The sequence below is a fragment of the Schistosoma haematobium genome, chromosome 5 (assembly GCF_000699445.3).
Source record: "Schistosoma haematobium chromosome 5, whole genome shotgun sequence".
Lineage (NCBI taxonomy): Eukaryota > Metazoa > Platyhelminthes > Trematoda > Strigeidida > Schistosomatidae > Schistosoma > Schistosoma haematobium.
In genome coordinates, this window is record NC_067200.1 from 15857131 (window position 1) to 16001309 (window position 144179).

At 37.9% G+C, this 144179-nt stretch overlaps 3 protein-coding genes across 7 annotated transcripts; 1 reads left to right on the forward strand and 2 right to left on the reverse strand.

Annotated features, from left to right (window-relative positions):
• Positions 1-5687: 5687 nt before the first annotated feature.
• Positions 5688-36989, reverse strand: MS3_00009239 (uncharacterized protein). 3 transcript variants are annotated; one of them, XM_051217574.1, is made up of 11 exons: positions 36898-36989; positions 31507-31790; positions 29730-29936; positions 29047-29157; positions 21937-22020; positions 19868-19951; positions 18005-18088; positions 15204-15287; positions 13523-13606; positions 8414-8496; positions 5688-7408 (listed from the first exon to the last, which is right to left on the reverse strand). In XM_051217574.1, exons 1-10 carry the CDS (start codon positions 36933-36935, stop codon positions 8441-8443), a joined length of 1116 nt encoding a protein of 371 aa, XP_051064990.1. In that variant the 5' UTR covers positions 36936-36989; the 3' UTR covers positions 5688-7408; positions 8414-8440. The 3 variants fall into 3 exon arrangements, with proteins under 3 accessions (XP_051064990.1, XP_051064991.1, XP_051064992.1); XM_051217575.1 differs by lacking the exons at positions 5688-7408; positions 8414-8496; positions 13523-13606; ... (1 more) ...; positions 18005-18088; positions 19868-19951 and adding exons at positions 31248-31448; positions 32016-32110; positions 32164-32248 and having other exon boundaries at positions 21741-29157; XM_051217576.1 differs by lacking the exons at positions 5688-7408; positions 8414-8496; positions 13523-13606; ... (1 more) ...; positions 18005-18088; positions 19868-19951 and adding exons at positions 32016-32110; positions 32164-36765 and having other exon boundaries at positions 21741-22020; positions 36811-36989.
• A 10677-nt stretch (positions 36990-47666) lies between these two features.
• NCOA5_1 (Nuclear receptor coactivator 5) lies at positions 47667-68187 on the forward strand. Of its 2 annotated transcripts, XM_012945205.3 has the most exons (7): positions 47667-47847; positions 49550-49889; positions 51508-51582; positions 52585-52910; positions 53926-54186; positions 60924-65192; positions 67678-68187. In XM_012945205.3, exons 1-6 carry the CDS (start codon positions 47715-47717, stop codon positions 61916-61918), a joined length of 2130 nt encoding a protein of 709 aa, XP_012800659.1. In that variant the 5' UTR covers positions 47667-47714; the 3' UTR covers positions 61919-65192; positions 67678-68187. The 2 variants fall into 2 exon arrangements, with proteins under 2 accessions (XP_012800659.1, XP_051064993.1); XM_051217577.1 differs by lacking the exon at positions 60924-65192 and having other exon boundaries at positions 49550-54186.
• A 15-nt stretch (positions 68188-68202) lies between these two features.
• On the reverse strand, positions 68203-115925 carry MAATS1_1 (Cilia- and flagella-associated protein 91). 2 transcript variants are annotated; one of them, XM_051217580.1, is made up of 12 exons: positions 115760-115925; positions 115617-115723; positions 115224-115579; positions 108051-108463; positions 100277-100434; positions 92341-92523; positions 89091-89230; positions 84515-84634; positions 78938-79159; positions 77026-77247; positions 74780-74989; positions 68203-70172 (listed from the first exon to the last, which is right to left on the reverse strand). In XM_051217580.1, the coding sequence occupies exons 3-12, from the start codon at positions 115296-115298 to the stop codon at positions 69996-69998; spliced, it is 1920 nt and encodes a 639-aa protein (XP_051064995.1). In that variant the 5' UTR covers positions 115299-115579; positions 115617-115723; positions 115760-115925; the 3' UTR covers positions 68203-69995. The 2 variants fall into 2 exon arrangements, with proteins under 2 accessions (XP_051064995.1, XP_051064994.1); XM_051217579.1 differs by lacking the exons at positions 108051-108463; positions 115224-115579; positions 115617-115723; positions 115760-115925 and having other exon boundaries at positions 68203-77247.
• Between the last annotated feature and the right edge of the window lie 28254 nt (positions 115926-144179).

Here is a 144179-nt window from a genome sequence, read left to right on the forward strand (position 1 = left end):
TTGCAGCCTGTGAGTTGGAAGAGCTTACGCAGTGACCAGATGCAGCTTCTGCTTCCAACTCATCAGCACGCTCCGAACACCAGGCTTGTCGGTCCTTACACAAGCTTCGCCCAATTTCTTCGTATATAGTCAAACTTGCAATCACCTGGAGTAGATCGACGGGCTTCGATGAGTTGTAAGGAGCCTGAAGAAACCCAGTGGAACGTTTCGCGAAGCCGCAAGCGGCTTTACTCACCATTTTCATGGCGTCATGCAATTGCAAACAATGCTCATCTATACTTTTCGGTGGAATGGTAGCTAACCTTGAACCTAGCGCGGTTTGATATTTAACTGCAACAGAAGCTTCAACCAATTTACTGGCATCGATCCATTTAGGAGAATAAATGTGTTGGCTACTGAAACTTAAAATAAGAATAACGCAAACAAGGGCATGATCAGAGATCAGATGGGTACTCCAAAAGGAGTGATAGTCTTGTACACAACCACACCAGTGGTAGCTGATCACAGTGTGATCAATCTGAGTCCAGGCCTGAGATATAGAGGGAGAACGCCAGGTAACACATCGGCGATGACTGTGCCGGGATTTAGTGCTAGCTAGAAACAGGTTGTAGTCTGCGCACAGTTGCAGTAGACGGTCCTCATTATCTGTCCTGCGACTAACAAGCCTCCATCGGCCACCCAAACCACTCTTTTCTGTACATAGACGCCCAACCTGAGCATTCAAGTCTCCGGCTAGTACTACAATATCTGTCGAACGCACTTTCTGGAGAAGAACAGTTAACTGGTGGTAGAATTTATCCTTGATTGCATCCGGACTGCAATCTGTCGGAGCATAGGTGGAGATGACGAAAAGACATGGTTTCTCACGCCGATTTCTTCTCACTTCGATAGAATTTTCTAGTCTAGCAGCACATAAGTGACTATTAATGGGGATCCAATGGGTCAGTGCTACCTCAGCTCTAGCGCTTAGTGCGACACCAATGCCAGCAAAACCAGACGGAAATGCCACATGATCCTCGGGTAAACGCGCGTGAAACAAGCCTCTTGAAGCTACATATGGGGAAAATTTGTAATACCTCACTAAAGTCTTGAATACGGGTCTCGGATATACAACAGACATCGATATTAAGACATTCTAAAGACATAGCCAACCCTGTCTGTTTTCCGATCTGCATTAGTGTGCGGACGTTGAAGGAAGCCAGTTTGAATGGTATATACGGTTTCAGAAAGACTTTCAGTATTCGTATTCGATGGTAGCATTCAATTTTCGACCAGTTAGTGACTCGAGATCGTTTAGATAGAACAGGGTTTCCACCACAGGAGAGCTGCAGTATAAGTTAAAAATAAGAATACACTAAGTGAGAATAGAAGAGAGTAAATAAGTGACGTGGTATATAAAAAAATAATAATGAATGTGATTTGTTTGAATGTTAATTGAAGCAAGAATGTTTCCAGTAATAATTGTCATTTGCTTTGTGTGTGGGCTGTAATATTACCCGGGTGCCCAGACCGAAGCACTGACTTTGCTTCAGCTCTGAATACCTCAAACTCACCAATACTCTAGTTTCCTGTACATGATATAACCTACGAAGTAAAACTTCTATATTTCCAACCATTTCTTCTCTGCTCACAGTTAGAGAAAGGGAGATTTCTAAAGATAGGAAGCGGTTAAGATATCAATGTTTGGAGAGTCAAGAGTAGCAAGACAAATAAAAAAAAACTTCTAGTTACAAATAAATTAGTATTGACAAACTATTCACCAACCTTTATGAACAATATTAGAATGATAACGTAATGCACAATGTGAATTGAATGACCGACCACAAAGTTCACATTTTAGTAAATTACCTAGAAAAGTGAAAAAATTATGATACACATAACAATGATTTGCAAACAATTATTCTGCATTCAGTTATATATTATGTTAGGTTATAATAATATGTTAAAAGTGTCAAAAGTATTTGTACTCTTATTGCATCTGGATCAAATCCAATTACAGTTGCATCTTACTCAACTAAAAGGTAGACAATCAGAAAAATTTAGCAAGATATTGATCTGTTCGAGGATTGCAGTAATCAGGAGAGCGACAAGTTATAGGATTTTTATAAAAGCATGTGAATAGATAACGTGTTTAATAGATATAAGCTCAAACAAATGTATTAAAAAAGTGATGAAATTTACTTCATTTTTCATATGAAATTGCATACAAGTAATTACACAATATACAATATTCACTGAATTGAATATTTGTACAAGATAATCTTTCTGCAATGAATCATGTACCATGATGGGATGTGAATATTACAAATGAATGAACTGTTTCATAGTCAAAACAGTCGTTTCAATTTATGTTAAGTAATTGCCTAACAACTATCGAACAGTATAGGGGTTGTAGAGATTATTAAGTTTTTGACTGAGATCCTGTGAGCGGGATCATGGATGCGCACTGCCAAGGAGGACGAAACGGCCGTCTAGTGCTCCCAGGTTTCCAATGGTGGTCTAAAATCAATCACTTCATGATCTCAATCAAAAACTATCGAACAGTTGGAACACAATACATACTAGTAGTTTATCTATCATGTGATTCTACATATATATTATTGGGACGGGATAAAAACGTGAAGTGGTTTTAGTATAGTGACTTTTATTTGAAAAAATAAATTTGTACTTTACGTCACTGCCGCTTAATAGGATATTTGTTCATTATTAGTGTGATATTTTGTTTTGTATAAAATGAATTTTATTAGTGTGACGTATGTTCGGAATAATATTCTTCGTATTCACTTAGTGTGAACTTTGTTCAGTATGACATGAAGCATGCGTCTTTTGCTGCTTTAGTGTAACATCAATTTTGTATTTTCCTTATATGTGATTTTTAGTTCATCAACTGCAAACTGGTTGTTATATTTTGAAGGATGAAATAATTCATCATCTGCACCAGTGTTGTTTTCTTATTTGCGAAGTACATATTACAAACGCTCTCCCGTTGCACAATACAGTAACCCCGCTATTACATGAGAAGTTGTCGGTTGAATATTCATTATAAACCAGGAAGCACTGAACCAGTGCTCCGTTTTACCTTTGTTATTCTCTATAGTAAATGACCACATAACATTAAGGATCGTCCGAGGTTGTAGAGACCATAGTGCTGAGTCAACCAATCAATTAGTTACAGTGTTTTTGTGAATTTTCTGCAAAAACTGAAGAGATTCAAATTAGAATTAAACACTTATCCATCACATGTTTATCTCCAGTGTTTCTCCAACTGACATCAGCTTGCGATAGAAATTAATGTACACAAGTAATAATACCATCTTACATTAGTCTCAAGGTATACGAAAACACTTCGGTCAGTTACACAAATATCAACTTATTGTTTAACAGTTATGTAGAGGAATGAGCGTCAAACAGGCAATTTATGAAACAAAACAACATCCAACTTACCTTCATGGACGATTGTGATGTGTTCTTTTAAATACCATCGAGATGCAAATTTTTTGCTACAATGATTACATGATATTTTGATACCTGGATAGGGAGGAAAAAATAGAAATTAAAACAAAATAATGAACTTACTTTTCCACTGTATAAACATACGATAATTATGATAGAGAAGTCTACAAACTTCAAACATTATACAAAATCATCCAGTGCGGCATATCCTACAGTTTAGAAATACTTTGACTACTGATATAAGAAATTTGTCGAGTGCATGAATTCAGGTTTATTTCTTATGAAAAAAGACATGAAACATTCATTTAATAACCGTTTAGTCGTAGTTCAAGATTATACAGTCGTACTAAACTCGTGACCATGCATGACAATTATCCCAGGAGTTGGCTTTATGACGAACACTACCTACATGTCGTGACGAAAACTGATTTAAAATACTTCGGGGTGAGATTAATAATAATTTGTATGTTAAGTGCAACAACAATGTTGCTGAACCAAATGAAAGATAAAGCAGACATCTAACGTCGAGATCAACACAGGCTGCATTCCATATGGATTGATCGTTACCAATCAAATGACAACACTTCGAATCACGGTTGAACAATCATTTAAATGAAAATCATTACCATACATCAACTTCCTCGACTATGAGAAATCATTTGACAGCATGGATATGAGATCCTTGTGAAATTTTCTTCGACACCATGGTGTTCCTGTGACGATCGTCAACATCACTCGGAGTTCTTGAGATGGACTACACTGTAAAGTCGCGCATAGAGGACAGGTGACATGCATTTCAAGTATGGACCAGTGTCAGACAAGGATGCTTGCTCTCGTCTTGTGGTTGACTATTTTACGAAAACCTCTACATCTCAGGGAAAGCACAGAATACAATGAACAACTTAAATGCACCTAGACGATTTGGACTTCGTAGATGACCAGGCTCTTCTATCCCATACTCAAAAACAAATGCAGGTGAAGACAGCTAGTGTAGTAGCTGCTTCTACGACAGTAGGCCTCAACATACACAAGGAAAAAGTAAGACTTTGTAATACAATACAGAGAGCGCCAGCCCAGTCACACTTGATAGAGAAGCTTTGAGAGAGATGGAAAGTTTTACATACCTGGACAGTCACCGACAAACAAGGAGAGTTTGATACAGATGTCAAGGGAATCATTGGGAAAACATGGGAGACATTTCTACAACTGGAGAATATGTGACGCTCAAAACAACTGTCACCCTACCCTAAAGTCAGGATTTTCAGTGACATCCAAACAATTTTATTGTATGGAGCTGAAACTTGACGAGTTACCGCAATCGTTACCAAAGATGTACAGGTATTCACAAAAAGCTGCCTACACAAGATGCTCTAGATCAATTGATCGAAACCATTAGCAATAACCTACTGTAGAAAAGAACAAACAAACTGGCAGCTGAAGAAGCATAGGATACAATTTGTCGAAACCATCGAACGAGGCAAGCCCTAACTTTGAATCTTCAGGGAAAAAGGAAAACAATGAGTGAATAACATATGGAGCCGGAATTTGAAGACAGAGATCAGAACCATGAATAGCACTTGATGAAAGCTGGAAAGAGGAGCGAAGACAGAGTTGTTTGGAGACCCTTAGAGGGCAGCCTATTCCTTCAAAGGGAGGAAAGATTCAAGTATATATATATATATTATATATATATATATATATATATATATATATATATGTCCCATAAAAATGGTCAGACAATATTCAAAAATAAAGAATATTTGAGCGAACAAGTTTTCAAAACTTCCATAAGACTCTACAGTTATTCAACAAGAATATATAATCGACCTGAATTTTTCGTAATGTAGTCTGATGAAACTGAAATATGCAATGTACCTATAAAAGTTTGCTCTGGTTGTCACGAGTGATTCCACCTGTTCGTCTGTGTATTAGTGCACAGTACTTTTGGTTTGGAGAATGCAAAATCAAACGAATTGTTGAATATCGTAGGGCATCCCAGTGCTCTCATTTGCTCTGTATGAAAATATAGCGTTTTTTCAGGACGGAATACTTGGGAATTTAATTATGACCTGTTTATGTTAAGTGTTGCGTGATAGCGGATAATTATGGATTGAAAACGTTCTTCAACGCGATTTTCAGGAAGTGTTTGACTAAACTTTCTAAAATGAATCATCTGAATTTAAGAAAATACGTAAGGAACTTGAAAATCCTCCGAAGTATTTTCAATGTTCAGTCATCAATCAGAATACCCTGAAATATATTCTGACAACAGTACACTAAACTAATGAATATTTTGCCGTTACTTTGTCCAATGCTATTCAAGGTCACCGAATAAAAAAATGTTTAACGCTGACCATAGAAATGACTTATTGCGATGGACGGTCCCCATAGTCCTCACTTAAATGCCGACATTGTAGGCTTATTTCCCAAAATGAATGCAATCCAAACTAAGGTTGGTTATAAATGTAAATTCAATAGTAATTTAACAGATTTGAAAACTGTGACCGTTTGTAATGATCTCTTGTAATTTCTTCGAGTTTCTCGGTACGTTTCTAAAAACATTTATATATAGACTCCTTTTCTGTCATATAACAGTAGTTATTTTTTAAATCTGTCAAGTAGCAATATTAATACTGAGTCGTTAATTGATAGGCGTTATACTTAAATGAAAAATTTCAACTCTCAAGATTTAGTTACATGTATTAAATTCTACCCAAAATTCATTAGATTAAGGTTTTTGAAGACAAGTCGTAGAAGGTCATCAGTTATAGTATTTGACTGGTCCAGATAGGAATGTATGTCTATCGATCTTAGTGACACGCATAATGAATTCATTTACATTAGCCCTCTACGGTTCCATTAAATCCCTCCGACTATACAGTGATACGTGATCTGTACGGCCTTTCTTGACATATTAGTGGAGGAAAGTTTAATTTTGCAGTCTGCTTTAAATCCTACAATAACCTCTAGAGTAGGGGTATATGAAGTAGATAGTGGAATAAATAAATGTTTTCTAAACTAGTAAGGTCAATAAGTAACCAATTCAAGTAGTCGTACATAGCATAGAATCTGGCTCGGTGTCGTCCCAATTTGTCACAAAGTGATAGCACTTCAAACAATAGTAAACTGATCATCAAGAATATGGTTCGAAAGATATTCAGAGTGCAAAATTGTGAGATAAGTAAAACTCGACAATTTATATACAGGTTACGAATTAGTACATCGTTCAAATGTAACCAGTCTTCAGCCATATTTCCAGCTATGAATTACGGTTACCATACAAACCTTAATTAGGTTTCATCTGGTGACACGTTTGAGAAAAATGGTCAATGAATTTTAACGAGTAGTGGTGAACTGGTTTGGCTGTAGCCAACTTTATTTTAATCTGCTTCAGTGTGCTAACAAACGGCCCTATTAAGTGGTATGTGTTGATAAACATTTGTAAATAAGTAAATCAATAATAACAAATGCATTCATGTATTTCAAATTAGTGCGTACCAATATATATATATATATATATATATATATAATGGTTGTATATATTTTTAAACCGAAACAAAAAACTGACAGAGAAGAAATAAACATTGATAAAAAATTGAAGCAAAACATTGCAATTTGCCTTATTTACATTTCACTCGTTCATTATTTATTTCATTGTTTTCTAAAACAACTCTTCTCTATGTCGTTTACAACAAGTGTAATTGCGAACGGAGATTCACGTTTGACAAGAATAATAACACACTGATAAAACAAGAAGAATTGTGTTAAATGGAAATATATAAAGGAGAGAAGGATGTTAGTAATAATAATTTTAAAAACAACAACGATAGCAGTATTACTAGTAGTAGTAGTAGTGATAATAATAATCAGAATTAAAGCTGAATCGTATATATCTTCATCGTATGTGCATACATTTTATGATTTTAAACTGTTTGCGTATTTCCTTTACCCAAATCTATGAATTAAAATGAACAGAAATTAGTGAAAAACGGCAAAATAGTAAAAACTAATCTTATTTAACGATATAGTACGTTAAAAGGAAATGATGTGAAATAATGTGACATCTATTTTTATACCATTTACATGTTGATTTTGCATGTGAGGATAAGGAACAATGATACTGCTTGGTTGTCTAAACCGAAGTTCTGAAGATTCGAATGCTCCTCAGCCACTAAAACAGTGCTAACTATATTTCTTAAACAATCAGTAACTCAATCAAAAGTGATAATTAATCAGTTTGGACAGTGAGTTGGAATGGAGCATTCAAATGTACAAAATATAATATTTATCCCTTTACAAGTGATCAGCAATATTTGGATTAAAGCATAAGCCGATAACGCGATTGACTATATCGACTGGTTCAATAATTTTATTAAAAAAAAGTTAATTTTATGAAATTAGTGCTCGATTGATAAGTAATAACTCGTTGACCAAGTGAATATTTATTGTACTCGGCCTTCAGTCACAGTATGTGCATAACGGACTAATGATACTATTTGGTTGTTGAAACTGGGAATAGGGTGGGATAGGATTCGAACATTCAATCTATTGAATAAAACGTAAATTATCACGGCTGTGGGTAATAAATTCACGAATACATCTATGTATTGTTGAGAGGTATCAACTGAAGATAAATTTGATAGCAGTAACAGTGACAGAGTTCTCAGTGGTAACTTTCATCACTTGCACTTAACAGTTCGTTGGGATTAAGACTTAGTTGTAAAGGTACAATGTATTCGTCATCAAAGCTATCAGATATCATATATGATGAATTGTGTGTACGTGTGTTATAGGTGTATAATAATGCGTCTTTAAATCTGATTAGAAAAAGCTGTTTGATATCTCTCCCTCGCCCTTAAATTATTCTCTTTAGTTTCTAATGCTAATTCTTAATGTAACATTTTCATTGTAAAAGAAAGTTTTATTCACACAAAAATTTGGTCGAAAATTTTTCACTTACTAGCATGAACTCGTTTTACATGACCTTCTAAGTATTTTTCAAACGAAAAGTCTTGGGACAATGTGGACATTGGAATTTATGATCTGAAATTGGAATATATATGAAGGATAGGCTAATAATTTGTTTTTGTTTAAACGTAAAACACTCAAAATGTAATAAGATAATGACTTTTCAGCAACAAAATAAACAGCCATCCATTATCAAGTGAAAATTAAGACAGTTTACTGAGGAAAATAATTTTGTTGATTTTTGAGAAGCTTTTATTATTTCTGATTATGCTGTAAAAGTTTGGAGTTAATCATTGAGAAGGTATCCATGGGGAACTTGAGTAATATTTAACCAAAGTTAATTTTGATATGATAATCAGTTTTATGCTTAAAAACGGTGGTGAATTTTCCAAAATATAAATTAGTCAATATTGTAATTGTTGATATTTCAGAATATTTTCGCCAATACTCTGAACGAATTGGCTTCTTGTTTAACAATGACTTCAAGGTCCATGATAAACTGTGTCTATTCTCTATATCTTTTAAGTATTTATTTTAATCTTTATCAAAATTCATTGGTGGCTACAGTTTATTCATGCAGGATAACATGAAAACGGTTTGAATATGACAACTAATCGTTTGATCTACAAGTATTTATTTATATAGGCGCTTTACAAAATTGATAGCCTTTTTAAAACTATCCCACCTATGCGTATAAATTGATGCAATGCCCAAAGCAGTTTGCCGTACGTCAAATATAAAATATATGATCTTGTGATTCTATTAACATAAGCGACTTACATATTGTTACAGAGTCGAACAAAACTTAATTGGTATATGACGCCTAATGTTGCCAGCATAACAAATATACTATGATACATTAGTATGCTCAATATACAAATGTGTTAAGAAATACCATTTATTAGGGAATCATTGTAATTCATGGATTCCAGGATTTATTTTCTTGTCTAATCTTATTTAACAAAAGGGAAGATCGTAGCTGAATTGGACGACTTTTCTTAAGATTCCAGGACGATTATTAAAATAAATGTTTAGCGACATAACCACCTTAATACATATTCTACAGTCAACCGCTCTAAAATGCTAAGGGTTGAAATAGGCAAAGTGGAAGTTAATATCATGGTTTGTTTGAAAAATTCTCCAGAAACCGGGAAAAATGCAGAAACCATTCCGACTAATCGGTTTCTCGAAACTAGAAAGCAACTTTTGATAGTGTAATAAGACAAAGATTATCAGAACAATGTATATATAATCTAGACAAATTCAAGGCAAGAAAAAACAAAGATATTCAAGAAAATAATATGAAAATGTGGAACTCATCATTCTGGATAACAAACTAATATGTTTTGGAAAACAATTGACATTTTCGTCGTTGACCTGAATAATTATCGAACATAATGGTAATTTGACTGTAATTTTGTTATTCATTTGAACATATAAATACTTGCATAAAAGTACATCAAATATATATGCACCACACAAGAACAATAAGGCTGTGAAGGTTTTGATTGAGATCATAGTGGTCTAACATCGATCGGTTCACGATCTCAATTAAAATAATAATTAGTGTATGGGAGTGAAATAATAGTAATGGGAGAGGTAGTACAGTTGACATATAAATATTGTCACAAAGGGGCACCAAATACATATGCGCCATACAAGAACAATAAGGCTGTAAAGAGATCGAGAATGTAAAGTGCGTACAACAAAAAGGAGAACAACGAACAGAAATTAGTGTATGGGAGAGGCAGTACAGTTAGCAAAAGTACAACCAGAAAGAACTTCAGTTAAAGAAGTTGAGTTCATTTATGGAGAAAGTTACAGCATAATCGCCACTGACTTCTATTCTGAGTTATGTCTGATAACGTCTCTAGACACTGTATTGCACCATCTCTAGGACCCCATAAGAGAGTTATGAATGATTGACAGAAGCCAGTCCTGTACAGCCTTCTTTCATACCACAACACCATGTCGTACACTGACCACCTCTCCGCTTTTTCCAATTAGTCCCAGTGTCGGCAAATAATGCACGTGGGATTCTCTGGAACGACATGCGCAGAACATGTCCAAGCCACCGAAGTCGATGTTTCGAGGTAGTGATACTAACTGAATTATCGTCGCTGTGCCCGAACACATGATGTCGAGCCTCTGCATTACTAACATGGTGTTGCCACTGGATGTCAGTAATTCTTCGGAGACAACGACGACCAAACACAGGGAATCGTCTAACATCCTCAACTCAGAGAGGCCAGGCTTCACAAGCATAGAGCAAAACTACTCTCACCGATACGTTGTAGATCCGGCCTTTTACAGCCGGACTAACATCGCGAAGGCGCCAGAGATAGCCCCGATTAACATAAACCGCTCTGGATTTTACTATACGTGAATTGATCTGATCACTCACGCCACCACCAGCACTTATGCAGCTACCCAGATACACGAACTTCTCGACTACTATCTGTTCACTACCCCGGGTGAGTGCAGGATCAGGGTCCTTTCAGTTCAGATTGCATGGCTTGAGTATCATCGCACAGTAAGGCAATATCATCCGCATCCTCAAGGTCGAAAAGTCATTCTCCACGCAACATATATCCACACCACCATCATTTACATCCATCAGAGCTGTATCCAGGACTTCATCCACAGCAAAGTTGAAGAGGAATGGTAAGATTGGGCAACCCTGTCTAACCGCACTGCTTGAATGAAACAACGGAGAAAGGTCGTTGTATGCCCTCACTCTACCTTATGTATTTGTATATAGGCCTTTTGTGATGTTAATAAACTTCTCAGGCACACCCTTCTTCAATAGACACATTCGATTAGGACGAAAACTTGCTTGTTGCTCGCGAATCAATCTTCCTCGGGTTTTGAACAATCTACGAAGTATGACGGAAGACAGTAGTTTGGACGCAATCGAAAGCAGGCTTATCCCACAATAGTTGTTCAGAAACGATGTGAACCCTTTTTAAAGACAGGGAGAATTATCGACTCATCCCGTGATGCTGGAACACTCTCTAACTGCCAAACTTTTGTAAACAACTCAGTCAGTTTAATAAAAAGAAAGTCCCAACCATCTTTGAAAAGGACTGGACGTAAATCATCTGGGCCTGGTAATTTGTAGCCTTTCAAGAGTTAGAATTCCTTGCAGACTTCCGTCTCGTTTCGTGGATCAGTCATCACAGCCCATGTAGGGTAGGACAGTCTGATTAATGTTGCTAGGGTACCAAACCAGTTGAACTGGTCCTCGAAAACTTTGCCCATCGTTCAAGACGTCTATAGATGCTATTGACTGGCATCCCGTCATCCTCACAGATTGTTTCGCTCAAAACAAACTTTTTGCAGCCTGTGAGTTGGAAGAGCTTACGCAGTGACCAGATGCAGCTTCTGCTTCCAACTCATCAGCACGCTCCGAACACCAGGCTTGTCGGTCCTTACACAAGCTTCGCCCAATTTCTTCGTATATAGTCAAACTTGCAATCACCTGGAGTAGATCGACGGGCTTCGATGAGTTGTAAGGAGCCTGAAGAAACCCAGTGGAACGTTTCGCGAAGCCGCAAGCGGCTTTACTCACCATTTTCATGGCGTCATGCAATTGCAAACAATGCTCATCTATACTTTTCGGTGGAATGGTAGCTAACCTTGAACCTAGCGCGGTTTGATATTTAACTGCAACAGAAGCTTCAACCAATTTACTGGCATCGATCCATTTAGGAGAATAAATGTGTTGGCTACTGAAACTTAAAATAAGAATAACGCAAACAAGGGCATGATCAGAGATCAGATGGGTACTCCAAAAGGAGTGATAGTCTTGTACACAACCACACCAGTGGTAGCTGATCACAGTGTGATCAATCTGAGTCCAGGCCTGAGATATAGAGGGAGAACGCCAGGTAACACATCGGCGATGACTGTGCCGGGATTTAGTGCTAGCTAGAAACAGGTTGTAGTCTGCGCACAGTTGCAGTAGACGGTCCTCATTATCTGTCCTGCGACTAACAAGCCTCCATCGGCCACCCAAACCACTCTTTTCTGTACATAGACGCCCAACCTGAGCATTCAAGTCTCCGGCTAGTACTACAATATCTGTCGAACGCACTTTCTGGAGAAGAACAGTTAACTGGTGGTAGAATTTATCCTTGATTGCATCCGGACTGCAATCTGTCGGAGCATAGGTGGAGATGACGAAAAGACATGGTTTCTCACGCCGATTTCTTCTCACTTCGATAGAATTTTCTAGTCTAGCAGCACATAAGTGACTATTAATGGGGATCCAATGGGTCAGTGCTACCTCAGCTCTAGCGCTTAGTGCGACACCAATGCCAGCAAAACCAGACGGAAATGCCACATGATCCTCGGGTAAACGCGCGTGAAACAAGCCTCTTGAAGCTACATATGGGGGAAAATTTGTAATACCTCACTAAAGTCTTGAATACGGGTCTCGGATATACAACAGACATCGATATTAAGACATTCTAAAGACATAGCCAACCCTGTCTGTTTTCCGATCTGCATTAGTGTGCGGACGTTGAAGGAAGCCAGTTTGAATGGTATATACGGTTTCAGAAAGACTTTCAGTATTCGTATTCGATGGTAGCATTCAATTTTCGACCAGTTAGTGACTCGAGATCGTTTAGATAGAACAGGGTTTCCACCACAGGAGAGCTGCAGTATAAGTTAAAAATAAGAATACACTAAGTGAGAATAGAAGAGAGTAAATAAGTGACGTGGTATATAAAAAAATAATAATGAATGTGATTTGTTTGAATGTTAATTGAAGCAAGAATGTTTCCAGTAATAATTGTCATTTGCTTTGTGTGTGGGCTGTAATATTACCCGGGTGCCCAGACCGAAGCACTGACTTTTTGCTTCAGCTCTGAATACCTCAAACTCACCAATACTCTAGTTTCCTGTACATGATATAACCTACGAAGTAAAACTTCTATATTTCCAACCATTTCTTCTCTGCTCACAGTTAGAGAAAGGGAGATTTCTAAAGATAGGAAGCGGTTAAGATATCAATGTTTGGAGAGTCAAGAGTAGCAAGACAAATAAAAAAACTTCTAGTTACAAATAAATTAGTATTGACAAACTATTCACCAACCTTTATGAACAATATTAGAATGATAACGTAATGCACAATGTGAATTGAATGACCGACCACAAAGTTCACATTTTAGTAAATTACCTAGAAAAGTGAAAAAATTATGATACACATAACAATGATTTGCAAACAATTATTCTGCATTCAGTTATATATTATGTTAGGTTATAATAATATGTTAAAAGTGTCAAAAGTATTTGTACTCTTATTGCATCTGGATCAAATCCAATTACAGTTGCATCTTACTCAACTAAAAGGTAGACAATCAGAAAAATTTAGCAAGATATTGATCTGTTCGAGGATTGCAGTAATCAGGAGAGCGACAAGTTATAGGATTTTTATAAAAGCATGTGAATAGATAACGTGTTTAATAGATATAAGCTCAAACAAATGTATTAAAAAAGTGATGAAATTTACTTCATTTTTCATATGAAATTGCATACAAGTAATTACACAATATACAATATTCACTGAATTGAATATTTGTACAAGATAATCTTTCTGCAATGAATCATGTACCATGATGGGATGTGAATATTACAAATGAATGAACTGTTTCATAGTCAAAACAGTCGTTTCAATTTATGTTAAGTAATTGCCTAACAACTATCGAACAGTATAGGGGTTGTAGAGATTATTAAGTTTTTGACTGAGATCCTGTGAGCGGGATCATGGATGCGCACTGCCAAGGAGGACGAAACGGCCGTCTAGTGCTCCCAGGTTTCCAATGGTGGTCTAAAATCAATCACTTCATGATCTCAATCAAAAACTATCGAACAGTTGGAACACAATACATACTAGTAGTTTATCTATCATGTGATTCTACATATATATTATTGGGACGGGATAAAAACGTGAAGTGGTTTTAGTATAGTGACTTTTATTTGAAAAAATAAATTTGTACTTTACGTCACTGCCGCTTAATAGGATATTTGTTCATTATTAGTGTGATATTTTGTTTTGTATAAAATGAATTTTATTAGTGTGACGTATGTTCGGAATAATATTCTTCGTATTCACTTAGTGTGAACTTTGTTCAGTATGACATGAAGCATGCGTCTTTTGCTGCTTTAGTGTAACATCAATTTTGTATTTTCCTTATATGTGATTTTTAGTTCATCAACTGCAAACTGGTTGTTATATTTTGAAGGATGAAATAATTCATCATCTGCACCAGTGTTGTTTTCTTATTTGCGAAGTACATATTACAAACGCTCTCCCGTTGCACAATACAGTAACCCCGCTATTACATGAGAAGTTGTCGGTTGAATATTCATTATAAACCAGGAAGCACTGAACCAGTGCTCCGTTTTACCTTTGTTATTCTCTATAGTAAATGACCACATAACATTAAGGATCGTCCGAGGTTGTAGAGACCATAGTGCTGAGTCAACCAATCAATTAGTTACAGTGTTTTTTGTGAATTTTCTGCAAAAACTGAAGAGATTCAAATTAGAATTAAACACTTATCCATCACATGTTTATCTCCAGTGTTTCTCCAACTGACATCAGCTTGCGATAGAAATTAATGTACACAAGTAATAATACCATCTTACATTAGTCTCAAGGTATACGAAAACACTTCGGTCAGTTACACAAATATCAACTTATTGTTTAACAGTTATGTAGAGGAATGAGCGTCAAACAGGCAATTTATGAAACAAAACAACATCCAACTTACCTTCATGGACGATTGTGATGTGTTCTTTTAAATACCATCGAGATGCAAATTTTTTGCTACAATGATTACATGATATTTTGATACCTGGATAGGGAGGAAAAAATAGAAATTAAAACAAAATAATGAACTTACTTTTCCACTGTATAAACATACGATAATTATGATAGAGAAGTCTACAAACTTCAAACATTATACAAAATCATCCAGTGCGGCATATCCTACAGTTTAGAAATACTTTGACTACTGATATAAGAAATTTGTCGAGTGCATGAATTCAGGTTTATTTCTTATGAAAAAAAGACATGAAACATTCATTTAATAACCGTTTAGTCGTAGTTCAAGATTATACAGTCGTACTAAACTCGTGACCATGCATGACAATTATCCCAGGAGTTGGCTTTATGACGAACACTACCTACATGTCGTGACGAAAACTGATTTAAAATACTTCGGGGGTGAGATTAATAATAATTTGTATGTTAAGTGCAACAACAATGTTGCTGAACCAAATGAAAGATAAAGCAGACATCTAACGTCGAGATCAACACAGGCTGCATTCCATATGGATTGATCGTTACCAATCAAATGACAACACTTCGAATCACGGTTGAACAATCATTTAAATGAAAATCATTACCATACATCAACTTCCTCGACTATGAGAAATCATTTGACAGCATGGATATGAGATCCTTGTGAAATTTTCTTCGACACCATGGTGTTCCTGTGACGATCGTCAACATCACTCGGAGTTCTTGAGATGGACTACACTGTAAAGTCGCGCATAGAGGACAGGTGACATGCATTTCAAGTATGGACCAGTGTCAGACAAGGATGCTTGCTCTCGTCTTGTGGTTGACTATTTTACGAAAACCTCTACATCTCAGGGAAAGCACAGAATACAATGAACAACTTAAATGCACCTAGACGATTTGGACTTCGTAGATGACCAGGCTCTTCTATCCCATACTCAAAAACAAATGCAGGTGAAGACAGCTAGTGTAGTAGCTGCTTCTACGACAGTAGGCCTCAACATACACAAGGAAAAAAGTAAGACTTTGTAATACAATACAGAGAGCGCCAGCCCAGTCACACTTGATAGAGAAGCTTTGAGAGAGATGGAAAGTTTTACATACCTGGACAGTCACCGACAAACAAGGAGAGTTTGATACAGATGTCAAGGGAATCATTGGGAAAACATGGGAGACATTTCTACAACTGGAGAATATGTGACGCTCAAAACAACTGTCACCCTACCCTAAAGTCAGGATTTTCAGTGACATCCAAACAATTTTATTGTATGGAGCTGAAACTTGACGAGTTACCGCAATCGTTACCAAAGATGTACAGGTATTCACAAAAAGCTGCCTACACAAGATGCTCTAGATCAATTGATCGAAACCATTAGCAATAACCTACTGTAGAAAAGAACAAACAAACTGGCAGCTGAAGAAGCATAGGATACAATTTGTCGAAACCATCGAACGAGGCAAGCCCTAACTTTGAATCTTCAGGGAAAAAGGAAAACAATGAGTGAATAACATATGGAGCCGGAATTTGAAGACAGAGATCAGAACCATGAATAGCACTTGATGAAAGCTGGAAAGAGGAGCGAAGACAGAGTTGTTTGGAGACCCTTAGAGGGCAGCCTATTCCTTCAAAGGGAGGAAAGATTCAAGTATATATATATATATATATATATATATATATATATATATATATATATATATATATATAAGCAGTTTAAAAATCCTCAGACAATATTCAAAAATAAAGAATATTTGAGCGAACAATTGTTTTCAATAACTTCATCATAAGACTCTACAGTTATAGGTCCATAATAATATAATATAATAATATATATATTAATCAAATGCAAACTAATATACAAATAGTATGGATTGTCAAGTAATATACAAAAAAGTATACTTTAAAAATGATTCATTGGACATGTAAGAACCCATGGAAAATAGATTGTGTAAAACATTTGAACATTCAATAGTGATATAAATTGATCATCCTAAAGTACTTATAGTGGAGTAATTATTTTCAGTAAGTAAATAATTTTGGATACCGTAGGGGTTCAATATTGGTGGTGGATAGAACCAACATTTTTGTTCCTTTGGATGATTTTAACATTGATGTCTAACGACTCTGTCAAGTATTTTTTTCTATTTTGACAAAATTCAAATTTTAAATATTCTGCTTGATCATTCGTATAACAAAATTGTTGGTAATGATTACCTTTAAAACCTGATTGACCACTGATAACTCATTTGGAGCCCTAGGCAGAAGTCACGTTGGGTTAAAACCAAACAGTAAACTTTGCAATGCTTTGCTTTAATTAGAAAGTCGAACTTTCTTGGTCTGCCAGTTCTGAGTTAGCTTTTGAGTGCCATACCAGAGAAATGTAGCCGCTTGACTCAAAACGGAAGAAGTCCTTGTGCGTTGGTGACTGCACGACATCAACAAATGGAATTACCGATCGTCGATGAGCTTCAAGATCTAATAAACTTGATCCCCACCAAACCAAAAAGTGGCATAGACCTCAGTCATCAACCAGACTGACACGTATCTGATTTTGGCCCTTGGACATAATCCTTGTCACAAAAAATGCCTTTGCCTACACTAATTTCCCACTGATAACAATAGCCATTTAGTGAGAATATTCAAAATCTTACCAACTCACACTTTAATGATGTGGTCAAATTTCTTGCTTATTTTTTGAAATAGGGGTTGTAATTCTAAATAACATGGATGATACACAAAAATATGGGTATACGCAATCTTGTTTAACTTACCTTTATGAACACATTCTTCATGTATTATTAAGGTATGTCTCTGTGTAAACACTTTATTACAATAATGACATTGAAATCCCAAACCTGATTAGATAAACATATATATGTACGTAGAACGAGAAGAAAAAATAAGATCAGGTTATTTAACATTACCATATCAATGATTATTCGAGGTTAAAGCACCATATCTCTTCCAGATATTTTTGAGAAAGAAGATTAATATTTTATAACGACTTTATACTTTTTAAGTAAACATTGAACTGGTAATTTAATAGATAAAACATTAGGCTTTTAATCACCAGGATTCCAGTTCGAACCTCTCTCAAATAGGAATTGGCTTATTTAGATATGGACATTTCAAGTTATCGACTAATGTATAGGTTACTCTAGTCTACATTTTCATTTATGAAGCTGGATGATTTAAGTATAATTAAAATGGATAATCTGTCGTTAAGTCAATTAGCGTAAATCATATTACACTGTTTTCGATCAAAATTTAAGGTTGATTAAAGGTCCAAAGTTCTCAGAAAAAAAGCACTATCGCTACATAGGTGATTCTTTACATCCACATACAGGCCTTGTGTTGTCTTTTGATAATTTACACGGTTAATGGTGACACGATTCACTTAGAAATAACAATCGTAATTTGTTGCCATCCGTGTGATAATTTAGTACCAACCAGTTTTTTATTATCAAACCAACAACATTGGGTCATAAAATAATCAATATTTTTATTTTGATTAGGACAACCAGGTAGAAAAGTGAATAAACCTGAACTTAAATATCTACTAGTAGAACGACAGTGTTATCACGTGAGAATTGTTTTTTCTCATTTTTGAATAACTTGATAATTTGATAAAAGATTATACATTAACCAGTGTAATTATTGATATTCTGGTGTTTGACTGCCAAAACAAAAAAAAACTGAGTTAAATATTTAGATAAATCGATTTGAAATCATCCTACTAGTCACTAATTTGAAAATATAAATATCATTAGAAAAACAACAAAAGTCTGATGTTTTCAAAACGTTTATGACGTATCATAAAAGCGTAGTGTAAAATTCAATAATAGTAAATATAATTAGCTAGAAATTGTAAACTATTGGATCTCGACCTATTGAAAAACAATGGTGACAATTTCTGAACTTTGTCACAGCTTAAAAGTGTATGAGACATAATTCTGGATAAAATCAGGAAATACTAATAGAGGCAAGAATGCTTAAGATGGTTGGGTGGATATTATTATTCTTGAGGTTGTCGATAGTACATAACACAATGGTGGGTTTTAAATTTAAAACAGATTGGGTTTTTGATACTCCGTGGTTGTCAAACGTTCCTCAACATATGATGAAAAAACTATGTTATTTTCTTATAACGTAAGTAGTAACATGTCTTATTTCCAAGTACAATAGAAAACTACGATATTATCAAATAATTTATTGATCACTGAGTAATAACCAATATCATGTTAGTTAAATTCTTAGACCTAGTGAAATATTGGTCGATCAAGTAGCAATGTAGCCACTGATTGATTCAAATCAAGATTGTGTGAGCTAACCAATTCTCAATGTGAGATAGTTCGAAGCAATCGGTAGGAAAACTTAGGATATGATTTTACGTTAATTTATATTCATCAGTCAGTAAGGCGTACCTGAAATCTTAATGAAACTGATTCTCCCCTTAAGAGATTTTAAACTGTATTATCCAGCGTTACACTTAAGGATTAAATTACCAAGTTATTCAAGTTTGATCTAATTCATCTCATGTAGAACTGAAAAATATTTACACCAACTACACATTTCCCGTTATATTTAAATTTAAGTGAACATTGTATTAAAACAGAACAAAATCAATAGGGTACCTTTGTGCACTAAATTTATATGATTTTTAAGTGAACTAGTAGACTTGAATCCATCGCCACATTCATCACATTGAATTAAAATACCTGTATAATTATCATTAAAATATATATATGTGTGTGTGCATAATAAATCAACGAGGAAAAATATGTTAATTCTGTCATTGCTATAGTGACCACAGAAAGAAAAACAAAATCGAAATTTAGCCAAACAAATAAAACAACAAATACATTTAAGTGAATTAACAGTTTTCATTACAGTCGATCATTTAGCATTTAGTCATTAATTAACATGTTCAAACACCAAACGTCATTCTTAAAATTTTAAGATGAAATCATTCGACATTGTTTACATTTTAATGTAAATCAATGACACTAAACATTTTCTGTTTGCTGTCAATTTTTATTTCTCTCAGTGATGATTTTTCCTCTAGAAGAGCAAAGAGACAAGATACGTGTTCATGAATATATAGCATATGCGTTTATCAGTACTTAATATACGTACGGTAACAGCCATTATTGGGTGATTTTCAGTTCACTTGGTAGGTGAATGCTTCATAAAGAATATGATTTTCACTGAGAACTTTATTTCAAGCTCTAAATTTTACTTTATTTGCCTCTTTCACCCGATAAGTTAGCATACTCTACAGTGACGTGTTCACAGATGACAAGTCTAGATAGCTTTAGATGATTGAAATAAAGTATCTAGTGGAGACCATACTTTAATATGCAACAATCATCCACTAAATGAACAGAAAGATGCTCGAAAATAAAAGATTTTGAAATTTTATTAAACAGTGGAAAAGGACTTGCTTTCTCTACACGTGAGCAGTAATCTAATTTACAATTAAATAAACACAACGGTGTACTTGATGTTCAGGGAAATTTCATTACAGTAAAACGAGTAACATTGTTTACATGTGCACAAATGAAGGTTAATTGCTAAAATATTTTAAAAGTTTCTTATTTGATGAACAGACTGATCCTTATACACGTGGATGAAGTACACTTGAATCACTTAGGGGTTGAGTAACTGAACTAGGTAATCTCTCCTGACCGAGATACGAAAGTTACCCAATCACATTTTTTTTTAATTTCTAACAATATTTAGATCATTAAGTCACCTTTGTTTATAGACTAATTCCTCTGTTCAGCATCATTTCTTGTAGTTACCAAAGCTCCAACAAGGACTATAACCATATAGTTAAATTTTGACTTGTATACGGTAACTAATCTTGAGGTAATGAGTCAGTTGTATTATCGCATTCGGACGAATAGAATCATGTGAACTTGAACCTTGGTTAGAAGGTTAATATTGCAAACGTTTAGTGTGTAGCGCACAGGGTTGACTCCATCAATGACGAAAATCATTAGTGGATCATGGTGCTAATGAAATGTGTATACAAATTGACCTTGTAAACACTATCAACAAATCACGTGATAAAACGACGTAGATGATAATAAAAGTAGAATACAATTGGTATTTAAGATACACTCATTTCAGATATGATAAGACTGAACGACAGAAAAGAAATAAGGGATGCAGCGGACGGATAAAGCACTGGGATTCGGCAATACACCGACTTTGAGATCAGTAACGTGACTCAGATTTTATAAGGCATGTAAAAAATACAGGGGGTGAATAGACACGTACGTACAATCTTGCACAAAATATGATCAGGGCTATATGTGAAAACTGGCAAGGCGAAAGATATGAATAACAGCTGGAAAAATCAGAACAATTTGTCTGTCCAGAAGCTAGAATAAATCATGTTTCCGTGTAATAATAGAAGGGCTGCTAAAAATGATAAAACTCTTAAAATGTGCAAAGAATCAAATCATATATAATAATCTATGATTATAACCGTACTATGTGGAGTCATATCCGAAATCGCGATTTAGAACCAAAAAACCAAAAAATGAACACAGCATTACAGTAATTTACATAATTACCGACAAACTATTAATCGTTTTCCAACCTTATTGTTTTATTTAACTAAACCAAAAATAAACATGGAAAAATAGATGCACAATGAACAGAAAGTCAAAATGCTACTCAATGATTAAACTACCTTCATGAATAACTTTCACATGTTCATTCAAATAAGACTTTGTCTTGAATTTCTTTTCACAATGTTCACATGCGAACTTTTCGCCTAATTGTAAAGCCGGAAGAGTGAGAAACAAATAAATTAAACCAATTTTTAAACAAATTAAATCAAAATATATTAGCCAACTGTGAAATCGAATAGATGTAACTACTGCTGTAAGACTTACCGGAAAAGATTACTTGACGTCAAATGTAGTCAAAGGGCTACCTACCTTAGCTACTCGGAATGTTTACGTATGAAAATATATGAATGATGTTTGGGTCTACAATAAATGATAATTAGTTTATGTTGAAATCACACTCAATATGGTGACCTCAGCAACAACAGTCAAATCTCAACGCACACAGGCACAAAATGACTGGTTCAATAAGACCAAAACGAAAAACTTTCATAAAGCACTAAAACAGATTACGATCAACCGATAAAGAGCAAAAAACAAATTCGAGTTACTCATAAGTAGTATAGTTATAGCAACAACAACTACTGTTTACAGGTGATATTTATATCCATGTTTCACAAACACTTGCACTATCCAGTAAACCATACACACAAACCGAAACTGATTGTCTACACTTTAAATACACTGTAAGACTTAAATACAGAGTTGTATTTCATGACGAAGTACTGAATGAGTTAATTGAAGCTAGACCACCATGGAAAACCTGGAAGGCCGTTTATTCCTAGTATAGGACTCCTCAGCAGTGCGCATTCACGATCCCACCCCGCGACGCCAAAGTAATTAATAACTTTAAAATCAGCTTGAATAGGATTGGAATTTACATTATCAAGTGAAAACAAACTTAGTCACTACATGACTTTCTTGATTTCACCGAAAGCAGCTTCGCAAGTCACAGACCAATTCCACTTTACATTCTTCGCCAGAAGCTTATTCAAGGGGACACGTAATTGATGAAGGTTCGGAATAAAAGATCTATAATGATTAACTAGTCCCAAAAAGGATCATAGTGTGGGGACATCCGTCGGTCTGGGCATAGTTTTCACTGCCTGGGTATTCTCTAGATCTGGTCTTCTTCCATCTTTGTCGATTATAAATCCGAGGTAGCGTAATTTTTGCATACAAAAGTTACATTTCTCTGGACGAAGCCGAAGTCCATATTCGGCTATTCGCGACAGCACCTGGTCGAGCTTCTTTTCTAAGTCTATTCTATCTACTCCCATAATTATTATATCATCCAGATAAGCTGCAGCACCTGGAACATCCTGTAGCATACTATCCATTACCTGCTGAAATACAGATGGGGCCGTCTTGACTCCGAAGGGTAGTCGATTATACCGGAATAGGCCCTTGTGTGTGTTTATGGTGAGCAGATTTTTACACTCGTCAGCAACATGAATTTGTAAATAAGATTCCGATAAATCCAACTTTGCAAATAGCTTACCTCCATTTAGTTTAGTAAAAAGATCTTCAGGTAAGGGTAATGGATACTGATGAGTTTTTAAGGCTTCATTCAACCCGGTTGAGTAATCAGTACATAAACGGACGCTACCATTAGTCTTCTCTACTACTACTATCGGTGCGACCCATTCTGAGAAATTCACCAGTTCAATGACACCCAGAATATGATACGGGTCTTTTTGATCGAAACACCGATCTTGATCCCTGTCGAAGGGTAAGAGCAGCTTTAAATTTAGTGCATTCTCCAAGACCATCACTAAATACCACTTCATGTCGTTTTAATAATGCTTCTACTGAGTTTTTCTCATCGACTTTCGACGTACTGACGTTGTTACAGATCCAGTTTATGGGATGGTCTATTAACTTCAAATTTTCTATCCAATCAAGCCCCAATAAGTCGAGTGCTGGACGGTCTGTCGAAAATATTACACCTTTCTCCGTAAACTCTTTGACTGTGACTTCACAATGAATTTCACCAGCAATACTTAGAATTCCTCCGGATGCACTATGTGCTGATTGATGAGTTGAACATATTCGCGGCATCCCAATTTTCTCCCACGTTCTCCTGCTTATAAGTGTTATATCGGAGGCTGCGTTTAACTGTGAGCGGGTATCAAACCCATTAATCTTGAGAGAAACATACTTCCTACGGTTATGAGAGCCGGCTTTGTGAAGAGCTACCGTTACTTTAGCCGTTTGTTGCTTGAATCTTTTAGAATACACTTTTGGTTGACGACGTTTTCGGGTTTTGCAATAACTTTCTTTGTGCCCTTTTCTGGAACACGTAGTACAACGATGAGTTTTAAACAAACAAAACCTTTTGAAATGCCGAGGTATCATAATTCAAATTCACTAACCTTTAACATTCGGTAGTTACTTCCTGCAGGGTCATATTGGGACAGTGTCCGAGCTTGCTAAGGATTCTCGTTCGGATGTCAGCATCTTCGGGTGAACGCAGGCTACAGACAAATACTAGATATTTAAACTGGTCTTCAGTCATGGAAGACAACTTGAACCTCTCAAATTCTCGGTTCACAAGTTCTGCATGTTTCACCCAGTCATCTCCTGGTTCCTTCGTTATCTTTGACAAGTCTTGTGGATTGAACGCTATATTCGTTTCCTAAGCTATTCTGTAACCCCCAAGCTAGGACTATACAGCGAGAGAGAAGACGCAAGGTATGCGAGAAGTACTTTACTCCAAGGTTCATTTCTGTACAGAAAAACACGGGTATTTATAGATGTTAACATTCGTTAAATCAACATCTTATTTTGGCCAATCCACTAAAAGAAATATTATGCTACTGACCAATAGTAGCACGCCACGTTGATATTCTAGAAAGCTCCGTCATGCTCTGATTGGCTAGGACTCTTCGGCTCCTTTAGGGCCTCTGGAGGCTCCGTTGCAGTTCTCGGAAAGCCGACTCAACACCTCCCTCGAATAAGATTTCTTTCTATGGTAGCTTGACAACTGGGCTGCGGCGGCGTCCCATTATTCTTGTCGTCTGCCTTGTTCGGGGCTTCTTTTCAGTGTCCTTGGGCATATGTAGCGTTGGTGTGTCTAAGATTAACCCCAACGGAAAATTCGGCCGGTTTTTTCGAGTCTGCATCGTTCCTTTGTACTCATAGATTTGATTCGTATGTCGTATACATGTTCCAAAAGATCCTCGGACTCTGTACAGAACTCTTCCCAATTTTTGTACAACTTCTCCCGGCTCCCATCGGTTCTTCTCGATGTAGGATTTAATGAAAACTTCGTCGCCAATATTAGAGCTCCGGATATTTGGATTTTGACTGTGCCCATTCACTAATTTGGATGGTAACATGGCGTTGAAAACGGTTCGAATACGCCTTCTGAACATGGCTTCGGCAGGGGACTTACTATCTGGAACATTTAGGTTCGGAGTGGCTCTGTAGGATGTTAAAAATTTTGTGATTACCTGTCCAGTTGTCCCTTCGCCTCCCCCTTTCAGTAATGCTCGTTTAAAGGTGTCCACAAAGCGTTCTGCCTGTCCGTTCGATTGCGAATGATAGGGCGAAGAACGAAGATGAGTTATTCCATTTACGCTACAGAAATGCTTAAACGATTCTGCGACGAACTGCGAGCCATTATCAGCCATTAATGTCTCTGGCCAATAATGAGGTTCGCATTTCAAAGGATTTTCAGCAGCTTGAATGCATGACGGCCAATAAGCGTAACTACGAGCCAACGATTTCATTTTATTGATTCCACTGTGAAACTGCTTGAGAACATTGTGACGTAATACCTTCGGAATAACAATTCGATCACCGAACATAATACACGAGTCGACAACCATTAGTGAGTCCCGTCGACGAAAATATCGCAAAAGTTCTCCGTCAAGGCGATTGTTTGGCCATTTGGTCGAGAGATAGCATTTAACTGTGTCCAATATCTTATCACTTTCAGTGATCTTCTTGATAGTTTCAAAGGTTAATGGGAGTCCATTAATTGCGTCATCCAATACGCGATGGACTTCTTTCTCAGCTATTATATTTGCTACAAGAGTCTCCTCTAAGGTTTTTGATTGGGAGCCTATTAATCTTGACAATGCGTCAGCTTACCCGAAGGCGGTAGTAGACTGATACTTGACCTTGAAGTCGTAACCCAGAAGTGTGGTTGCCCATCATTGGAGTCGGTTAGCTGTATGAACAGGAATTCCTTTCTTTGGCCCAAAAACTGCAAGTAGTGGCTTATGATCTGTTATTGGGGTAAAATGTCGACCATACATCATCTTGTGGAACTTTTTCACTGCAAAGATAATTGATAGGGCTTCCTTCTCAATGTGACTATAGTTCCTTTCGGTCGTTGTCAAAGATCTGGCAGTGTGGGAGATAGATTTTTCAGACCCGTTAGGAAAAATGTGAGAGATGACTGCGCCCACACCATAGTTAGAAGCATCTGAAGCAACGACTATCGGTAGCGAGGGATCATAATGTGTCAATAAGAAATTGGAAGTTAGGAGTTGCTTGATTTTCTCGAAAGATGCTTGACAGTCCGCAGACAATTCCATCTTGTATTCGTTTCTAGTAGGGGGTTTAGTGGAGCACATAGACGATGGAGATCGGAAAGGAAGATACCATAATGGCTGACCAATCCCAAGAACGATCGTAGGGTAGTAATGTCCCTGGGTCTAGGGATTGTTCTCACAGCTTCAATGTTCTCTGGATCTGGTCGTCTTCCGTCTTTATCTATTATGAATCCAAGATATCGTACTTGCTGCATATAGAAGTCACACTTTTCCGCTCAGAGGCGAAAACCATAATCGGCTATGCGTTCTAGTGCCTGGTCCAGTTTCTTCTGTAGGTCCATTTTGTCTGCTGCCATAATTATGATGTCGTATAAATAAGCTGCTGCCCCTGGAATACCTTGTAACATGGTATTCATAATTTGCTGGAAAATAGAGGGCGCCGTTTTCACCCCAAAAGGTATTCGGTTATACCGGAACAGTCCTTTGTGTGTGTTGATCGCTAGGAGATCTTTGCTTTCATCAGATACCGGGATTTGTAGGTATGCGTCTGATAAGTCCGATTTCGCAAAATATCTGCCACCGTTCAGCTTAGCTAAAAGATCTTCCGGCAAGGGTACCGGATACTGGTGAGACTATAGAGTTTCATTTAATCCAGTAGAGTAGTCTGCACATAGACGGATGCTTCCATCCGACTTCTTGACCACCACTGTTGGTGCAGCCCAGTTTGAGAAGTTCACAGGTTCGATAACACCCATTTGCTGAAATCGTTGTAATTCTTGTTCAACTTTTGGAAGACCAGCATAGGGTACAGGTCTTTTAGGTCGAAAAACGGGAGTAGCTGAAGGTTTTAGAGTTAGCACTGCTTTGGCCTTCGTACATTCCCCCAATCCTTCTTTAAACACGTTTTGGTGTCTTTGTAGCATGGCATTTTTCTGGCTCCACTGTGGGGTGTTGTCAGTTCTGATTCGTCTGCAGATACTGTTAATAGAATGGTCTGCTAGTTTAAGTGTTTCTATAAGATCTAACCCCATTAACTCGAGTGCTGGTTTCTTTATAAGATATACTGTTGCATTTGTTGTTGCAGTAACTTTAGAAACAGTGCACGGTACTTCTCCAACAATATTTAACTTCCCCCTCAGACGCACTGTGTGCCAGCTGTGTTGTTGGGAAAACTGTGGGTCTTCCAATGTTCTTCCATGTTTCTGGGCTGATTAGAGTAATATCAGAAGCTGTATCAAGCTGAAGGCGAGTACGGTATTTAATAATACCTAAGGTTACGTATTTTCTTTGGCGGCAATTTCGTGCTTGATTATGTGATACCAATATTATTTTCGTTAATACGCCAGACCTGTATTTCTTGAAGTAAGGTTTTGCAGAATATCTGCTCCATATAAGCTTCTAGTTGCTCCAAAGAAATATTCATTGTAGTTCTCCCGAAAATTCTGGAATGCTAGTATAGTAATGCCAGTATAGTAATCAGCTAATCAGAAACTTCTCACTTTCTTGATGTTTCTGGCTAAACTTTAAGTGAACGCTGGTCGGATAAAATGCTTCTTAGTGTTTCCTGAGCCTTTCTTGTGTTTTGCAAGAAGTTTTCTGGATCACCCCAACAACTATAAATATCGACCAACGCTTGATTAAATCGAGTTGGCTCACTTGCCATCTTGACTGCGCATCATTTCGTTGCGCTTCGCTTTCTTTGTTTCGTTTCTCTGATCGTCTGTCTGGATCAACGATTGTATGAAATATGCGTATTTAAAATCCATTCTCGTATTTGACTTACTTAATTCTGTTATTCACTAACGCGATTTAAGCCAATGAAAATATATGAGGGTTGGCGACATGCATATTCCCATAACAATCATTCTTACGATGCAAATGGTGTCAGATAAAGGGCCACTCAAGAGTTGGCCACAATAAACTCAATAAGAAGTGTGGAAATCAGTAACCAAATAACACAGATCCAAGAATCAAAGGGCGTACGGGCAGGAAGCGTACAGAATGGGTTTTAAAAGTGTTAACTAACGTCAAGCTCAACAGGTGATGGAACATCTGAAACTGTTTTTACTGTCAACCACAGTATGTATATAAAAGCATAAATGTAGATTGGTAAGTATAATTACGTGTGTTTATTTATCATAAACAAGAAGTCACTAAGTGGATTAGATACTTTATGATTAGCAATAAGCTAATCAACGAAACATTTCCGATAAAGTACGAAGAAATAAACGCTAATTACCATCATGTCGACAATATATATACTAAATGATTGGGTCCTTTGTTTATCTACGAATAAACAAACCAAACCAGTATATTCAACCCCCTGATGGGGTTATGGGGTTCATACTATACTGAGTCGCATACTGGGACGGAAACAGCCGTACAGTGTCCCGCTGAGTTTTAGTAATAACACAACTGACATTAAACCGTGAAGAAAACTATCTACGAATTGAAATGGTCTCAACGAAACCTCTCAACAGACAAAAAAATCATACTTTAGATTGAATTTTGTTTGAAAAAATACATGGAAAAATATCATATTAACAAATGGTCATTCATTCGATAATCACAATTATATCCTTTAACAAGAACATTTATTTTAGTATTAAAATGTGAATAAATTAAGAATTCAGTTAAAACAAAAAAGTTAAGTGTAATTTTACATACTTTTACAATTGCTGTTCTTATCCATTGATGATGGATCCTCTTGAATGCTTGATTTATTATCAGCTTCAGAATAAACAGGATTTTCTTCATTACGAACAGTTGGTTCTTTATCTATAAAATGATAAACTCAGTAGAAATATTTACAGAATTTATGTGTTGGTGCATTATTCTTTCAGAAGAACGATTTATTATTTGAGCTCTGTTTATCTACACAACATTTGTTTAAAAAATCACTTGACATTATTTTTTTTTACCTCGAGTTGTCTGATAACTCATTTTAACAACATCAAATTTAAATACCTATATATCTTCAATTTCGAAATTTTGAATCTTTTATAAAGGGAATCGATTCTTTCTAACTGAATCATATTTTCATTATCTAGTCCTTTTTTACTATCACTGCTACTCTTGTTTTCATCTTGCTATGTTGATGCAGTACAACAATTTGTGTTGATGTATAATTCTACCAGATTATCGCATTACTTGTAACTGACTGACGATAACAATGAAACTACCGGTAATATTCAGTTACAACTTATGTCTACAGGATAAGCTATTAGCAGCTACCTGTGGAAAAATATCTCTAAAAAAACACTTTTTTCTGAAGTCTGTGTTGATGATATTGTCTAGAAACGCTATAAAAACTGAAGTCATTTTTTGTCCCATATATAAAATCTACTTACATCGTGTTGTAGTTGATGAGCATCTACTTTGATTGAATTGAAATTGTGAATGTAAATGATCTAAAGGATAAGGGCAATGCTGATTTGGATAGCCCATTTCAATTAATTTATTCAATGACGGTTGAGTTTCCCGTACAAACCCTTGTTTATTATTATTTTCATGACTGAAGCTGGCTGAATTAATCATTGTAGGAGCATAATTTTCCTCTAAAATCAAGAAAGATGAGTTTAAACAAACACTGATATCTAAAAAATAAACCTGTAATAAGTCTATATGAATTGATTAAAAAGTAATCATGTAATGTAGCTAATTGGTTTACACACCCGACATTCAACGGAGAGTTATAAGCAATAAATTCTTTTACTCCTCCAATTGTTTAGGTTTTGTTTGTTGGTCAGTATCACATACCTTCAGATAGTCACTCATAAACAATGTAGAATCCGACATAAACGAAGATAGATCGACTGTGAATTACGTAACCACAAAAACCCTTAACCTTTTTTAGAATCTAATACAAATTAGCACATATCATTTTACGGAAAGCAAACATAAAAATTTTGATATGCGAATGAATCAGTGCAGTAATTAATGCTTCAGGAGAAAATGGGACTTTAAGCAACTACACTGAAATGATTTATGGAGCGAAAGTTATAATATGGAGGAATATCAAATAAATTACCGCAATATTAATCGGACAAAAAGAAATCATATTAAAATAAACTTAAGAAAATGATCATCATACCAATAATGATAGACCAAGTTTACGTAATAGTTTGGATGGGTAAATTCAATTTTTCGGATTTTATTAAGATGGTTAAAAAGTCTAAAAACAATGATTAAACTGAGCTTTTTCGATAAGACGCTAAATTCAAGTGCCAAAGGTAACAGCCAGTACAAAGTGGAGCAAAACTTAGACCTCTAAACAGTACATATGATAGCATATTTAATATTACTCCACGGATAAAACTCAAATAATAGCCACTTCACATCTACCAGAATGAAATGATACCAATAGAAGAATGTTCCAATTAGATTATTCAAATTAAATGAATAAAATAATCGTTTAGAACTTAACAATAAAACTTTCTTTATAATACATTTGACTAACTGAGCCTCTTAAAACATAATCGTCGACCATAAGATTGACAAGAGGTCAGAAGAATTCAACCTCTTCACCGAAGAATATCGAGTAAATCATTTACCGATATCCCTTACACTAGGAAAATGTTTGTTCACCGATTACTTTGATATACTAGTATATCCCCCTATGTAGATCATGCTTCATACCTATCTTTGTTAGTTGTTTTAAACTGGTGAGTACAACCAAAAACAAGTTTTAATCGTCAAACAAAAATTTCTGTGCCACTATATGTTTATTAGGCTAGCGAGTAGTAAACCATGTAAGGTTTTAAGTTATGATTTGTTTTCATTGATAGTAGCTTACAGCTAATAGAATGCGAATGACAACTCTGAGACTGTATTGTTAAGTTGATAGCTTTGAAATGTTTTCCACTTACCAGGTTGACTAAGGAAAGAAAATTACGTTATAAATACTACGTTGATGAGACATAGAGATAACTTTGTTGTTCTGTATACTTTTCTTCCAGTGATTTATATGTGCAGTTCACGGGCAAAACATATTGTGAACACTGACAAATCTTGCCAGTTATCATTAGAATAGCGCTTAAATAGGCATTTAGTCGATTCATTCAAACATTCTATTTGAAATATAAAAAATAAAGGGTTAACTAGAAGAACAAAAAATGATCGCCTTACGTTTTATAAAATTGATCATCTTCATGACGTCATTTTCAGGAAACAAAGGTTTGCAAATTGGTTGTTGAGTCCCGTTAACAATATTATTATTATTATTATTATTATTATTATTATTATTATTATTATTATTCATGATATTCACAGCATTCCAATCCCAAGAACTGAAATTGTAAGGAGTACTTTGACGGAGCAACTGTTGTTGCTGATATTGCAGCTGACCAATTTTACAATCTCGTTCACTGGTATTTGTATTTATGGTGGCAGAGGATGCAGTAGAAATCATACTAATAATAAAATAATACCGGAAAAAATATAATGCAGAGGATAAAAGGGAGCTAAAAAATATGGAATCACGTATGCAAAATGTGAAATGTATAGAAACAACGCAAATAATAACGATAGCAAAAACAATTAGATGGTTTAAGACAGGTTAGGGACTAGAACAAACCCAAACTTTATAGCAGCAATATATAATATTTACAAAAATAAAGGGATACGGTTTTTCTTACACGGCAAGTAAGAGAATTCAGGTGTTACGTGCTTTAATATGCCCAAATGTCTGGCTGGATGTAACTGAAACATTTTTTAGGTTAACAAAGAGAGTCTACAACGAACGGCAAAATAAATTACATTTTTAAAAGTATTTAATTAACATACCTAAAAACTGGTAGAAATGGGTACCAAGATAAAAACAGCCAAAAAAAAGATTGCGAAGAGGTAGAGGACGGAGGCTAAGTATAATCTAAATACATAAGTGAACAAGAGCAGTATATAACAGAAAAAGGAGCTCAGTTAAGAAAAATGGAACCAGAAAGAATCCTTTCAGTCAAGGAAGTTCTCTCTTCTAATAGTTAAAGAGCCTTACAACAAGATCGCCATTGGATTTTATTTTGAGCCATGTCTGATAATGTCTCAAGCCACTGAGTTACATCATCTATCGGACCCTAACCAGAGAGTCCTAATGGATCGACATATACCAGTCAATAGTTTGGACGTAATCGGAAGTAGAGTTTACCCCCAATAGTTGTTGCATAGATGATATAGACCCTTTCTAAAGATGACAACAACAATCGCGTCAAGATGATGGAATACATTGTTTCTCAAACAACCTAGTCAGTTCTCTGACCGGAAGGTTGCTACCATTGTTAGAAAGAGCTGGGGGTAAGTCATGTGGACCTGGTGACTTTTGGTGGTTCAGGATTTGAACTTTCTCGAGGGCCTCCACCTCGTCAGGTGGCTCAACCGGTACCGGCTAGGGAGGACAGAACAAACTGGTTGATGCTACCGGGGCAACAGACCAACTTTACTGTCCGATGAGCTTTAAGTTGTAAGGAGCCTTCATAAACCCAGTGCTTATAAGCTGAATGTTTTGCCAAGCTGCAAGAGACGCAATCCACCATTTTCATGACGTCGTGGAAACTAATCCATAGGACGGCGAAGAAACGTCGGAAAACGCACTCCCGTGGTAGCCGGGAATCAAAGATATGTTTGTGGGTCTTTCATCTCCTCGCGATCTTGGAGCGTATGCGCACCATTGGTTCTAAACAATGGTTTGTCAACTCCCTAGGTAAATCCTCTATATGTACCAACTAAGTTTGAACCGTGGATGTCCATTTTTCATCCTTTCACTTTCGTAAATAAACTCCCGTTGTGAATAGGACTCTCCTTCGGAGTGGTTGTAAACGCGTTGCCATATGAACGCATTTCGAAAGGGAGAGTGAACTCGTCTCACCTTCGGTCGTACCAGGGCATTTGGGAGCAGAAAAAATGTAACATATTCACATAACCACTAAAACTAGTGTACAAGTATTATATTGGGCCTCCGAACTAAAGCGAAATCGAAAACACTAGAGAAGAGTAACAAACATTGATAGTGTAACTCCAGATTTTTTAAGAATGGTGGTCTAGGACTTTCAGTCGGGTTGGTTGATACAATGCTTAGAGTTTCGGAACGGAGTAATTTCGTCGGACTGGTCGAGTTCATAAACCATCCGAGGGAATAGGGAAAAAGCTTTCCTTTTTTATGAGAATTATCGTTCTAAAGCCGATCCACCTGGCACGGTAGGACCTAAAGGAGTGAGTATTTTAGTCGATATAGCTCGATCGTGTCATCGCGACATGTAAGCCCAACCTCTATGCCAAGGTAGCAACTATGGTCGGGTAAAATCACTAATAGGGATACTTCTATAAGCTAAAGGGCTTTGTTAATAAAGTCACTGATGATACACTCATCACCATATTCAATGGAACCTTTAAAGAATATTGCTGTGCTACTTTAAAATATTTCTCTCACTTTAATGATGTCTAACGAACGAGTATAAAATCCAAATGTCATTAGAGAAACGCTATAGTTATGCCCAAATAAGTGGACATTAAGTAAAATCACAATTCCTTAAGCTTTAACACCTAACGGATGTACAGAATATATGCATATATGAAGATGAATTCACAATTATTCATTTTTGTCTAATTTTACTATCCCCAATTTTCAGTGGAGGTATTTTCAGCCCTTAACTCTCAAGGGGAGAATATGTCGAGTGGCTTGAGTAGTATGCAGAGAAATCCAGTCTTATAAATGCGTTATGTGGAAACTTAGAAATAATGGGTATGTAATTAATCGGACTAGACTAAATACAACTGAGATTATACTTTGATCAATTTAACTATGAAAATTGAAACACTTATTAGCGTGCCACTTAAGCCGAATTTAATTTGGTGACAATCATCGTGTCAGTTTAAGAGAGAGGGCTAGTATGACTTCAACTCAGGCAGCAAATGAATAGATGAGAATAGGGTAGGGCTGTACTATACCGCCGAGCCAATGGTGAGTGTGCAAACCTCTTAAAGATCATAGTACATATATTAAAATACGGTTAGAAACTAGTGTTAGGGATTATGTTTAGGAGTTATGGTTGCAGTTTTTATCACGAGCTAACATCAGCTACGACGCAAGAGTCTGAAACTCCATATACCTATCACAAGTCTTAGAATAACATACTAACAATTTATGTTTTCGGTTTCCTGGCTGGTCAAACGGATTTAGGACTTCAGGTCGTTTAGTACCGAAAATAAATAAGTCAAATTAAATGCTTTTCGAAGTCTCCTTCCAGTTTTATTTTTTGCAAAACGAAGAATCACCGTGATCAATTCGTAGACACTCAACTAACATGAACTATCAGAATTATGTGATATATTTGCGCAATACATTTCGAACAATCTGACCACACATATACTTGTTAAGACATTTTTATATGAAAATTAATAGGTCAACTAGACAGGTTAAAGGTAAGCCGTAACAAAGAAAGAAAATTATTAAAGTACACAAAAACAATGTGATTACCACTCTGGATAATAAATCAGTATTACCAGGGTAGGTTAAGTATCCAATTCTATCAATGTGTCGGTCACCTACACACAACCTTGCAAAATGGCTTACAAAAGTATTAAACCCTATCCAAAATCGATATTGTAAGTATTCCTTGATTGACTTATTTGAATTAATTAAGTACTTAAAGGACATAAATATAAAGACAATGACAATGTGCTCCTTTGGTGTGAACACTTTATTTACAAATGTACCTCTTAGGAAAACTACTGATATTTTGTGTGACTATATCTCTTTGAATAACCTCCCATTGTCATTTCCTGTTAAAACTCTTAAAGATTTATTACTATTGTGTACTGAAAATGTAAAATTCGCTTTTGAGGGTGAGCACTTTCGACAAATCGATGGTGTAGCTATGAGTAGCCCTTTAGGACCGTTGCTAGCTGATATGCTCATGGGATATGTTGAAAATCTATCTGAAGACTTTATTTTGAAGAAGTTTCTGTATAAACGGTATGTTGATGATATCATGATCATAGGAAATAAAGGTGAAGATGTAAACCGCTTGTTAAAAGAACTCAATACAAGTCAAAAGCACATCTCTCTTACATGAGAATAAGAGAAGAACAACCAACTTCCTTTTCTAGACATCCTGATTAGTAGGAGAGATGATGGTTCCATCAGACGTTCTATGTATAGAAGGCCAATAATAATGGTTATTTATTGAAGTTCATAAACCGCTGAAAGGGTTGCAATATGACTAGACAAATGACACTTCTGGCACCCAAAAAGCGAGTTCACATTATGTTACCATTTAGAGGCGACATAAATAGTCCCATGTTGAAACGGAGACGATCAATTTACATGTATGTGCGTAAACACATACACAGGAAGGAGCAATCGTGATTTGCAATTAAGGATGGGTGAACACATACCAAAATGGATGTGTAAACAGATGAATTACAATGGTAAAATCTGATCACACAATAGACAGACATCATCCTCCATTGCGAAACATTTGATTGAGACTGGTCATAAGGTTGACATCAAACCAGCACTTGTAGTGTTATACAAAAGCCTTTAAGGACGTATACTAAGGTTTATTGAAGCATTGGCTATACGGAAACTGAAACCCCCTTTATGCGTTCAAAAACAATTTGTCCTTACACCTAACCTACCCTGGTAATACTGATTTACTATCCAGAGTGGTAATCACATTGTTTTTGTGTACTTTAATAATTTTCTTTCTTTGTTACGGCTTACCTTTAACCTGTCTAGTTGACCTATTAATTTTCATATAAAAATGTCTTAACAAGTATATGTGTGGTCAGATTGTTCGAAATGTATTGCGCAAATACATAACATAATTCTGATAAACTTCGTCTTCTCACCGCATTATCGAAATATATCAAAGGGACTAACTGTTTTTAATAACATGAACTAGTCGGGCTATATCCTTAAACAGGCAGGAACAGTTCGTTATTTTCTACATTTTAAATCCTTCGGTATTTATTCGGAGATCCACTGCTCAAACTACCGGTCGATTTTTGTTCGCTGTTTTGCCCATTATTAATCTTAGAGCCAGCTTGTGAAAATTCAAGATAGTGCCACTAAATACAATACGTTTCATCCTAATTATACAGTCACAAACTAGTTAATGGACCCCATATTAAAGCAAAACCTGCAGAAAGACGTGACTTCAGATTAAAACTAATCATTTATTTATTACAAACCCAAAGCAATCTCTAGCGTACTATACATTGCTCGCGCTCTCAACTCCATAAAACCTAATAAACTTGCTGTAATAGCACAATAAATCTCTGGTCTCCGTTACTCGGTTCGTAACATTTTATGCACAGGTTAACTGTTTATATGCTTTGAGCCTCGAATGGAAGTGACCATCACAAAGTTTACCGATTTTGTTTAGCTTCCACCTAAAGTATGTGGTTAATCTATGCTGACAATATAATAGTATTTACAAGGCTGAAGGTCTGGTTCAGTAAAAACTTAATATCTCGCATTTTGGTAGAGAATAAATTTAGCTTTAAACAGAATAGAAAACGTACCCCTTGCCCACAAAGCAGTGCAAATTACTAAAATCCATTTCAAACACACATGATCAGCGACCTTCAAAACGTTATAGCGCCTGGTGAAGTGTTGATATCAAGTATTCAATATCCAATACCTTTGTCACGAGCTTGTATAAACCGACTCCAAGGTGGGATCGTGTACACGTTTTGAACAGTGTTAAGAACAACCCAGGGGGGATAGCATCATGTTGTCTTAGCACAAAGTCAAAATTTGCGTTTACCTTTGCTGCGTCCCCTATGTGGTTTGAACTAGTCTCGAGGCTCTCTATGAGTACAAGCCCGAGACCCCGCTCTGAGGGGACCGTTGGAAGTGGGATTCCATGGAAAGCGTATGTGCTTTGTGTCGAATGGGGAGGAATGTTCATGTTCACGTAAACTATGTGCCTCGGTATTATACATCCTGTTAACTATAAAGTTTCACGGTCAGGATAAAAGGGAGTCAGTGAAACCCAAATTTTTAACCTTCGATATGAAAAGTACATGAGATGCTGTGTTAAATAGATTTGCGAAATCGAGCAGCATTACGTGAACCAATATCTTATGTCCCAGAATGTCGTCTGTTCTTCCTATGCTATGAGCAGACTGGACGAACAGGACCAGTCTTTCCCGAACCCGTGTTCGACTTTATGGAGGATGTTGTTTTTATCCACGTATCTCCTGATTTTTTCATCGACCAGTCCTTCCATTGCCTCCAACATTATTGGCAGCAATATTACTAGTCCGTAACAGGCTAAGTTTTTGTATTACTCCCTTTGAAGATTGCAGAAAGTAACCAGCTTCCATTATCTTGGGAACCGCGTGTGAATCTAGTGAGTGCTTGAACAGGTCACGCACCGGTCTGGCGGTAGCCTCCGCTCAATGTTCCAGGATTATAGGCCGAATGCTGTCATATCTTGTTGACTCTCCTGAGCTCAGGGATTTTCGCGTCTTCAATACTAACCCGGGATTTCGTTGAATATTTCCTAGATCCTCAGCTGGCACTATAGTTGAGAGACATTTCGCGTTTTCAGGCTCCTGGTTTAGATGGTCTATCAAGTTAGTATTAAAGACATCTGAAATCTCTAAGTTAGATAGATCTTTGTTATTTGACTCTTTAAGAGTACAGACCCCTTGATTTTTGAGTTCCCTCTTGGTCATGCGTTTGTAATGAAATTTACGATTAGCCTACAATTTGGCTGATAACTTGGTCTAAAAACATTTATCGCCTCGGACTTAGGCATTACATCTGTTTTTCAGTGCCAAGTATGAGTTACGATAAGAACTTCTCAGTGAGACTTTCCACTTGAATAAACTACATAACTAGTCAACACACTTCAAACAACAACCTGAGTAAAAACCATAGGACGGATGTTGCTGTAGAGGGGCATCAGATGATGAGACAAACCATCATTTACCTCTGTAGCAACGTAACAGAACTAAAGGGTTGAATAGGAGAAATCAGAAACATGTGATTTCAGTTATGCATGAAGATCACCGTCCTAACCGGAACATGGCTAAATCCAGACTTCTTAGACGAAGAATCGAGCTTGCAGGGAACGATATTTTTGTGATATTATTAGTGTACAAAAGAATGAGGTGGAATGGCAATATACTGTAGGGACCTACTTTTATCAAGAAGACGCGATTGGTGTAATGGAAACAATTATTATAACCAATTGTGCCAGCGATTATTTTACTGTACTTGTTTGTTTAACTGTACCAAAATACACACATTCTTTCGTTGATTGTGACCTTGCATGAATTCGGTTACGCTCAGTAACCACATTAGTTACCCATCACGATCTCGTTATTCTTTCGATACCCTGAGATCGCCAACAAATACGTCTCGACTACAGCCTACTGCCTTCTGATACTTGACCTGCGGGGAATCTTATCGGTTAACTGGCACGTAGTCTTCTTATAGTGGTGATCATAGTCAACCGCGACTGAACGCCACACTACAATACATTAACAGAAACTGCAAAGCCGTAGCCCAGTACTGAAATAATTGAGGTAACAGAATCATGTTAGTGTTGCTTCAACGTGAAGATTAAGAAGTACTTGACTAGGGGAGTAAACAGATTCCATGAAGGTTTTAACGCCCAAAAAGAAGAGATATCAAAGACGATACTGAAACTATAGTACCTGGGGTTTGACCAAATAGCAATGCTGTCCTCAGCAAACAACCTCATTCGATACGTCTTACCATCCACGCTCACGAACGGAAAATACTGGTTGTATGCGCATTTCGAGCTTCCAGTTTGACTGGCACTACTATTAGTGAGTCATTTACTAGGGCTGCCTCCATTGATTTTACCTTCAAAATTATGTATGGTGATTTTGACCTTCCAAGCATCAAATGGAAGACACACTCTGGCCCACTATGCTTTGAAGGCTTATTAGTTCCTTAGACATACACGGTTGGCAGCAATATGTAAACCCGTCAATACGAAACTACGATATTCTCTATTTGATATTCCATCACAATGCCATACCGACATTTGTAGTTGTTGGCGAAAAGTCTCACAACAACAATCATAAAATATTCCTCTACACTATGCGGTTTCTTGGGAAATCCAACAAATCCAATACGATAAAAACGCGTTTTCAATATAGAGACTAATCACACTAAGACTTTCGATTTCATTTTAAGCATTCTAGTTGGAGCAGTTTCTCCACTGATGATAAGCTTTCAGAAACAGTAGAAGTATTCCATATTACCACAAAATTCGCAATAGACGCTACTATCTCCTTTAAAATTACTTTTAAAACAATTATATCATATGTCAACCAGAATCTAGGTCGAATCGGTAAAAACTAAAACGGATGTATTATATGTCAAAAAACTTCGATGCCATTCACCAAGTATACTCTGTATTGAAGGAGTGTAAAGTCAGCACAATAAGCATTGGAACGTATTGCGCTCACTTCAGCATGTAATGCCCAAAACTTATCTCATCTCCACAAAAAGCTTTTTAAATCCCGTGTGAAGTCGAATTCTGCTGGCACAACTAAATTCCTCATAGTTAACGGACGCATTGTTGACGACCCTGATATTATTTGCGAACAACTCAGCCAGCATTTCTCGCAATGTTACAAAACTGGAACTGAAAACTCTATCAATACACCTCCAATACTGACATCCAGACACCTATCAAAAGTTGATTTCATACTCTCCAACATCAAGCAGGCCATAGCTGACCTGAAAAAGTCATATGACGGTGGACCTGACGGGGTACCTTCATCATCTGTGAATAAGGTAGTAGAGAATTCTCACTATTTTGTTCTAAACTTTTCAGCCTATCTATGGAATATGAGACCTATCCATCCGAATGGATAACATCTCTTATCACCTCTAGATTCAAAACAGGATCATGTATTGATAGTGCTATCAAGAACCATGGAAAAAATCATACACTAAAAGCTGTTATCATTTTACTTTTGGGTAGTCTGATTAGCCCATCCCAACACGGGTTTATGACTAAACGCTCATGCTTCACATCGCACCTGGAACCTTTTGATCAAACCACACAGAGAAGAGATGTTGATCAGTCAGTGATAATCCTGTACTTAGATTTTAGTAAGGCTTTCGACAATGTCTCACACAAACTTCTTCTAAAACTCTCTTCATTTAGCGTACAGAATCCCCCTTTATCTTAGCTCAAATCGTCTTTAGAATACCGTATCCAAATCTTTCGCTTTGGATCTTGCTTCTCTAAACCTGTGAATGTAACCAGTGGGTTTATACAAGGAAGTGTGATTGGTCCATTACCCTTCCTCCTTTTTATCAATGATGTGTATTCCCCTCTTTCAGTATGGTGAACGTTTCCCTTTTGCCGATGACCTGAAAGTACTTTATTCATTCTCTTCTCCCACGAAAGAAAGATATATTTCAGCGGTAATCCAAGAGGAAATAAACAAGTTATACGAATGGACTGTTTCGTGGAATTTGCCACTTAATGTTGACAACAGTAGATTTATTCACATTCGCCGCTGTCTTAACTTAAATCTGACTATTTACAAACATAGACTCAAACCTCTCAACACTGTTCGTTACTTGGGTTTAATATATAGCAACAGTCTGAACTTTTCCGAGCACATTGCATCTCAAGTATCCAAAGCTAGAGAGCTCATCGGATTAATAATGATAAACTTCAATAATATCGAATCGAGATTGTTATTATGCAGAAAATGTATCTTACCCATTCTTGAATATGGTATTTTAGTTTACGGTAATTGCAGGCATAATGACCTGATTAAAATTGAAAGTGTTCAAAGAAGGTTCACCAAAGCTGTTTGGGGTATTCCGACAGCAAGGACTATCACCAAAGATGTCAACATCTCAAATAAGAACCACTCTGGATCAGGCGTATCAAATCAAACTTTATCTCTATCTACCGGGTTGTTGACGATATTTCCTACTCCCCGGTATCCACTTCTTCATACTCTGTTATCATCCCACATTCTACGCAAAAAGAAAAATATTCTAGAGATTCCAAAAACCTACACAAACTCACGCCAGAATTTTTTCGTAATCCGCTACTCAATCATGTGGAACACACTGCCAGTGAACCTCCGTCGCAGTGAAACTAAAACCCGGTTCAGAAGTCTTGATGATTTTCTCTCCGAAAGTGGGTTATGTCACCTATTGAATATCAATGTATTCAATAATGATTTATACGAACAAGGTCCGTCATCCATCTAATTGACTGAAAAGCAGAATGAAACCTTTGAAACTTTTCACGTCTATTTCATTCTTATTTTTATTCATCTTAACATATGAAGTCTGTTTATGCTTGTATTTATCATTATTACCGTTATTAAAATCATTACTGGTCCCCCGACACGTTAGATATTCTTTTTATCTCTTCGCATCCTTCTAAACATATTTAATTCCAGATTGTCCTTTGAAATCAATTGTGACTTTCATAACATCATTCTTAATTATTATTGCACAAATATTTATGCTAATATCCGGTCTCACTCTGTATACTATTATATAAATCTAAATGTATTCATCCGAGTGCTTTAACGGATTTTTATTTTATTTTTCTCAATTGCTGGTTTACTTCTGAAGTCGATATTCATTACACAATAATCATTCTTATCATGGATGAACCTTTTCACTAGTTATCCACTTATTTTCTCTCTTCTTTCCTTTTAAATTAATATTCTGCTTAAAATTACGACATTTGTAATTAAGACAATAACTTGTGTTACATTTAAATTAACTTCTCAGACCCGTTTTATCTTCACTATGCATATATGACTACTCATACATATTGATATTTTATTATCCTTTCCACTCAATTGAGACTTTCATCGCATCACTCTAAACTATAACTGCACAAACATTTATTCTAGCGTCATATCTTACTGTAATAATAAGTTATTTTTTCTTGATTATTTTCTACTTTATTTTTGTTACCAATTTGTCGATACATTCATAGTCATTTATTCTTGTTCTGTGTTCATAAACACACCTATTAAACTATTTGCGTATTTGACGTCTCTTTTATTTCTGTTCTCTTATTTTCTCCCTTTCCTTCTTTAAAGTCAAATCAGTATTCTCAACTACACAGTACCTGATTTATTGTTATTATTTTATTATTACTCTCTTTTTCAAACATGGCATTTATAAATAAAACAGGAGTGAAAAGTTTCAAAGGTTTCATTCTGCTTTTCAGTCAGTTAGATGGATGACGGACCTTGTTCGTATAAATCATTATTGAATACATTGATATTCAATAGGTGACACAATCCACCTTCGAAAAGAAAATCATCAAGGAGACTTCTGAACCGGGTTGTAGTTTTACTGCAATGGACAAGCATCCTTGATCGCAAGGGGAAGGTCGATATCATTTACCTTGATTTCTCAAGAGCTCCTGATAGGGTCAACCATATATGTCTTATCAACAAGCTCAAACGATTGGCTATCTGACCACCTCTAATTGATCGGCTCTTTTCATATCTGGAAAATCGACACTTTAAGGTCAGGGTCAACTTCACTTTATCTCAGGCTATGGAATGTCCTAGTGGGGTCCTCAAGGGCTCAGTACTAGGACCTCTTCTCTTCTTGATTTTTATAAATGATCTTCCACAACAGGTGTCGTCAGACTTATTACTTTTTACTGATGACGTGAAACTTTGGAGAGAGATACGCCACTAAGAGGATATACTGGCACTTCAGGAGGATCTGACTTGACTTCAAAGTTGGGCAGACGATAACGGACTTACCTTTAACACTTCAAAGTGTAAAGTAGTTCATCTGCGACATGTTGCAGACTACAGTTACAACTTAAAAAACCCTTTTCAAGTGGTATCACGAGTCGAACAAATTTTAGTAGTCCTAATACCCTAGGATTTAAAGTCCTACGCTAACTGTGACAGAAATGCCTTTCGAGCAAACCTTGCACTGATAACATTGAGGCGCATTTTTGGCCAGTTTGACTGAAGAACTTTCCACATAATCCTCAACAGCTTTATTTGTCCACATTTAGAGTACGGAAAAATAGTATTTCCTCCCTCAGTCCAAAAAAATAAGGACACTTTGGAGCGTATCCGACGACGAGACACGAAATCAGTTCGTGGACTCAAATTCAAACCTTATGAACAGCGGCTCCAATCACTCAACCTTTACCCATTAGAGTATAGGTGACTTAATAATGGCTTACAGTATCCTTAACACTTCTGGATATCCCCTTAAACACCTAATTTAGCTTAGTTCCAACACATACCTAAGGAGTAACACCCAGAAATCGGAGTTACAACAAATGCTGGAATTCGCTGTCGACTGAACTAATCCAAGCGACTTCCCAGGAGTCCTTTAAGTGGAAACTTGACCTATTCATAAGGTCTAAGGATAACATCTTATTATAATTTACCAATTTCTTTTTTCCTCGATTGTCGTTAATATGTAGTGGCATTGGACCATAACCACACAATCCTCAAAGCTGAACACGAGGCAACTCGGAAAACAGATATTCAATATTTAACGTGGAGAAATACCTAACGATGGAGAAGGCGGGAAGAATGTATTGAATGAATTGGAGTTGATCGGATGGCATGGCTCGGCCATGCAGGCGTGGTCCCTCTGAATGTTACCTTATATCTCCTATTCATATTAAATATATTGTTCCTTCTCTAGCTTAACCTTGTTTTACATCATGTATTGGTAATTGATACGATACAGTGAGTTGGTGTAGTCGATGGTGTGACTTCCACTTAAGATCTTAAGATTAGGCAGTTATACCGTGACAAATCTACGATTTTGCGATTAGGTCTATCATTAACGCAGTACTAATATCATAGTAGACTATAATTCTACAAATATACTTGGGCTCCTGCTTGGAGATATTGGTTATCCACTGCTACTAGACACGGAAGCCCGTTAAGCAGAAGCTTCCTCTATTCCGTCCACAACCATGTGAACCAACCATTTGAAGATGTAGATGTCTTCGTAGTGCAGTCAACCACAAGATGAGAGTAAGCATTCTTGTTTGATGCTGGTCCATACTTGAAATGTATGTCAGCTGTCCTTTATGCAGGACTTTGCAGTGCAGTTTGCTATTAAAATTCCGTATAAGAGTGACACCACAGTGTCGAAAACAGTTCGACGAGGTTCTTTTATCCATATTGTCAAACGCCTTCTCGTAGTCAAGGATTCAGCAAAGATCTGTTTAAAACGTTTTATTGTACCTCTGTAGTTCTCACATTCGCTCACATCTCTTTTCTTTGGTATCTAAATGAGGCATACTTCTTCACAGTCTGTCGGCATTTGTCCATCTTCCTGAAACTCTCTGAAGAGAATCACTATGACGATGTCCTCTTGTCCTCCCACACTTGATGTGTCCAACGACCATGCTGATTTCTCCTGTTGTTGGTGGACCGACATCTTACAGGATGTTTGTGGGCTCTTCTTTGACGTTCGGTGTGTTCTGTGGGTTTGTTCTATTCAGGAACTGCCCAAAATTTAACAACCTCTCATCCCGCTGTCCTAGATTCCAGTGAATGGATTGCGCTCTTTGTGTTTTGACTCCTCGCTCTGGTTTACTATGTTTTCCTGCTAGTTTCTTTGCTGTATCATACAGTTGTCACGTATTTCCTTCTGTCACAGCTTTTTCCTGTGTTATCGCTTGGTCTCCCACGTACTTCTGCCTGTTGCATCATGTGCTCCTCTTCACACGTTTGTTAGCTTTTGTGTATTTGACCTGAGCCCTAACTTCCTCTGCTCTTGTTCGACTGTTGTATATTTCTGTTTTCGTGTTGTTACATTCCTGAATCCTATCCATGGTTTAAATGATAGGTTTTGCAAGGCTTGATACCTTTTGTTGAGAGCTATCTCAAATTTGTTGGGTTTGTCAGAATCTCTATGGAAAGCTGCAATGAAATCTTGTGATGCCGTTCCTCCAGTTGTCAAATGCTTTATGAGCTCTAGTCTCATCTTGAAGACCACAGGGTGGTGAGCTGAAGCTATTTCAGCTTCTTTCTTTGTTATTCCGTCTCACATGGATCATCCGAAAACTTTATTCACGCAAATTTGATCTATCGGATTCTCTGAAACATGGTCAGGTAAAACCCATGTTGCTCTGTGTATACTTTTGTGGAGGTGAGGTGTTGCCTATAACCGTTTTGTTGAATGAATATAGATATTCAAATCTCTTACCTTCTTCGTCTCTCTTCCAATCCATGACGTTTCATCATATCTCTATGCTCGGTGTTGTCCACTCAGACTTTGGTTTTAAGGTCTTCCATTAGGATGGTCAGGTCCTTTCTTGGGCACTTCGCTATGATCGATTGCAGTCTCTCTCTCGCCGTCGTTGCTATTATTGGTGGGTACGCAACACTGGATAACATACATTGTGATTCATTCCTTCTTTGTTTTGAAGTATGCTTTGATGATCCTGAATCCATGAGATTCCCATCCTATAAGTGCTTCACGTACAGTATCAGAGCAAATCGCTGCATTTGCGGAGCACTTTCTTCTTCATGACCAGAGTACAGTAGCATCTCTTCCGAATCTAACGTCTTCTGTCCAGCATAGGTTTATTGTGCTTCACTGATTCTGAGGACCGCCAAGTTGTATAGTAAGGTATAACTTAAACAACACCTTAATTCTTCACAATAACGTGCATATATAAAATGTAGATAAATATTTAAAGGTTGAGATCAACTAATCATGTAAAGAGAAATAAATGTGATATCCACTCGTGATTTTATTGGTTTGTTACATCCAACTTTTCGCTCGCTCCCGTTATTGAAGTACGGTGTATCGATCTATTTGCAAATTACGAACCCAAGTTAACAATAGAACCAAACTCCAATTTAGATACCAAATTTTGTTCTCAGTTTACAAAGAGTCGACCCAAATGCCCTTCATTTTTGTAGGTTCCCGGAGCAAAAACTCCCAAATGCCAAACCAAAGACAAAAGAAACCAAAATGTCCGAAAATAGTGATATAAACAAGCAAGTTCGGAAGTTGAGTAAAACAAATACATCCAAAAAACGGTGAAATTATTAATATACAATATAAAGGTTTTAATCAGAAAAATGTCTCCAGTTCTCTCGTAACAGGTTTCCTCAGAATCTGTCATTCACCCGGCATTTTTATTGTTATTAGTTTCAATCCACGGGTTTCCTTTTACTGTGCTGACGTAAAGCGAGCCAACCAAAATGTCAGCTTGGCGGTTACAGTATTCCAATTTCATTCATTAGGACACAGTACGAATCCTGTTTCACCTGCTACATCCCTTATGTCTACTGGCCCATTTAGATCAAACGCTCCTCAACATACCGACAATTTTCAAAATATATCTTTGTGTTCCTTTATTGCCTGCCTCTGATTTGACTGGGTTGTAGATCACCAACGTAGATGATCTATGTCAAAATGATTGGAGGCCTACTAGAGTTAGACGTCAATGGTGTGACAAACTAGCTAACGTCGAAGTCACACCTCGTGGTAAGGACCTTACGTGGACTACCCCATTGACGCATCAAGGTACCATAGGTGCTTTGAAGACTGTACAACACAGAGGACGTTATTACAGAAATATATTAGTTAAAGTAGATATAAGCGAAAGTAAGACCACTGCCGCATGGGCCATTCCATGGCATACGATTAACTGGTGCGCGTTGGTTGTCCCTGACCTTGACGAGGATCAGTGATTTGCTCGATATTCAATGACCCGACTGCCAGATGATTTGGCCAGGGTTTAGTGACATTTTGCTGGCCCTACATTGTTGAAACCCTTTGACTATAACGGTGTTAGAGACAAAAGCGTTATCAAACCCTGAATATCTGTGGCGTTTTTGCGTTCACTATGCTTGCAACAGATTTAGTAGACTATAAACATCTTTCAAACCTTCTAAGGACTTTAATAACAAGGGAAGTACCTAAATTTCACTGGAAAACCTATTCAGTTTATTTGTAACTGATTCGACATAGAACAAGTGTTGCTACATAGTCGAAGATATGACGCGAAATACTGGCAGATACCGCAATTGTATGGGATAGGTTGTGTGCCATATTAAGAATATTTCCCTCAAATACCATTTCTAAACACTGGGATAACAGATTACATGGCAATATGTGATATTCTACCACATGAGAAGGGAGGATGAAAAACATATAAAGTGAGGGTCAGGGTTTGAAGTGTAGCTTACAGTGAAATTCATACAGTCATACCTAGCATCTATCCACCATTTGCACTTGAAATATTAGAAATTCCGGAGACGGCATTTCTATTGGCTATTGAAAAAAGGGCGGATAACCTCAGTGCCTAATCCGTAACCCGCCTAATCTAATTTGGGGCCTTATGGGGACGCGGGACAAAAGTCCCACCGGGAGTAGTTGTCTGGTTGGCAAAGTATTGATCGAAGATTTGCCCAAACGAGCTATTTCTCACAATGACATACGTGATTGGTTAAAAAAGTATGGATGCATTTCAGGTATGTGAATCCGATCTGAGCGATTTGGTATTCAGTCTAGTGATCTATATATATGTTTCTTGCGTTATATAGTTGTTCGACCAGTCGCTAACACTTAAACAAGGGCTAGATAGGTAGTCTGGAAGTTGTCATTCTTCATAATTTCAGATACAGTGATTGCTAAATATGTTTGTGAGAGCATTAATTCCCATGTAACGAAGATAGCCTTATGGAATTGAAACACACTTTGTTGGTTAGATAGATTTAATTGATAGTGTTCTATGGGCCAAACGTCGTGTATTTCTTGGACGGATTCTGGGACATCAGCTTACATTCATTTTCACACGTATGTACTTCATATTTTATAGCTCAAATAAGTTTCGACACAACGAGCAGAGCGTATGTACTATTTTACAATGCTTTTGACACTGGATGGTTCGAAGCTTATTTGCTTGACTTTCAACAAGCGATTAAGATGCATATATTTGACTGGTTCTAAGATATATCACTCCATACCTCCAACCATTTGTCGTTGTTGTGTGGCCTCCAATCAATCTACACATGCGGTTGTTCACACTAAGTTCTGTAGTTCCCTGGACTTATTCTAAATCTTAGTCCAGGCTCCTCTTTCTCTCTATCTTATTATGACGATCAGCATTACTTCATGAAGCGGGTGGTGGCTGGGTTAACGTAACATTCATTTATTTTTTTAAATTTATTTCAACACATAGATATTGGTACAAAGAGGCACCAAATACATATGCGCCACACAAATCTCATTCGATATGTGTGAGGGCTGTGATACTGCACGGGTTCCCAGACCTAAGCAGGTGGTTTTCTTAGGGGGCCACACCCCGAGCCTTCGACTTAAAGGTCTGACCCACAAGGCAGTGGAGCATCGTCAGGAGATGCAGTCCCATGGAAGCCGGTGACCAACAATTGGTTCATACGCCATTTGTCCCCACAGGATACTGGAGCCCATGTGCACCATTGGTTTGGAATCCGGTTAAAGCGCCGGACATTCGCTTTTCGTCCTCTCAATTTCGTAAACAACACCCCCGCCACGAGAAGGCAATGAGTAGGACTTCCCTGGCAGAGGCTGTATAAGCGTGGCCATGTGAGAGCATTTCGAAAGGGAGAGCGGACTCTCCCCACTCTCGGCCGTACCAGGGCATTTGGGGGCTTAACGTAACAAAGCCACCTCAATCGATTAAACTTCATCACCATACCTCTTATACCGGGTTATTTATACTAATATCATAAAACGGTCGTAAATAGAAATGTTTGTGTTAGTGATTGAATGTTTATGTTAAGGACCTAAATCATACAGTTCCATCAGTGTTAACCAATGCAACATCGCACTTGAAATAATTACTGGGGTAAAATGCAATTACTAGTTACTTCTGGTTCTGGCGTCATTATTACGACCATGGTCACAGTTTCACAATATCTTTATAATCTGCCAGTTTTAGACAATTTTAGTGAGCTACCATAAGTAACCGAGAGTTGTCTCGTATTATTTGACACGTAGATTCTGTCACGACTCCGGTTACTCCATAAGGACCTGTTTATTCTAAGTAGTTTAGTAGCTGCTCCTGCTGGCGGGTTTTCTCTTCTTAACCGTACTTTTTCTTCCTGTCATAAGGATGCTCTATGAGCTTTTTTATCATAATACTCCTTTTCGTGTTCCTGTCACACATCCGGCTGTACATTTTTGTTCTAGAAATCGTAATATATCCACGCTGCTTGCTTGTTCAGTTCGACTCGGATATCGAGGCCGCTGGTGCTGTTCAGTGCGAAAATGGGGCTTCACTCTTTGGCACTAAAGTCTCTCTAAAGCATGTGGAAGCCGGTGATTTAAAGGCGCTGCGTCGTGCAGGCCCACCAATTGATCGGTTTTCCACAAATTTGCAACGGAGTTTCGGATCCATCTCTGGTCGTGATCGTGACCGGGATAAAAGTCGTGGATCCTTGCGCCGTGACCGCTTCCGAGGTCGAACTAAGTCTCCGGACAACAAACGTTCACGTGAGATCTCACCGCGTCGACACTCAAGGTCACCAATGTAAGTTTTTCTGATGAGTTCTACTGTCTCCACATTTCCGTATGCAAGTAGTGATAGTATGTTGCTTATGCTACGTTCTCAAGGATCGTCATATTTTTGCTATCATACTAACAATGAGTTCTATCGAAGATTCTTCTGGAAATTTTTTATTGTTTCAATGATAGAAATATGTATTAAGTATGCTGTTTTGCAACGTGGTAGTTCTCCCTAGATTGAAGAGTATTTCTCATTGTTGTCTTGTCATATGAACATTTGGATTACTTTAAAATGTCGGAAACTGTTCATGGACGTCAACAACTTCGTTTCAATTGGCCAGTAAATAAATATATTCTCACCTGTAATTCAGACGGAAAAACAATAACAGCTGGGAGAGAAATCGATTAGGATGCCCCATGATTTCAAAGAGGATGAGGTAGGTAAACAGGGCACCATCGAGAGCCGTTTGAGGAAGTTGTTAGTGAAGCTATTTCTAAGGGCAGTTCATATATCAGTAAATTTCGAGATAACTGTATTCTAAATAGAAGTTAGATCTCAGATGCACAACACATAAAACTGACTCCCACACTTGGCTGTTCTGTGACTTCAAAGTAGTATTTGATTCTGTCAGTAGAATGGCTTTAAGACGTAAAGAATGAACAACTATTACGATGTCCTCAGAATTCATAAGAAATTGTGATCGGAATTGATACAAACCTGTTTTAATCATCAGCGGCATTAACTTCTGCCAATCCTGTCCATCTTTGCCATGAATAATCTACTAAACGTAACTTTTCAAGAGTTGGTCACCAAATACTGGTAAGTTCTAGCAAATAAATTGAATGGTTTTCATATGTTTGGGGTTTGAAAAATGCAAAATGTCACGTAACCGGTCTGTATTGAACCATAGTTCAACACGTTGAGGTAATGTGTTGTGTTATTCACATTATGGTCTCGTAGAGCTGCAAAGTTCTTCCCTTAAAGATATAGGGAAAGTTTGAGGATTGGCTACATGCCTTGTATAACTATACTGATATCCACGTGTGCTTCTGTATCCAGTACCGTGTATAGTTTGTTGTGATACACAGCTGCTAAGTCTGACCGTCAAATAGCAACAACAATACCAATTGCATCAATATTCCAGTGATTCACTTCGTAGCGGAAATATAGAATAAATATATATTTTTTTAAGAATTAGCTTGGGCCGTTGAAGAATACCCAACTGTTTTTAACTGGAGTAAGTACACTGAAGAGACTAAACCTAGCCTCAGGCTGCTAAGCTTCTAGCTGTGCAATCTTCCTGAAGTTGTTTAGATACTAGGCGGATGAATTTAAGACCTGGTTCAAATAACCATGTTCCTTGTCACTCAAAAAATGTTGATAGGGGCAAACGAAAATAAATAAAGATAATACTACTTACAGTTGTTAAAAGCTAAATATAAAAAGCTTAAAAAACGAAACTAGGGAAAGAAAAGTAATGAATAATCTCGTATCTAGAGATTGGTTAAAGGTGAACAGTAAATGCGTAAGTTACTTTCTTCAGTATTAAGGTAGTGAGTTTTATAGTTTGTAATATTTGCTGGGGTTAAACTTATATTTTTATTTGCCAACTGTGTTGGTGTTCTGATTATTCCAATTACAGCATAACGCGTACTGATCGGCGTACAGTTCATCCACTAAACTGGCTATCAGAAGTTGCTGAACGAGACAAAAAGCTGTGAGATGTTTTTAATTGATCTTAATTTATCTACATTGTTGTTTTATCACCTCATCTATCTTATTCCACGAGTTCAGTGAAAAAGTTGTGTTGGGAAAGTGATGTTAGAACTTGGTATCTTGGCTTTATTATCGACAATCATTTAGATAAAAAAAACAACATTAGAACCAACAGAAAAAAAACTTTTGGCCACAGGATACTCAATGTAGATCATACGCTAGAAGTGATAGTAGCAACGGAATTAATAAGAGCTAAAAAGAAAATAAAAAGGAGAAATGAAAACTCCAAATAAATATTTTCAGAATTCATAAAAAAGTGTGACGTGAATATTTGTGCTCCACCGCAACTTCATCTCCAATAATCGTCCTCAAAACAATCAGGAAGTGTACGTCACTCCAATTATTAATCAGTGACTTCGGGTTTATGTCTGATAACCATAAGTTCATCTTGTCATACCGAAGACTGCATCTTCCACTGACAGTTGGTTGGTACGTGCAACATCATGATATTCGAATTAGTAGGTGTTCACAACCTCATCGACTGATTTGCCTCCCTAACTTGTTCATGCCCAACATTGCTTATTCTATAATTTCGCACGTCTAATACCCACTTAGTTACACAACGTTGACCACCATAAATAATAAGTAGACATGAATATTCGTATTCATTACAAAAACAGTTCGGGTAACTCATATTAATCCTTGCAGTTGTTTGCTATCCTAGCAGATCCAACATTGTTCCCAGAGTATCGACAGGCAATGCTGATACCACATGTCGTAGTAAAGATTTCGCGTTTCATTTATCAATATTAAGAATAAACATCCAGATGGAGAAACTTAGTTCATGGTTTTCGAATATTTTGGAATTTTCTCTCAAGTAATCATTTCTTTATGAAATGAACAAATTAGACTTAAAATCATTAGTCCGTATTGAATGATGTCTCAGTTTTTATTTTTGGAAATGAATTTTATTTAGGGATTTTATTTGTTAATTTACTTTTAGAAATGGATCCAGTCTTCTTGGTCCTGCCGATAAATCAACTGAAAAACCTATCGTTAAATCACCACCTTATATGGTGGCAATAATAACCGTCCAGCATGATCTTGTTCCATATGCTGAAATTATAGAACAACGTGTCACTAAAAGTCTAACTACACCAGGAAGTCCTTCTGTTACTCATATAGTAGTTCTACTGTCTGTAGATCATCTTAGCCCATGCCTAGCTGACCTTACCAAGGATGGTGTTCCGTTCGCGATCATTTGCACTATGACTAATTGGGCACACAACTCGTGCACATTACGCATTCTTTACGCTCCAACCCAACAAGGTAACTTACTAAGTATCTAGTTAGGATAAGTATGCATAGTTTTCTTACTATTCATGAATTAGAGGTTCAAAGGAACATCGGAGTATTGAATGACGTGACCACGTCTTATAATCACCATAATTGTTGCATTGGGATTTTTATCCTATTACCGTATGTTAGGTATCTATGCTTTTCCGGGAAAATTTCTGCGTTGTGAAATGCTCAGTATTACTTTTAGCTAGTTAACATTTTTGGAAAGTCCCGTAAACCAGCTCATTACATTCCTCCCTAATCTGATTGGACAAACATTTGGACTTTTACTAATATTATTATACCTCTCAGAAGCCTCTGGAAATTACCGGTTACTAATTACCCTTGTTTTTTGTAATTAAGTTAACCTTGAAAGTAAAGCTTCTTTCATACTTCCACCTTCTAGTTTTGTTTGAGGTTCAAGTGTCGAAGATTGTAAGTCTATAGGTCGTCCAGAAAGCTATTGTGTCAAAAGTTCAACGTACCGGACATATCAATGTTGTGTTATTTCAAGTAAATCATTTGTTGAACTCACTCTACTACTTATTCAGTCTGAGTTGTGTAGCTTTGATCATCAATATCTCCGATTTTAAAAGGTTAATCAATTTTCAACATTGCGAGTTCTCCAAAAAGTCATTTTGGTTTTCAATGAAGCTGAATATAATTAAACTAATTAAATAAGATTTATGCATATGCTCAGTCAGTTATTGACTTGTAGGAATAGTAAAGTTACTTTCATTTTAACTATTTGTGAGATGAAATACACCGGTAGAGTTCACTTTTCATTTATCGTCCAGAGCTCTTAAATGATAGTATACTGTTTCTTTTAAATGCATAAATAAGCTTAATTATGGCATATCCTACTTCGATACGTTATTTGATAATAAATGGTATGTCATCCCAATAATACTTATTCTTAGAACAATAATATTGCTGAGAAAAATCTGTGATTATTACTCATCTGTTTTCATTAGTCCTGGTGCTTTTCCATTTCTTTCTGGAGCAGAACATCGTAATATGCCTTTGGATGATGCATTAATCCTACTTCATCGAGAATACTCTGCATATACGACAAGCAGTAAAGAAGAGGTTGATACTGCTCCTCCAGACGATGCCAATTTTTTGCCACCTAGTCGCCATTTAGCTTCCCTACTTCATATGCTGGCTGATTCTCGTGTTCTAAGTGTTGGAGAGTTAGACGAGATCACTGTTTTTGTCCAGGAGCGAAAGCGTCGTCTGGAAGGCCGACGAAACGCCAACAGTGATGGTACGTTTTGTAGTTGCTTCAAGAGTAATATTTGTTTATTAATACATTTTACATCAGTTTCTGAGGTTTTTGTTTTTTATGAATTCACCAGCAATATTTGAAGCTTACATAAATGGGGTTGATTTATTTACTGTGATTTACATTACATTCAGACACCTCCGTATTCCTAGATCATGTGTTTTTCTAGTTACATACTTCATTGGACCATTTACACAGTGACTATAGTAATATTGTGAATAAAAAGTTAATTGTCTACTAATATATCCATGGTATTTATTGTAAACCAGCGGTCCTTATACTTAAGTGGTACATTTAATTACTTACTGCCTAAATTATTATATGTTGATAAAGTCAAGACAAAACGCTATCTATTACTTCATGTGCAAAGCCATCGACCAGTTGTCCTCAAATAACTATCCTAAGCTCCCCTATCCACCTTTTACCAGGTGATCTTAATTGTCTCGATGTTTGTTTCCAATTCCCGGCTCTATATGTTCTTCATTCTCCTTCCACTTTTTCTGCATCACGATGCAGTTAGATGATACTGGAGTTGGATAGGACACAATTTGTAGGAACCAGCAGTTTGATGGTTTCCACAAATTGCTGATGGTATCCAGTCAGCGGATGCTGAGTATTTTGCATACAAAACTGTCTATAAATACCTGTAGCTTTTTAATGATGGTCATAGTAGTTCTCCAATTTCCAGCTGTATACATCAGAGTTGTTTGAATGTCAATGTCGAAAATTTTGATTTTGGTGTTGGATGGCAATTGTTGTGAGTCCCATATTCCAATTGTAGAAATGCTCTTCACTCGTTTGTTTGCTTCTGTATGTTCAGACTGTGCCTTGGATTTCTCTGCTGTTGTTCGATCATTGTTGACTACTGTCTTGTTTTTTAATCATGCTCAGACTGTACACAGAAATTTGCCCTTCTGGCATTTCTTGGGCTCACTACCTGGTATGTTGAAGTTTTTTCTTCCCTAGTCCATTTCCAGTTGTTTTCTGGTGTGACTTCCTCTTTTTGGTGGTGTTTTGTTCTCTGAGCTGGATGGTTTGGTCGTGGAGCTTTCATCGTTCTTCTGAACGACATCATCAGCACAAACTTCAGTTAGAAGTGAAGTGTTCGAATTTCCCCATATGTGTTTCACAGCTTGTTCTGTGCACCTCGATGTTGATTGGTTCTTGTTGACCTTAAATTTATCATTGTTTACTTCTTTGTTTTGGTTGTGTCTCCCATTGGTTTGATTTTCGTTCCTATATTTGTGCATGATTTTCCTGATTGGTTGATAAATTGGATTGATTTCAATATGTTTGTTGATTGCTGATTGACCTGAGTGCCAAGCTTCTAAAAATTCTCTGGTGTTTTTGGAGTTTCCTCTGTCTAAGATTACTACATTTTCCCAATCGAATGAATGTCCGTAGTTATCCACGTGTATTGATATAAGTGAAGATATATCATGGCGTTTGACTGCTAATTGATGTTCATGTAGGCGTAGGTGGAGGGGGCGTCCGCTTTGTCCGATGTAGTGTTTGTCGCAGTTGGTACAATTTATTTTGTAGATCATGTTTGATTTGTTTTCCTTTGTTATTTCATCTTTTGGTTTGCATAGGATTGATTGTAATGATTTTGTTGGTTTGTGTGCCACACCTATCCCGAAGGTTTTCAGCAGTCTCGTTGCGGTTTCTGATATTCCTTGTATGTACGGTAGGGTGATCCTTTTGTTGATTTTTGTGCTTGATTTGGGTTCTGATGCTGTGTGCCGTTGGTGCTTTTTGATGAAGTTGATTGGGTAGCCGTTCTTTTGAAATATGTCCTTCAGGTATTTCTCTTCATTTTTCGTGCTGCCAGTGTGCTGCAGTGTGTCCTCGCCCTCTTGAACAATGTGTGTACGCAGTTGATTTTGTGAGCTCTTGGGTTGTTGCTGTTGTAATTGAGGATTTGATCTGTATGGGTCGGTTTCCTATATACTTGAGTTTCCAGTTTTCCTGTATCGGTTCTAGTGATCAATATATCCAAGAATGCTAGTTGGTTGTTTGACTCCTGTTCCATTGTAAACTTGATGTCGTTGAAAACGTTGTTGATCAGTTTGTATGTGTTTTCCAGTTCATCCTTTTTGACGATGACAAAGGTGTCGTCTACGTAGCGAATCCAAATTTTTGGCTTGATCACTGGTAATATCGTGGCTTCTAGTCTTTGCATCACTGCTTCTGCGATCAGTCCTGATATTGGTGATCCCATTGGTGTCCCTTTTGTTTGTTCGTAGATTTTGTTGTTGAATTGAAAATATGTTGTTAGGCATAAATCGATGAGTTCCAGTAGACTTTTAATTTGAAGCGTCGTGTATTTGGTGAGATTTGTGTCGTTGTTGAGTAGCAGGGATGTAGTTTCTTTTGCTAGCTGTGGTTCAGTTGAGGTGAACAGTGCTGTTACGTCGAAGGATATCATGAGTTCGTCGTTGTTGATTTGAATATCCTTAATTTGGTCCAGGAATTGTGTTGGGGATTTGATGGAGTGTTTGGCTGAATCTACTAGATGTCTCAGTATTCGTGAAATTTCTTTTGACAAATTGTATGTTGGCGTTCCGGGGAGTGCTACTATTGGACGTAGTGGAATGTTTGGTTTGTGTATTTTGGGTCTACCGTAGAATCGAGGGAGTACTGGTCCACTGGATTTCATTCTCCATTGGTCTTGTTTTGTTATTTCTCCTGCTTTGATTAGCTTGTTTAAAGTCTTTGAGATTTGATTGTCTAATTTTTTGACGGGATTTGTGTCCATCAGTTTGTATGTGCTCTTATCTCCGAGTAGTTCTTCGGCTTTGTTGATGTATTCTTCTTTGTCCATGATTACTGTGGTGCGTCCCTTGTCCGCTGGTATTATGATAATATCTTTTCTATTTCTGAATTCTTTCAAGGCCTTTTGTTCTTGTGGAGTCAGTTGGTTGTTTTCTTTCACCTGTTGAGTTATCGGTACTATAGTTTGCCTTATTTCCTGTTGTGTTTCTTCACTGATTCCGGAAGTTTTGAGTGATGACTCTAGTGCTGCGAAGAACTGCAGCTTTGAAGCGTCGCTTGTATTGTAGTTTAATCCTTTTTGGAGCAGGTGTTCTTCCGTATTTGTTAGTGGTTGTTTTGACAGATTGATCACGCAGTTGTTTGTGTTTTCTTCCCTGGGTGGTTTTGAGATCTTGATTAGTTTTTTCTTTAAGGTGTTTCTTCTTTGTTCTCTATGTCGTTTACATGATATCTCGATGGCTGTTGTCACGATTTCCAAATGTTTTGATGTGAGCATCCTTTGTAGCTTTATCTTTTGGTCTTCTATGACGTGTTGGTATTTGCAGATCCTGTAGTGTGCATCCGTTATCATTAGGTGTATCATTTTTCTTCCACTTTGTTCGGCAATTCTCCATCCTAACGGGCAGTTGATTGGAGGTCTATATCTTACACTTGTTGGTAGAACATGCTGGCGAAGACACTCATGGAGAAAATATAGTTGTTCTCGAGTGGAAGCCTGCCTTTTGGCGACTTCCTCTTCTCCTAGTGAACTTGTAAGGCTTAGAACTTATTGCTGATATCCTCATTGAACTCGCCTAACTTGTCATCTCGAAAAAACTGTGTACTAAACTCCGTAGTGATACTTGTCCAATTGTCCAGTGCTTCTTAAGTTTCAGTTTCAATCAAAATGGTCAGGTGTTTTTCTGGACATTTGTCTAGAATAGACTGACCTTTATCGCTTTTCGCTGTTATCAATGATTGGTACATAACACTAGATAACATTCACTGTGCTTCTTTGGACAGCATAAATGCAACTCCTTGTGTGTGTGGAATTTTCTACGTGACCAGAATACAATAACAGCTCTCTTAAAGTTTATCTTTTGCCAAGATTGTTTCCAATAAGTTCCACTTACTCCAAGCAGTTCAAGTTTATGTCTTTTCATTGTTGTGGCTGTATCAGTTAGCCTACCAGTCTTCCACATTGTCCGGTCATTCCATGTACCTGCATTTATTACACTGGTTGTCAGAAGAGATAGTAGCGTTTTGGCTTCTGAAGGATCTTGGCTTTCACCACGATGCGTCATAACTTTTCAGTATGAAGATCTTTCAGCTGTCAGGGCAGAGGCCAAATGGTTCGAATGATTTTTTATTGGGTGACGTTGTCTTCGTAAATATTATTTTTACAATATGGGGTTGGTAACCCTACACCTAATTCTCCCATCTCACCCGGGCTTAAGACCGACAGTAAATCTGTAAGGGCTCCTGGCAGATTTAATATCCTACCCTCAACTGATAATAATTGTTATTATTTACGAAACTGAGTTTTATTTTCAGCAATGCAATTTTTTCTAAAGTTTATTCGTACAGTTTTCGTTAATATCACATTAACTTAATGACTTACTAGTCCTTGATAATCCATTGTTGATTATTTGTGTGCATTTTAATATTTTTGATGGTAAATTTACGGGATCCGAAATGGTTGTTGATTGTAAACTTATATAGGAAATCTGGTAATTTACAAACTACTATTTCCCTTTTCATATATATTTAAAGTTATTGAGATGGTGAAGATTTGTAGCTCAGGTGGATGATTTTGGTGGAGTTTTGTTCTCTGAGCTGGATGGTTTGGTCGTGGAGCTTTCATCGTTCTTCTGAACGACATCATCAGCACAAACTTCAGTTAGAAGTGAAGTGTTCGAATTTCCCCATATGTGTTTCACAGCTTGTTCTGTGCACCTCGATGTTGATTGGTTCTTGTTGACCTTAAATTTATCATTGTTTACTTCTTTGTTTTGGTTGTGTCTCCCATTGGTTTGATTTTCGTTCCTATATTTGTGCATATTGAAATCAATCCAATTTACTAACCAATTAGAAAAATCATGCACAAATATAGGAACGAAAATCAAACCAATGGGAGACACAACCAAAACAAAGAAGTAAACAATGATAAATTTAAGGTCAACAAGAACCAATCAACATCGAGGTGCACAGAACAAGCTGTGAAACACATATGGGGAAATTCGAACACTTCACTTCTAACTGAAGTTTGTGCTGATGATGTCGTTCAGAAGAACGATGAAAGCTCCACGACCAAACCATCCAGCTCAGAGAACAAAACTCCACCAAAATATTTAAAGCTATTCACAACAAAACAAATGAAAGTCTAAATCATTAGACAAGTTTTATAAAAATTATCTTGACATTGTAGTCACTATGATGTCTATGTCAATAGCCATATCACATTTACATTACGGTGATTCAGACAAGATGATTATTATTTGTTTTATTTAAACAATTGAAAATTGATGGAGACGGGCGTCAAAATAAACATAGCCATTAGTTACGCCTGTTACCCCTCGTGAAGAAGCATAGGACGCCCACCAGGATTCTCCATTTCACTGAAACATACCCGTACAAAAAGAAAATAAGATTGCGAAGAGGTGGAGGACGGAGGCTAAGTATAATCTAAATACATAAGTGAACAAGAGCAGTATATAACAGAAAAAGGAGCTCAGTTAAGAAAAATGGAACCAGAAAGAATCCTTTCAGTCAAGGAAGTTCTCTCTTCTAATAGTTAAAGAGCCTTACAACAAGATCGCCATTGGATTTTATTTTGAGCCATGTCTGATAATGTCTCAAGCCACTGAGTTACATCATCTATCGGACCCTAACCAGAGAGTCCTAATGGATCGACATATACCAGTCAATAGTTTGGACGTAATCGGAAGTAGAGTTTACCCCCAATAGTTGTTGCATAGATGATATAGACCCTTTCTAAAGATGACAACAACAATCGCGTCAAGATGATGGAATACATTGTTTCTCAAACAACCTAGTCAGTTCTCTGACCGGAAGGTTGCTACCATTGTTAGAAAGAGCTGGGGGTAAGTCATGTGGACCTGGTGACTTTTGGTGGTTCAGGATTTGAACTTTCTCGAGGGCCTCCACCTCGTCAGGTGGCTCAACCGGTACCGGCTAGAGAGAACAGAACTAATCCATAGGACGGCGAAGAAATGTCGGAAAACGCACTCCCGTGGTAGCCGGGAATCAAAGATATGTTTGTGGGTCTTTCATCTCCTCGCGATCTTGGAGCGTATGCGCACCATTGGTTCTAAACAATGGTTTGTCAACTCCCCTAGGTAAATCCTCTATATGTACCAACTAAGTTTGAACCGTGGATGTCCATTTTTCATCCCTTCACTTTCGTAAAAATACTTTCGTGGTGAATAGGACTTTCCTTTGGAGTGATTGTAACCTGAGTTCGTGCTTCTAAAAGTAGATGCTTGTAGTGAATTTAAAAATTTGAAATGATAATCGTTAAACTTACAAATATTTGTTTTTTTTCGACTGTTCCCGAATTATCATCTCTTTTTTATGTTTATGAACAAGACTGTGAATCTATTTATGCATAGGTCCTTTTGTGTTATGATAGACTGACTGACGCTTAGGGATACATTCGCTCTCGTATGCTAGACTTCACGAGTTTCTTTAAATAACGTCTAATTCTTTTATTCTTCTGATACTATCCTTGTTATCACACCCATATATTTTATTGAGAATATAACTAATATCTTTTTTCTCTCCTGGTTTTTTTCCTTTCTAATTGATTCATAATAAATGTATCGCGTGAATGTGGAATTATTATATATCACGTCATTGTTCACGCTACTACTTTTAATCCAATTGGTCTTCATATCCTATTTTATAAACAAACAAATGAATGAATGATATACATTGACCACTAGCCGGTGCATGCAGTGAAAATACAGCTGAGCTCAAGTCAAGAATTTTAAGCATGCTTTATCCTCAGCCTGTTAGCTCTACTGTAACTACAAACACTGCTTCTTCCAATGTACCAGTTGACGCGGCTCATCAAACTCAAGATTTAACAGCTACTAGTATTGGAAGTAAATTAGCTGAAAACTTGACTAACCCTATTGTACAAAAAGCCATAGATACGTTAATGTCATATCCTTCAAACTCTGTGCCTCAAACTGCAACGCAAAAGTCGCTTAGCGCTATGGATACACAAAATATGCAATCTAAGAACTCTTTTCGCAACAATATAAAGCCTCATTCTTCTTTAGCGATTGCTGCATATTCACCCAGTTGCATGAAACAGCCTACCAGTTGGAGCTATGAAGATAATAGTTTTCGGCCAAGTCGACCGCTAATTTCCAATGACTTTAGTCAGCATGTCCCTTATGGACAGCATACCAGACCTAGCATGATCCAGCAGCGTGAATATCCCAGTGACGAATCACGTAAGGGTCCTGGTTTCATAGAACATGGAGTTCAAAGATGCGCTTATCACTCCGAATTCGAAGTAAATGAACCAGTTCTTGATTCAAATGAAGAGTTCACAGAAGAAAGTGCTTATCCAGGTTGGCCTAGGAGAAAAAGAAAAAAACGAGGTTGTAAAGCTCCCTCAGGCGATTCATATCAATATCTTGACCCTAAGAGTTATGCACGTCAAAACGTTGACCAGCAATCTCAACAACCTGTAGATCTTATGTCTACGGAGGTTCATCCAGTCGGTGCTGTAGCTGAAGCGTATAAATATTCTCAAGCTAACCCCCTCATATTCAATCCGGGAGTCCGTGGTAGATCTCAAAGAATAACCGGTGGGAGTTCATCTTATGACAATTACAATTATCAATCATTTGGACCGCATCAGCCGAATAATTTGAATCTTCATACCCAATCTTATGGTTATCCCAATCCATCTTCATTTTATTAGCACTTTTACGAGTAAAATTTGTGTCCTGTAAGATTAGTTCAGTTTTTTTCCAACATATTTACATTCGAACATATTTTGCTAAATGTTATTGTAATTAATTTTTTAAACAAAGCGTTCTGCTCATATTAACTTTGCTGGGAAAATGAAAAAAAAACAAAGAGGATACAAACAAACCTCTATAATTTCCTTTCTATTTAAAAATGGGTTGATTTTTTCAGTGTTTGTATTATTGTACCGCGTCATCCTGTGTTGTTAATTAGAATTCATCATTTTCAACCTCTGGCTAAAATAACAACATAATTCGCTTTAAAACTTGTTCTTTTTTGTTAAAAAATATTTTGTGCTGGGGTATGTGATGTATTGGAATTCCTTTCACTCAATATTCTAGCCGTTACAGTTCAACTAGTTTGCTCTCAATTATATTATCAAGATTTTGCTGCTAATATTGACTCTGTTAGTTAATATAGCCGATTTCCCTTTTATTTCGTTCCCTGCTTTGGAACAGTAAGCGTGAAGTATGCTTTTGTTCACATTAGTCTATTATTTACAGTACCAACCTTTACTCCAATAATGGTTCCTACCGAATGCCGAACTTCTAATCATTCATTGAGTTCAATACTCTTCCGTAATGATGCAAATTCTTAATATCCGCTATCATCGAAATACGTACTGACTACATATGTCTTTAATTTCCTATTATGTCAATCCCACACGTTGTGAAGACTTTTGAATACAACTGGTGTGACTCCATAGCTTTGATAAGTAGTGTTCTTCGAGCACACTTGAAACGAAGAAGGAAGCGTTATAGTCTAGTATCAGATATTATCAGATGGTATTTAGCTAGGTCAAGTAAACAGTAAACCGTCGATGATACTGTCGTTCCTATTTTATAGTGATTACACAATACTTCGCTTACAAGTATTTGATTCTATCTGCTCTTCGAAAATAAAACTATATGGAAGATAAAGTAAGTTATATAATGATTCTTTCTATTCATTTACTTAATAGTTCAGAGTTAACGGTCCTAAAATCGGTCTATAAATAATTTTAGGATCTTAAGCTATCCCAATTGTTTTCTTCATACTGCCTTTTGCTATTTTCGGTCTTTATAATTTTCCAGCTGGCAAATGAGTTTGAAAATTTACTATTTTGTAAATATCACCTTTTCACGTCTACCCTGAAGACAACTGTCTGGGTAATTTCCGCATATTTAGATAAGTAATAGCCGCCATGTACAAGTCATTAGTGGAGTCAAGTGTTCTGCTCGATGAGTTAATATTATAATTATGGACTCGTAGTACTCTTTATTTGAGGACTTTATTTTTAAATGCACTCGTATAAATCCACTTCTGTCAATGTAATACTGAGATCAATAAAAACAAAATTCGATCCTGTTTTTTGTTTCATTAAATTTGTTAATTGTTGAAAGTATCCTAAGGCAATATGAGTGCTTGTAAACTCAATTTTCTGTCACTAAGAAAAAGAACGTAAAAATAAGTAACTTAAATTCATTTCCATGTACGACAGTCCATAAACTAATTTTGTGAGACGATGATCTTCAAACCACAAAAATAAGTCAACACAAGTTTCACTGTCATGATGTTGTTCTGACTCACCCCAAGTGAGTTTTATTCTTTGTTGATGTTAAGATTCTATACAATAAAATCTTCCATTCGAATCTTCTACTCCTTTTCTTTCAAATTAATTAAAATTGATTACAATAGCCACAAATCATTGCTTACAAACTTTAACTGAGTTCCATGCTTATCTGAGAATGTTGAAATTAGCAGTAACTAAGCTAATTCATATATCTTAAAGTTACTTAATAACATCAAACTTACTTGCTACAGTTTCTTCATCAACCACACCGTTTTATTATTCGAATATAAACGGGCATTTTAAATGTTATGTTTTATTGTCAACAAAAAAAAATACATGCAATGTATGAAAGTTGTGATTTTTTATTTTCTTAAGAGAATAGTTCTAGGTGTCCTCATAAAGACAGATTTTTTCAAACGATCAGAATATTTGAAGCTTTGCAAATGTTCATTATAAGTTTGGAATAACTGCCAGATTCTACTTATGCAAACTAAGCTGAGGAATCATCCTATTTCCCACTAAATTACTCTTCACATTATCTCAACTATATACCAATAAATGGTAATATAAGTATAATCGTTTTGTTGTGCGATACTCTTACTACAAATGATCTAATTCAGTCTCTTTGTATCTGTTATTTGCCAGAAAATTAAGACGTCAAGCTTTCTCTCATGTAAACTACAAAAAATCAATTTTACAGTAATCGAATCAAACCAACTTCTGTTTTCTCCATGTCTCATTAAACAGTTTCGGCCTTACATTCGAATAGGCTGTTAGCCGTATAATAGATATGGAGTTCTGGTGCGTCTTTGTTTTTTATCAAACTTACCTTTGTTAATTCTGTAGTTAGTACTCTGCTAGCTAAGATCGATATTGGACGTTGTAGCCCTCTAAAAAGTTAACGATAATTGTTCGTTAAAGATAGCCAATCATTTCCACTATATCTCTCTATTAGTTGATGGTATTCGCTGAGTCTATAAACTTTGTTATGGAAGAATACTGCTCTTTGTGGCAAAGAAACGGTATATTGTGCGAATGAATTTAATTGACTACTTCATGAATTAACTACTGGCAAACAATATTTGTTGACAAGTTTTATCCAAATTAAATTTAATTTGGATAAAACTTGTCAACAAATATTGTTTGCCAATAGTGTGGACCTATATCATCGCTTAAAATTTTATTTGGTAGAGTAAACTTGTGGAACATAGATGATTATCTGAATTCTGAAAAATTCAGTTGATCTAGTACTACAACCTTCATAGTCTCAAACTGTGAAATCGGTCAGTGATTCACTGTTGTGAGTGATGATAATCACAGCCAGCAGTTGTTTTCCGGTCAACATTTGATAAAAAACCTTTAGAAATAACTCAGTTTCTATCATTTTACTTGTCTTAGTTTAAAATATAACTTTTGAGAAATTTTTTGGAAACGGAACTAATGCTCCTGCTGAAAGTCAGGGTATTTTAATTTCAATTATACTGTATTCAGTTTAATGGCTAATAAAATCCATTGTTTTGAATATGGTTGTTGCCAATATCTGATGTCATGTAGATAGCCACTAAAAAGTATTCTGCAGTTTTTTTGTTCTAGTTTGAATTCCTCGCAAGGGTCGTCCTTGAGTTCAAAGTTGAACACATTTTTAAACCATTGGGTTGGAATCCATTGTTTTGACGTAAGTTCTTTGTTAACATGGTATAACAGCAATTCATTACCATATGTGAGTGGCCACCTTCAAGGTAAATTAGTTTCCACCAATTATGTAGTCAAAGATTGTCTTATGCGTAGAGATTAATTTGTTTAGTAAGTCATTTTACCGTCTAAGCAATAAGACTCACCAAGTTTGTTTAAATGAGGTCGCATAGTTTGTTAATTAGGCACTTACGATTAGTGATCAAAACTAGGAATTCATGTTGTTTTACTCCATGAAGCAATATACTCACCTTAGCAAGTTTTAATTTAAGTTTTGTGTCGTGGTAATCAAGCGGAACTTACTTGTCACCGAGGCTGGTAAGCTGTATTCCATCCACGAATAGTACACTAGTTGGAGGATGTATTTTACCTAATGAATATTCAACTGGGGCTCTACACACATTACTGACTTAAATCAGTTTTATGCGTAATGCAATAATTAGAAATCAATCAGATTATCAAATGAAAACCATAACTATTAAATTAATATATATCTACCAACTGAAAGATTTTGTAACATGTTTTCGCCAGTCGTGCCATATCGATCTTGAAACTTCTTACAAGGAAGTAATACTACAAGAACTTGATTTCAAACCTAAAAGTGCTTATTTAACATTATTTCTGATTAAATTGTTTGGTTGTGATTTACTTTTAAAATCGCATGCTTCGAATTTTTACTTTTTGCTATATCAACCGACAAATACTGAGTAGTTCCGTTTACTTACTGGCTATGTTTTCTCTGACTACACCTTTATTGTTTTTGGGTTTCAATTAGTCAAATACAACAGATTACTTAAAAAATCATTGTCACGTGATATACAGGGACATTAGATCAGTCAATGTAGGGTCTAGCATAAATTTCAATTAGTCCTAGTGGCTGCATCTGACACAGCGCTAAGAGAGGAAATTTAGTGAGTTGAAATGGGAAATAATATCATCTGAAGTGAAGAGCTTAACGCGTTCAGAGTTCAAATGAAACAAATAATGTCGATAAAGGCTAAAGTGAAGATCCCGAGTCACATATAGACTGAGTGCAACTACGACCTGCCTTGAACCGTGTCACTGGAAATATTTTCGTATGCACACAATAAATAGCAAGATTTAATATATATTGGTTGCTTGGATCTTCTCATCGTTGTGTAGATATGCAATCGATCAGTCTTTTTTGGTAATATATGCATCCTGTGAGAATTGACTCAATATTGCCCCTAAGTTACAAACACTAAAAGCAGGTACATCTACCTGACAAGTCCCAAATAGGACGAAACTCGCGTCTTGGATTCCACTTCTAGCCATCATTGCTTAAAGCAGTAAGACTTTGTAATTAAGAAAGGTAAGAGAAAACAGTTTTTCAGAATATGGAAATTGACATTCGGTTATGTATAAATAGTAACTGTTAACCCTACACTAGACATAATTGAATTTCATTAATCTTTTAAGTTAAAAGTTAGTTTATTTATTTAACATCTCGCTGGTTTTGTCGTTAATTTCAGTTTTTGGTACTTTTATGTCTCACTTAAAACCAATAGTAGGGTGTTCATAAAATTTAGCAATCAAACATGATAAGAGTATTCATATTTGAAGTTACGTTAAAATTTATGGAGAAATACTGTTCGTCTCAATTTTCAAATCTGAAGTGTTAACGAGTGGTACATGGTGTTAAATATTTTAACATATATAATTAGTTTTTTAGTTTGATTCCTTTATGAAGGTGTGTGTTTTTTTTTTAGCTCTGAGGTCGAGCATCAGAGTTTGATCTGAACATTCATGTAAAAAATAGGCATATTTTACTTTTAAAAACATTCGCCAGATATTTATTACCCAATGATGGCGTATACAATCAACTTTCTCATGAGCATATTCTAGATGTTTTCTACATTTTCATTTGTGGGATTATGATGGGTAATTGGTGGCAGTCATCAGGATAAGTACCACTTTTAAAGGTTATTCACCAATACATTTACAAAGTTACTGTTAACGACATAGGGTTATAACATTATTTGTAATGAATATTAATAACGAAAATTATTAGGTCTTCACAATTGTCATTAGCAATCTTATTTTTAACAGTGTCTCTGCAGTTGATTAGATTTATAAAGATCAATAACTTATCACAGATTTATCTCTATATAGTGACAAATTAGTTTTGATGTAACCGTTAGTCTGTAAGTAACACCACATTACAACAAACCTTAGTTGATGGCAGATTAATAGAGACAGTTAGGAGCAAGCTTGAGTCCGACGAGGAGCATCAATTCCATCAAGACTGTAAATCACCTTGCTGACCAGTGTTGACTACCGCAAAACTTAATCGTAGGACATCCTCCCAACTATATGCAATTACCTAATGATTTTATTTATTTATTGATAGTCCTGAGCTGTTGTTCTGAAGTAACTTTTTGTTCTGATGATCTCTTACTGGTTAATGTAGCTAACTGAAATTCTTCTGTGCTTTATTTGCTTTACAGTAATACATTTGGATATGTTAATCATTGCAATGTCATGAACTCTTATCTCTTTGTGTGTATATTTATTGATATGATGAAGATTACTGACATTGGTTTACTGGTAATTTTTCTAGATATTATTACCTTTTATCCCTCAGAATCACTTCATAAAATGCATTTCATATTTCTGTTTATGCATTTATTATGGTGAATATAAATTTGTTCTTTTCGTGATATTACAGTACATTACGATGAATAAATAAAATTCTGTTGTATTTTTATTCACTTATTTTGTTGAAATATTCCAATTTATTCATGTTTTGTTTTTCTTCTGCTTATAATATTAATAAAATAATAATAATAATAATCACAGATCAACTATGAAAGGAAACAAACAGAGTTTGATCAATTGGATCTTTACTTTTTTATATAGCTATTGTTATCATTGTCGTTTTTTACCTTCTTAAAATAGTGTTTGCATTTTTCTACGTTTCTTTTTTGTATACATATTAGAAACTTACAATTGTGTCCTAATTGTCTTCACATTATGCATTAAATAAAGGCCCAGGACAGAGTGGGTTGGAGAATGCTAGTCGGTAGCCTACGCTCCATTGGGAGTAACAGGCGTAAGTAAGAATACTTAAAATTGTCTATATATTTGCCTTGAGTAGGCAAGAAGTTTACTAACACTATGAATGACTATTGTACTAGTAAATTAAAGATGAAGTCTTTGTCATTATAAAACCGTTACTTAGAATTTATTACTGCTGTAAAAACAGATATTTGAGGATGTAACTAAGTCGAAATAATGATGTTCATGATTTTCAAGGACTTGAAAGCATATATTTCTTGAATGATTGTACATTGGTTAACGACTACCATAGGAAACCAACACTACGTCAGAAGCGTCTATTAATGTTTCGGATAGTACGACGTGAGATTAAATAGTATGGAATTTGATGAAAGCCAGTATGAAATGCTATAATAAATACCGATTACTTGTATGATTCGTCTCTTGATATTTATAATGATACAATCCTGTTGTAATAATTGGTTTATAGTATTGTTACTCAATATCCCTTACGTAAATTTGTTCATCTCGCTTTTCTACAACAGACCGTCAATTCAGTGAACAAATCTATGACAAAATAATAAAAGGATTTCTCTTATAAATTGTAGCCTGTGTGCCCTGTTAATATATAACGTAACGATATCGCCAATTAAAGAGCAGTGAATTATCGATCGGACCAGTGACGCGTGCGCATAAAACACGTACGAGCGGTCTAGAGTACTTATCGGTCCTGCTTCCTGCCTAGCCCACCCAGTTAAGTCCAGAACACCAATCTCAGCCTCTGCAATATGAATCATTTATTTCAAACATACTCGGTTTATTTAGCAACCAGACAGACCACATCGTACCAATAAAATAGGAAACAACATTTATACAAGATTTGGCCAAATGTGGCTGTGAATGTAGGTGGTAGGAATAACATCTATTTAACGATCCAACTGCTCTTGTGGAGGAAGTTGTATTTTATGTACAATCAAGTAAATATATTATCATATTTCTAGAGGTGACTCTTGCTTGGTCGAGGGAGAAGGAGAAAAAAGTAAGAAGCTCTGTTTTGGGATATTAAGTCAAAGTCGGTAAATTTAGATGCCACACTTATTTATAGAAGTCCGTTAAACTTACCCTATGCTCCCATAATGTGTCTTTTACATACAGTAGAAACCATAGGTGTATACAATAATAACCTTAGTCTTTGTGTATCGAAATGTTTGTATAGCCTCTTAATTTACCAGAGTCTTTTATTTAGTTACTCTTGTGTTTTTGAAAAACTCAATTAACAATTGTATTATTACGCAATCTGCTTATCTTAACAATTCGATTAGATAATTTGTCTACGTTCGTTTTATTAAATTTTACAAAAAATCTGTCAAAATGAAAATATTTCTCGAAATTATCGTGATGTCTGACTACTAAGAACTAAAAATGCCCAAAAGTAATAAATATAGACTCAAAAGTCACATTAAATTTAACAAAATATTCCTAGTTTAGATAATATTGACAGGGTGAGTGTATCATATATGGCTACATGAACGAAAATATACGTTTTATTAATTGAATGCTTGGTAAATTTCTCCTTATGACCAAAGAATTAAGTGAAAACAATAATCGTTAAGGATTAAATAAAATTGTAAAATTGTCGTACATTATTATTATCATCACTATTGTTGTCATTGTAGCGTACTTCCAGGTTATTAGTCGGTGTGTCTAATTTCCTTTCTTTTTCTATCCATGGTATTTGCATTTGGCATAACTGACTGTTCTGCTTATTTCACCACCAGACATTTGGTGTCGAGGTTGTTGTATCATGATGTTTTAATTGTAGACCAGTTGAGTCGGATACATTTCCAGAAGCATCGTGTGATGGACCCCATATTTCACGATGTGCACCATTTAAATATTTGCGTTTCCGTCGTTCCTCATGTAACTCATGTGAACTTTTGTTTACCTAGAAGCATTTATAAATAATTATCGATACATTTTTCCGAATCTCATTAAAGGAAGGATAACTAACGTAACAGAATAACATAAATTAATAATAGTTCACAGTTTTTTTATCAGCTGCTTATAGCCTAAACACAATAGAATTATACATTAAAAATCATTGTAGGTACTATATAAAAGAATAATGAAAAGAGCAGTAAATAAGGAAAAACTATACCAGATGTCAGTGTTAGAAAATGAGAACTTTGAGCTGATGAGCATTACCCCCAGCAATGAAAAATCTTATGTTGAAGCTGCAACAGACCTAGTATGTAAACTAAGAACCAGAGCTTCTGATCCAAATCAAGTCGTTGAAGAAGTCAATATTGTGCGGTGAATTTTACTATTTCCTCCGAGAGGTTGCGTCAAAAGTTTATAGAAAGTGAAAAGATATTATCAAAAGTCCTTTTTCAAGACCAACTACGTGTAGACATTCCTGGGAAATTTATCTGCAACTTATGGAGTTTTAACTTGAATAGAATTGAGAGAATACTTTTGTTTTTATTTAAATTCCATATCCCAAGATACACTCACAAAATCCATACCAAAAATACATAAACCTAATTTTTTTTCTGACCACTATTATCAATTCATTTCACAATCTCACCCACTGATTAGCCCATTATTTAGGACTGATTCGTTTAAATTTATCTGTTCAAAGCTTGATAGACACTTTATAATTTATTCAATGACTAGAAAATATTGAAATCTTCGATAAATTCATGGCTTTATTTTATTTATCACTGTTATTTACTAGCATCTCGATAGAATAACCCATGCAAATAACATGTCAATACTCTGACTTAACCTCCTAACAGAAGATGAATTTAGGTAGCTTCTATAAATATTTACCAAAGATAACCACTTTTAATTCAATAATGTCTGATATTTTCGTATTAATAGAGTTGTTATGGGTAGCCCACTGAGGTACGGAAAACCTATGAAAGACGGCAACGAAATCAGTAATCAATGACAAAACATTGTACGTCAGGTAAATTGAATGTGCATTTGTGGCCTGTGATGATTATCAACATGCTTCTCAAATACTGAAACCTATCGATACGCCACACGCAATTACCCGATTTACAGTGGAACATGAACATGATAAGATGCTTCAGTTTGTAGACCTTGGAATGAAACGAGATACAAATGGTAGGTTGGGAAGAAATATTTATCGATAGGACACTTGCAGTGAACTACACTTAAACTTCAATAATTTCTGTCCAACAAGCTAGGTTGTAGAGTTTAATTCGTCCGGTAATAAATTCTCATGACAATAACAGATATATGTAAATTCGAGATAGTTCGTGATTGTTTATTAGGGGTCTAAATTATTTTTATTAAAAGTCTTCAAACGATTATCCATGTGTAATAAAGAGAGAGAAATCGACATGTCATGAATAAACGACAATGTCGGATGAGTAAGTGTTCATTATGCACAATATAGCCAAAAATTACTGAATACATATAATTCATATATTGATTTATACGACGTACAAAGATAAATCTTCAGCACGGTTTTATGAAGGTTATTGAGTATCATTGAAATCACAGACAGACCTAAGTTAGACAAGGATTGAAAACCTGAAAGCATTGGATAGTCGTGCAATACCGTGGCTTGATTGAAGTTAGACCGATACACCACTGAATTTTTGCTCGGTGGTTTGGAGGTTAAGTGTTCGCGCGCGAGACTGAAGGTCTTGCGTTCGACTCCCACGTGCGAGGTCGTAGACGTGCACTGCTGAGTTCAATACTATGACGAAACGGCCGTTCCATGATTTTAAATTTACATCGATTGACCAAATGAGATCAGTTCATGATTTCAGTAATAGTTAAATCTACCGATTTCTATTTTATACAGCTTAGTAATGATCGATTCTTTCGTTCATGTTATATTGTCAAAACAGAAACTTTTATAATGATAAAATAATTATATTTTTGTGATATCCCAATGAGTAGAAATTTGCATTTCTGACGTTCCGTGACTTAATCTAATTCACTGATTCAGAGTAAATGGATAAATAATGTAAATCAATTAACACAAGTCTAAGTAGTATAGAGAAAACAAATTAGAATATCTAATTCAGTCAAAATTACTGACGAAATCTACTTCTCATGATCTGAGGGTGGTTCGTAATCTTTCAAACAGACCTATTAGTACTCGTGAGATAGGTCTACTAGAAACAGGATCACATTTTGATTTACATAGAAGATCTCTCAATACTCTAGAAATTGCTCCAATTCCTGAACTGGTATTCGAAAAGATACCAGAAAATTAGTCACACACATTACGTTAAAAATCATCTCGAATTTTGCCAAAACACAAATGCTTCCCATTAAATGTTTCCAAAGAAGAATAGGGAGCTCTACATTTCGCACAAGAAGGTAGAACGATTTAAGCTACAACATCATTGAAAGCCTGAAAGAACTGGATATTTTAATCAACTTACATCATCCACATTATCATCCGTTGCTAACTTATGAATTTTACAAGGTTTTCCTATTTGTACACACAATCGGTAATTGTTATTATTCATATTACGCAATCTATTTATTACATCATCATGTTTATTCATTGTTCATCTGCCCTCACGGAAATAATACTTTGTGTTATACCACTGACCGCCAATTATGGAGCAGTGAATTATCGATCGGACCAGTGACGCGTGCGCATAAAACACGTACGAGCGGTCTAGAGTACTTATCGGTCCTGCTTCCTGCCTAGCCCACCCAGTTAAGTCCAGAACACCAATCTCAGCCTCTGCAATATGAATCATTTATTTCAAACATACTCGGTTTATTTAGCAACCAGACAGACCACATCGTACCAATAAAATAGGAAACAACATTTATACAAGATTTGGCCAAATGTGGCTGTGAATGTGGGAGGTAGTAATTAATGGCCAGGGCATAATTCAAGAATGGTAAATCGTATAATAATAGTTCGTAGGTTAAAATAAAGCTTATAATAAGAGGGAAATGAATATGAACAGTTTAGTTATTTAACAATTATACGATAAAAATATACGCATAGTATTGATCCATAAATGGATCGCGAAAGTTACCATTCATTATGCTTATCGGGACATAACACTTTAACAAAAAACTTCATACAGATAAACGATTGTACAGCTTGATAATAAATTCGCTAAAAAGAGATCTATTTGCGTTTTTAGTATAATTATTTTATCCTTAATAACTTTCTACCTAATGCTCAATTTACTTTAGACTATCAAGTTCAACCTTGGTATTGACAACTAGGGAATTTTATGTACTTATTCTGAAAGTGATAATAAAAATTAACTTGTAGAGTCAACAAAATTAAGTGTGGAGACGAATTTCCATCGATTCTAGTATGAGGTTTTTTGCTATATGTTACAAATTTACGGAAATTAGAGCGCTGACACTGATTCTCAATCATGTGAAGTAAAAACATCAAATGGTCCCCGTGATTGCCCAGGACAGAGTTGGATGGAGAACGCTGATGGGCGACCTATGCTGCTTCACGAAAGGCAACAGGAGTGAGTAAGTAAGTGATGCTGTAGGCCTCCTTTGTGAAACAGAGTGCTGAGATCAATAATATTAGATAGTTCTCAATACAGACTAATTTCTAACAACTCTTCAGTTGATATCAGTTCATGAATAAAGAATTCATCTTTTTCAAGCTACCTTAAGTAGAATCTTGTTTTCGTAATTATTTATTTAGGTATAAACAGAAAATCAGTTGAAGATAACATTCAAAACAGGAGCATTGTTCTTTTCTAGCATGAGATTCCTCATCAGTGATGATCAGACTACACCAGAGATAGGGCCTGAGATCTTCGGGGTTCCTTGAGAGTACGTAACCAGCGGACCATTAGTTTATCATCAAATAAACATTAAATTCCGATTTCACGCAATTCGAATCACACCATGTCATCCATCTATAGCCAATAGTGAAGACAGTCTTATGTATGAAATAGCTAAAGTTCAGTGATTATGATTTTTCACCAGAAGTTCAAAAACTCATCTTGAAGTATAAAAATATTAAGTTTATGATTACATTCAACTATCGTCAATCTTTGAAGAAGATCACCAACAAATTAGACAGGTTTCCACAAAATCTTTACAATAAAAACATTTTTGTTCAGCTGCGTTTTATGGAGATTAATTAATTTCTAAAAATAATCTTCATTATGAAATGACATCAACCGGTGAACTAATACCAGCTGTGAAGTTTAACTTAAAAACTTCAGATTTTCTAACAAACCTATTGCTATAAGATTCCTGAATCGACCTTTAACGGTTTACAATCTCAACTTTATTGTTGAATGAATAGAGTCTGACATGTGAACAAGTGACTGAGTGGTTTTAAGGCATTATGTATGCTAAGAGATCCTAATGTTTTGGGTTCAATCTCATGTGAGGGGGGGGTAATGACTGGGTAATGTTGACGGGTCTAAAAAAATGAGAATCACTGCCAATGCTTCCTGGTTTTAGTGATTTTCCATTTGATGCCAGCCAACAAAAAAAACCATCATTTAAAGAAAGACAAACATTTTTTTTCAAAACAGTTAATATCATACAACTTACAAACGGTATTAAGAAATTATGTATTAATTCAGCAGCTAATTCATTTGTTTCTAATTCACCACGATTTAATTCATAGAGATTAGCTTGTTCAATTTTTTGAGCTAATGTCGAAATTTCTTCCTTAGCTAAGTAATCAGCTGCACTATTTACAGCTACGCCAGCAATATTTATCAGATAACTATCAACTGTATCTTCGTGTACCTTAACAAGCTAAATAGTAAAAAAACGTTAACTAATGATGTATTGAAAATACCTGAAAAGTGATAACTTGGTGGATTAAAGTGCAGTTACAAAATACACAAGTTCTTTAAAATATGACTTACGGAAATGTATTTAAATTTTCTAGGGAAGGTAAATTAGTGTAAACTTCATGATATGTGTTGTATCCTAGCGAAGAATAAATTACTGGTAAATTCTGAGAACTATTGATTGGTTAATATTATATATATCCCTATTGGATAACTATTCAGTAACTAGATTATGTATATCTATATTCTTCTTATTATAAGCTTCAATAATCAATAAACTGGACATAACTTAAGAATAGTAAATCGTATGATGATAATCTATAGGTCTAAATGAAGCTTATAATCAGAGGAATATAGATATACATAATCTAGTTACTGAATAGTTATACAACAGGAATAAGTTACTCGTAATTAATTCTTCGCTAGGATATAACAATGTCTTAAGATATATAACAACCAGGTATAGTTTTGTTTTACCATTTAATTTAATGGTGGGATTGTCTGTCTCGATCGATAGGGCTCAAATAGTAAACTTTATAGAGTGGATGAACTTACTATTCCATATGTCACCCCAGCATTACTAAAGTAAATCAATAAGTCTAAGTAGAAATGATAAATTGGTAACTGAAGTTATGATCCTTTATCATTGAAGATAGTTCGAACATGTAACTCATGTCTGGTTGTTTACCTAGTGAGATTAGTAAATAATCTGACTGATATTAGATGAGTGACATTTTTCCACCCTTTATTATTATTATTATTATTATCGGTTGTTGGTGTGGTAATATACTTATGTTCTAGTCATTCCAATCACATGTTCTTGATCCGAGTTGTATTGATGTCCTGTAGAATATACACTAGGAGGGTATCTAGTGTAGATATTCGACTAAGGTAAATTAACGTTCCATTTGTGTAAAGGAAAAAACCGAGCGTTTTTTCATCTAACTTGTCGTTTTGTTCTAGATAACCTAAAATAGTGGCTAAATCAATATCATTCAGTCTCCGAACGTTATACTTAGCCGTGTGAGAAGATTCAGTTTTCTGGTTACAGTTCCCAAAGTAGCCGTAATCTATGAATGCAGACATTAAGTGGAAAATTTATCCACTCATTTACATGGTCAAAATCTTCATTTGTATTGTTCCGCAGTTCTCACTACTCAATTTCATTCACTATTTTCAAAATATAAGTCATTTTCTCTCATTTTCCACTACCTTTTCGTTGCATTACTTCGTTAACTTATTATTTATCTTATTTGGATGTACTGATTTGAAGTATGGGGACATGGACAATAGTTAGTTAAAAACGCCAAATAGGATAAAGAGCTGTGTTTCATTTTTTAGCTTTTTACCGTTACTTAAAATTTGAATTTGTAAACAGAATAAATGGTTCAGACGACAGTTTGAGAACATATTTTGAGAGAAACCGTATATACAGTATAAAATACTTATTACCTATTGTGAAGGAGGAGGATTCTGGATGATTCTAGTTAGAGGTTTCGATGCTGCATATATCAGTTATTATGTAACGGAATTGATTGTAAATAGCTTCAGAGAATTTGATACTATGATAAGTTAAATAGCACTTACGAAACTTTAAAGTATTCACATTTTACCAGATATTTTTATGTTTTAAACTGTTTAAAGAGCTCATAAATACTTGGTTTTTATCTAAAAAAAATTTAGTATTATCTGTTAAAGAAATAGTTTTGTGTAAATCGCTCAACTGTACAATCTTTAGTCAACCATGTTTCACTACGCTACAAATTTATGAGAACAACGTTCTTCTCTCGAGTTCTGGTTAGACAGAATTCAAAGAAGTTAAAATTGTCATAATACTATGTGAATCAATGAGGTAAAACATCTAACTATAAACCGTATTAAACGATTCAATGGTCTGCATAATAGGTTGATTTTACCTATAATAAGTGGATAAATAAACTGGCTACATCATGAATGACAAAAATCAGGGTTACTTAAAATCTAGTTAAAATCGTTTACCTGTTTGAAAATTTCATCTTGTTCTCTCCTTCTGCGCTCTTCTTTTTGACGTGTACCACATTCTTCCGCTTCTCGTATACGACGTTGACGTTCTGCTATTAGTACTAATGCATGTATACGTCGCTCTTCGATTAGACGATCCAATTCTTTACTTAGAAAATCTAACATATTAGCTAAACTATCACATTCAAACTGTCCTAAGATATCTTCTACTAGACGCTCCTTTTAATAAAAGGTAAATAATATATGTATTGATCGTTAGTAGTTTGTCATATATAACACCTCAGTTTTAAATCAATATAAATAAGTTACACTCAGACAGATGGCCGAAAACGTCTTATGTAAGAAATTCACTTGATTACATAAAAAATCTAGTCATTACTCACATTCGGTTGGTTTTAATTGATATTTTTAAATATGAATTTACATAGTTCCCTTAGTGAGGTGAAGTTAGCTAATAGTTACTAAAAATGAGGAAGCATTGGACGGCCATTTCTATTTAGTAAGGAATTTCTTGGTATTGCATATTCACTACCCTGCTAATGACCAAACCCAGGGGGACTTTAGAGGTCGAAGCGAGCTGTTGATCACAGAGATGACATTTGATGCTGTGCATTCCTAAATTTAATTAAGTCATGATAGACAGACAGTAAAGATTACGACTAATTTCATCTTTTCGTTAACTTGTTGATCAATAAGGATAACATGGGTTTAGTGGTTACAAAATGTGAGTAATGATGAGACCTGATATCTTGTATTCAAACAGTGTAAACCATCATTTTATAACAGATAAAACCTTGAAAAGTCGAATTCAGAAGTTCACTGATGTCTTTAAAAGTTGTCTTATTGGTTTTTATGACAAGCTTTATCCTATGATGATGGGGTTAAATAGAAATAACGAAGAGTTGAACCATTCGAAATATCACTGTGAGAGATTTTTAGCGTCTAATGGGCACGTCACAACCCCTTGGATTGTAAAACTTTGCGGTATTAAAAACCATCTGACATGACTAGAAATTGAAAACAGAGACGACATTGCTATAAGTCCCCATTGTATTCTCAACAAACGGGACGAGACTGATTCTGGCTTTTTTTGCTGTCTGCTTTAATATTACTTTTTTTGATGATTAAGTGGTTTTTTCCGATTCGCTTCATCATAAAATTGTCATTTCGTTGTACATAACAGTCACACTGTAGAAAACATTTTTTGTATGTGGTAACTATATAAAGTGAATATTTCTGATATATTTTGTAAATAAATTAAACACCTTTCTTGAAACGTAAGTCAAGCGTGGGATCAGTGAAAACATATTATGATTTTTGTAGAACACATAATAGTCACTTGAAAAGCAGATTTAAAGGAACACTAACCTCAGCACTTTTGTTCCAATGAATGGTTAACTGATTTGTGCTTGGTGCTGAAAACCGTAAATCTAGTGATGTGCAGTGAAAACACAAAGACTGCTGGTATGGATTTATTTGACCGAGAAAAAAGATCAAAATGACTTATGAATACATCACATTATATGTGACTGATCCAGTCAGATTTGTATAGTTTGCATTCAGTGGTGTTTAACACGAATTATTCGGTAAATTACTTTGTGAACACATATTTACCCTATCATACAATTAAGCATCTATAACTAATAGATTTAATTAATGGACTAAGTCATATGATAATGTGATTACATGTCAACCTTATGTGTCATTCGCACTAGAGTCCACCCAGTTGTTGTTTACCATACGAGAAAAGTACGGAAATAAGATTTAAGGTCATTCAAAGAACAATTCACTGTAGAACGCGTGTGTTTAGATAATCAACTGTGCAATGAAATGCTTTGGTAGAAATGATGGATTAATGCATTCTAATCACATCAATATAACGATGATGAATTTAAATAAAATGATTTACTTGATGCAAAAGATGACTGAAATCTTCTTGTTTTGTTAAAATTGTTAATTTTTCACGTTTTTTTTGAGCTTGTTCATCTTCTAACAGAGCATGCGTTGACCTTGACTCAGCAATTAATTCACTACGTTTTCGTTTACCCTCATACATTTGAGTCTGAATTGCACGCCCGCGAATTAATTGTTGCAACATAATTACAGCTACTTCTTGTCTTTCAGATTCTTCCTGAATTCAACAAATAAACAGTTGAATTAGTCTTAAAATAAAATAATTACAATGTATATCGAAAATGATTCTTTCAAAATTACAGTTAATTGAAATTAGAATCACATGTTTTATCACAAGTTAATTGAACTTAAAAAACTTGGAACACTAGATGTTGAATATTTTGAAAAGTTACATTAAAACTTGACTTCTGTAAACAGATTCAGCGACTCAACTGCATCATATTATCCAAAAGATCTAACTTTACATGATTGAATCTCGTGAAAGAGTTAAACTTCTGCGCTAGAAAAGAACAAGCGTCAAGGGACATTGTGCGAATTAGCGTTAAAACATTAACTTTTCGCATATTTTTATATACATACTTTAACTGCGTTGTTACACTTCAAGGAGGAATATAAGTCGCCCAACAACATTCTTCATTGAACTCTGTCCAGGACAATACTTTTTAGTTGTTTCCAGTTGCTATTCATCCTTTTCATGTCTCTTTCCAATTTTCCGTGCAGCTTTTCTTTGGCCTTCCTCTTTTCCGTTTCCCTTCATGATTCCAAGTTGGCGCTTGCTTCGCGATCCAGTTTGGTGACTTCTACAATGTATGACCTATCCACTTTCAGTGTGTTTTCTTGATTTCCTCTTCAACTGGAAGCTGGTTTGTTCTTTCCCACAGTAGGTCGTTGCTGATGGTATCCAGCCAACGGACATTGACTAACTTGCGTAGACAAGTGACTATAAGTACTTGTGCTTTCTTGATGATGGCTGTAGTAGTTCTCCAAGTTTCAGCTTCGTTTAGTTGGACTGTCTTGACGTTCGTATTGAAGATTCTGATTTTGATATTGGCTGACAGTTGTCTTGAGTCCCACATGTTCTTCCATTATAGGGATGCGTTCGTTACTTTGCCAATCCTTGCCTTTACGTCTTCATCGGATCCTCCTTGTTCACTGATGAAGCTTCCCAGGTATGTGAAGTTTCCACCTCTTCCAGAGCTTCCCCATCAAGTGTGATTGAGTTGGCGTTCTCCGTGTTTCATTTAAGGATCATGCTTCTTCTCTTGTGTATGTTGAGACCTACTGATTCAGAGGCTGCAGCCATACTAGTTGTCTTCATCTGTATTTGTTCGTGTGTATGAGATAGAAGGGGTAGGTCGTGTGCGAAGTCCAAATCTTCTAATTGATTCCGAGCTGTCCATTGTATTCCGTGCTTCCCTCAGATGTGGAGGTCTTCATAATCCAGTCGACCACCAGAAGAAAGAGGAAGGGGTAGAGTAAGCAGCCTTGTCTGACTCTGGTCCTCACACGGAATGCGTGTATCAGCTGTCCTCCATGTACGACTTTGCAGTACGGGCCGTCTTGTGAATTCCGGATGACGTTGGTGATCTCAGTTACACCATAGTGTCGAACAAAGTTCTATGATGTTCTCCTACCCATATTGTCAAACGCCTTGTCATAGTCAAGGAAGTTGATGTGTAGTGACGAGTTCCACTTAATTGACTATTCAACAGAAACTCCTGACACGTTGAAGTTCGTGCTTTTCGATCGCTTTCTAGTTGTCCTCCATAGTAGTTTCTTCTTCTTTGAGGCTTCGAACGTGTTGCCGAGATCCATTCGTAATTCGTTGAGTTTTTCAGTATGTCGAGGGAAGGTTGTATTGTTGAATGCACATAGATTCGCGAATCTCTTACCGTCTTCGTCTCTTTCTCCCAGTCCATGTCGTTCCATTATGTAACTATACTCGATGTTGTCCATTTCGACTTTGGCGTTTAGGTCTCCTATCGGTATGCTCAGTTCCTTTCCTGAGTACTTCGCTATGACCGATTGCAGCCTCTCGTAAAACTGATCGTTATCTTTGTCGTTTCTATCATTGGTGGGTGCACAACACTAGGTAACATGCATTGTGATTCCCTCCTTCTTTGTTTTGAGGGACGCCTTGATGATTCTGGATCCATGAGATTCCTATCCTACAAATGCTTTACGTGCTTCTTTGGACAGCATCAGAGCAACTTCCTGAGTGTGCGGAGCACTTTATTTTTCATGACCTGTGTACAGCAGCATTTCTCTCAAATCTAACCTTTTCTGTCCAGCATTGATCTAATGGGACAATGTGGGAGACCGGGAGGACCAGTCAAATAGCTACGGGAATGAGGAGTTGCAACATGGCGGTACCTATATTAGTTGTTCCCTTGGTTGTTAGAAGGGGCATTGGCTTTGTGACTTCCGAAGAATCTCGGCTTTCACAACGAGACATCATAATTCTTCTGAATAAAGACCCTTCAACTTCCAGGACAGAGTTTAGATTGTTTAATTTGCTTAGCGTTTTTTATTAAGGTTGTTTTCTACGGGATGGGATTGCTGACTTTATGCCCAAACCCCCTCCGCTACCTGGGCTTGGAACTGGCAGTAACCTTAGAATAGCTACAGGCAGAGTTTTTCTTATACTGGTTTTGTAGAAACTTACTCTATTTATGACTTTGAAAAATGAAACTATAATTGCTAGTTTTAAAAGAATTTTGCATCCTCAGTTACTGTCGATTTGATTTAATGAATAAAACAATAAGCAATTCATTCATACATGTATAAATTTATTAGTAATTATCAATATTCGCTACAATGTACACTCAAATTAGTAACTCAAGAGCCATCACAAACTACAGTAACGCGGAATCTTGGTCAGAAGAGCAGCGGTTTAAAGACTTAAAACGGCATTTACTCCATTATCATAACATAAACTTAGTATGAAGTCAATTCCGAAGAGAATTTATAGCTTTCCTTACAAGACTACGTATTTGGAGTTACGTACAGAATTTTCTTATCAATAAGAAGTTCAATATTCGAACAGCTTGTGAACACAGGTCATTCAATCAAGACAAACTCTACGTTTAAACTCATCTACAAGGTAAGTAGAAGTCTTTCAAATACAATTAGACTACATCTTCTTTGCATTTCCGAAGCATTAACCATATCCCTGGAAAAGTCAGAGTTGTGTGTGCAATAGAGACTGGTATAATCTCTTCTTCTACCATGGTCTTAATGTCTTATGATCTTTTTCTCTTTTTCATACTCTTCTTCCTTTACAGTCATGTGCTTCATCTTCCATCTTCCCCTTAAATCTTCTACCCCCAACTAGTTTATTTTTCTATACAACGTTCCAAATGCTGTATTAATGTTAATTTTGTGCCCCGTCTCAATTATTTGTTTCCACAATCATTCTGATTACATTTAATCTGAATTTCAACACTTTATCTTGTCATGCTGAGCCATCCTTTCCCAATGATAATTTCCCTATCTATCTTTTGATGAATACTTAAGCCATCAAACAACTATTAAATTCTCCTTATTTAAAATTTTTTTAAAATACATTTGTTTATTTAACCTCACTGTCACCATTTCTAACAGAAGTTTATTATCAGTATTATTATCATCCTGTAAAAATAAGTATATATATTTGCGATTGTACAGCTTTGAAAATGAATTCGCCGAAAAGAGAACTCTTCGCTGAACTAATCTTTCTTATTTAATATCTTAATGAGTGTATTCGGTTTACTAACGAAATAATATTTCAGTCTTAACATTATGACAACTTAGTCAATGTTCTGCAGCCTGATGGACAAATCAATAAAGCTTTTGATCACAAGGTGGTATCGCATACGATTTAAGTTTGTTTCCAGTTATCACTTATGCTTAGTATTTGAATATATTACGTACAGCTACCGCAAGTAGTTTGATTATTAAACATTAGGATTTATTTGAAAAACTTTCTCGACAGGTTACCTACTGAAACGTTTGAAATGTTAAAATAACATTCCTATTTCCAACTGGAAGAATTCACTATCGAATCTAACATTAAACCATAAACAACAGTGTCAAGTAGCGAATAATGTTACACAATTCGGTATGTAGGATAATAGGTTTATAGAATACATTATTTTAGATAAATCACGATGTATAACTTTTATTACTTGAAACAGACAAATCAGTAAAAAACGAATGAATGAGTGTATATTTAAATTAGTAAGAAAAACTATCAAAAATGTCGAAAATTGCAGAGCTCATCAGATGAAACCTTATTAATAATAAAAGTTTGGAAAAATGCCTTTAATTAAAAGTAGAATTCGAAGACCGATCAAAGAACATCGTATATACCTAAACAGTGCGAATTTAATTGACCCGACAAAAGATATGATTAGGTAGCAACAAAACAATTCTATAAGTCTCGAGAAAACTGTATTGAACAAATACAATAACCGAAGATTGAACAAACTACGTGCTGATCAACGAAACAACGACGATGGCAAGGCCTGGGCTATTTGTAAGGTTAGTGACCTCTAGCTGAAGCATCCATCAAGTAGAACAGTTTCTACGTTAGATCAGAGATCACTAAACGTCCAACGGTTTATTGAATATCGTTGAGGTCAAGGACTACTAGCGCGACTAGCCCATGCAGCAGTGACCCCACTTTACACTTCTCTAATCTGCCACCGTTAAAATAGGATCTTACTCTAGACATTCACCAAGAAAGGAACTCACCTGGTTATCCCGATTGGATAAGCTAGATTAGGTACCGACCACGAGGCGTGACTTTGACGTAAGCTAGGAGGCTACACTATTTCCATCCAACTCAAGTAGACCACGAACATCGACACAAGTCACTTACATACATTCACCTTGTTAGTGTACATGAAGCATACTCCTACTTTACTTTCCTGTTAATTTGCACCAACAAAAACCTTGACAATGAAGCTAGGATATTCGCTCATGAGTATTTTAGCCCAAGGAGCGGTGAATCTACAATCGGAATCAACCCGTTCTTTGATAATGAAACATGCATTATATGTTTTTAGAATGAGGGATATTACAATCACAAGTTGAGTTGAAATCAATATCTTGAGCATTTCGGGAAGATAAGTAATACGCAGTTAACTTTGTCAGAAAAAAAAGTATGATCACTTAGCAACACTCAGGTTGATACAATTCGTTTCAGTATAATAAAATGAAATTGACAAGATATTTAACAGAGGTTGAAGGAATACAAATGTCTATGATTGTAAGACTGATCAAACATAAAGAATATGGTTTGAAAACAGGAAATTAATTCGCACAATAAAGAGGATGAGACAATAAAGGGACTGAAGATTCGGCAGAAAATGTGATAAATTTTTGGGTATGTCATATTGGCTTCCCTTACCATTTATTACGAACATCGCGTGTATCTCAACAAAAGGGTCTCAGCATCTTTACATGGCCTACGTCAAGAGTGAAAGATTTTGTATTACTGATATTCGCTCTTACCTTTATTCCAATCGACCACTACCTCAGTTAGCAATAATGAAAAAAACAACAAAAAAGTGCTTTAAACTAAACTTACACTTTTTATTGTTATATAATCTGACGTTATTGGACGTGGCATAGGTTTTTCAATCTTTTGTAAAAATCGTGGTTTTCTTAGAGCGGTATTTCGTTCACTTACTGAGGGTTTTTGCAAATACTGTGCATGTAATTGTTTGGAAACGAAAAAATTAATCAGTTGACCAATTTTACTTTTTAATTTGCATAAATAATAAACGTTTCAATTAGTTAAAGTGATTTGATACAAAGGGTGTATGTTAATAGACAAACAGAACTCATCAACACAGCATGTATTCCAGTTCCCATACCTCATTAGAACAATGAGATGAAAATAACGGAGTTGAAGAACAAAATAATGATTCATTGCATTTACCACAAAATTTGCTGACAATGCAACACGACTCATTGAAGCAAACGTAGTGATTACTGAAAATTTCATATAACCAACAGAAACATACAAGACGGAGCGTAATAGGTCACGAAAAATCAAAGATCTTCCACTAAATATGACTGAATATTAAAAACAAGATTTCCGTATTGATTTCAACTTAAATGAATATTTAAATCCTAGCAAAGTTGAAATACACTAATTTATAAGGATACATTTAAAGCAAAACTCCGCCAGTGACTCTTCTAAGGTTACAGACGATCCCAAGCCCAGGTAGAGGAGGAGACAGTCTCAAAATGCTCTGGTACGGTCGAAAATGGGGAGAGTCAGCTCTCCCTCACGAAATGCTCTCACATGGCCACGTGTACACAGCCACTGCCAGGGAAGTCCTACTCGCTGCCTTCCCGCGGACGGGGTGTTGTCTACGAAATTGAGAGGGTGAAAAGCGAATGCCCGGAGCTTTAACTGGGTTAGTGGATAAGGAAGATCCACCTAGCGGAGTTGGAAAACCCTGATTCCAAACCAATGGTGCATATGGGCTCTAGGATCCTGAAAGAAAAATGGCGAATGAACAAATTATTGGTCACCGGCTACCATGCGACTGCATCTCCTGACGTCACTCCACTGCCTTGTGGATTAGACCTTTAGGTCAAAGGCTCCGGGTGTGGCCCACTAAGAAAACCACCTGTTTCGGTCTGGGCACCCGGACAGTATCCCAACCCCCAAAAAATCGAGCGATTTATGTGGCGAAAACCTATTTGATGCCTCCTTGTACCAATGTTTATCTGTTTAAATAAACAAATAAATAAGAAGAGGAGGTTTGGGCATAAAGTCAGCAATCCCATCCCGTAGAAAACAACCTTAATAAAAACGCTAAGCAAATTAAACAATCTAAACTCTGTCCTGGAAGTTGAAGGGTCTTTATTCAGAAGAATTATGATGTCTCGTTGTGAAAGCCGAGATTCTTCGGAAGTCACAAAGCCAATGCCCCTTCTAACAACCAAGGGAACAACTAATATAGGTACCGCCATGTTGCAACTCCTCATTCCCGTAGCTATTTGACTGGTCCTCCCGGTCTCCCACATTGTCCCATTAGATCAATGCTGGACAGAAAAGGTTAGATTTGAGAGAAATGCTGCTGTACACAGGTCATGAAAATAAAGTGCTCCGCACACTCAGGAAGTTGCTCTGATGCTGTCCAAAGAAGCACGTAAAGCATTTGTAGGATAGGAATCTCATGGATCCAGAATCATCAAGGCGTCCCTCAAAACAAAGAAGGAGGGAATCACAATGCATGTTACCTAGTGTTGTGCACCCACCAATGATAGAAACGACAAAGATAACGATCAGTTTTACGAGAGGCTGCAATCGGTCATAGCGAAGTACTCAGGAAAGGAACTGAGCATACCGATAGGAGACCTAAACGCCAAAGTCGAAATGGACAACATCGAGTATAGTTACATAATGGAACGACATGGACTGGGAGAAAGAGACGAAGACGGTAAGAGATTCGCGAATCTATGTGCATTCAACAATACAACCTTCCCTCGACATACTGAAAAACTCAACGAATTACGAATGGATCTCGGCAACACGTTCGAAGCCTCAAAGAAGAAGAAACTACTATGGAGGACAACTAGAAAGCGATCGAAAAGCACGAACTTCAACGTGTCAGGAGTTTCTGTTGAATAGTCAATTAAGTGGAACTCGTCACTACACATCAACTTCCTTGACTATGACAAGGCGTTTGACAATATGGGTAGGAGAACATCATAGAACTTTGTTCGACACTATGGTGTAACTGAGATCACCAACGTCATCCGGAATTCACAAGACGGCCCGTACTGCAAAGTCGTACATGGAGGACAGCTGATACACGCATTCCGTGTGAGGACCAGAGTCAGACAAGGCTGCTTACTCTACCCCTTCCTCTTTCTTCTGGTGGTCGACTGGATTATGAAGACCTCCACATCTGAGGGGAAGCACGGAATACAATGGACAGCTCGGAATCAATTAGAAGATTTGGACTTCGCACACGACCTACCCCTTCTATCTCATACACACGAACAAATACAGATGAAGACAACTAGTATGGCTGCAGCCTCTGAATCAGTAGGTCTCAACATACACAAGAGAAGAAGCATGATCCTTAAATGAAACACGGAGAACGCCAACTCAATCACACTTGATGGGGAAGCTCTGGAAGAGGTGGAAACTTCACATACCTGGGAAGCTTCATCAGTGAACAAGGAGGATCCGATGAAGACGTAAAGGCAAGGATTGGCAAAGTAACGAACGCATCCCTATAATGGAAGAACATGTGGGACTCAAGACAACTGTCAGCCAATATCAAAATCAGAATCTTCAATACGAACGTCAAGACAGTCCAACTAAACGAAGCTAAAACTTGGAGAACTACTACAGCCATCATCAAGAAAGCACAAGTACTTATAGTCACTTGTCTACGCAAGTTAGTCAATGTCCGTTGGCTGGATACCATCAGCAACGACCTACTGTGGGAAAGAACAAACCAGCTTCCAGTTGAAGAGGAAGTCAAGAAAACACACTGAAAGTGGATAGGTCATACATTGTAGAAGTCACCAAACTGGATCGCGAAGCAAGCGCTAACTTGGAATCATGAAGGGAAACGGAAAAGAGGAAGGCCAAAGAAAAGCTGCACGGAAAATTGGAAAGAGACATGAAAAGGATGAATAGCAACTGGAAACAACTGAAAAGTATTGTCCTGGACAGAGTTCAATGAAGAATGTTGTTGGGCGACCTATGCTTATTCAAAAGCGTTTACAGGAATAAGTAAACGGTGAATGCCGAATATAGTCTATACGTTAGGCCACTTTTGTAATTAGCCTCACTGTTGGTGGGTCAAAATAACTTACGGGGTTGAGCACCTGTTCATTTGAAAAGATGTATCTCAATCGCTTAGGTATTGAATCCGTCTACTAATAATAATACATAAATATCATTTGTCGGTTAATATCCAACTTAACATCATATTATATATATATATATATATATATATATATATATATATATATATATTTATTTATTTACAGGTAAGTTATCCTATGCCTCCCAACATGGAAAACTCCCATGTGTATTTCTGAGAAAAAAATAATATAATTCTCAGTACGCTGTATTCGAATCGAAAATTTTTAAATAGCCAACATTATATCCCAGTCAGTAAAAATGCTCTCACTATGAAATAAATTCTGATCGCTGTTGTTTGTAAAGTGAGAAAACTGATAGGAAATAAATATTTTGTGAAAGTCTATGAAAACAATAATGAGTAGTTTGAGCAGTGTCTGGTATCAAGATGAAATGCATTAGATTTCAAGAGTACACTCTTCACTTACATCATAGTTGTTCAATCGAAATTCTATATCATTTCTATTTTCACGTTAGATGAATCAATTGAGCTAGTACTATTTAGACTAAGTAAAGAGTTGTATGCCAAACTAATTTTTAAATGTGATTATTATTCGTCAAAAATTTATTATCATATTTAACATCATAATTTTCCTGCATTGATATTATAAATATGACGAATTAAGTGTTTTGTATGAATGTGGTTTTTGCTATCGTCTGATGTATCCCCTTTAACACCAGTGAAAACCGCAGACTAATCGACAAATGTTATTTCCTAGTTTGAGAAATCTCAACGTCAAAGGAGATAGAATCCGAAAGCTTCAGATCCTGAAAAAATTGTTATCTTATTGATACATAGTATCTGGTATCCAATGGTTAACGTTTACAATAGCAATTGATTTAAAAAATTGCGTAATCACCACTTAAAATTATTAAGGTAGAGCTGCTACGCTTCTGACTTGATTGATTTAACAGGTTGCAGGTTTTCACTCGAACCTCTTAGCAATATCATTTTCTCCATGAAATTCTAAGGCCATCAGTTTAATCGTGCATGATTGTAGGTGTGTGCTGATGACAAGTTGTACACTAAGATAAAGTGGATAACCAGTCCTCCTTAGTTCACAACAATTCACAATGGTTTATGCCAGTCAATGACGAAAACAATCAGTTAATTCAGCAATCGTTTATCTACACCGTGTTTTCTTTCAAAAAGATAATATGAATTTAAAAGAATGTATACCAGGTAAAAATGAATAACTTTTATGTACCATGAAAGAAATCTTTTCTATAGTTAAACAATTTTTACACAAGTAAAGAGACATACATCGTGTAATTCAGCTAATTCTTTTTGATGGCGATATTTACGTTTTAAAAATCCATCTTTTGTGTGTAGTTTCGGTTGTTGTAATCTAATTCTTGGTTGGAATGCAAATCGAGGCAATCTGGCTTCTAAAGTAAGTAGACCTGAAAAAGGTGACAAAAATACTGAATGGATGAATGGACATGAAGCTTTTTCAAATGGGATTATAATTTGGCATTTGTTATGTGTTATTTAGACGTTAATAAACAACGTAAAAATCATTACAAGTGTGTATTAATCGAAGCTATCATTCTTCGAATCGACACAACAAAGAATTGTTGTTTACATAAACATAGCTCCCTTTATCATCTTGAGGCAAAAGTCCAGTGGACTAGAAACAAGTGGCTACATAATGAATAAAAGCTGATAATAATTAAGAATAAAATGAGTGAAGCTCAGTTAGCTAAAATAAGATTTATAATCTAGAAGACAGTCGAAATAAATACATATTGATGTAATTAATTGAAGAAAGAATTGAGCAAGGTTTTACGGTGTAATGAAGGAATGTTTGTCATCAGTGCAAGGAAAGATCAACAGATAACTCCTTTTGAACACATAAATCTGATCTCTGATGACTGAAAGTGATGGCTTTAGCAAACTTCAGAAGACTGAAGTTTGGCTTTTTATTAATCATCCTACAAGATTTCGAGGTATTGATCTAATGTTCCCTGTTCAAAAGATGTTTCGTGATTACAATATTTAAAATAGTCCTTTCTCTTATTCGAAGGCGTTTTGAAACATGTTCAAAAAATCTAAGATAAGTTCACTTTTCTGTTCGGCCAATGTGATTGCTTTGGCAGGTACATGTGAATTGGTGATAACACGAAAGTAGTACTTGTCGACCTTTGATTGTTTTTTTAAATACTTTGTTTCATACTGAGCCTTCCTTTGCCCTGGGGAAAAACATTCCCTCGTTACACAGTAAAACTTTGCTCAATTCTTTCTTCAATTAACTACATCAATAGGTCTCTTTAATTCGACTGTCTTGTAAATTATAAATCTTACTTTAACTAAATGAGCTTCACTCATTTTATTCTTAATTATTATCAGCCTTTATTCATTACGTTGCCACTTGTTACTGGTCTTCTGAACTTTTGCTGCTATCGATTTTATAGAATGTTCTTATACATAAGATATATATTTACATTTTATTTAGTCTTTTAAATTTATTTACACCTTTGATATACTGTACTGATATGTGATCATATTAACTTTCAACTAAACTCTTTTGTATGGATAATTTAAACCCATTTTGTAATTATGATTTTTAGATTATGCCTATCACAAGCATATCACGAGAACTAAACGAAATAAAAGGAAATCATGTTATTCTGCTTAAGTCTTTGTTGTTATTTCCTTCAAGACTAATGTTTGTATAGTCTTGTGTATTTTGAGTTGGCCCATACCATAAGAAAGAATTTTTCTTCTGAACAATGTGTCAGTAGGATTGATTAACTGCCACAATATCAGCTCTATAGGAATGTTACTATATATTGCTGTAGTATAACCAAGATAAAATTGATAGATAAAAGTCGCAGAGCATGTATATGGATTTACTAGTGTTGAATTCTATGATTTGAAAGGCTTAATACCAAATCTTTTATTTCAATTCTGGACAAATCTACTACAAATAGAAATTCTCTACTTTCATTTATATCAGGAATTGCCACCAATAATGTTCTCCAGAAAGCTTAATTAATAAATTACTCAACTTAAGGGACACAATGACACCAAACTGAGCCATTTAAGAATTAAAGCTTAACAGAAAACTTCAAAAAGAAAACCTTACATAATCAAAGTTATAATCTAGCTAAAACGCAATATGTAAAGTCTTGGTTAAGAGACTGATTTGAACTATGATTTATTGAACAAAAAACAAGCAACAAAACCTCGTTCATTTTGTTTCTGTTGATAATTGAAATAGCTTCTGCTTATGTAACTGTTCAAAACAATGTGAGTAGAGTAAACGTTTGTAAAAATATACTGAATCCGTTTTGTCGTTGTTATGTCATACGGTCATCCAGACCTGATACTGATACATAAGCTTCCTATAAACAAACCCAACCAGCTACTTGAGTCAGAAGACCGAGGGTGAGAAGGAAAATGTATTGACTGAAACCGAATTGAGAATATACACGTACATCCCTTCTACTTAGATGAAGACACATTCTCAACTGATGTCGTATCCCGCCTTAGAAAACGGAGTCAAATCTTAGTCAATAACGTGTGCTTACATTTTAACCTATATCTTGTTGGTCCAGAGTATCAGTTTTATAAAATTCGCATCAGCTACATACAACATGAATAAGTATCTAATCACAAGTTCGTAGAGCATAAAAGAACTGAGTAAATACAAATATATTTGGCGTACCATAGTGAAACTTAACCACGTTCTCATACATCTTACTTTATAATTTAATTTATGATGGTTCGGATTATCCCATTTTTCATATTTCTTGACTGAAATTCGATCAGTCCTGGTTGGTGTGTGTATATCCTGCGTATATTGCTTCGATATAATCAGTGTATAAGTTTATATAAGTGGAATATAGCTGGGAATGAAATCCACAATGTGAATATCGTCTTATTTGGGACTCGTCAGCTGGATGTATCTGCTATTTAATACAACCTTACTTAATGGTTAAAAAAGTACAATATCTTCAGTTCCAAACCCTATTTTTTCAAACCAGTCGATGGAAAAATTCAAAAAAATCTTTTTTATATTTAATAACTCCTTCCCCACAGATCCATCTTCACAAAGAATTTTACATTTCTAAATCCATAATGAAGTCTTTCATAATTCTTTTAGTTACATCTAATTCCTTTTACTATCACGTAATCCTACCATTATTTTGAATGCCATGCTATCAGTCTTATTAGTTTCATTTGACTGTCTTTATATTGTATGCATATTTGGGTAGATGCATATTTATGCCATGTCTTAGAAGCACGACAATACAAAGAAACTACAAATGACGCACATATATAACCAATATTACTGACTTGAGAACTCAAGCACTGATCTAGTTTCCAAGTATAAAAAATACGCGATAATTATCACAACATTGTGATTCATGAATCAAATAACAACTTCCTTGCTCTCGGGTTTAAGTTATCCTTCTGGTACCTTAAGAATGCATTACTGGAAAAAAAAATGATTTACGGTTTAAGCTACAGTGTATTTTCTAAATACGTAAATGTACCATTGAATTACCTTCATAACGCGATGAATATATATTTTTTACAACATAACGTTCAGAACTACGATCTGGAAATACACCAAGTCGCGTGAGTGGAGCAAAAACTTGAGATGATGGTTTAGCATAATCCATTATCATATCACGTTTAAATTTATTTTCTTTAGCAGCTAACCGAAGTTTCAATAATTTGCGTAACTCTGCAGTAGATACAAAGAAGGAAAGACACAAAGGAGAATGAAAATTCTTATTTATCCATAAACCATAACGGTGATCGTCACAAGACGAATAGTGATATACTATAATTTATTACAAACTGACGTCAGTTAACAACCATTAAGAAAGAAGAAGCATTCAACAGTTGCCTGGTCATGGTTTAGGGTCTTTCATTAGTGAGCAACTATAATCCTGCACCAAACTAATATTATCCTAAATCGAAAAATGACTTCAAAAACCATTAGAATTGTTCATTTGATAATCAACTTTTAAACAGATTTTCCATAGCTGCAACCTAACTAATTTGGAAGTGTGGTAATAGCTAAAATATGATATTGGGTAGCGGTCATGACAGATAGAAAACCGTTGAATTCACGAGTCGATCTAAGCTAGACCATCATTGGAAACCTTGAAGCACTGGACGGCCGTTTCGTCCTACTGCGAGACTCCTCAACAGTGCGCACCCATAACCCCGTAGGCTGGTCCGAGTCCCGCATGTACTAATGAAGAGTCTCATACTAGGACGAAACGACCGTCCAGTGCTTCCAGGTTTCTAATAGTGGTCTAGCTTAGTTCGACGCGTGAATTCAACTGTTAAAATACTGCAATCTTCATAAGTAGAAAACTGACTGAAATAAAAAAATGTAAAGCATTTCATTCCTACTCACTGGTTGATGCCTAATAGTCCTTCGTTCGACTTCATGAAGTGCCGTCGGTGCGAACCGTTGACGATTGTTAAACCAGATAGAAGCGTCAGTAAGTTTCTAGTTGAAGCCCATACGTAATGAAAGTTATTATCAGATTAGTAAATTACTTAAAAACTTCTAATTAAGGGGCGTTTTTAAATACAATAACTCTGGTGAGAAAATCAAACCATTTGTATATCTAATTTCTCTCTGGACTCGGAAAAGTATTATGGTAACAAGTTTATTTCTTTATCACTTTTGCGATCATAATTGCCAGTCAAAGCTAGATCTAGGCGTTGTGCAAGCTAGCACTCATCTTGAAGACATAAATTTAGTCGTCATATGGGAATTGATGTTTTATGTAATACTTGAAGAGGCATTATTGACTGTCAAGATTAGATACATTAACACTGAGGTATTCGAGAATCAACTGAACTACAGAACTTAGATTTTCACACTGAACTTTTATTGAGTGTTAATTAATTCCATGTTTTTGATATCACAAACTGACCTAAGTTAGACATTCATTGGAAAACGGTAAACATGGGAAATTTGTTTCTTCCTATCATGGAACCCCTCAGCAGCCCACATTCACGACCTCACTGAGGATCGAACCCAGGACCATCGGCCCCAAGGAAGGCCTTCATCCTCTAGATTAATGAGTTGGATCCAATGATGAACATGTTTAACCTCACTCAATCCGCGACATTTTGCAACCATCTATTATCTCCTGTTGGTAACCGTCATATCATAGTGAAGATTAAATTACGAGTAACTTCTGAGGAATATTAATGGACTAACATTATACATATTCTCATTGTATAACTATTCAGTAACTAGATTATATATATCTCTTTTCCTCTTATTATAAGCTTTATTTTAACTTATAGACTATTATTACACAATTTACTCTTCTTAAATTATACTCAGTTTATTGATTACAGTCACGATCACAGCCACATTTTGGCTTGATCTTGTGCAAATGTTATTTTCTATTTTATAGTACGGTGTGGTCTGGTTGGCTTGTATATAAACCAAGTATGTTTGAAATATATGATACATGTAGTGGAAGCTCCACGTGAAGCCCCTCTGGAACTACTGCCGGTCCCAAGCCGGGATAAAGGAGGAGGGTTAGCGGCCCCATCCCGTAGAAAACTAACTCGCTAAAATAACGCTAACCAGAAAAAATTATTCAAACCAATTAAACTCTGCCCTGGGAGTCAGAAGGTCTTCATTTAGAAGAGTTGGGACGCATCATGGTGAAAGCCGAGTTCCTTCGGAAGTCACGAGGCTGATGCTCTTCTGACAACCAGAGCAACCATTAATTTAGGTACATGAAATGCTCGTACAATGTGGGAGAGCCTTCCAAATTGCTGCAGAAATGAGGAGATACAACCTAGAGGTGCTGGGCATCAGTGAAACATATTTGACGCAAGTTGGACAACAACGACTAGCTTCGGGGGAGCTTCTGTTATACTCCGGCCATGAAGAAGAAAATGCCCCACATACACAAGGAGTTGCATTATTGTTGCCCAAACAAGCACAAAATGCACTTATAGGATGGGAATCTCATGGACCAAGGATCATCAAAGCCTCCTTCAACACAAAGAAATAGGGCATTTCAATGAACGCCATCCAATGCTTTGCGCCTACCAACGAATACAATGAAGATGCTAAAGATCAATTCTACAATAGGCTGCAGTCAATCGTCGAGAAGTGCCCAACAAAAGACCTGAACATTCTGGTGAGAGATTTAAGTGTCAAGGTTGGAATGGACAACACCGGATATGAAGACATCATGGGACGACACGGACTGGGAGAAAGGGACGAAGATGGTGAGAGATTTGCAAGCCTATATGCCTCCAATAAACTGGTCATAGGCGGCACTATATTCCCATATAAACCCATTCACAAAATCACATGGACTTCACCGGATCACACTACGCAAAACCAAATCGACCATATCTTCATCAACAATAAGTTCAGGAGGACAATGGAGGATGTGAGAACTAAGAGAGGAGCTGATATAGCATCAGATCATCACTTGCTGGTCGCCAAGATGAAATTGAAACTCAAGAAGCACCGGACAATGGGGAGGACAACAGCATAAAAGTTTAATACGGCCTTTCTTCGGGATACTGACAAACTCAGTGAATTCAAGATAGCCCTCAGTAATAGGTTCCAGGCCTTTCACGATCTACTCAATGGAGAGGGAACTACTATGAAGAGCAACTGGAGGGGGATCAAAGAGGCAATCACTTCAGCATGTCATGAGGTTCTGGGCTACAAGAAGCACCACCACAAGGAATGGATCACTGTTGATACACTGGATAGGATTCAAGAAAGGAGGAACAAGAAGGCAGCAATCAATAACAGCCGAACAAGATCAGAAAAAGCCAAGGCACAAGCTGAATACACAGAAGTAAACAAGCCAGTGAAAAGGAGCATCAGAACTGACAAACGTAAATATGTGGAGGACTTAGCAATGACGGCGGAAAAAGCTGCAAGAGGAGGAAACATGAGGCAACTGCATGACACAACAAAGAAACTACCTGGAAATTACCGTAAACCAGAACGACCAGTGGAAAGAAAAGAGGGTAAAGTAATCACCAACATCGAAACAGGTGGGTAGAACACTTCAAAGAACTCTTGAATCGACCAGCCCCACTGAACCCACCCAACATCGAAGCAGCACCCACCGACCTCCCAATCAATGTTGGCCCACCAACAATTGATGAGACTAGTATGGCCATCAGACAAATCAAGAGTGGCAAAGCAGCAGGATCAGACAACATTCCAACAGAGGCACTGAAAGCAGACGTAGCGGTAACTGCAAGGATACTCCACTTTATTTTCAGCAAGATTTGGGATGGAGGAAAAGTGCCAACAGACTGGAAAGAAAGACTTCTGAACAAGATACCAAAGGAATGCGATCTCAGCAAGTGTGAGAACTACAGAGGTATCACTCTTCTCTCAATACCAGGAAAAGTCTTCAACAGGGTATTGTTAAACAGAATGAAGGACTCCGTATATGCCTAACTTCGAGACCAACAGGCAGGATTCCGTAGGGATCGATCGTGTACAGATCAAATCGCAACTCTACGGATCATTGTGGAACAATCGATTGGATGGAATTCATCACTCTACATCAACTTCATTGACTACGAGGAAGCATTTGATAACGTGGACAGAACAACACTACGGAAGCATCTTCGATACTACGGCGTGCCTCAGAAGATAGTCACTATCATACGGAATTTCTATGATAGATTAAACTGCAAAATTGTGCATGGAGGACAATTGACAAACTCGTTCGAGGTAAAGACCGGTGTCAGGTAAGGTTGCTTACTCTCACCCTTTCTCTCTCTCCTGGTGATCGACTGGATCATGAAGACGTCAACATCTGAAGAGAAACGCGGGATACAGTGGACATCTAGGGTGCATTTGGACGATCTAGACTTCGCAGATTATCTGGCCCTCCTATCGCAATCGCAACAACAAATGCAGGAGAAAACGACCAGTGTAGCAACAGCCTCAGCAGCAGTAGGTCTCAACATACACAAAGGGAAAAGCAAGATTCTCCGATACAACACAGCATGCACCAATCAGATCACACCTGACGGAGAAGCCTTAGAAGATGTCGAAACCTTTACATATCTGGCCAGTATCATTGATGAACACGGTGGATCTGATGCAGATGTGAAGGCGCGAATCGGCAAACAAGAGCAGCATATTTACAACCGAAGAAAATCTTGAACTCGAAACAATTGTCAACCGACAACAAAGTCAGAATTTTCAATACAAATGTCAAGACGGTTCTACTGTATGGAGCGGAAACTTGGAGAACTACGAAAACCACCATCCAGACGATACAAGTGTTTACTACCGGCTGTCTACGCGTAATACTTCGGATCCGTTGGCCGGACACTATTAACAACAACCTACTATGGGAGAAAACAAACCAGATCCTAGCGGAGGAAGAAATTAGGAAGAAGCGCTGGAAGTGGATAGGACACACATTGAGGAAAGCACCCAACTGCATCATAAGACAAGCCCTCACATGGAATCCTCAAGGCCGAAGGACAAGAGGAAGACCAAAGAACACATTACGCCGGGAAATGGAGACAGACACTAGAAAAATGAACAATAATTGGATGGAACTAGAAAAGCAGGCCCAGGACAGAGTTGGTTGGAGAATGCTGGTCGGCGGCCTATGCTCCATTGGCAGTAACAGGCGTAAGTAAGTAAGTAATAGTGGAAGCTGATACTGGTGTTCTGGATTTAACAGTCAAAGCTAGGCAGGGAAAAGGAACAATAAGGACTCTAGGCTGTTGATATCGTGCACACTATATTATATCAGATGGTTGGAGGCAATCGGCAAAAAATCCTGGACCGATATTTTATGGTGTGTCGTCCAGTGTTGAACCACTTAGACTAATGGCCATATTACCACTTAATCGGTGGAATTACAAAAGTGGCATTGGTAACTACTCAGTGGTCGGTCGATTTATATATTTATAAAATCTCAATGAGTAGAAAATTGAATTTGCAACGTCATACAACCTAGTTTATTTTTCTTATTCAGAGAAATAACAAAAGAACTAAATTTACCTAAGTTTAAATAGTACAAATGGAATAAAGTAGGATATTTTGAGTATAATCAAAATCAGAATAAGTATGATAATGTTAATATTGTGTCGTTTTAGTTAAGGTATTTCTATGTGAGATCGGCCGATATTCAAGCGACTGTGGTTTTTTTCTTTAACCCTAATAATACATTTCCAGGATATGACCATAAGTAATGGAAAATAGTGGGTTTTTTTAATTGGTAGCGAAATGAGTGCTCAATATGTTCAGGTACACACTGTTCTCCACTCATACATATAAAGATTACAGAATTCTGAGGTTGAAACCACGTTGGAACTTAAATCCAAACTAGTGAAAACGTAATTACCTGAGTTCATTGCCAGTGAAAAGATAATCATCCCATAAATTGTTGATTTTTATATCCATCCTAAAACAATCTTAACCGATTGTGTCACTTTTAAAAGGATTAATATTATTGGGCGACATATTTGAGTGAAAAACAGGGAAGTCATGACGATTTGTTCAATAATGAGTGGGGAGATGTGAGCAACAAATTTAAACCAGTCATTTTAATGCTATTCTAAACCAACTGTCTAAAAAACACAACTCATATTGAATGCATGTGACTGCCAGTGTAAATCACCACACTGAGAGAAAAAGTTCTTTGTATTTCTTAGTCTTTTAATTTGAACTTGTGAGCTGGAGTTATGTGGATTAGTATTATTTATTGTGGTTGCCGTTACATCTATTTTCGCTGCCGAAGCTTACAGTAAATACTGTTATTTAACAGACAGAACAATGAAGAAGTATATCAGTTCAAGTTTTTTTTTTAATGCTCGATCCTATACTGACAACAGAAGATCCAATGTGTTCATCACATGACCAAATGGGAGCCTCGGATTCCCACTTTATTAAACCTCTAGTGAGAATGCCAGTAATACATCTGAGTAGTCACAAGTACTTTTTACTATTTAGACTTTTAACTCATGTGTTTATTAGTATGAAAATATAAGAACACAACGAACCACCACTAGCGAGTTTCAATAATTACACAACGAGGGAACTTTTGATGAGAAGCTGAAATTCCTAGTTAATTGACTGTAATTAATAAATGGTAAACAATAAGCTAACAACTCACGAGATGAAATATGCCTTACGACTAAGTCAATGTAAAAAATACAATAAAACAATCATAAAACTGTCTAATAAATAATCGATGGATGTTTAAGCTGGAAACAGTGTGTGTCTCCGCTAAAAAGTGCTGCTTTCCAGCGAGGTGTATATGAAAAACAACAAACTCAAAACAGTTGAAAATATTTACCTATATACAACATAATGAATCCTAGTACTTAATAGTTTAAAAAATTTTAACGTTTAAGTGAGAAAATTCAGAGTTTCAGCAACAGACAAGTACTGTGAAATATGAATGATTTTTTTTATTTAAGTACTCGGTAAATATTTAGCCCTAGAATAAATACATTCACACAAATTGTGCACCATAGATATTGCCATTGAGTAACTAGTATCTAGATTATAAGTCCCAAATAGGGTGAAATGCACATTCTTTATTCCATTGATAGCCACTAACTATATCTGCCTTAGAAACGTTAAAAGTAAAGTTAACAAGCTGACAGTAGAAGAAATTGAGAAACTAGTCACTTTGAAAAGACTCCATCGCGAAAAATTTATAGCCCAATGAGGACAATTTAACTGTAATGATTCGTGAACATACATCAGACACAGTAGAAGATTACATCGAGCATCAATTAAAACTACTTAAGCTAGAGGTGAACAAGGATCATGATAAACCAAATGCGTATCAAACTTTATACGAATTTCAGAAATTTTTTGAGTAAATGACAAGTGATAATAAAACTAATCTTGTCAACTTTATTCATTTCTGCACAAGGAAAGCTAAGGAAGCCATAGAGCAATGTATGTTAGCTAAGGATAAACTGGAAGAAATATTTGAACGCAATTATGTGGTTGTTACATAGGTTCAAGACTTGTATATTTCTAAAAGAACATTATACAGTCCGATCACCAAACCGAGATGTAGTAATTCGCATTTACTTTTAGTGGTATGAGGGGACAAGGTTTTATTATCATCGGTGTGTAACTACCGCACTCCTGATAGGATTAACTATAAAATGTCACAGGTATCTGCCAGAATTTCTAAAGGTATTGTTTTCTCCACTAGGTCCGAAGGTAAGGTCATGGTTTCGAATCCGTCTGGATTCCTGTATGAATACTAATGACAAGTCTCGAACTTGGAGAATGTCCACGGCTCACTGATTGTCGATGGTTTTCCAGTTGGTATTAGATCTAGACGTTAATAACTTTATCATATCACCTTATTTATTCAAAATATATAGAAACATACACAAAACCGCCTAATTTAATAAGATATGAATTCTTCGTTACTAGTAGCACTTTAGTCTCAAATAAATCATTATAATATTACCTCCAATATAACGATATTTTATAGCTCTGCATTTTGTCTCATTCTGTGCACAACTTTCGCTCCATTTCTGATCTAATCGCCTAGATATGACTTCTTGTTTACGTTGTTCACGTCTACGCAAAAGTTGAACGATTACATTTAGTCGAACTTCTTGCATTCTGTACAGGAGAAAAATCAACGAAAGTATGAAAACTCGACTAATCGATAAATAAATGCGTTATCATTGAAGAAAAATTAAGGACAATTCAGTTAAGAAAATGCTTTCAAAAATGTCATTTTCCTTAACTGTGTTGGGGGTTAGGTAATCCTACCCCATTCTCACAATTCCGAAGAAATTTTTATATATGAAAATTGAATTCAGTGGGGATATGGCACGGACAATGAAGAACGGACTGTCCGGTCCCCTGAGAAAGGCCTTTATTCAACAGGGCCTCGGATCTTTTTATCCAGAAAGCAAATCATTCGGGAAAGTGTCAAGTATAAGTGTCTGGTTTGCACTGCCTCAGCTTACTTGATCTTGTGAAGTAGTGCATTGGCCGTTCAAAAGAGTACAATTCCCAAAGTAATATCCAAGCACAACAGTAATCATGTATTTATAGAGGAATTCAAATCAAAAACCAACTTATTCCATAAACAGATAATCAACTGTGATTACGTGCTACCAAAAAACTTCACGCTGAAGATGATTTTCAAAGGAAATTTATACGACGCTGAAGCCAAAGTAATTCCACCGGTAGCACTTCTAACGTTACTGCCGGTCCCAAGCCCAGGTAGAGGAGGAGACAGTCTCAAAATGCTCTGGTACGGTCGAAAATGGGGAGAGTCAGCTCTCCCTCACGAAATGCTCTCACATGGCCACGTGTACACAGCCACTGCCAGGGAAGTCCTACTCGCTGCCTTCCCGCGGACGGGGTGTTGTCTACGAAATTGAGAGGGTGAAAAGCGAATGCCCGGAGCTTTAACTGGGTTAGTGGATAAGGAAGATCCACCTAGCGGAGTTGGAAAACCCTGATTCCAAACCAATGGTGCATATGGGCTCTAGGATCCTGAAAGAAAAAATGGCGAATGAACAAATTATTGGTCACCGGCTACCATGCGACTGCATCTCCTGACGTCACTCCACTGCCTTGTGGATTAGACCTTTAGGTCAAAGGCTCCGGGTGTGGCCCACTAAGAAAACCACCTGTTTCGGTCTGGGCACCCGGACAGTATCCCAACCCCCAAAAAATCGAGCGATTTATGTGGCGAAAACCTATTTGATGCCTCCTTGTACCAATGTTTATCTGTTTAAATAAACAAATAAATAAGAAGAGGAGGTTTGGGCATAAAGTCAGCGATCCCATCCCGTAGAAAACAACCTTAATAAAAAACGCTAAGCAAATTAAACAATCTAAACTCTGTCCTGGAAGTTGAAGGGTCTTTATTCAGAAGAATTATGATGTCTCGTTGTGAAAGCCGAGATTCTTCGGAAGTCACAAAGCCAATGCCCCTTCTAACAACCAAGGGAACAACTAATATAGGTACCGCCATGTTGCAACTCCTCATTCCCGTAGCTATTTGACTGGTCCTCCCGGTCTCCCACATTGTCCCATTAGATCAATGCTGGACAGAAAAGGTTAGATTTGAGAGAAATGCTGCTGTACACAGGTCATGAAAAATAAAGTGCTCCGCACACTCAGGAAGTTGCTCTGATGCTGTCCAAAGAAGCACGTAAAGCATTTGTAGGATAGGAATCTCATGGATCCAGAATCATCAAGGCGTCCCTCAAAACAAAGAAGGAGGGAATCACAATGCATGTTACCTAGTGTTGTGCACCCACCAATGATAGAAACGACAAAGATAACGATCAGTTTTACGAGAGGCTGCAATCGGTCATAGCGAAGTACTCAGGAAAGGAACTGAGCATACCGATAGGAGACCTAAACGCCAAAGTCGAAGTGGACAACATCGAGTATAGTTACATAATGGAACGACATGGACTGGGAGAAAGAGACGAAGACGGTAAGAGATTCGCGAATCTATGTGCATTCAACAATACAACCTTCCCTCGACATACTGAAAAACTCAACGAATTACGAATGGATCTCGGCAACACGTTCGAAGCCTCAAAGAAGAAGAAACTACTATGGAGGACAACTAGAAAGCGATCGAAAAAGCACGAACTTCAACGTGTCAGGAGTTTCTGTTGAATAGTCAATTAAGTGGAACTCGTCACTACACATCAACTTCCTTGACTATGACAAGGCGTTTGACAATATGGGTAGGAGAACATCATAGAACTTTGTTCGACACTATGGTGTAACTGAGATCACCAACGTCATCCGGAATTCACAAGACGGCCCGTACTGCAAAGTCGTACATGGAGGACAGCTGATACACGCATTCCGTGTGAGGACCAGAGTCAGACAAGGCTGCTTACTCTACCCCTTCCTCTTTCTTCTGGTGGTCGACTGGATTATGAAGACCTCCACATCTGAGGGGAAGCACGGAATACAATGGACAGCTCGGAATCAATTAGAAGATTTGGACTTCGCACACGACCTACCCCTTCTATCTCATACACACGAACAAATACAGATGAAGACAACTAGTATGGCTGCAGCCTCTGAATCAGTAGGTCTCAACATACACAAGAGAAGAAGCATGATCCTTAAATGAAACACGGAGAACGCCAACTCAATCACACTTGATGGGAAGCTCTGGAAGAGGTGGAAACTTCACATACCTGGGAAGCTTCATCAGTGAACAAGGAGGATCCGATGAAGACGTAAAGGCAAGGATTGGCAAAGTAACGAACGCATCCCTATAATGGAAGAACATGTGGGACTCAAGACAACTGTCAGCCAATATCAAAATCAGAATCTTCAATACGAACGTCAAGACAGTCCAACTAAACGAAGCTGAAACTTGGAGAACTACTACAGCCATCATCAAGAAAGCACAAGTACTTATAGTCACTTGTCTACGCAAGTTAGTCAATGTCCGTTGGCTGGATACCATCAGCAACGACCTACTGTGGGAAAGAACAAACCAGCTTCCAGTTGAAGAGGAAATCAAGAAAACACACTGAAAGTGGATAGGTCATACATTGTAGAAGTCACCAAACTGGATCGCGAAGCAAGCGCCAACTTGGAATCATGAAGGGAAACGGAAAAGAGGAAGGCCAAAGAAAAGCTGCACGGAAAATTGGAAAGAGACATGAAAAGGATGAATAGCAACTGGAAACAACTAAAAAGTATTGTCCTGGACAGAGTTCAATGAAGAATGTTGTTGGGCGACTTATATTCCTCCTTGAAGTGTAACAACGCAGTTAAAGTATGTATATAAAAATATGCGAAAAGTTAATGTTTTAACGCTAATTCGCACAATGTCCCTTGACGCTTGTTCTTTTCTAGCGCAGAAGTTTAACTCTTTCACGAGATTCAATCATGTAAAGTTAGATCTTTTGGATAATATGATGCAGTTGAGTCGCTGAATCTGTTTACAGAAGTCAAGTTTTAATGTAACTTTTCAAAATATTCAACATCTAGTGTTCCAAGTTTTTTAAGTTCAATTAACTTGTGATAAAACATGTGATTCTAATTTCAATTAACTGTAATTTTGAAAGAATCATTTTCGATATACATTGTAATTATTTTATTTTAAGACTAATTCAACTGTTTATTTGTTGAATTCAGGAAGAATCTGAAAGACAAGAAGTAGCTGTAATTATGTTGCAACAATTAATTCGCGGGCGTGCAATTCAGACTCAAATGTATGAGGGTAAACGAAAACGTAGTGAATTAATTGCTGAGTCAAGGTCAACGCATGCTCTGTTAGAAGATGAACAAGCTCAAAAAAAACGTGAAAAATTAACAATTTTAACAAAACAAGAAGATTTCAGTCATCTTTTGCATCAAGTAAATCATTTTATTTAAATTCATCATCGTTATATTGATGTGATTAGAATGCATTAATCCTTCATAGATGAAGGCCAAAGGAAAGCTGCACGGAGAATTGAAAGGAGACATGAAAAGAATGAATAGCAACTAAAAAGGATTGTTGAAAGCTGGTATCAAATGGAGAATCGTTGGAAAATGCAGAGAACCGAACTACTTTCCTTACTAGTGTAGCGGTAAAAGATTTGGAAAATAAATTGTTCTGTAAGTCTTCGACAATAATGCTGATCCCATTATTTTGACTTGGCACACTTGAATGAAGGCGCTTGCTCACGCATCCGCACCGAATATATTGTGCTGCGCGTCGCTTGCAACAATTAGGTAACTTAGTTCAAGCGCTTCCCGAAGTATCGATAGCCTTTTCAATTATACCTGCGAACCCCTTAGCATTGAGTCCTAGGGCAGAACTAACGCTCTTAGACTGGATCCCAGTGGACAGTTGCTTGCGTGCTGTCCAACTAAACGGAACACTAAGGACTCGGAAAGATAAGGACGCTCGTTGTTGCCTCTCCGTCCTCTCTGTCTACTCTCCCACTGACTCCAGCTCAAATGAGGTGAGAGATGAGTTTTACAGAAAGTTTTCTGACCTTCAAAACGTTAGGTGCCCTGATGTAGTAATGGTGGTTGGTGACTTCAATGTACACTTAGATAAATTAATCGAAAATCAAGGACAGCTGAGTGGATCTTATGGTGTCGTGGCTCAAAGAACAGATAATCGCGATCGTCTAATGCAGCTATGATCAGATAACCGCCTGTTCCTTGCAAATACTAACTTTAAGCATAAGGAAAAACATATTTTGACATGGCGACCCCCGAATTCGTCCCAACGTTGGACCCAAACAGATCACATTGCTGTCGGCCATCGATGGAGAGGCTCAATAGAAGACTGACGCTTGTTGTGGAGCACATGCTTGGATTCACATGATGCTCTAGTGCGAGCGCGTATTTGTCTGCGTCTCACTGGACGTAGGTAAGACGATTCAAAGAAACCTCTTAGGGTTCTACTCAATGATAGCTAAGCTAAGAATATATTTCAGGAACAACTAGAAAACACGGTTAGGCAGCCATGTAAGTGATATCCACCCCGAGGCAGCGTGGAATGATATCCGAAAAGCTGTGGAAACAGCAGTGATATCTGCTAGGACAGTAAACCATAAGGTTAGGGAAAAATACTGGGTCTGAGCAGCATCCACCGCAGTGATAGATGCTCGAAAACTCATCCCATCTGGCTCTAAACATGACAAAGAGCGGAGTCAGCTTAAGCGCAGGCTGATAAGGAGCCTACGCAATGATCGTGAACAGTGGTGGGTAGCGAAAGCAAGAGAGACGGAAAAGGCAGAGGCAATAGGTAATAGCAGACAATTGTTCAGACTTGTTAAGGAAACCGATATTAGGAAACCGACTGTTAGCGAAACTATTTCAGAAAAAGAAGGACATATTGTTCATTCTCAATTTAGGAGATTGGATGGATGGGCAGAACACTTTAGGGATCAGTTCAACTGGCCTTCAACCACACTTCGGTTTCCCACGATCTCCAGTCGACCTGAATGACCAGTTGATGTAAGTCCTCCAACTCTTGACAAGGTCCAAAAGCTATAGGAAATCTGAAGCGTGGGAGAGCAACAGGTTCTGACAGGTTTACTCTTGAGATTTTTAAGGATGGCAGTCCAGTACTAGCAGCGAGATTGACTGAGGTCTTAGGCAGAATCCGGGAACTGGATGTAATCCCATCTGACTGGTCTCAACCACTGATTGTGCCAGTCTATAAGAAAGGGCAAAAGTCCTCTTGTTACAATCACAGAGGAATCAGTTTGACTAATATATTGTCTAAAACATTGGCTTCAATAATGTGTCGACGCCTAACTAAAGCTCTTGAAGAGCAGAACTAGAGAAAACCAGACTGGTTTTCGACCTGGATGTGGCTGTGTGAACCAGATATTCACACTACGTCAGGTCCTAGAACATAGACACACATTCAGACGTCCCACAATAATAGTACTTTTCGACCTTAAGGCGGCATTTGACTCTGTTGATAGTGAGGATATATGGCAGTGTTTGTCAATGAAAGGAGTACCAAGGAAATACATTAACCTTATACAGGCTCTCTCTCTCCCTACACAACTGGTCGAGTCAGAGCTTATGGCGAACTGTCATCAGAATTGATTACCTCGAATGTTCTTCAGGGCTGTCAACTCTCTCCATTTTTGCTTAACTTTGTTGTTGACGTGCTTTTAGAGATAATGCTTTCTTCATCTAAATTTCCAGGAGATAAACTTTTACCGGGCGGTTCACTTGTTGACTTAGAGTATGCCAATGAGAGTTCTATTTGGTGAAGACGCTGACAAAATGCAGTCTTCTGACCACCGTAAGCAACAATGCAAGCATGTTCTGAAGGCGATTCTCCCCTCGAAATGCAACATGTCACTTCAGGGTTGAGTTGCATCGGCACCTGAACTAATGATGGGGAGTGATGGAGTTGAGTGTATCGACCGCTTCACTTATCTTCGGAGTCTCGTCAGCCCTTGTGGTCTAGTGTGTGACGAAACGTCAGCACGGATACAGAAGGCTTGACTGGCTTTCTCCAACTTGCGTCATTTATTGCGTAGGCGAGATATCCGTCTATCAACCAAAGGACGGGTTTACTGCTCAGCAGTTCGTTCCGGCCTACTTTATGGCAGTGAAACATGGCCGGTAAGAGTAGAGGATATTGGTAGGTCACTAGTATTCGATCGTGGATGTCTTCAAAGCATTGCTCATATATCCTGGGACCACCAAGTAAGTAATGTAGTTGTTAGGAAACGGATGCTAGGTAGGGACGGCAAATCAATTGAAGTAGTGAAACTTCATCAGTTGAGATGGCTGAGACATGTGTTACGTATACACAACCACCGACTGCCCGAACGAGCGATGTTTTATGGTGTACGAGTAGGTTGGAAGAAAGCTAGGGGTGGCCAGACCGAAACATGGTACAAATCCATGAGGTCATTGGCAAGTGGACTGAGCAGTGTCTGTAGGTGTAGACTACCTGGTTGGGATCCGCGAGATGATAGCAACCAACGGTCAGAGACCTTGAATGAAATGACTCAAAATCGTTTGCAAAGTTGCAGGTGCATCCACTTTTATGTTCTCGCAAATTCTAATTGTCTGAATTTTTCATCTCCCTTCCTTTTTCTCTTTCCAATTTTTTTCACTGGGTTATACTCATTGAACAACATTTTCAAACCCTAATCTATCCGATTACTGCTTATACTTTTACCACCTCTACCACCATGTGATTTGAATAGACAATTGTACCTCTGTGCTAATGTGGTATGGCAACTTAAATTGACGTATGTACGTACGGAGTTCTATGGCGTTATTGACTGACTGGCTGACCTTGATTTCTGATTTCTAATTTGACTGGATTGGCATACTTCAATTGGGACGGTGTCATGTGTAAAGGCGTTGTCAAACTCTGAATATCTGTGGCATCTTTACTAGTTTGGGAGCGTTCAATAATGAATATCTACAGCCTTAACGGCAACTCAAGCCAAGACCTTTATGCCCCGTACCAAGTACTAAATATGTGACCAGAGTTTCAGCTTCAATCAATTTGAAGAAAGTAAAAACTAATCAGACTCAAGCACCACGTTGGATAAACTGAGATTTAAACCACACCTACGTCTTAGGGCTCTTGATGAGTACAGGACAACGGTATAACAAACTTTTACAAATTTCTAGTTTCATTGTTTCCTTGATTCTACTTATCAGGAACGAAAATTGCTTTTTAAAGTGAATTCCTCGTCCATAAATTACATGACTGGAAAAGCTTAGTAATAATAAATTGACTGACTTACGCTTCAACCTCTCTTTCTCTGAAGTACCATTCACGATTTTCTAAACCTTCCAAAATTTTACGTCGTTTGGCAATTTGTACCAGATTATTTGCAATATCTTTATACGGCGGTAAATTTGCTTCAATTTCTCGTCTTTGTCTTGCACGTTCAATTCTTTCAACATCAAATAATCCGACTGGAAGTCCATATCCATAACTCAACGAAGTTAATTTCAGTGTCTCAAGGTTTTTCCCTGTATTGACAACATACAATGGAGAATATGGGTCAGTTTGCGCCTCTGAATCACGATACATTGTCTGCACATAACGTGATATATAGACAGGTCGTTTCGGCCTTAGATCTATTTGGGTGATATTTTGATTTCCTACTAAAGAGTCCAACGTAATATCCATAATTTTCGGATTTCCTGAAGGCTGATATATGAAAAAATTGCATTGTGATAAATATTACTGAAATCTCATCAAAACAAATAAATAAATCTTAACCACCAATCCTTGAATATTTGCTTTCCCCGTTTGGATGTCATACGAGTACTGTTTTGGGTGTCAGTAAACAGCGAAGCTACATTTATTTGACCAATTATTACACTCGATGTAATACTGACTAGAGTCCGTAACTGCTTAAATGGCTTAGTTAGGGCGCTTAAGTGAAAAAAATTTCCCATTTTGCTGAGAACTATTTACATGTTGCAAAGATGCGTACAACACTTTATTAATAAACTAGTAGAGTGATGCAATGAAACGTTAAACATTTAATATATTTGCGTAGAACTGTAGCCTGTGGACTGGCAATATCGGGAACAATATAAATCGTTGGTTAAATAATTCAAGCACTGTAGATTCATATTTGTTAAAATAGATATATCAGAAGGCGATCAAATCAAGAATAAGAGTTTTAGGCGAGTGGTCAGTGAATTAGAACATTTTCTATGCCAGATTTTGATTTATTCTGCTGTATTGTCGGAATGATCTTACTAAACAATCGATTATGCTGATGAGCCAGCTGAAACAAGTCGTTGAACAATTTGTATTGTAACTTTAACTGGGATAGAGATGCATGTTAAGCAAGGAGTTCAAAAACTGTTGCCTTTTATTTTGTTACAGATTCAGATCACCAGCTGGTTGTGGCCAAGATGAAACTAAAGCTAAAGAAACACTGGACAACCGGAGAAACGGCAGTACAAAGGTTCGATACAGCCTTACTTCGGCATACTAACAAACTCAATGAAGTCAAGATAAATCTCAACAACATATTACAAGCCTTATAGGACCTACTGAAAGAAGAAACTAGTATGGAGGACAACTGGAAAGGGATCAAAGAAGAATTAACTTCAACGTGTTAGGAGGTGCTGGACCACAACAAACATCATCATAAGGAATGGATCTCTATGGAAGCCATGGACAAGATTCAAGAAAGGAAAAACAAAAAGACAGCAGTTAACAACAGCCGAAAAAGAGAAGAAAGTCAAGGCACAAGCTAGATATACAGAAGCAAACAAGCAAGTGAAGAGAAGCATTATAGCCAACAAGCAGAAATATGTTGAAGAGCTAGCAACGACAGCGGAAAAAGCTTCAAGATAAGAAAATATGAGACAGCTATGTGACACAACGAAGAAACTAGCAGGGGAATATAATAAACCAGAGAGACTGGTCAGGGACAAAGAAGGCAAGACAGTCACAGAAACTCAAGAACAGAGGAACAGATGGGTAGGATACTTCGAGGAACTGTTGAATACACCAGCTCCACTGAGTCCACCAAACATCGGGGCAGCACACAAACCTTCTTATAGATGTCACTCCACCAACGATGGGAGAAATCACAACAGCCATCAGACGAAGCAAGAGTGAGAAAGCAGCAGGACCTGACAACATACCAGCTAAAGCAACGAGGTCAAACAAAAAGTAACTGCAAAAATGCTTCACACTCTATTCAGGAAGATTTGGGAGGGGAAACAAATGCCAACAGACTGGAAAGGATACCTCATCAAGATACTAAAGAAAGTAGATTTAAACAAGTGTGAGATATACAGAGGCATCAAACTACTATCGGTACCAGGAAACGTTTTCAACAGATTGTTGCTGAACTAGATGAAAGACTCAGTAGATGCCCATCTTTGTGATCAACAGGCCGGATTCCGTAAGGATCGGTCGTGCACATAACAAATCACGATATTACGGATCATCGCTGGACAATCACTTAAGTGGCATTCGTCACTACACATCAACTTCCTTGACTATGACAAGGCGTTTGACAATATGGGTAGGAGAACATCATAGAACTTTGTTCGACACTATGGTGTAACTGAGATCACCAACGTCATCCGGAATTCACAAGACGGCCCGTACTGCAAAGTCGTACATGGAGGACAGCTGATACACGCATTCCGTGTGAGGACCAGAGTCAGACAAGGCTGCTTACTCTACCCCTTCCTCTTTCTTCTGGTGGTCGACTGGATTATGAAGACCTCCACATCTGAGGGGAAGCACGGAATACAATGGACAGCTCGGAATCAATTAGAAGATTTGGACTTCGCACACGACCTACCCCTTCTATCTCATACACACGAACAAATACAGATGAAGACAATTAGTTGATAGCGTCGGACTTCAAAATGACTTGGAGAAATTATCTGAATGGTCTCAAACTTGACAGTTACCGATAAATACTTCCAAGTGCATTGTGATGCATATTGGCCATCGAGGTACAGATACATACATGATAAATAACATCGAGATACTTGTCCAGACACACAATGATTTAGGAGTCATCGTTAGCCAAGACTTAAAAACTACTACAAACTGCTTTGCGATAGCCACCAAAGGCTTTAGAACCCTATGGTCAATACGTAGGTCTTATAGTCATGTCGACGCTCAAACGTTTTTGACTCGGTATACAGTATTCGTGCGTCCTAAACTTGAGTACTGCATACAAGCGGCTAGCCCCTACTTAAAAAAAACAATAAGCTTTTGTAAAAGATTTAGATAACAGCAACTAAGCCGATTTCCGGAATAGCAAAGCTCCAGTATCATGTTCGACTGGCTAAACTAAACCTATTCCCATTACCGTATCGAAGAACTAGAAATGACTTGATTACGGTTTTCAAATTACTCAGTGATAAGTTTGCATCTGATATGCCTTTATTTTTCATCTTTCAAAACAGAGAATTCACGAGGACACTCCAAAAAGCTCACAAGCCCAGAACAAATTACCTGTCAGCTGACTATCGACTTTCCCATTGAATCATCAACGAGTAGAATTCATTACCTCAACATGCAGTTGAAGCTCCATCTGTCGACTCTTTCAAAAGAAAGTTGATCCAACTGAGACCATGATTTCCAGGACTAGCACAGACCATCTAGCCTCCTACCCTTCCCAAACTGGAACTGCTTTTACTTATTTTAAAACGACCTTGAAAAATCCATCCGCAAACTAGGACTAAATGAGGGTTATAAAGCTATGTGAGGAATTATAATTATGATTCACAGTTGATGGTAGGGTTAGGAATTCGATTTACGGTTTTCACCACGAACTGGCATCATCTGTATTACCGTCATAGTATTATGCCAAATGAGTGGATGAATTTCGTGCTAAAATCCAAGACCTGCTATCCTAAATCTGATTAGTTCGTCCATAAATTATAATCTCGCCGTTGTATCTTTTAAAGACTAAAAATGTTAGTCAACTATGAGGTTACTCAACTCCGCCTGTAGCTCTTATACGGTTACTGCCGGTCCCAAGCCCGGGTAAAGGAGGAGGGTTAGGCATGGGGTTAGCGTCCCCATCCCGTAGAAAACTAACTCGCTAAAAAAACGCTTACCAGAAAAAATAATCCAAACCATTTTAACTCTGCCCTGGGAGTTAGAAGGTCTTCATTTAGAAGAATTATGACGCTTCATGGTGAAAGCCGAGTTCCTTCGGAAGCCACGAGGCCGATGCCCCTTCTAACAACCAGAGCAAAAATTTTTATAGGTACATGGAACGTTCGAACAATGTGGGAAACCGGGAAGACAAGTCAAATAGCAATGGAAATGAGGAGATACAACTTAGCAGTACTGGGAATCAGCGAAACCCACTGGACCCAAGTTGGACAGAAAAGGCTAGCTACGGGAGAGATGCTGCTATAGTCACGAAGAGGACAATGCTCCACACACTCAGAGTCGCTCTTATGCTGTCCAAAGTAGCATGAAATGCACTTGTAGGATGGGAATCTCACGGATCCAGAATCATCAAAGCATCATTCAATACAAAGGAGGGGATCTTAATGAATATTATCCAATGTTATGCACCCACTAATGATAGCAACGACGAAATTAAAGATCAGTTCTACGAGCGGCTACAGTCAATCATTGAGAAATGCCCAAGGAAGGACCTAACTATTCTGATGGGAGATCTAAATGCCAAAGTCGGAATAGACAACACTGGATATGAAAATATTATGGGACGACATGGACTGGGAGAAAGAAACGAAAATGGAGAAAGATTTGTAAATCTATGTGCATTTAACAAATTGGTCATAGGAGGCACAATATTTCCACACAAGCGTATACACAAGGCTACATGGATCTCACCGGACCACACCACAGAGAACCAAATAGATCATATTTGCATCAACAAAAAATTCCGAAGGACAATGGAAGATGTGAGAACCAGGAGAGGTGCTGACGTAGCTTCAGATCACCACCTAGTTGTAGCCAATTTAAAACTGAAGCTAAAAAAGAACTGGACAAGTGGACAAACAGCACTACAAAGGTTCAATACAGCCTTCCTTCGAGATACTAAAAGACTCAACGAATTCAAGATAACTCTCAACAACAAGTTCCAAGCCTTACACGATCTACTGAAGGAAGAAACTACTATGGAGGAAAACTGGAAAGGCATCAAAGAAACATTGACTTCAACGTGTCAAGAGGTCCTGGGCCTAAAGAAACACCATTATAAAGAATGGATCTCTACAGAAACACTGGACAAGATCAAAGAAAGGAAGAACAAGAAGGCAGCAATAAACAACAGCCGAACACGAGCAGAGAAAGTCCAAGCACAAGCTGAATACAAAGAAGCAAACAAACAAGTGAAGAGGAGCATTAGAGCCGACAAGAAGAAATACGTGGAAGAACTAGCAAAGACGGCAGAAAAAGCCGCTAGGGAAGGAAATATGAAACAGCTTCACGATACAACGAGGAAACTAGCAGGGAAATACAGTAAACCAGAGAGGCCGGTCAAAGACAAAGAAGGCAAGCCAATCACTGAAATTCAACAACAGCGTAACAGATGGGAAGAATACTTCGAGGAACTCCTGAATAGGCCGGCTCCAATGAATCAACCGGACATCGAAGCAGCGCACACAGGTCTTCCTATAGATGTCAACCCATCAACGACGGAAGAAATTAGAATGGCCGTCAGACAAATCAAGAACGGGAAAGCAGCAGGACCCGACAACATACCAGCTGAAGTACTGAAATCAGACATCGAAGCAACCACAAGCATGCTTTACCTTCTATTCAAAAAAATTTGGGAGGAGGAACAAGTGCTGATGGACTGGAAAGAAGGACACCTCGTCAAGATTCCAAAGAAAGGAGATCTGAGCAAATGTGAAAACTACAGAGGCATTACACTACTGTCAATACCAGAGAAAGTCTTCAACAGTGTTGCTGAACCGGATGAAGGATGCAGTAGACGCCCAACTTCGAGATCAACAAGCTGGATTCCGTAAGGATCGGTCGTGCACAGACCAAATTGCAACACTACGGATCATCGTCGAACAATCAGTTGAGTGGAACTCATCACTATACATCAACTTCATTGATTATGAAAAGGCATTTGACAGTGTAGATAGGAGGACATTATGGAAACTTCTTCGACACTATGGAGTTCCTGAGATGATTGTCAATATTATCCGGAACTCATACGACGGACTACAGTGCAAAGTAGTGCACGGAGGACAGCTGACAGATGCATTCCAAGTAAGGACCGGAGTCAGACAAGGCTGTTAACTCTCTCCCTTCCTCTTTCTTCTGGTGGTCGACTGGATTATGAGGACCTCGACATCTGAAGGAAAACACGGAATACAATGGACAGCTCAGAACCAATTAGACGATTTGGACTTCGCAGATGACCTAGCTCTCCTATCTCATACACACGAACAGATGCAGACAAAGACAGCCAGTGTGGCAGCAGTCTCTGCATCAGTAGGCCTCAGCATACACAAAGGGAAAACCAAGGTCCTCAAATTCAAACGGAAAACAGCAATCCAATCACTCTTGATGGTGAAATTCTGGAAGACGTAGAGTCCTTCACATACCTAGGAAGCATCATCGATCAACAAGGAGGTTCAGATGCAGACGTAAAGGCGAGGATCGGCAAAGCAAGGGTCGCATTCCTACAATTGAAGAACATATGGAACTCAAAACAACTTTCAACCAATATCAAAGTGAGAATCTTCAATACGAATGTCAAGGCAGTTCTACTGTATGGAGCTGAAACTTGGAGAACTACAACAACCACAATCAAGAAAGTACAAGTATTTATAAATAGCTGTCTACGCAAGATACTCAACATCCATTGGCCGGATACCATCAGCAATAGCCTTGTGTGGGAGAGAACAAACCAACTTCCAGCTGAAGAAGAAATTAGGAAAAGACGATGGAAATGGATAGGACATACATTACGCAAATCGTCAAACTGCATCACGAGGCAAGCCCTAACTTGGAATCCTGAAGGGAAGCGAAAAAGAGGAAGGCCAAAGAACACATTGCGTCGGATAATAGAAGCAGATATGAAAACGATGAATTACAACTGGACGGAGCTAGAAAGGATTGCCCAGGACAGGGTTGGATGGAGAATGCTGGTGAGCGGCCTATGCTCCTTCACGAGGAGTAACAGGCGTAAGTAAGTATGAGGTTACTCAGCTTTTTCAAAGAGCTGTCTTACTCATTTGTTTATTGCTATTTCCATGACGTGGTATGGCGTTGTTTGGTGTACTACATGTATAGCCATCTAAATTTTCGATCGAATCCTAAGGTAACACGTATGACTGCTCATCTGACTTGTTCTTGTTTTAATGCAGTTTGTGAAATTACAGCTCATCTATCAAACGACATTAGATAAAAAATCGCATCATGTATGTGTATTGACAATTATATAAGCAATCGATAAACGTAATCGTACTTAACTCACATATGGACAAAGAGATAAGGTATGATGGGTGAAATATTTCGACCGATCCATACCCTCAAATACATGACCAATCATTAGATCTTTGTTTTTTTTAAGCTTACTCCTTTGAGAATTAAAGGATTCAAATTCTTACATTTGGATTAACTTTTTGCAAACATCTACAGGGTGAAAATACCTAGACATGAACATAGGTACGGGATCACTTGGATTTAGACGCCATATATAAGGACGATATATGGGTACTTCACTGAACAAATTCTGAAAGGAGAACAATTTTTGCATTTTCGACACATCTAAATGATCTTTAGTTGCAACCCGTTCATGGTCAGCTGCACTTGAAAGACTGTATAAGGGATCTACGAAAGAATACCAAATAAATGCTTCATTAGTTACCGTAAAGATAGTCATGTTTCCTTTCTTTAATAGTCATTCGCTCATTAGGAAGCAACATCTTTCATATGACTGGGATAACCGCGCTTATGATCATGTTGATATGGTTACTACATAGTTAAACGAATACCGTATTTCAGACTCACTCGTGTTACTGTTGGTTTCAAAACCTCGTCAACTTGTAAAACTTGTGCCCACAGGAATTAAGTCGAATATATATTAAGACAACAATCCTAATATCTTTTCTAACTAATTTGTGAAAACAAATTGTTTTCTTGACTCTGAATTCTTGATTTTACAATACGATTTCAGGTCTTCGGGACTATCCAATGTGAACAGTCAAGGTAGCTTTTTGCGCTTAACCTGATGGATGTGCTAAGTTGAAGGTTAATTCTTTTTGTGTATAAATAAGTGTCTCCTTTAAAGCAATCTACCTAATGGTTGTGGTCATGTCAGCTGTGAGATGATTCCGGATATAACTAAACCCTGGTTAAAAAAATCGCAATATTATCCGTGTTTTGGCCGCCAGATATGTTATCCATCATGGATTACCTCCTGATCTACCTTGATGAGACTTGTGTATGTTGCTTTTATTCGGAAGGCAAGTTTGCATAACCCAATCATCATGTTAGTTCGCGTATTCCTTCAGTTTAGCAAGGAGAAAACTGAGTAGCAGTGTTGACCTTTGTCAAAATTGACTATAAATCTTATGTCTAACATTGTGACGTGCCCTTGTACATGTTGCAATAGGTTTTTATTCTTTGTATGAAGCGGAGGTGCAACAATGTTGGGCGTTTCTGGATGCAAGCAAGTGTATGTTCTGAAAATTGTCAAAAATAGCTAAGAATTAAAAAATATCGTGTCTGGAAACAAACGGTGTACCGTAACCTTTATCTCCATCCCTCTAGTAGAATTGCGCTCTGTGAGAACAACTACGAGCGGATTTTCTCACACGGTATACATTTTGTATTCGTCGGGTCCAAATGTCATTAATTATATATTTTAAGTAGTTTAATTTTAATTCACAGTTCACCGCACAATCCCCTATTCTTTTTAATATTTCCTCGGTTTTCAATAAGTCCCCTGCAGTTCTTATGGGTTTCTGTTTCTTCTCGTCATCTGTGTAGATAACTGTTGCTAAGCTTATTTTGTCTTAAAGATCAATAATGGAGACCAGGAAAAGAATTCAATCGAGGAAGATCCCCAGTGAGTCTTTTGATCCCGAGAACCATCAAACTATGTGCACTTAAGTTACATTGGTGCAAAGCGTCTTATTCCCGTGAGAATTTCGGAGACATTCGTTGCCATCCACTTCTGTTGTTTTGGTAAGGTCGTTTTATACATTGGAAGTCATGGTTGTCTAGTATATATATGAGCAGGAAGGGTGACATCTTGTTTGTTTCTTATATGAAGGCACGATGTGCCAGCAAAATCAATTGTAACTCTTCCTCACAATTTCCTCCTTTAGACGTCAGCCGTTCCTTTAACGTCCGGTTGTTCCTTTCTGTAAGCCCGTTCGTCTGGGGGTGATACGGTGTACTTTGTATCCTCTTGATGCCAAACTGCTTTAGACAGGCTCTAAACTCGTCACTTTCAAAACAGGGACCCTAGTCAGCTAATATCATCTGTATTCCGTGACACGCTACAGTATGCCGGATTACTACTTCGGTCACTGTTTTTACCCGATGGTCTGCAATGATTACAGCGTCTACCCAACGTGTAGCATGTTCCGTCATCACTAGCAGGTACTGGTTACCGCTCGCCGTCTGTGGAAGCGATCACATCACATCCACCGACCAAAGATAACCGACTACGGTTACCGGTACTGACTGTAATGGCGGTTGTGTGTATCGATTTATTTTTATTAGTTGACACTGCTGTCAAGTTAACACGTATTGGACCACATCGTCTCTCATTCCTGGCCAGTATGCACTTTGTCATAGTAAGTCAGTCGTTCTTCAGATATCTGTGTGCGCTGTCTGGTGACATTCATGTATCATCTTACGCTGCCAGTCCTTCAGGATCACAGCCACCCAATTTTCGTCATCGTCCTGCCAGATCAGGGCTCCTTATGCGTTCATTCCAATTACCTCTCGAAGTTTAGGGTCAGCTTCCTGCTGCCGGACAATTTCTAGTGGGTCTCCCTCTATACTATTCACTGCATATTCTGCCGGTGGAAGCTCGGCTTCCGTGCCTGGTCTTGGAAAGTAGTCCACTATTACGTTTTCCTTTCCTGGATCATGACCGATACTGAAATCGTACTCCTGCAGACGTGTCATCCATCGCGCAAACTTCCCATGGTGTCTCTTGCTGTTTTCAGCTACTGCAGGGGTATGTGGTCAGTCTCGATATGGAAACGTTTAAATAAAAGCTACGGTCTCCATTTTTCTAGTGCCTACACAGTTGTTAAACGCTCCTTTTCAATCGGTGAACGCTTCTGTTCAGCGGATGTGAGAACGCGACTCCACCATTCTACCACTTTGACAGACTGACTCAAGACGGCACCTGTACCATGATCACTTGTATCTGTAAATGGATTCCCGGGTCTAGGCAGTTTGAGCGTCCTTTAGCGGTCGTCTAGCATGTTTTCGATTTGGTTGAAGGTTTTTGAGAAATATCAGTCCACGTAAACTTAATGTTGCTCAACAACTTATATGGAAGTGCTGCTATTTCGTTGAAGTTCTTGACGAACTGACTGTAGAACGCCTCCCTTCCCTGGAATTGCCTCAACTTTCTCGAATTAGGTATTGCAATGGTCTTTATGGTTGAAATTTTCTCCTCCAGTCGTTTTATTTTTTCATTTTCCACTTTATGCCCCAATAACGTGACGGTATTTTTCACTATCTGGGATTGTCTCTAATAATTCGAAGTCAAAATTCTTTAATTTGCCCTAAGACTGCTTCCACATGCTTCACGCGATCTGTTTCTGTATGGTTGTACATACTACATCTTCATCATACATCTCTACTTTATCTAGATCCCTGATCAACCGCATAATTAGTCTTCTGGAACCAAACGTTGTACCCGCCAACCCAAAATGCATTCGTCTGAATTGATACTGTTGTTTTGGCTGCTCTCCTATAGGCAGTTACCAATAAACTGACCGTAAATCCAGCACTGTAAACACCACGGCATTCTGTAGCCGATATATTGTTTCCGTTAATGTTGGCATTACAAAAGGCTTCAGTTCTGTTACATTATTCAGTTCCCAAAACTCGACACAAAATCTATACTTTCCATTCGGTTTCTTCACAAAGAGTGCCGGTGAGCTGTAAGAGCTCTACGCTTTCTCAATTATGCCTTTTTATAACATTTGGACCTGTCGATCTACCTGAGCTTCTAAGTGCACAAGGACGCAACTTGTTGCAAATATATTTAATCAACTGTTTTTTATGGGGATTTCGTGCTTGACATTGTTCACTGGAGATAGAGAGCCGTAGGTATTTTATAACAAAGTAAAGCACGAAATCCTAATAAAGAAAAATCGAGTAAGTATATTGGAAGCATGTCGTTTCCCTATGCACTTTGTGGCTCAGGTAAATCAACAGGTCCAAATGTTGAAGGTATCCTTCTAAACATATTTAATTCCTGATTGTCCTTTGAAATTAACTGTGACTTTCATAGCATCAATCTTAATTATTATTGCACAAATATTTATACTAATATCCGGTTTCACTCTGTATACTATTACATAAATCTAAATGTATTCATCTGAGTGCATTAAAGGATTTTTATTTTATTTTTCTAAATTGTTGGTTTCCTTCTGAGGTTGGTATTCATTACACAATTATTATTCTTATCATGGGTCAAAACTTTTCACTAAGTGTTCACTTCTTTTCTCTCTTCTTTCCCTCTAAATAAATATTATTCTTAAGATTACGAAGTTTGTAATTAAAACAACAACTCGTGTTACACTTAAATTAAATTCTCAGACCCGTTTTATCTTCACTATGCATATATGACTACTCATACATATTGATATTTTATTATCCTTTCCACTCAATTGAGACTTTCATCGCATCACTCTAAACTATAACTGCACAAACATTTATTCTAGCGTCATATCTTACTGCAATTATAAATTATTTTTCTTCATTATTTTTGTTACTAATTTAACGATACACACATAGTCGTTTATTCTTGTTCTGTGTTCACAAACACGCCTATTAGACTGTTTGCGTATTTCACGTCTCCTTTATTTCTATTTCCTTATTTTCTCCATTTTCTTCCTTAAACTGAATTCAATATTCTTCTCAATTGTACAGACCCGATTTATTATTATTAATATTCTACTATTATTGCTCTATGATTTTTTAAATGGCAACTATAATGCTGAAATTATTGAAAATTGCGTATTATTGCATTTTTTGAAGAAACCCGAAATGGTTCCTTCACAACACTTATGTACCCATAAGATCTTTGTGAATAATAATAATAATAATAATAACAATTGTAACGACCGAACAGCCAATATTCGGTTGGAACAACGGACTGACGAACCCAAAATTTATTCGATTAGACCAGACCAATTTCCTCTGTATAGCTCACAACGCGTCTTTGAGATACTCGTATTATATTATATCAAAACACAAACCCTGTGCTCAATATAAACGGTTCTAATTAAGAAAACAGAAGAAATGAAATCAAAAATACAAAATACCTCAAACGGTACAGCCTGTGCTATACAGTCAGAAGTTTCTCTAACCCAAAGTAGCGCGCTAAACAATGAAAGAGACAGTTAATACTAAAGGGTTTGATACCTGAGAATCAATACAAATATTCCCAATAAGATGGGATCAAATATCTATCTGCAGGGATTGCAGCAATTCTCCCAAGCAGACAGTCAGAAGGTTAACAGTCACAAACTGAACCACGCCGTGACCGCGAGCTTAGTCAAACACAACCTTACTGTCAATGGTCCGGCAACATGCAATAGAAAATTAGGTAACAAAAATAAGTCTTTAATCAAAATTACATAATAAAGGCTCGAACGGGGAAGACTGAAGAACAAAAGACATGGTTAAACGAGATCGAAACAAAGGTTGGAATACACAAAAGGGAGAAGGAACAAATAAATGAAAATACTGTTCAACAAAGAAGCTGCAGAGGGATTTTCACTGTTCTCTTTCCGTTACAATAATTGAGGAAGCGGACAACTCGTATAGCTCACCGGTACTCTTTACAAAGAAACCTAATGGAAAGTATAGATTTTTGTCGCAAACTTTGTGCTCAACTCGTTAATGTTTGGTTTTTCCGTTGAAATGTCTGTTGCTACTCTTACGTCAGTCACTTTGTTACTTTAGTGTATAATTAATGAACCGTGCTTCGTAGCCACCTTACCACTTTTTACTTCAACCGTTGCTTTTACCTCTTTTAGGAAATTAGGTCCTCAAGGTTGACAGCAGCCGCTACAATAAAGCCACACCGTTAGAACACCACTCGACGCCACCTACCGGCACCAGATCGTCTCAACTGACACTCCAGTTCCAGGCCTTCATCGGCGTCCGCAGAACAGCACACTTCCCCTCTCCTGGTAGGCAGCCACACCAAATGTACTGAACGAGAGCACAAGTGGGGACAATCGAATGTGTTTGAACACAAAATTACAGAACAGACTAGACAAGCATGACATTGATCACCACCCAGTGATCAATCAATTGTGATTACCTCTCAGTCCTACAGGAGGTTAGTCACGGCTCGGATAGCTCAGTGGTAACGTCTCTGAATGTGAAGCTGGGTGACACGAGATCGAATCCGCCAGGGAGCATCAGTTCCCTCAAGATTACAGGTACACCTTGCTGACGAGTGCCAAGTAGCACGAAACCCGGGTCCAGGGTTTCCTGTTGACTACCTCCAACCACCATCTTAATCTCAATACATAGTGCCCGCAGTGTCGAGTCACCTAGACTGGTGGCCACATTGCAACATTATCGATAGCATTCGATCTGCACTAATAAGGACTAGACAAGCATGACATTGATCACCACTCAGTGATCAATCAATTGTGAGAACATCTTTGTAAGATGTGAGGGCCATACAGTGAATACTCAATTTGCAAAATGTCAGTCGATTGTCACAAACTCGACTGTTCCTCTTGCAAATATCGGTGAATCGTCTCACACTCCATGAACGTTTCGTCCATCCTCGTTAAAGGACAACCAACTCATACCAACTAATTGGACGCCATGGACTGGTCTATGCAACAGTGGCCACATTCTGCTCATTGTGCCTACTCATATGTATATATTTCTGTAACAATGACGTTTGTGTCGTACAGTCATCAAAGCAGTCATAGTAGCTGGATACCACAAAAGGGTGATTCATGCCAGGTACTAGCCGCAATTTGTCACTTCGACGCTAATGAGTTGGTCTAACTAGAGAAGGCTCCCAATGATCCGACACAGACTATCTACCTTAGCGCTCGACGAACCAAACCTAACTTTCAGTACACCATTGGCTGTCCATAGAACTAACTCAATCACACCTTGCAGAGTTCTAGACCAACCAAAGCTAGCAAAAGAGACGACTCATAGTGGCTTTTAGATTGATTAGCTCCAACGATCCTACTATCTAAATGATTTCCAGAAGTATCTGCCTCTCACCGACCAGTCAGGCAAACCTGTTCCATAAGAATTATTAAAATGAAATGGTTCCACATGAAATCTACTTCGTACAGTCTTTACGGTGAGACTATAATTTATGAACGACCTTTGAGCGACGCTGAAGTGACCTTGAGAGTGAATTATTACTGATTAGGACTAAGTGAGGGTTATAAAGCAGTTAGAATTCTCATTTACAGTTGATGGTTAGGGTTAAAAGATAGATTTGGGGTTTTCACCACGAACTGGCATCAACTATAATGCCAAAACTATTTAGCTAAATGTATGGATGAGTTCCGAGCCCAAATTCGTGACTCGTTATCTTATACCTGATTGGTCCGTCCATAAATTATAGTCTCGCCGTCCTTACTTTGTGTTACACTCTATTGTTTGAGTTTCTGCTTGGTGTCTTTACCAACATTTTTATATCACCTACTATAGAACCAGAACTGGTGTCACTATTATCACAATTATACACATTTGATTCTGAAGCATGACATATAAGGATGCCAAAATACACGAGCTATGTCGGAATGAATTCATCGTGTAATTTGACTTCATTCCAATCTAACGATTTTCAGCATAAATTTTTTAACGCGTTGTAGGAACCAATTTCCTACAGGTGTAATTCTAAGCTATTCTCTAGACTGTCGAGCATAGAGTCTTGGTTTAGTCAAAGTAAGAACAAGTAAGCTCTTTGACTGGTAAGCTTTATCTGTTTCTAAAACATAAGTCAACAGCGTTAGTGTACAAAATAAACAGAACAATCTATTAAAAAGGGAAAACGAGAGTCATAAATAACATGTCGAGTAAAAGAAAGAAAAATAAATAAGCAAGGCGAATATCGTTCTATAATGAACATAAAATTGTGATTTGTGAGTAAATCAGACAGTCATACAAGATCAAAGTAAATGTAGTGATGTGCGTCGCGATTTATCAATAGTGGAATCGTTTACCGAACACACTGCAGCGGCAAATAAATTCCCAAAATAAATAGCTCTGTAAGTCTTCGATATTGGATGCTCACCATATTAATTTTAATGGAATCATCTAGCTGGAGGTGCTCGGCCATGCATTTGCACTAGATCACGAGCAGAAACGCTGTTCAACATCCCCTGCAATAGCTAGCCAGATTAGATCAGTCGATCCAAGATATATTGATAGTCGATCAAATATATCTTCAAACCTCCTCGCTTATGTCTTTTGATTTCATGTGGTGGGTACGATCCACATTAGAAGGCGTTAGTGGTCAAAGCATTGTCAAACTCCGAATACTTGTGGCATTTCCATTGATGAGCCCAACGTGATCTGGTACAAGAAATTGCAAACTGTGAGTCCGTTGCTTTTCGCAACTCTGTATATTATTGCTTTATTCTAATTTTTATATATTGTGATATATTTTTTCCGTGTTTTTGGATATATATATATATATACATATATATATATATATATATATATATATAGACACAGATATTTTTCACTCGTTCATTCTCATACTTGATATTTTACCATGACTGAACAGACACCCAAGGTACTTAAACTGAAGACAATGTCCTCACCTTCGTTTCAACTAATGCCCTTCTGTCCAGTCAACATCGAAGCCTGGCTCTGTTATTCAGAGGCCGACTTCCACGAGCACGGCGTGAACGACACACGTGCACAAATTCTCGCAACGGTCAAGGCACTACCGCACGAGTTCAACAGGTACGTAACACCTAGTATGTTTACTAGTGATGTTTCGGAACCCTACGAAACGCTTAAACGATCTATCCTAAAACGCGAAGATCAAACCGATCGACAAAGGTTAGACCAAGCCCCTAATAATATCGACCTGCGACATGGTTCTGCGACAGATATGTTACAGAGAATGAGAGAGGTTATCGGCCGGAGAACTTTCGATGATAGCATATTCAAACAACTTGTCTTATCCAAACCTCCTCAACAGGTGCAAGCTGTGCTGGTATCGTTTCAAAACAACGCCGTGGACGAGCCGGCTGCATCTGCCGACCGCATCATAGAAATCACGAAGTCTTTTAGTGCCGAGGTTATTTCAGCCAAAGGAAAGCCTCAAACAACCCAGAACGATATTACAGAGTTATGTCATACACTTACACGTTATCTGAAGTTTCGTAACGACCGTAAACGGTCACACAGCCCTCGAAGAAGCACTTCACGTAGACGATCTGTCTCTAGACCACGAGGGACGGATAACCCCGACTGGTTCTGGTATCATAACCAGTATGGAAAGTCCTCTAGAAATTGCAGAAAACTTTGCTATTTCCCCAACTCAAAATCGACCGACACGAAAAACAATTCGGGAAACTTCCCAGCCAGCACACGTTAACGGCAGCCGTAGCCGTCTGTTATACCCCGTCAATGCTGAAGCAGAAGTTAGCGTTCTTCCAGCGAATTCTAACGACCGGCTTCACGAGTTTGTTTTAAACTTGCAGGCAGCAAACGGAAAGCCTGTCGCTACGTATGGCAAAAGGTAAGTTTACTTTAACGTGGGTTTACGCAAACCCGTTCGCTGGATTTTTGTGGTTGCAGATGTTTCTATGCCAATTATTGGTATAGACCTCCTACAACACCACAATCTAATCATCGATATGCGCAAACGGGGGCTGGTAGACGGAAACGCTGATTTATCTGTTTGCGTAACTTCTCTTTCCGGTTGCAGATCGTCTCCTGTCACAGTTAGGAACACGACAGACACATTCTATCAACCATTACTCGATAAGTATTCTGGAGTATGCCAACCGCAACCGAAATTGCCATGGTTGCACATCACATAACGACTACGGGACCTCCTGTATTCTCGAAAGCAGTCCGACTGGCTCCCGAAAAGCTGAGGTTGGCCAAAAACGAATTCGATCACATGATGGAGTTAAGAATCATTCGACCGTCAATTAGCCCATGGGCATCTCCGCTGCACATGGTCCCTAAAAAGGACAGCAACGATTGGCATCCAACTGGTGACTATCGGCGATTGAATGCAAAAGCCCTCCCCGATCGTTATCCGTCGCGTCACATTCACGATTTGACAGCTACTATGAAGGGTACAACTGTCTTTTCGAAAATCGACAGATCGAAAATACACAGTCCAAACATCGCAGTGCGTCGCATTGTAGCACTTCCCTGAACGTCAACATAAAATTTGTCAAAAGAAATTTCACTAATATTGAAACATTTTTTGGATTTATCCAAAAACTTAATCAAATCCCTTATTCAATTCCTGGGTCAATTTAAGAACATTCAAATCAACAACGACGGGCTGACGATATCCTTCAACGTAACAGCGTTATTTCTGTCAAGTGAGCCAAGTTTATCAAGGGAAACTATACCGCTGCTTATCACCAACGACACAAATTTCACCAAGCACACGAATCTTCAAACTCAAAATCTACTGGGACTCATCGATCGATGTCTAACAACATATTTTTAATTCAACAACAAAATCTACAAACAAACGACAAGGACACCAATGGGGTTGCCAATATCAGGACTGATCGCAGAAGCAGTGATGCAGAGACTAGAAGCCTCGATATCACCAGTGATTAAGACAAAAATTTGGATTCGATATGTAGACGACACATTCGTCATCGTCAAAAAAGATGAGCTGGAAAACACTCACAAACTGATCAACAATGTCTTCGATGACATCAAGTTCACAATGGATCAGGAGTCAAACAATAAACTGTGATTATTGGATATATCAATCATCAGAACCGACACAGGAAAATTGGAAACTAAAGTGTATAGGAAGCCGAACTACACAGATCAAATTCTTCACTACAATAGCAAAAACCCAAAAGCTCACAAAATTAACTGCGTACATACTTTGCGCAAGAGGGCGAGGACACATTGCAGCATATTGGCAGTATGGAAAAATGAAGAGAAATGCCTGAAGAACGTATTTCAAAGGAACATATACTCAGTCAGCTTCAACAAAAAGTACCACCTACATGCGTAATAAGAATCCAATCCAAGCACAGGAATCAACAAAAGGATTGCCCTATCATACATAAAAGGCACATCAAAAACCGCAACGAGACTGCTGACACACAAACCGACGAAATAACTACAATCAACCCTATGCAAACCAAAGGATGAAATGACAAAAGAAGAAAAATCAAACATCATCTACAAAATAAATTTTATCAGCTGCGAAAAACACTACATCGGACAAAGCGGACGTCTTCTTCACCTTCGCCTGCATGAATATCATTTAGCAGTCATTTCCTCACTTATATCAATACACGTGGACAACTGCGAACGTTTATTTGACTGGAAAAATGTGTAAATCTTGGATAGGGAAAATCCCAAAAACACCAGAGAATTTTCAGAAGCCTGTCACTCAGGTCAACCGGCAGTCAACAAAAACATTTAAGTCGATCCAATTTATCAAACAATTATGAAAATTATTCACAAGCGTAGGAATAAAATCAAACCAGTGGGAGACAATCAAAACAAAGAAGTAAACAATGACAAATTTAAGGTCAACAAGAACCAATCAAAATATAGGTGTACAGGACAAGCTGTGAAACACATATGAAGAAATTCGAACGCTTCACTTCGATTCGAAGTTTGTGCTAATGATGTCGTTCAGAAGAACGATGAAGGCTCTACGACCAAACCATCCAGCTCAGAGAACAAAACTCCATCAAAAATGCCAAGGGTTGCCAGGAGTGATTAACCCATTATTGTAAGACTCCTCCGATCGCTGAATCGGATGCGTCTACTGCGATACTAATTGGTGCTTCAGTGCCCTAACGTGCAAGCATTATTGCTTTAGCTATAAGTTACCTAACCGTAGAGAACGCTTTTCGCGCGGTGTCGTCCAGATTGATGGACTTCACATTTCCATGAAGTTGGTTCGTTAGCGGTTTCATAAGTGACGCGCACTTAGGTACGAACCGTCTATAGAAACTTACAAGGCCGTTAAATGTGCGTAATTGCTTGATGGTGGTCGGTTCTGGGTAATCCAGAATGGCCACCAATTCGGCTCTGAGGGGTCGTATGCCTTGAGCATTTATAGTGTGTCTTAGGAAGTCTAAGGACTCAGATCCGATTTGGCATTTCCGAATGTTTACAGTAATGCCGTATTTTGTAGTCGTTCGAAAACAAGAACCGGATGCTGGAGATGCGACTCTGTGTCCGGACTTACTATCAGGCAGTCATCAACATACGCGTGTATGAAGTCGAGACCTCTACAACCGTCATCTATGAACATTTGATAAGATTGAACAGCGTTTCTTAGACCGAAAGGCATTAGCAAGAATTTTTAGAGTCCGGAGGGAGTTATGATAGCGGTTTTCGGAATATGGTCAGCTGCCATAAGGATTTAGTTATACGCTTTAACCAAGTCGGTTATCGAAAATACAGTTGTACCCTTCATAGTAGCTGTCAAATCGTGAATGTGACGCGACGGATAACGATCGGGAAGGGCTTTTGCATTCAATCGCCGATAGTCACCAGTTGGATGCCAATCGTTGCTGTCCTTTTTAGGGACCATGTGCAGCGGAGATGCCCATGGGCTAATTGACGGTCGAATGATTCTTAACTCCATCATGTGATCGAATTCGTTTTTGGCCAACCTCAGCTTTTCGGGAGCCAGTCGGACTGCTTTCGAGAATACAGGAGGTCCCGTAGTCGTTATGTGATGTGCAACCATGGCAATTTCGGTTGCGGTTGGCATACTCCAGAATACTTATCGAGTAATGGTTGATAGAATGTGTCTGTCGTGTTCCTAACTGTGACAGGAGACGATCTGCAACCGGAAAGAGAAGTTACGCAAACAGATAAATCAGCGTTTCCGTCTACCAGCCCCCGTTTGCGCATATCGATGATTAGATTGTGGTGTTGTAGGAGGTCTATACCAATAATTGGCATAGAAACATCTGCAACCACAAAAATCCAGCGAACGGGTTTGCGTAAACCCACGTTAAAGTAAACTTACCTTTTGCCATACGTAGCGACAGGCTTTCCGTTTGCTGCCTGCAAGTTTAAAACAAACTCGTGAAGCCGGTCGTTAGAATTCGCTGGAAGAACGCTAACTTCTGCTTCAGCATTGACGGGGTATAACAGACGGCTACGGCTGCCGTTAACGTGTGCTGGCTGGGAAGTTTCCCGAATTGTTTTTCGTGTCGGTCGATTTTGAGTTGGGGAAATAGCAAAGTTTTCTGCAATTTCTAGAGGACTTTCCATACTGGTTATGATACCAGCACCAGTCGGGGTTATCCGTCCCTCGTGGTCTAGAGACAGATCGTCTACGTGAAGTGCTTCTTCGAGGGCTGTGTGACCGTTTACGGTCGTTACGAAACTTCAGATAACGTGTAAGTGTATGACATAACTCTGTAATATCGTTCTGGGTTGTTTGAGGCTTTCCTTTGGCTGAAATAACCTCGGCACTAAAAGACTTCGTGATTTCTATGATGCGGTCGGCAGATGCAGCCGGCTCGTCCACGGCGTTGTTTTGAAACGATACCAGCACAGCTTGCACCTGTTGAGGAGGTTTGGATAAGACAAGTTGTTTGAATATGCTATCATCGAAAGTTCTCCGGCCGATAACCTCTCTCATTCTCTGTAACATATCTGTCGCAGAACCATGTCGCAGGTCGATATTATTAGGGGCTTGGTCTAACCTTTGTCGATCGGTTTGATCTTCGCGTTTTAGGATAGATCGTTTAAGCGTTTCGTAGGGTTACGAAACATCACTAGTAAACATACTAGGTGTTACGTACCTGTTGAACTCGTGCGGTAGTGCCTTGACGGAAAGCCTGTGGCTACGTATGGCAAAATGTAAGTTTACTTTAACGTGGGTTTACGCAAACCCGTTCGCTGGATTTTTGTGGTTGCAGATGTTTCTATGCCAATTATTGGTATAGACCTCCTACAACACCACAATCTAATCATCGATATGCGCAAACGGGGGCTGGTAGACGGAAACGCTGATTTATCTGTTTGCGTAACTTCTCTTTCCGGTTGCAGATCGTCTCCTGTCACAGTTAGGAACACGACAGACACATTCTATCAACCATTACTCGATAAGTATTCTGGAGTATGCCAACCGCAACCGAAATTGCCATGGTTGCACATCACATAACGACTACGGGACCTCCTGTATTCTCGAAAGCAGTCCGACTGGCTCCCGAAAAGCTGAGGTTGGCCAAAAACGAATTCGATCACATGATGGAGTTAAGAATCATTCGACCGTCAATTAGCCCATGGGCATCTCCGCTGCACATGGTCCCTAAAAAGGACAGCAACGATTGGCATCCAACTGGTGACTATCGGCGATTGAATGCAAAAGCCCTTCCCGATCGTTATCCGTCGCGTCACATTCACGATTTGACAGCTACTATGAAGGGTACAACTGTATTTTCGATAACCGACTTGGTTAAAGCGTATAACTAAATCCTTATGGCAGCTGACCATATTCCGAAAACCGCTATCATAACTCCCTCCGGACTCTAAAAATTCTTGCTAATGCCTTTCGGTCTAAGAAACGCTGTTCAATCTTATCAAATGTTCATAGATGACGGTTGTAGAGGTCTCGACTTCATACACGCGTATGTTGATGACTGCCTGATAGTAAGTCCGGACACAGAGTCGCATCTCCAGCATCCGGTTCTTGTTTTCGAACGACTACAAAATACGGCATTACTGTAAACATTCGGAAATGCCAAATCGGATCTGAGTCCTTAGACTTCCTAAGACACACTATAAATGCTCAAGGCATACGACCCTCAGAGCCGAATTGGTGGCCATTCTGGATTACCCAGAACCGACCACCATCAAGCAATTACGCACATTTAACGGCCTTGTAAGTTTCTATAGACGGTTCGTACCTAAGTGCGCGTCATTTATGAAACCGCTAACGAACCAACTTCATGGAAATGTGAAGTCCATCAATCTGGACGACACCGCGCGAAAAGCGTTCTCTACGGTTAGGTAACTTATAGCTAAAGCAATAATGCTTGCACGTTAGGGCACTGAAGCACCAATTAGTATCGCAGTAGACGCATCCGATTCAGCGATCGGAGGAGTCTTACAATAATGGGTTAATCACTCCTGGCAACCCTTGGCATTTTTGATGGAGTTTTGTTCTCTGAGCTGGATGGTTTGGTCGTAGAGCCTTCATCGTTCTTCTGAACGACATCATTAGCACAAACTTCGAATCGAAGTGAAGCGTTCGAATTTCTTCATATGTGTTTCACAGCTTGTCCTGTACACCTATATTTTGATTGGTTCTTGTTGACCTTAAATTTGTCATTGTTTACTTCTTTGTTTTGATTGTCTCCCACTGGTTTGATTTTATTCCTACGCTTGTGAATAATTTTCATAATTGTTTGATAAATTGGATCGACTTAAATGTTTTTGTTGACTGCCGGTTGACCTGAGTGACAGGCTTCTGAAAATTCTCTGGTGTTTTTGGGATTTTCCCTATCCAAGATTTACACATTTTTCCAGTCAAATAAACGTTCGCAGTTGTCCACGTGTGTTGATATAAGTGAGGAAATGACTGCTAAATGATATTCATGCAGGCGAAGGTGAAGAAGACGTCCGCTTTGTCCGATGTAGTGTTTTTCGCAGCTGATAAAATTTATTTTGTAGATGATGTTTGATTTTTCTTCTTTTGTCATTTCATCCTTTGGTTTGCATAGGGTTGATTGTAGTTATTTCGTCGGTTTGTGTGTCAGCAGTCTCGTTGCGGTTTTTGATGTGCCTTTTATGTATGATAGGGCAATCCTTTTGTTGATTCCTGTGCTTGGATTGGATTCTTATTACGCATGTAGGTGGTACTTTTTGTTGAAGCTGACTGAGTATATGTTCCTTCGAAATACGTTCTTCAGGCATTTCTCTTCATTTTTCCATACTGCCAATATGCTGCAATGTGTCCTCGCCCTCTTGCGCAAAGTATGTACGCAGTTAATTTTGTGAGCTTTTGGGTTTTTGCTATTGTAGTGAAGAATTTGATCTGTGTAGTTCGGCTTCCTATACACTTTAGTTTCCAATTTTCCTGTGTCGGTTCTGATGATTGATATATCCAATAATCACAGTTTATTGTTTGACTCCTGATCCATTGTGAACTTGATGTCATCGAAGACATTGTTGATCAGTTTGTGAGTGTTTTCCAGCTCATCTTTTTTGACGATGACGAATGTGTCGTCTACATATCGAATCCAAATTTTTGTCTTAATCACTGGTGATATCGAGGCTTCTAGTCTCTGCATCACTGCTTCTGCGATCAGTCCTGATATTGGCAACCCCATTGGTGTCCTTGTCGTTTGTTTGTAGATTTTGTTGTTGAATTAAAAATATGTTGTTAGACATCGATCGATGAGTCCCAGTAGATTTTGAGTTTGAAGATTCGTGTGCTTGGTGAAATTTGTGTCGTTGGTGATAAGCAGCGGTATAGTTTCCTTGATAAACTTGGCTCACTTGACAGAAATAACGCTGTTACGTTGAAGGATATCGTCAGCCCGTCGTTGTTGATTTGAATGTTCTTAAATTGACCCAGGAATTGAATGAGGGATTTGATTAAGTTTTTGGATAAATCCAAAAATGTTTCAATATTAGTGAAATTTCTTTTGACAAATTTTATGTTGACGTTCAGGGAAGTGCTACAATGCGACGCACTGCGATGTTTGGACTGTGTATTTTCGATCTGTCGATTTTCGAAAAGACAGTTGTACCCTTCATAGTAGCTGTCAAATCGTGAATGTGACGCGACGGATAACGATCGGGGAGGGCTTTTGCATTCAATCGCTGATAGTCACCAGTTGGATGCCAATCGTTGCTGTCCTTTTTAGGGACCATGTGCAGCGGAGATGCCCATGGGCTAATTGACGGTCGAATGATTCTTAACTCCATCATGTGATCGAATTCGTTTTTGGCCAACCTCAGCTTTTCGGGAGCCAGTCGGACTGCTTTCGAGAATACAGGAGGCCCCGTAGTCGTTATGTGATGTGCAACCATGGCAATTTCGGTTGCGGTTGGCATACTCCAGAATACTTATCGAGTAATGGTTGATAGAATGTGTCTGTCGTGTTCCTAACTGTGACAGGAGACGATCTGCAACCGGAAAGAGAAGTTACGCAAACAGATAAATCAGCGTTTCCGTCTACCAGCCCCCGTTTGCGCATATCGATGATTAGATTGTGGTGTTGTAGGAGGTCTATACCAATAATTGGCATAGAAACATCTGCAACCACAAAAATCCAGCGAACGGGTTTGCGTAAACCCACGTTAAAGTAAACTTACCTTTTGCCATACGTAGCGACAGGCTTTCCGTTTGCTGCCTGCAAGTTTAAAACAAACTCGTGAAGCCGGTCGTTAGAATTCGCTGGAAGAACGCTAACTTCTGCTTCAGCATTGACGGGGTATAACAGACGGCTACGGCTGCCGTTAACGTGTGCTGGCTGGGAAGTTTCCCGAATTGTTTTTCGTGTCGGTCGATTTTGAGTTGGGGAAATAGCAAAGTTTTCTGCAATTTCTAGAGGACTTTCCATACTGGTTATGATACCAGCACCAGTCGGGGTTATCCGTCCCTCGTGGTCTAGAGACAGATCGTCTACGTGAAGTGCTTCTTCGAGGGCTGTGTGACCGTTTACGGTCGTTACGAAACTTCAGATAACGTGTAAGTGTATGACATAACTCTGTAATATCGTTCTGGGTTGTTTGAGGCTTTCCTTTGGCTGAAATAACCTCGGCACTAAAAGACTTCGTGATTTCTATGATGCGGTCGGCAGATGCAGCCGGCTCGTCCACGGCGTTGTTTTGAAACGATACCAGCACAGCTTGCACCTGTTGAGGAGGTTTGGATAAGACAAGTTGTTTGAATATGCTATCATCGAAAGTTCTCCGGCCGATAACCTCTCTCATTCTCTGTAACATATCTGTCGCAGAACCATGTCGCAGGTCGATATTATTAGGGGCTTGGTCTAACCTTTGTCGATCGGTTTGATCTTCGCGTTTTAGGATAGATCGTTTAAGCGTTTCGTAGGGTTACGAAACATCACTAGTAAACATACTAGGTGTTACGTACCTGTTGAACTCGTGCGGTAGTGCCTTGACGGAAAGCCTGTGGCTACGTATTGCAAAATGTAAGTTTACTTTAACGTGGGTTTACGCAAACCCGTTCGCTGGATTTTTGTGGTTGCAGATGTTTCTATGCCAATTATTGGTATAGACCTCCTACAACACCACAATCTAATCATCGATATGCGCAAACGGGGGCTGGTAGACGGAAACGCTGATTTATCTGTTTGCGTAACTTCTCTTTCCGGTTGCAGATCGTCTCCTGTCACAGTTAGGAACACGACAGACACATTCTATCAACCATTACTCGATAAGTATTCTGGAGTATGCCAACCGCAACCGAAATTGCCATGGTTGCACATCACATAACGACTACGGGACCTCCTGTATTCTCGAAAGCAGTCCGACTGGCTCCCGAAAAGCTGAGGTTGGCCAAAAACGAATTCGATCACATGATGGAGTTAAGAATCATTCGACCGTCAATTAGCCCATGGGCATCTCCGCTGCACATGGTCCCTAAAAAGGACAGCAACGATTGGCATCCAACTGGTGACTATCGGCGATTGAATGCAAAAGCCCTTCCCGATCGTTATCCGTCGCGTCACATTCACGATTTGACAGCTACTATGAAGGGTACAACTGTATTTTCGATAACCGACTTGGTTAAAGCGTATAACTAAATCCTTATGGCAGCTGACCATATTCCGAAAACCGCTATCATAACTCCTCCGGACTCTAAAAATTCTTGCTAATGCCTTTCGGTCTAAGAAACGCTGTTCAATCTTATCAAATGTTCATAGATGACGGTTGTAGAGGTCTCGACTTCATACACGCGTATGTTGATGACTGCCTGATAGTAAGTCCGGACACAGAGTCGCATCTCCAGCATCCGGTTCTTGTTTTCGAACGACTACAAAATACGGCATTACTGTAAACATTCGGAAATGCCAAATCGGATCTGAGTCCTTAGACTTCCTAAGACACACTATAAATGCTCAAGGCATACGACCCCTCAGAGCCGAATTGGTGGCCATTCTGGATTACCCAGAACCGACCACCATCAAGCAATTACGCACATTTAACGGCCTTGTAAGTTTCTATAGACGGTTCGTACCTAAGTGCGCGTCACTTATGAAACCGCTAACGAACCAACTTCATGGAAATGTGAAGTCCATCAATCTGGACGACACCGCGCGAAAAGCGTTCTCTACGGTTAGGTAACTTATAGCTAAAGCAATAATGCTTGCACGTTAGGGCACTGAAGCACCAATTAGTATCGCAGTAGACGCATCCGATTCAGCGATCGGAGGAGTCTTACAATAATGGGTTAATCACTCCTGGCAACCCTTGGCATTTTTGATGGAGTTTTGTTCTCTGAGCTGGATGGTTTGGTCGTAGAGCCTTCATCGTTCTTCTGAACGACATCATTAGCACAAACTTCGAATCGAAGTGAAGCGTTCGAATTTCTTCATATGTGTTTCACAGCTTGTCCTGTACACCTATATTTTGATTGGTTCTTGTTGACCTTAAATTTGTCATTGTTTACTTCTTTGTTTTGATTGTCTCCCACTGGTTTGATTTTATTCCTACGCTTGTGAATAATTTTCATAATTGTTTGATAAATTGGATCGACTTAAATGTTTTTGTTGACTGCCGGTTGACCTGAGTGACAGGCTTCTGAAAATTCTCTGGTGTTTTTGGGATTTTCCCTATCCAAGATTTACACATTTTTCCAGTCAAATAAACGTTCGCAGTTGTCCACGTGTGTTGATATAAGTGAGGAAATGACTGCTAAATGATATTCATGCAGGCGAAGGTGAAGAAGACGTCCGCTTTGTCCGATGTAGTGTTTTTCGCAGCTGATAAAATTTATTTTGTAGATGATGTTTGATTTTTCTTCTTTTGTCATTTCATCCTTTGGTTTGCATAGGGTTGATTGTAGTTATTTCGTCGGTTTGTGTGTCAGCAGTCTCGTTGCGGTTTTTGATGTGCCTTTTATGTATGATAGGGCAATCCTTTTGTTGATTCCTGTGCTTGGATTGGATTCTTATTACGCATGTAGGTGGTACTTTTTGTTGAAGCTGACTGAGTATATGTTCCTTCGAAATACGTTCTTCAGGCATTTCTCTTCATTTTTCCATACTGCCAATATGCTGCAATGTGTCCTCGCCCTCTTGCGCAAAGTATGTACGCAGTTAATTTTGTGAGCTTTTGGGTTTTTGCTATTGTAGTGAAGAATTTGATCTGTGTAGTTCGGCTTCCTATACACTTTAGTTTCCAATTTTCCTGTGTCGGTTCTGATGATTGATATATCCAATAATCACAGTTTATTGTTTGACTCCTGATCCATTGTGAACTTGATGTCATCGAAGACATTGTTGATCAGTTTGTGAGTGTTTTCCAGCTCATCTTTTTTGACGATGACGAATGTGTCGTCTACATATCGAATCCAAATTTTTGTCTTAATCACTGGTGATATCGAGGCTTCTAGTCTCTGCATCACTGCTTCTGCGATCAGTCCTGATATTGGCAACCCCATTGGTGTCCTTGTCGTTTGTTTGTAGATTTTGTTGTTGAATTAAAAATATGTTGTTAGACATCGATCGATGAGTCCCAGTAGATTTTGAGTTTGAAGATTCGTGTGCTTGGTGAAATTTGTGTCGTTGGTGATAAGCAGCGGTATAGTTTCCTTGATAAACTTGGCTCACTTGACAGAAATAACGCTGTTACGTTGAAGGATATCGTCAGCCCGTCGTTGTTGATTTGAATGTTCTTAAATTGACCCAGGAATTGAATGAGGGATTTGATTAAGTTTTGGATAAATCCAAAAAATGTTTCAATATTAGTGAAATTTCTTTTGACAAATTTTATGTTGACGTTCAGGGAAGTGCTACAATGCGACGCACTGCGATGTTTGGACTGTGTATTTTCGATCTGTCGATTTTCGAAAAGACAGTTGTACCCTTCATAGTAGCTGTCAAATCGTGAATGTGACGCGACGGATAACGATCGGGGAGGGCTTTTGCATTCAATCGCTGATAGTCACCAGTTGAATGCCAATCGTTGCTGTCCTTTTTAGGGACCATGTGCAGCGGAGATGCCCATGGGCTAATTGACGGTCGAATGATTCTTAACTCCATCATGTGATCGAATTCGTTTTTGGCCAACCTCAGCTTTTCGGGAGCCAGTCGGACTGCTTTCGAGAATACAGGAGGTCCCGTAGTCGTTATGTGATGTGCAACCATGGCAATTTCGGTTGCGGTTGGCATACTCCAGAATACTTATCGAGTAATGGTTGATAGAATGTGTCTGTCGTGTTCCTAACTGTGACAGGAGACGATCTGCAACCGGAAAGAGAAGTTACGCAAACAGATAAATCAGCGTTTCCGTCTACCAGCCCCCGTTTGCGCATATCGATGATTAGATTGTGGTGTTGTAGGAGGTCTATACCAATAATTGGCATAGAAACATCTGCAACCACAAAAATCCAGCGAACGGGTTTGCGTAAACCCACGTTAAAGTAAACTTACCTTTTGCCATACGTAGCGACAGGCTTTCCGTTTGCTGCCTGCAAGTTTAAAACAAACTCGTGAAGCCGGTCGTTAGAATTCGCTGGAAGAACGCTAACTTCTGCTTCAGCATTGACGGGGTATAACAGACGGCTACGGCTGCCGTTAACGTGTGCTGGCTGGGAAGTTTCCCGAATTGTTTTTCGTGTCGGTCGATTTTGAGTTGGGGAAATAGCAAAGTTTTCTGCAATTTCTAGAGGACTTTCCATACTGGTTATGATACCAGAACCAGTCGGGGTTATCCGTCCCTCGTGGTCTAGAGACAGATCGTCTACGTGAAGTGCTTCTTCGAGGGCTGTGTGACCGTTTACGGTCGTTACGAAACTTCAGATAACGTGTAAGTGTATGACATAACTCTGTAATATCGTTCTGGGTTGTTTGAGGCTTTCCTTTGGCTGAAATAACCTCGGCACTAAAAGACTTCGTGATTTCTATGATGCGGTCGGCAGATGCAGCCGGCTCGTCCACGGCGTTGTTTTGAAACGATACCAGCACAGCTTGCACCTGTTGAGGAGGTTTGGATAAGACAAGTTGTTTGAATATGCTATCATCGAAAGTTCTCCGGCCGATAACCTCTCTCATTCTCTGTAACATATCTGTCGCAGAACCATGTCGCAGGTCGATATTATTAGGGGCTTGGTCTAACCTTTGTCGATCGGTTTGATCTTCGCGTTTTAGGATAGATCGTTTAAGCGTTTCGTAGGGTTACGAAACATCACTAGTAAACATACTAGGTGTTACGTACCTGTTGAACTCGTGCGGTAGTGCCTTGACCGTTGCGAGAATTTGTGCACGTGTGTCGTTCACGCCGTGCTCGTGGAAGTCGGCCTCTGAATAACAGAGCCAGGCTTCGATGTTGACTGGACAGAAGGGCATTAGTTGAAACGAAGGTGAGGACATTGTCTTCAGTTTAAGTACCTTGGGTGTCTGTTCAGTCATGGTAAAATATCAAGTATGAGAATGAACGAGTGAAAAATATCTGTGTCTATATATATATATATATATATATATATATATATGTATATATATATATATATATCCAAAAACACGGAAAAAATATATCACAATATATAAAAATTAGAATAAAGCAATAATATACAGAGTTGCGAAAAGCAACGGACTCACAGTTTGCAATTTCTTGTACCAGATCACGTTGGGCTCATCAATGGAAATGCCACAAGTATTCGGAGTTTGACAATGCTTTGACCACTAACGCCTTCTAATGTGGATCGTACCCACCACATGAAATCAAAAGACATAAGCGAGGAGGTTTGAAGATATATTTGATCGACTATCAATATATCTTGGATCGACTGATCTAATCTGGCTAGCTATTGCAGGGGATGTTGAACAGCGTTTCTGCTCGTGATCTAGTGCAAATGCATGGCCGAGCACCTCCAGCTAGATGATTCCATTAAAATTAATATGGTGAGCATCCAATATCGAAGACTTACAGAGCTATTTATTTTGGGAATTTATTTGCCGCTGCAGTGTGTTCGGTAAACGATTCCACTATTGATAAATCGCGACGCACATCACTACATTTACTTTGATCTTGTATGACTGTCTGATTTACTCACAAATCACAATTTTATGTTCATTATAGAACGATATTCGCCTTGCTTATTTATTTTTTCTTTCTTTTACTCGACATGTTATTTATGACTCTCGTTTTCCCTTTTTAATAGATTGTTCTGTTTATTTTGTACACTAACGCTGTTGACTTATGTTTTAGAAACAGATAAAGCTTACCAGTCAAAGAGCTTACTTGTTCTTACTTTGACTAAACCAAGACTCTATGCTCGACAGTCTAGAGAATAGCTTAGAATTACACCTGTAGGAAATTGGTTCCTACAACGCGTTAAAAAATTTATGCTGAAAATCGTTAGATTGGAATGAAGTCAAATTACACGATGAATTCATTCCGACATAGCTCGTGTATTTTGGCATCCTTATATGTCATGCTTCAGAATCAAATGTGTATAATTGTGATAATAGTGACACCAGTTCTGGTTCTATAGTAGGTGATATAAAAATGTTGGTAAAGACACCAAGCAGAAACTCAAACAATAGAGTGTAACACAAAGTAAGGACGGCGAGACTATAATTTATGGACGGACCAATCAGGTATAAGATAACGAGTCACGAATTTGGGCTCGGAACTCATCCATACATTTAGCTAAATAGTTTTGGCATTATAGTTGATGCCAGTTCGTGGTGAAAACCCCAAATCTATCTTTTAACCCTAACCATCAACTGTAAATGAGAATTCTAACTGCTTTATAACCCTCACTTAGTCCTAATCAGTAATAATTCACTCTCAAGGTCACTTCAGCGTCGCTCAAAGGTCGTTCATAAATTATAGTCTCACCGTAAAGACTGTACGAAGTAGATTTCATGTGGAACCATTTCATTTTAATAATTCTTATGGAACAGGTTTGCCTGACTGGTCGGTGAGAGGCAGATACTTCTGGAAATCATTTAGATAGTAGGATCGTTGGAGCTAATCAATCTAAAAGCCACTATGAGTCGTCTCTTTTGCTAGCTTTGGTTGGTCTAGAACTCTGCAAGGTGTGATTGAGTTAGTTCTATGGACAGCCAATGGTGTACTGAAAGTTAGGTTTGGTTCGTCGAGCGCTAAGGTAGATAGTCTGTGTCGGATCATTGGGAGCCTTCTCTAGTTAGACCAACTCATTAGCGTCGAAGTGACAAATTGCGGCTAGTACCTGGCATGAATCACCCTTTTGTGGTATCCAGCTACTATGACTGCTTTGATGACTGTACGACACAAACGTCATTGTTACAGAAATATATACATATGAGTAGGCACAATGAGCAGAATGTGGCCACTGTTGCATAGACCAGTCCATGGCGTCCAATTAGTTGGTATGAGTTGGTTGTCCTTTAACGAGGATGGACGAAACGTTCATGGAGTGTGAGACGATTCACCGATATTTGCAAGAGGAACAGTCGAGTTTGTGACAATCGACTGACATTTTGCAAATTGAGTATTCACTGTATGGCCCTCACATCTTACAAAGATGTTCTCACAATTGATTGATCACTGAGTGGTGATCAATGTCATGCTTGTCTAGTCCTTATTAGTGCAGATCGAATGCTATCGATAATGTTGCAATGTGGCCACCAGTCTAGGTGACTCGACACTGTGGGCACTATGTATTGAGATTAAGATGGTGGTTGGAGGTAGTCAACAGGAAACCCTGGACCCGGGTTTCGTGCTACTTGGCACTCGTCAGCAAGGTGTACCTGTAATCTTGAGGGAACTGATGCTCCCTGGCGGATTCGATCTCGTGTCACCCAGCTTCACATTCAGAGACGTTACCACTGAGCTATCCGAGCCGTGACTAACCTCCTGTAGGACTGAGAGGTAATCACAATTGATTGATCACTGGGTGGTGATCAATGTCATGCTTGTCTAGTCTGTTCTGTAATTTTGTGTTCAAACACATTCGATTGTCCCCACTTGTGCTCTCGTTCAGTACATTTGGTGTGGCTGCCTACCAGGAGAGGGAAGTGTGCTGTTCTGCGGACGCCGATGAAGGCCTGGAACTGGAGTGTCAGTTGAGACGATCTGGTGCCGGTAGGTGGCGTCGAGTGGTGTTCTAACGGTGTGGCTTTATTGTAGCGGCTGCTGTCAACCTTGAGGACCTAATTTCCTAAAAGAGGTAAAAGCAACGGTTGAAGTAAAAAGTGGTAAGGTGGCTACGAAGCACGGTTCATTAATTATACACTAAAGTAACAAAGTGACTGACGTAAGAGTAGCAACAGACATTTCAACGGAAAAACCAAACATTAACGAGTTGAGCACAAAGTTTGCGACAAAAATCTATACTTTCCATTAGGTTTCTTTGTAAAGAGTACCGGTGAGCTATACGAGTTGTCCGCTTCCTCAATTATTGTAACGGAAAGAGAACAGTGAAAATCCCTCTGCAGCTTCTTTGTTGAACAGTATTTTCATTTATTTGTTCCTTCTCCCTTTTGTGTATTCCAACCTTTGTTTCGATCTCGTTTAACCATGTCTTTTGTTCTTCAGTCTTCCCCGTTCGAGCCTTTATTATGTAATTTTGATTAAAGACTTATTTTTGTTACCTAATTTTCTATTGCATGTTGCCGGACCATTGACAGTAAGGTTGTGTTTGACTAAGCTCGCGGTCACGGCGTGGTTCAGTTTGTGACTGTTAACCTTCTGACTGTCTGCTTGGGAGAATTGCTGCAATCCCTGCAGATAGATATTTGATCCCATCTTATTGGGAATATTTGTATTGATTCTCAGGTATCAAACCCTTTAGTATTAACTGTCTCTTTCATTGTTTAGCGCGCTACTTTGGGTTAGAGAAACTTCTGACTGTATAGCACAGGCTGTACCGTTTGAGGTATTTTGTATTTTTGATTTCATTTCTTCTGTTTTCTTAATTAGAACCGTTTATATTGAGCACAGGGTTTGTGTTTTGATATAATATAATACGAGTATCTCAAAGACGCGTTGTGAGCTATACAGAGGAAATTGGTCTGGTCTAATCGAATAAATTTTGGGTTCGTCAGTCCGTTGTTCCAACCGAATATTGGCTGTTCGGTCGTTATAATTACACCTTCCTTCAACATTTGGACCTGTTGATTTACCTGAGCCACTAAGTTCATAGGGAAACGACATGCTTCCAATATACTTACTCGATTTTTCTTTATTAGGATTTCGTGCTTTACTTTGTTATAAAATACCTACGGCTCTCTATCTCCAGTGAACAATGTCAAGCACGAAATCCCCATAAAAAACAGTTGATTAAATATATTTGCAACAAGTTGCGTCCTTGTGCACTTAGAAGCTCAGGTAGATCGACAGGTCCAAATGTTATAAAAAGGCATAATTGAGAAAGCGTAGAGCTCTTACAGCTCACCGGCACTCTTTGTGAAGAAACCGAATGGAAAGTATAGATTTTGTGTCGAGTTTTGGGAACTGAATAATGTAACAGAACTGAAGCCTTTTGTAATGCCAACATTAACGGAAACAATATATCGGCTACAGAATGCCGTGGTGTTTACAGTGCTGGATTTACGGTCAGTTTATTGGTAACTGCCTATAGGAGAGCAGCCAAAACAACAGTATCAATTCAGACGAATGCATTTTGGGTTGGCGGGTACAACGTTTGGTTCCAGAAGACTAATTATGCGGTTGATCAGGGATCTAGATAAAGTAGAGATGTATGATGAAGATGTAGTATGTACAACCATACAGAAACAGATCGCGTGAAGCATGTGGAAGCAGTCTTAGGGCAAATTAAAGAATTTTGACTTCGAATTATTAGAGACAATCCCAGATAGTGAAAAATACCGTCACGTTATTGGGGCATAAAGTGGAAAATGAAAAAATAAAACGACTGGAGGAGAAAATTTCAACCATAAAGACCATTGCAATACCTAATTCGAGAAAGTTGAGGCAATTCCAGGGAAGGGAGGCGTTCTACAGTCAGTTCGTCAAGAACTTCAACGAAATAGCAGCACTTCCATATAAGTTGTTGAGCAACATTAAGTTTACGTGGACTGATATTTCTCAAAAACCTTCAACCAAATCGAAAACATGCTAGACGACCGCTAAAGGACGCTCAAACTGCCTAGACCCGGGAATCCATTTACAGATACAAGTGATCATGGTACAGGTGCCGTCTTGAGTCAGTCTGTCAAAGTGGTAGAATGGTGGAGTCGCGTTCTCACATCCGCTGAACAGAAGCGTTCACCGATTGAAAAGGAGCGTTTAACAACTGTGTAGGCACTAGAAAAATGGAGACCGTAGCTTTTATTTAAACGTTTCCATATCGAGACTGACCACATACCCCTGCAGTAGCTGAAAACAGCAAGAGACACCATGGGAAGTTTGCGCGATGGATGACACGTCTGCAGGAGTACGATTTCAGTATCGGTCATGATCCAGGAAAGGAAAACGTAATAGTGGACTACTTTCCAAGACCAGGCACGGAAGCCGAGCTTCCACCGGCAGAATATGCAGTGAATAGTATAGAGGGAGACCCACTAGAAATTGTCCGGCAGCAGGAAGCTGACCCTAAACTTCGAGAGGTAATTGGAATGAACGCATAAGGAGCCCTGATCTGGCAGGACGATGACGAAAATTGGGTGGCTGTGATCCTGAAGGACTGGCAGCGTAAGATGATACATGAATGTCACCAGACAGCGCACACAGATATCTGAAGAACGACTGACTTACTATGACAAAGTGCATACTGGCCAGGAATGAGAGACGATGTGGTCCAATACGTGTTAACTTGACAGCAGTGTCAACTAATAAAAATAAATCGATACACACAACCGCCATTACAGTCAGTACCGGTAACCGTAGTCGGTTATCTTTGGTCGGTGGATGTGATGTGATCGCTTCCACAGACGGCGAGCGGTAACCAGTACCTGCTAGTGATGACGGAACATGCTACACGTTGGGTAGACGCTGTAATCATTGCAGACCATCGGGTAAAAACAGTGACCGAAGTAGTAATCCGGCATACTGTAGCGTGTCACGGAATACAGATGATATTAGCTGACTAGGGTCCCTGTTTTGAAAGTGACGAGTTTAGAGCCTGTCTAAAGCAGTTTGGCATCAAGAGGATACAAAGTACACCGTATCACCCCCAGACGAACGGGCTTACAGAAAGGAACAACCGGACGTTAAAGGAACGGCTGACGTCTAAAGGAGGAAATTGTGAGGAAGAGTTACAATTGATTTTGCTGGCACATCGTGCCTTCATATAAGAAACAAACAAGATGTCACCCTTCCTGCTCATATATATACTAGACAACCATGACTTCCAATGTATAAAACGACCTTACCAAAACAACAGAAGTGGATGGCAACACGGCTAAGAAAAGACATGAGGGAGGCAACAAGGAGGGTGGAGAAGAAAATAATCAGACACAAAATAGGCGGAACATCATAGAAGAATATGGACGTTTTTCGCAGTGAGGGACCTTGTAGAGCGTAGAGAACGGTAAGTTTACATGTCACGGAAACCAGAGTCAAGAAAGCAGATCCCGAAGTGGGAAGGACAGTACATTATCACGGTGAGGAGTGGCATGGTATATACGATCCAGAGAAAAGACAAGCAGAAGCGCTTAGATGCCAGTTAATTGAAAAAAATTAGTTCGAGTCGCGAACAGCACCAAAAAAGACGGAGGTACACTGATCGGAAAGACTGCAAAAATAGCTTAGTAAAAACGAGGATGAGTGGGGTGTGTGCTATTTGTCGCCATAAGTAGTATATTACGCTAGTCGACTGTCCCTACTTGTGATCTCGTTCAGTTCATTTGGTGTCTCTGTCTACCAGGAGAGAGGAAGT

Excerpts from the sequence above, each read along its gene's own strand:
- MS3_00009239 (XM_051217574.1), bottom strand. The coding sequence starts at position 36,935 with ATGGATTTTAGTAATTTGCACTGCTTTGTGGGCAAGGG. Across the intron at positions 22,021-29,046 it reads TAAGAACAGCAATTGTAAAA|GCGAAAAGTTCGCATGTGAA; the intron begins GTATGTAAAATT and ends CTTTACAATTAG. Across the intron at positions 18,089-19,867 it reads TATAAATTTAGTGCACAAAG|GTTTGGGATTTCAATGTCAT; the intron begins GTACCCTATTGA and ends TTATCTAATCAG.
- NCOA5_1 (XM_012945205.3), top strand. The coding sequence starts at position 47,715 with ATGGGGACGCGGGACAAAAGTCCCACCGGGAGTAGTTGTCTGGTTGGC. Across the intron at positions 47,848-49,549 it reads AAAGTATGGATGCATTTCAG|AAATCGTAATATATCCACGC; the intron begins GTATGTGAATCC and ends TTTTTGTTCTAG. Across the intron at positions 49,890-51,507 it reads CGACACTCAAGGTCACCAAT|CATAACGCGTACTGATCGGC; the intron begins GTAAGTTTTTCT and ends TTCCAATTACAG.
- MAATS1_1 (XM_051217580.1), bottom strand. The coding sequence starts at position 115,298 with ATGATTGGTCATGTATTTGAGGGTATGGATCGGTCGAAATATTTCACC. Across the intron at positions 108,464-115,223 it reads CCTTATCTCTTTGTCCATAT|CCTTCAGGAAATCCGAAAAT; the intron begins GTGAGTTAAGTA and ends TTCATATATCAG. Across the intron at positions 92,524-100,276 it reads AAAATATCGTTATATTGGAG|AGTTACGCAAATTATTGAAA; the intron begins GTAATATTATAA and ends TATCTACTGCAG.